The sequence below is a fragment of the Aphelocoma coerulescens genome, chromosome 4 (assembly GCF_041296385.1).
Source record: "Aphelocoma coerulescens isolate FSJ_1873_10779 chromosome 4, UR_Acoe_1.0, whole genome shotgun sequence".
Classification (NCBI taxonomy): Eukaryota; Metazoa; Chordata; class Aves; order Passeriformes; family Corvidae; genus Aphelocoma; species Aphelocoma coerulescens.
In genome coordinates this window covers 26,453,249-26,596,219 of record NC_091017.1, presented here as the reverse complement: position 1 = coordinate 26,596,219, position 142,971 = coordinate 26,453,249, and the positions used below count along the sequence as shown (strand labels likewise).

The following is a 142,971-nucleotide window of genomic DNA, read 5'->3' as shown; positions in this document are numbered from 1 at the left end:
CGGGGGAGCTGTTACACTCCATCCACAGGCGGTGCCAGAAGTTCAGGATGGTAGTGCTTTCCCAAAAGGGGAGATCCAAGCTTTCCCAGTGTATAAGGCTCTCCCAGATTCAGGAGAGCATGACAAGCATGAGGTAATTGCCTGGAAAGTTGCCCAGGACCTCCAGTCCAAGGTGGCACAATATGGGCTAGGTTCTGCTGAGGTTATGCAGATAATAAGGGTGATAAATACGGATTTGCTTTCTCCATTTGATATCAGACACTTAGGTCAAATTCTATTTCAACCTGTACAATTTACAGTTTTTGAGAAAACCTGGAGAAAGCTGGCCGGCAAGACTGCATTAGCAAATATGCAGCTCCCTGCTGCTGATCCTAGACAGACAGCAGGAGTGGATGCTTTGATGGGGACTGGTCCCTTCTCTGATCCCAGTCTACAGGGTAACTTGCCCTCTAGCATCCTGCAGCAAGCCCAACAGGTCGGCATGGCTGCCCTGTTGAAAACCATAGAGTTGTCTGCGCCCAGAAAGCGATATACTGAAATAGTTCAAGGCAAATCAGAGTCATTCCTCTCTTTTGTAGAGAAAGTCGCTGCTTCTCTTGAGAAGCAGGTTGAGGATGACGGGTTAAGACAGATGTTGTTAAGGCAGTTAGTGAGGGATAACGCAAACGAGGAGTGCAGAAAAATCATAGATGCCTTACCAGGGGACCCTGAGGTAACAGACATGGTCGAAGCCTGTGCTAAGGTGGGATCTGGGAACCAGAAAAGGTCTGCCTTGACTGCGTTCCTGCAGCCTGTTCACGCATCTTCTGGTCGTGAACCAAAGCCACCAAAACAGGTGAAGAAACGGAAGCGGCCTAAGCCGAGCCAAAAAGAGAACACACCGATCCCCCAGTGCAGGAGGTGTGGCAGGCCAGGCCATTGTACGGGCTACTGTAGATCCCGGACTCATGCCGATGGTCGGCCTTTGTCGGGAAACTTCCGCCGGGGTGCAAGGAGGGGGAATTGCTCTCCGATGCAGTCGCTCCCCCAGAGAGTGGCACAGGTACAGGCACAGGCCTACCCAGCCACCCTAGAGACAGCACCCAGGGATCAGACGGCACCCACGGATCAGACGGGTTTGACGTCCACACCGCAGCCACAGTCGTCTTAGACTCTAGCGGTATTTATAAGGTTCCCTTGGATGCATATGGACCCTTAGCCCAGGGATCCAGTGCGATGCTGGTGGGAAAACCTGATGTTGCCCATCAAGGAATCTTAGTGCACTCAGGAGTTATTGATGCTGACTTTAAAGGCCAGATTTGCGCTATGGTCTCCACGCAAAAACCCCCTGTAACTATTCCTGAGAAGACCTGCCTTGCTAAATTAGTGCCTTTTAAGTCTTGTGTCCCCAGGGTAGAACAAATTCAGGAAGATAACGGCAGTGGATCTACGGGACTTCCACAGGCCTTCTGGACTGCAGACATCTCTGACCAAAGGCCACAGATGACACGTACCCTGGTCCTGCCAAGCGCCCAACCACCCCGGATTCAGCTTCGAGGTTTGATTGATATGGGTGCTGATGTAACTATCATCTCCTTCTCTGCATGGCCTCCCTCATGGCCTTTAGCCCCAGTGGGATCGGCCATCGCAGGATTAGGAGGAACCACACAGAGCTATTTAAGTGAACGGCCTGTGGTGGTGAAGGATTCAGAGGGACACACAGCTACAATTAGGCCTTATGTTGCTACCACTTCCTGTAACCTTTGGGGACGGAATGTGTTGGCAGCTTGGGGCGTACGGATTGGGACAAATTTTAGCAGGGGTCACTGTGTGTAAGAGCGCACAGTATCCTACACTGCCTTTGAGGTGGTTCATTAACACACCAGTCCGAGTCAGACTCTGCTCAGTTAGTTGAACTAAGGGCTGTTACCATGGCTTTTCAGCGATTCTCACAGGAACCTTTGAATTTGGTTACTGACTCTGCTTATGTAGCAGATATCACCCAACGCTTAGATTGTTCCCTTCTGAAGGAGGTGAATAATGCGGCTCTGTTTTCGCTGTTGCAAACCTTGTGGTCTGCAATTCGGGCTCGAGTGCATCCGTATTACATTCTGCACATTCGAAGCCACACCAATTTACCAGGTTTTCTAACAGAAGGCAATGCCAGGGCTGACATGCTGGCAAACCCTGCATGGGTAGGGCCTCAGCCTGACAAAATTGCACAAGCCAAGGCATCGCAGGGTTTCTTCCATCAAAGTGCACATACCCTGCAGAAGTAGTTTCATTTCACGCCAACCGAGGCGCGCGACATTGTCAGCGCTTGTGCTGACTGTCACGGACTCGCTGCGCCTTTGCCAGCAGGGGTAAACCCCAGAGGGCTAAAAGCCTTGCAGATTTGGCAAACGGATGTAACTCACGTCCCAGAATTTGGTCGGCTGAAATATGTGCACGTGTCTATTGACACTTTCTCCTCAGCTATGTGGGCTACTGCTCACACTGGAGAGAAGGGCCGTGATGTCATTGCCCATTGGAAATTGGCTTTCTCAGTCCTGGGCGTGCCAGCTTCTGTGAAAACCGATAATGGTCCTGCCTACGCCTCGGAGAAGACACGGCAGTTTTTACACCTGTGGGGTGTAGACCATACCTTTGGTATCCCACATTCTCCTACTGGCCAAGCCATTGTTGAACGCACTCATGGTACCTTGAAGCGTGTTTTGGACAAACAGAAAAGGGGAATGCATGGAGAAACCCCACAGAGCCGACTAGCAAAAGCTTTGTATACAATTAATCACCTTACAGTACCACAAAATTCAAATAATCCTGTTATTCTGAATCATTTTTTCTCATTGCAGTCTGCAGGCGACAGACAACTGCCCCGGGCAAGAGTCTGGGTGCGGAATTTACTCACTAACCAGTGGGAAGGCCCACATGAGCTTATCGTTTGGGGTCGTGGGTATGCTTGCGTTTCCACAGATACTGGGATACAGTGGCTACCTTCAAAATGCACTCGCCCTGACCTACGGCATCAGAGGCAGAACAGGCAACCTCCAAATGATGACCAGAACGCCAATCATCCAAATGGCGACCAGAATGTAGATCATCAGCCTAATGACTCTTCTGATGATGACCAGGATGTCAACCATCAGGCAGATGGTCCTTCTACAAGCAAAGACTGGGATGGTCCTTCTACAAGCAGAGACTGAACTTTAAATTTCTTGTTATGGAGTCAGATAGTTAAAGCCTTAAGGACATATTTAGAATTAATAACTGATGTAGATTTCTATTTGGCATTAATAGTAGAGTTGTTATCTTATAGAACAAAAAGAGGGAATTGTAGTTACAAAAATGCTGCTAGCGAGGATTTTCTTGTTATTTTCTAAGTCCGTGAGAGACTTTTCTCTCTCACAGAAGAGGTAGCAGGGAATGTAAACAACCCAGACACCTGCAACCTTGAAAAGTCTTGTTTATGGTATAGTAGAAAAATATTTTGACAATGGATGTTTTAGGATTTTAGCCAATCACCCCCAAGGGGTGGCTGGCCCTTTGTCCAATTAGGCTATGAAGAAAAAAGTCTATAAAAGAGTTTGTAAAATAATTAAATAAATCAATCTTGCTGCACAACTCCTGCCTGCTGGATCTTCTCCTCCTCCTCCTCCCTATGGCTGCGGGACACGGTGCTATACCGTAGGAACCAGGCCTGCGGTAATACCTGTGTTCTGAGTAATTCATTGGATTCCTGTGGGTTATTGAATAACTCTGGAAGTTTAGAGAGTGTTTCAAGTGCTAATTACAGTAGCTCTTAAATTGTACAGAGCTGGCAGTTCCAAAATATCAAGTAGTGCTTCTATCTGCATGTACCCTACCTTTCTAGAACTATAAATGTTTGAAAGTTATATTACTGTGAGCATCTGCTCAGTCTCAATCCACTGACTGGTAGCATTCCAAGAATTACTTTTTTTAAAATTGAAAATTGAAAGAAGACAACTGTTGGTCTAAGTGTAGGACCACGATCCAGGATGATCATCTAAGTTTTGTTACCTATTGATGCAACACTTTTGAGGAACTTCTCTCTCCAATTTCCTTCTCTGAAATATTAAAACTTGCCCAGCATTATGGTAAGAGACTGAGCAGATTTATTAGTTCATGTCTATAGACAAATCTGAAAAGTGTTTTTTTCCCTGTGCTTGGCCATTGCTCTTACTTCCACTTTGTTGGATCTGACAATCTTCTGTCTTAGTGGCACCATGGAAGACTTTTGATGAAGCTTGATAAAAGATGGGGAACAAACAAGTGTCCATGCTTCAGCTGAACTTACGTGGTTCATTCAGGTATTCCTGGATCACTTGTGTTCTTCAGGAGCAGAGGAGTCTTGGATGCCTACTTTGGAAAGGTCAGGCCATCTGAAATATGCTAGTTGGCATCTACAACTATTCTGGTTCCTGATTGATGAAGTTTCCTTCAAAAAAAAAGCAGTCACTGTGGATTTTCATGTTGATTAAAAACCCAAGATATTTTGTGGTATGTTGTACAGTGAAAGGACAGTAGAAAAAAGCAGAGAAAGATTGTGAAATACCTGTTTGTGTTTTTGTGCAAAATACTTTCAGAAAATACCATGTTGTGTCAAGAAAAAAAAAAATGTACTGCCTATTAAAATGTATTATCTTTATTAAGTAGCTATCCTTTTCTGTTTGCAGAAATGTAATCCGTTACCCGTGTCTAGCACAACTATTGTCCATTACTCCACATTCCTGTATCACAGAATGAGCTGGACTCTTTCTGACAAGCCTGGAGAGCAGGCATTAGATATTCTGGGCATGGTGGTGGCAGGAGCACCATGAAACCTTGCAGAAGGCATGCTGGAGGTGGCAAGTGGAAACTCCTCCTCATTACAATCAGTGATGGGGAGAGAGCAGGCCTCTGCAAATCCTGATGCTGGAAAAGTGAAAAACACCAAAACAGGGAAGGTGTTTGGGCTCTTCATGATAAGGGGCACGGCAGACAACCAACTCATCAGAAGGCTGGGAAACATCTCTCAAAGGGACTGACTTGTGCTGAGTGTGTATCAAGTAAAAGAGGTGAGTTTAGTGGAGAGCGGAAATAAGAGCCTGAGATCCTCTTAACCCCTGAAATTACAAAACTTGTAGTAAAGGGAGACATATGAACTTCCATGCTTGTTAAAATCACAAGGGAATTAATGTTGGTATGAAGGAGAGAAGACAGATTTGCTTGAAGGATATCTGTAAAGCACAGAAAGGATTTGAAAGAATATTTGGGGCACTTCTGCAGGGCTGGAGGTGCTGGAATTGGCTTTAATGGGAAGTGATGAACTGTCTGCAGAGAGAGCTCAGTATTTAAAGAAGTTACATGCAATGGATCAGGTAGATGAAAAAGAAATGAAAAATCAATTCAGGTTGTCTGGCTCAACAGCTCCACTGTAATACATGTCTAAAAGAGCCACTACAGTTTTTCTAGCCACTAGTATGGCAAAAAAAGCCCCCAAAAGTTAAAGTTGGTCCTCCACTGTGAGTTTCGTCTGTATGAGAATACCAGGAAAATGGATCTATATTTGTAAAGTCTTTTCACTAAAGTTTGGTTAAATCCTGTGTGGACAGTCCTATTTAAATTTTGTGTTCTTCAGCTTCTGTGTCCTAATTTGCTAAAGCAGTAAATGACATCCACTTCACTGTGGAATGAACATGCCCACAGAAATGTAATTGAACTGGATCTGCTTACAAATTAGTTCAGCTCGTGAGTTACTTGTTGAACAAGTTTGTAGGTCGAGTATATAATTCTGATCTACATGTTACAATCCAAGACTAAAGAACATATTTGGGTGGCAAAGACTTTGGGGTATCATTAATCACTGCCAGCAAAGTGTGCAGGGCTCAGTTTTGCCAGGAGAAAGTGTTTTCAGCACTGCTTATCTCAGGCTCAACTTGGGAAAGCAAGTCACTGTTTTCAAGCACAGAAAAGTTTCCCTGAGCTCTTCCCAGAGTCTAACCCTGCTCAGTAAAAAGCTTTGCAATATTTTGGGAGTGACCAGTTGCAGCATGCTGGGATTTCGGACCCAGCTCTAAACAAGACAAGTGGGCACTGAAGGAAAAGAACCAACCAAACAAAAAACCCCATGTGGCACAGTCTATTGACTATTGGCTTTCTACCCTAAGATGCTGTATCAAGTAACTTATCTGACTCACAGACAGAAAAATGCTTTTGTCATTATTTACAGGGAAAAGGTCTAGAAATGAGAAAAACAACATAGAAAAGTTGAAAATAATTATTTCTAAAAGGTAAATGCTGAAGAGGTAGGCATGAAATGCTTTTCAAGCACAAGCAGCTTATTAGCCTTCTAAGTACTTACATTTTATTCTCACACGTTTGGCCGAGGGCCTCCTGTTGGCTGCTTGTGAATGGGCCAGCCTTCTGGGGTTTATTCTGCTTATTGGATCACAGGAATGATTCTGATCCTTGACACTCCATTGTTTGTGGACAGAATTATTTCACAGGCACTGCTCAGAAAGTTGTTTAAATGAAAAATATTCCTTGGCCTGTTCGTTGTGGGAAAGTTGTATGGCCTGCCAGCAAGGCTGTTGCAAGGGAAAGCAGTAGCCCTGTCAGGATACTTCACCTTCCATAAGCCCCAAAGGCACCTGTGGTTTTGGAATGACTCCACCCCACTGAAGAGGGGTGAACCATTTCACTGCATACCAGTGCACAGTAGACTTAGAGAAAGGCATAAAGCACATCAGTCTCACTGGCTCGGGACAGGGAGGCCATTGGCAGCATCTGTGACACTCCTTGGTTGTCAGCAGCCAGCAGATATGGCTTTTCTGCAGTGCCCTGTGGTGACAGCACTGCCTTCACAGCCGTCCCCTCAATTTCTGGGCAGAGTGCTGGCTATTGATTTGCTGTTGGATTTCTGCAGTGCTCCTGGGAGCTCACTCACCAGCGCTGAGTGAGCCTGGCCTCAATGCTGTGCCCCGGCATGCTGGGCATCTCCAGCACGCTGCCTGCAGCAAAGCACTCTCCTCAGGACGCTTTGAACATACATCTCAGGACCTCTCTGGCACCATTAATTACGGCCCTCAATTTTTTCCAATTAGAACCCTATATGTAATAAAATAAAAGAGCTTAAAGATTGCTCTATTGATTTCCAGTTGAGGCAGCTTTTCCGTTTATGGCCAAGGACAATCTATAAAACACAGACTTTAATTAACCCTGGTGAGTGCAGCTGACATGAAATGTCAAGACCCTCAAAATTTTCAGCATAGACAGCTGAAGGATCTTCTCAGCTCCCTCACATCCACTCTGCATGTTCCCTGGGTGGAGAGCCACAGTAGAGGCACTTCCCTATCAGGCTGCACTGGAACAAGGACAGAAACCTCTCTGCTACCACAAACATGTTTATTGCTGGCTGTGCTGGCCGTGCCTGTGGACGTGCCTCTGTCTTTGCTTCATCTTGAGGGCTGGACAAGACCTTAAAGGTCCCTTCCAACCCAAATCATTCTGTGATCTTCTCCCCCCATGGCTTTGCAGGTAGGCAAGACAAAGACCCACAAGTAGCCTGGTGGTGGCCTACAAGGGACACCCAGCAGGTCCTGCTGGGTCCTGGGGACCCTGTGCCATGGTGGGCAGCTCTGGGGCTGTTCTTCAGGCATCCACAGGTAACCCCTTCGTTCCGCGGCTGTCACATTGTGGCCGCTGTGCTGTGCTGGGCCTGTTCCCTGGAACAATGTCCTGTAATTTAAAGGTGTTAAGCTGCATAGAGCTTAGTCTGTTATTTGAGGTCAAAGCTACTGAGGTGCCTCAATAGGGTAGCCTCATCAAGAGTTCTGATGCACTTCAGGACCTGCGTGGGTGGCAAAATTCCAAAGAGAGGAGCAGCAATCAGGACCTCTGGCTGGTCAAGAGTGAAACACAAACCTGCCTGTGGGAAACTGCCTCACTGCCTTGCATGGAGGGGCTTCTGTAGCAGCAATGTCAGCTTTTGGGGCCACATCATGGCACTCAAAGGAGCAGCACTAAACAGTGCAGCTACAGAACTCAATACCACAAAAAACCACGCTAAATAAAACTGGGAAGAAAGGTAGTGCTATGTGGGCAAGGAGCATTTCATCGGTTTCCATCTCTGCTTTCCACAGAGCATTTATTTTCTCCAGATTTGGTGCTTTCTGATAGAAAAGCAACTGTGTTACTGTGTTCTTTATTATTATTAACAACTTTCACCTTTCTCATGTCATCAGTAGGACACTTCCCTGGTCAGGGCTGCTGTTTTTCTAATGAATGTGGCTCATTTGTCTGTTTCCCTCCCTCCCCGCTCTGCTTTTTGTCTGCTTGCTCTTTGGGTAGTAATTTGATGTATTGAGCTCTCACCACCTCCGCTGCCCCCGGGGCTGAAGTTCTGACAATGCTAAACAGTTAAAATGCAATGCAATTAGAGGCAGTACAGAACAGCAGAGAATAAGCCAGCAAAAATTCAGTCGTGCATAACGCTGTGGAGACTGTGTGGCTGTCAGTCTCCAACTCCAGGAGATAATTTGGGCTTTTTAAGAAGCAATAATTGAGCCTTTTGCATATGCTGCGGTTATGAACTAGTCAAAAGTCTGTTTGCTCTGCACCCTGGAGTACCAGATGGATTGGATTGTCCCTGCAGGTCTTCGGGGGCTGCCAGCTTCATACTTCAAGACTTTTCTAGCTCCTGTACTTGTAAGTTGTTCTTCTGACAACTCTTATGCATACAAGCACCTTGTCTGAATTTAGCTGGCAAAGTGAGGAAGGAAGGGTGAGGAAGAGCATACCAAACTAAATCCACATAGCTTGGGGAGTTCAGAGCCAGAGCTGAACTCTGCTGCCACATCATCCAAAGAAAAGCTGCATGTGAGAGAGAAAACCACCTCAGACCTTCAGCCCTCAGAGTATGGTAAGTGCTGTGTGCTGCAGGTCAGGCTGCAGCTGTCCCATGCCAGCCAAGCTGGTCACACTCGGAATCTTTCAGTCCTATTTTCACAAATCCCACGTGCGCATTTCCAAAGAAGACTCGGTACTAGGAAGCTCAACAAAGAGCTGCTACTAGAAAAAAAGTAATCGGAGGGAGACTTTTCCCTTGGGATTTAGCAGCTGACCTCAGTGGAGCACACACCTGATGGAAAGAGCAGAGAGCAGCAGCTGCTCTGCTGATGATCGGGGATGATTGGAGTTGCAGGTGAAATCCCGAAGGTGAGTTACAGAAATGTCTAAATGCCCCCCCCCCCCCCCCCTCAGTCAGAGCCCCTGCTTATGGAATGGGGAGCAGGAGGCAGGATGGGAGGAAAAGCACCTACTGGGTACAAACCCCTTATCAGCCCCAGGCTTGCTGGGCTTGCTTACCACACTCTCCCTAGGTCGCTTCCTCACATCCCCAAACCTGTGGGCATTCGTTGCAGAGAGGGATAGAAAAGACTTAATCCTACTGCACTATAGTTTTAGTTCTGCTCAGTGCTCGGCATGAAGGGCCTGGCCTAAACCTCTGGAAGATGGAGATCAAAGGGGCCAGGATATGAACCAGATTGCACTTTCATGCTGCTTAAGCCAGGTGCTTTTAGGAGCCATGGCAAGCTGTCACACACCTGTGCCAGACTGTGCATGGCCAAGGGGCTGGGAGAGACACCAGGGGCCCACTCCACAGGGAAGCTGGCCCTGAGGCACTTGTGTTCCCCATCACCCCAATAATTTCTTTCAGGTGCCACTACTGTGTATTAACTGGGAAGATTTTGCCTCCCATCTCACCCTCCCTCTCTCCCAGGTAGGTTTCTTATTGTTGGGTCTGCTTTGCACCCTCCTAAATGCTTCTCTTGGCAGAGGATGGAGGCTTTGGGGCATCTCCCATCCTCCAAAAACCTGGATATATTTGGGTCCCCTTCAGTTGCCCAAGCTTGGCTGCCAGCTTAGGAGCAGGAAGGCTGAGCAGTGGGAGGAGGGGTTTGCTGGGGGTCTGTGCAGTAGTTCAGTACATTTCAGTTCCTAGTGCTTGGCACGGGATGATGATGGGTCTCAGTGAGGGGGAAAATTGTTACTGTCCTGTTGCCGCGTTCCTTCCCTTTGGAGAGGTGCTGCTTTCATCTGCTCCCTCAGGCAGGCCTCTTCTAAAAAACCACAGTGTTACAAAGGACAAAACATCCACCCCTCTCCAGGCTGTGCCTGCTGCCCTCACACAGCCATGAAGGTGTCTGCACACTGAGAAGAGCCCCCTCCACACGGCCAGCATCAAGCTCTTTACCTAAAAACATACGGTTCAAAACTCCATTTTAAGATTGGTGTTCAAGGTGGGTACCCAACTCCCTGTTCCCAGTGCCCAGCTTCAAAACCTGTACATGATGCAATCCAGAGTGATGCTTGCCCCTTCAAACAGTTCCTCACAGCTCATAATTTTTAGACTTCTTTTAGACAGCATTTTAGCGGTTCTTTGAAACTTTGCTGGCCTGAAGCAGTAGCATGCACAGGACCGCAACACAGTGAAGGTGATGGAAGAACGTGGAATGAGAAGCATAAACAGGAGTTGGGCAGGTGGGGAGGGGCCAGCCTGCTGCTTCATGCAATGTCTTGAGAGCAAAGGTAAGGGGTGGCTTTTGATAAATGAAGAATGCCAATATGCTGCATCTCTGCTTTCTGGGCTTTCAAAGCTCCAAAAAAAACCAATTCTCCTGTGCCTACAGATCAATAATGGAATGAGCTGTTTGGGGATTGTCCCCTTGGTGAGGTGTGCCCCACATACTCCTTGGAGGAACTTCCACAGAAGTCATCCCTGTGCCATCTGTAGTCTGGAAAACACATCCCAGCCTTCCTCCACGTGGCTTTGTTAAATACTGCCCTCTTCAACACAGCAGGGCTGGGTCAGCTGTGATGGTGCTTTGTGCACACACTCAGTTTTCTACCTCCACACAGGTCATAAATTAAAATATAAGGAGGAGGAATCCTGACACTGAAAAAGTCAGTGGGGTCCTGAATCCCTGGGGCAAGCGGGTGTGAATTTATGTACCTGTGCATCGTCTTGGGGAATGAAATTAAAGTGTGTCGCCCTCTATTTTCCTGGAGTGCACCAGGTGATCTGATAAGATTGTAGCTGTCTCTGAGGGACTGCAAGGCAGATGCGTGGGTCTGATGGGGAGATAAAGAGCCTTGCTTTCTTGCACTTGGAAAAAACTTGTCTGAAAAAACTGCAGCTTTCTGAGCCTTGCCATTGATTGCAGAGTGGAGGTGACTTCTAGATCCAGAAATGCTTGGTTTAAAATATTCCAGACTTTTTTTATTTCCCTCCTCATTAAATGAGGACACCTAATGTGCTGGTTTACTGTACCAGTTTTAGGAACAGAATCATTAGGATTCAGCTGCAGCACAAAGACAATGCACTAACTTCAGCTGAGCCTCAGTCATTAGGTACATATGGTTTCTATTTTCCATAGCTGTGTCTGACATATTAAATTAGTTATTTTGCCCCTGTGTGTTGGAAGCAGCAGGAATTAGTGTAGAGTTTAAACAACATACCTGGTAGAGCGAAATAAGGAAAAGTTAATGACCACAAGTACTGAAGAATTTTAAGTATTCAAGGTTGTGTTCAGGGAAGAGGAAACCCTATTATGGATCAAATAATCTCATGGCTTTCAGAGAACTCTTTCCAATAGAGCACATGAGTACTTAGAGTCTGTGTTTTGTAAGAGAAAATGAGTGACCTTATTCTCACATTACCAAGGGAAAAAACAAGACTGAAAGTTCATCATGTTGCCAAGGCATGACAGGTGCCTGTGGTGGGGACAGGGACAGCTGCCATCCAAAGGTGACTCCTGTTTTGCTGTGCAGGTTTCATGTCCAGGGAAACACCTTTCAAGCCTGAAGTCCTGCAAGTGAAATAGAAACCAAGGGAAGCTGCAAGGGCCAGTCATCCAGGCTAATAGTGGGATAATGTTAACCCACCCTGTTTTATTTTTGTTTTTTTTTTAATTTAAATGTAATTTAACTTTTTAATTGTTCACCCCTCCATGTTTTTGTGGCTTACCTGAAGCTACATGACAGCAGGTGCCTTACCAGAAATATTTGGCAATCAAACTTGTTACATCAGCCCCCAAACTGCCTCTTGCCACCTCAGAGCATCAATGCCCCAACCACCACTCCCATGCCATTTGCTTTCATCTCCCACATTAATCAAAATTGGTTTTAGCTAAGCTGACTTGCAATCTCCAGCACACCATAGCAAATTGCTAGAGAAATACTGAAAACTTCTGGGGCAGGTGTAAAACAAGCAAACAAAATCAAAGCAGTGGTTTGGATCTGTTGGAAGAAGTAAATGCTCAGCTTCCCAAATACACAACCTATGAAATCTATAAACTTGCAATAGAGAACTAAAGAATTCTATCCTAAAAATACCTGTTAAAAAGTTCATTTACAAAAGGAAGCAGAGCTTTTTTGTATTGGACAACTTGCAGCACATGTCTCTCTTTTAATCCAGAGAGACTAGAAATGTCAGTGTAACAAAGTAACCATCTTTTTCTTTTCTTCCTCCTCAAGCAGCAAGAAATTTGGTGTTCTGATTGCAAATGCCCTTAGATGAACCCTGGGTGCCCCACTTGCAGTGGTGGTGGGTAGGTAGCAAAGCCTGTGGTGGTTTATTTTTCCTTGGGGTTTCCGTCCCCTGGAAGTGAAAAGTCTGCTTATAAACTGAAGAATTTTTCAAGGGGAAATGCAAGAGGAGCCCTTGTGCAGGGCTGCCATGCAGGGAAGGATATTGCAGCAGCAGCAGCAGCCCCTGAGCTGTGAAGTACCATGGCCAGCTGGCAGATGGAGATGTTCACCAGCCCTGAAACCAGAGCTTGGGAAGTGTAGGTCTCACTTAGCCCTGCAGATAGTTAAAGAGCTGTGCCTTCAGCATGATGCTTTCTCCCAAATATATGGACAGGTACATGCCATTGGCACTTGCTGGCCATGTCCCATGTAACTCCCTGTGATGAATGGGGCCACTTGCTGCCAGCCCACATCAGCACCCTGGGTCTAGGAGCTGCTACTGGCTCCTTGTCCCCCCTGGAGACAATTTGCTTTTGCAGTGGGAAAGGTAAATGGTAATGATGAAGATGATGATGATAGTGATGGTGACGCTGATGGTGGTTGCTTTATTTCTTTACCTCACTACTTACTTCTGTCTTCTGTTTTGCAGGCTAAGTGTGGAACACAGCAGTCTACACATCCATGTTCTTGTGATTGCCCTGAAGCTTACAGGCTTTTTAGAAGGGCAAAGAGCTTCAGAGAAGCTGGCAGTGCTCCTGTCATCAGCTGGCAGTTATCAATGGGATGCTAACCACAACATAATGGAGCAGCTTGGACCATAGAAAAGCTGTCTGGATACCTATTCTCAAAGAAAACTGTTTTCTTTGCATGCGTGCACAACCTGCTGTTCTTTCAATCTTCAGAACACCGAAATCATGACATTTTCACCAAAACATCCACCAGAGTCTGTCCTTAGAAATACAAGGCCTCACACCCCAGCAGGGCCTGTTTCTTTCTCCCCATACAACACACACTGGCCACAAGGACTACAAAGCTTATGTCTTTAGCACATTTCCCCCAAACCAATGACTACAGTGGGATGAAAAGAACGAGCTTCTGACTGCTCAAACCAAGAGCCTTATTTCCACCTGTTAAACAACATCTCTGTGTCAGCAGAGTCCAGCATAGAGGAGGAGACAGACTATATTTAAATCAATCATTTCTCATTGAATTAAATGAAACTATATACAGGAATAACTATATACATGAAGAAACAAGTCTCGACATCGCCTCTTCTCCAGGATCCATCTGAGTCTGTTCTGAGCAGCAGAAGTACTCATAGATAAATGGGATGATACAGTCCTGGACTGAGGTCCACCCTGCAGGTTGGGCACATGTCAGCATTCTCCAGGGCAATAGGGAGGCACCGACTACAGAAAACATGGCCACAAAGAGTTGACACAAGCTGTCGTTCACTTTGCACAATCTGGAAGAAAGAAAACCACAACATGTATTGGGAGGAAAGAATTTGAGTTTGCTGCTCCGTTGGCACCAGGCAAATGAGACTTTAGAGCACCTGCAGTCAGAATAACCAGGGACCCACAGATCTGCCAGTGCCATCTTGGCCAAGGCTTCTCCCTGTACGTTCACCACCAAGAAGGGACTTGTGGAGCTTCACAGCAAGGGCTCTGCTTCCAGCAGCTGCCCGCAGCATCCCACATCAGCCCACCGACTTGAGCAGCTCCCCTTCTGTCCCCTTCCCCCTCCCACAAAGCAGAAAAGATGACACTGTGTGGGTCCTCACCTCTGAGTAAGTATCCATGCAAATTGGACACCTTATAACAACTCCTCTCTGGGCACTAGAGGGAACAGAACGAGAAAGAACATGCAGCTGTTAATATCACCACACTGCAGTGCTTATTGAGACATAAAAGCTCACATAATCCTGCAACTGCACTGACCAGCCGTGACACATTTCCTCTGAAGAACCCTGCTGCCTTTAACTCTCTTTGCTGCACATGATGAGCAGTTAGGGTCTCCCTGCCCTGACAGAAAGAGTGTCCTGGTCTTTCACCAGGAGAAAGGTGCAGCCAGTCATTCTGCTCTGGGATTTGAAGTAACAGCAGTCTCTAGCAGTTTATGTATGGCAGCTTTGACTTCCACCAGGTCATCAATAACAGCTTTGGAACTACAGCATCCAGCTTTCTGCTGGGAACTATTCACCCCAGAATATTCATTCCAGGACCCAGGTCTAACACTACAGAGTAACACGGCTCTGGCCAGCTCCAGCCCCAGGAAGGAGCCCTTGGTCCATGTTAAATGCTGCAGCACTGAGCTCTTTCAGCCTTACCTAAACAGAGCAGGAAGGCTCATTCAGTAACAGAGAAGCTTGAGACTGAAGGAACAAAGTATTCCTTTTTTATATTAATCAAGTGGTGGGATTTGTTCACCAACAGACTAAACAACCAAAACTTAAACATCTACAAATTCAATAGCAAAATGCATTATGGTTTAGAATAGAAGAAGCCCTTTAGGTGGCATATTTAACACCTGACACCTAAGTTCCATACTCAAGTGCTCTCCTACGTTGCCTTGCCAAAAGGCTCAAAGCACACCAGCTTCGTTAAAACCTGTGTCTTTCCCCCCCACCCCAAAGAAACACTTCAGAAAACCTTATACCAGAGTTCTCATCTTCTTTGTCTCCCCTAGTGACATGGACACCTGATTTAATTTCACCAGTCTAATGCACTGCACCTTTCTTATCCTAATGGAGTGCTCCTACAGCAGGACTTTCCTGTTTCTCCCTGCAGAATGGGGCTTTTACTGTGCAGGCACCCAGCTTGGGCTGCAAGATCCCCATCACACATGCAAACAAATCAGGCCTTGTGACAGCCAGGACTGGCCATAAAAGCATGACCTCCACAACCGCCTGTGTGCAAGCCTGCCCTGGGAAGAAGGGCTCCAGCTCCAGGAGAGAGGCAGCCAGCTGATGCCACATGTGAAAAAGCAGGGAATTTCTGCTGGAATTTGCCCAGCTGCTGCCTGCCGGTCCCATGATGCCAAGCCTCATTGAAAACAATGGAATTATTTCCATATCTAACAGCGCTACTAGAGCTTGTCAGAAAAAGTAAATGCAATACATTATGAGCTGTGGCCAATCCCCCTTCCTTGCCATACCCCCGCACTCGTCTCTAAGGTTGTGTGCAAAGTTGTACATCTGCCTTGGGCTGCCCTTTTCTCCCAAAATGCAAAAGGTCTCATTTGCTCCTCATGCAACACGGGAGAAGGAGGGAAATAAGTAGAGTAAGGGAAGGCTTCCCAGATAAACCAGGCACAGCAGTATAACTCAGTCCTGTACAGAAAAGGAAAAAAGGCACAGAATTCCGTGTTTGGTAGGGCATGAGCCATACGTACTCTGAACTTGCAGTGGCCTCCTCCTCTGCTCCCTCTTCTGCAGGGGCTGCATCAGCCACAGGTGCATCATTAGCTCCTGTTCCATCACCAGGGCCATCCACCTGCCCGTGGCTGTTCAGTGCGACATTTACCCTTTGCTGTTCATGCCCTGTAATTTAATTTTCGGAAGTTATATGTCATGCAAAATGTAGAATATGTAAAAGATTTCTTAAGGAAGGATACTGTTTGTATAGATATATTGGATCTTTGTATACTTTCAAGCCAAATCAACTAGAAGGGAGATTTAATCCATGAAATAGACAGCAACTAAGAGGCAAGCTCTGAGTGATTCCATGGGTTGGAAAAACAAATTCCTTGTTGGTAGAGGTGCCTTGTAAAGGTTCAGGGCTTGTCATGCTTCAAGGAGCTCACACCTAGGGGAAGGTTAACAAAGCTTGCCAAGAAGGATGCCCACTGAGAGTGGACACAAAGAATGCAGAATTGCTGCGCCAAAAGGACACCTGGCACAGCTCCCGAGACAAGGGAGAAACTGAAGAAAGCAAAAATCCCAGCTGTCCTGCAATCAGCTCTGGCCGGGAAAACTCATTCCGGCAGGGGGAGATTGCGACCACCGACTCACGGAGCAGCAACTCAAGAAACTCCCCAGCCCAAAAGAAGAGAGAGACGGAGCATGAGGACTAATTACCAGGAGAAGTGAGACAATCATTAACCAGGAGAAGACAGAATACTAACTAATAAGATAACCATGTAACTTGTAACCAATAATACTCATTCCTTTGTTTGCTAAAATTTATAAATAATGAAAAGTTTTGATAGTGGGTGTGCCTGATTTGTGAAATACCACTGAGCACCCAGACTTGTGCAAGGCTGGAATAAACAATCACTGTCTGTCTCAAGTGTATAATTATTGACCTGTTGCACCCCAGTAACAAATTCAACTTTTGTGGACAACGTACTGACCAAGTTAAAGGGAGATCAATTTTTAATGGCCTGGTCAGATACACCCAAAGGGTCACAAAATGCTGTTTGCCTTTTACCCCTCAGAAACCACAGGCAGCAATGACCTCTGCAACTCCAGTGTCCGTGTAACACTCATCAATCACTAATCAATTAAAACTGCAGAAAGAGCCAGCAAATTAAAGTTCCTTCTGCATAAGTCTTCTGCTACAACTTTAACTGCAGGGATTTTCTGCCATGACTGATAGAGGCCATCACACACACATTGGATCCATTCTCTAAGACACTGGCCAGAGGCTTTAGCCCTGGCCGTTGCCGTTTGCTAAAAGTAGTTTCAATCCCTGCTGCTCGAGTTGCTTGGAAAAGAACAACAAAAATACCTATAACACTTTAGATAAAATCCATTTTCAACTGTAAAACTTCAACTCACCTTGAAGAAGCTTCCATCGATGCATAAGGGAAGGGAGAGAAAAGAAGATACAATTAGGCTTTGGTGCGCACCCCCGTGCTGCAGGCAAACCTCAGCTCAGCAAGCAGCTATAGCACAGGAGGTGAGGAAGGGTGGCGTATCGCCCTCTAACTTTGGTTAAGAACATTCAAAGCAGTAGCACAAAGAGCTGCTGCCCTGAGAACAAATAAGTGGGTGCCACTGATTCTGCTCTCGCTGCTGCAACGGGGTAGAAATGGAGGACCTTAGGAACCACCCTGAACACGGTACTCCCTGCTCCCCTGTTTCAGTCCCTACTTGGATTGGGGCTGGAGCTGTTCCCCTCCCTCTTTCTCCCCAAACTGGCTAATTCTGCTATGATAACCCTAAACACTTCATACTGGGTTATCAGCAGCTGAAGAATGGAAACCACAGAAGGGATTTGGGACTAAAGAATTCCATCAGTCAATGCTAGAACTACAAGGAACACACAGATCTGCCGGTGCCATCCTGACAAGGGCTTCTCCCTCTAGGGATACCACCAAGAAGGGACGTGGAGGGACGTGCAAGTTGGAGCTTCAGAGCAAGGGCTGTGCTTCCAGCCAGCTGCCCACAGCATCCCACCTATGACAACTGAGTTGTGCAGCTCCCCTTCTCTCCCCTCCCTTCCCACAAATCTGAAAAGACAACAACATGTGGATCCTCACCTCTGCGTTGTCATCCTCCCTAGTTGGAGTGCTAACAAGACCTCCTGGCGGTTCACTAGAGGGAGCAGAACCAGAAGAACATGCAGCCGTCAATTTCACAGTGCACAGAGGGTTACCAAGACATAAAATTGCAGAAATCAGAACATCCCCTTAGTCTCAGCAACATCCCAGCCCAGAAACACAGCCCGTGCAAGAGCTTTTATGTACTGCAAGCATTTCAGTCTGTCGCTATCCATAATGTAAGAAACATTCAAGAATGACTTCCTGAATGGAGAAGGAAGGTTTCTCCTGGATTTTGCTGGGTTTAGGGCTTTCTTTTCCATTACTTCTCTTCCAGACAGACCACTATGTTCAAGTCAGAATTCTTCAAGCAGAATCAAGCAAAACCCAAAAGATTGGCAAAATCCTGTGTCAACTGTATATCAGAAATTATGGATGCTGAGAAAGGCTAGCAGAGATATTTTTTGAGCTTTTTGCACCCTCTTGTGAAAGTCTCTGTTCTCACGCAAACTAGCTGAGAAACCGTTTGCTATTTTGTAAATTATTTTTGCAGGTGCAGGTTGTTGGGGAATACTGTGGATATTGTTATGGCTCATTGAGAATAGTATTTTGAGAATGGGTGTTGTAGCATTCAGCCAATCATTCTAGGAGGTGGATGGTCAAAGGACCAATGACCTCCAGCCACTCTTTTGGACCAAAGTATATGAGCTGGTCTGTAAACAAATAAAGGAAGCTATTCTTCCCTGGAATTATGTCGTGATTCTTGCCGCCGTCCCTGAGGACAACAGCGACAAGAAATTAGCCTTTGGAGAGACACTTTATCTGTCACTTACAATTCAATATCTCTTGGCTCCAGAAAAAGGAATCTTGGCAGAGGTTCGGATGAAGTATCTGATGAGATGGAGCCGAGCGAGTACTGCTGGCTCCGTTCCCAGTCCTGTAGTGGGGTGAAAATGGAGACAGATTAGGATCTGCTTGAAGCCACTCCGTCCTGCTTCCCTGTTTCAGATCCCTGACTGGATTTGGGCTAGAACCTTTTCTTTCCCTCGTTAGCCCCCAAAAAGGCAACTTCTGAAGTCATAGCCCTAAACACTTCATGTTAGATGAACAGTTCCTGAGGAACGCAAACCACAACTACAGGAATTTGGGGCAAAGAATTGCAGATAGCTGCTCTATTGGCACCAGGCAAACAGAACTTGGAATATGTGCAGTCTGTCAGTCAATGCTAGAACTACAAGGAACACACAGATCTGCCGGTGCCATCCTGACAAGGGCTTCTCCCTCTAGGGATACCACCAAGAAGGGACGTGGAGGGACGTGCAAGTTGGAGCTTCAGAGCAAGGGCTGTGCTTCCAGCCAGCTGCCCACAGCATCCCACCTATGACAACTGAGTTGTGCAGCTCCCCTTCTCTCCCCTCCCTTCCCACAAATCTGAAAAGACAACAACATGTGGATCCTCACCTCTGCGTTGTCATCCTCCCTAGTTGGAGTGCTAACAAGACCTCCTGGCGGTTCACTAGAGGGAGCAGAACCAGAAGAACATGCAGCCGTCAATTTCACAGTGCACAGAGGGTTACCAAGACATAAAATTGCAGAAATCAGAACATCCCCTTAGTCTCAGCTAGCAACATCCCAGCCCAGAAACACAGCCCGTGCAAGAGCTTTAATGTACTGCAAGCATTTCAGTCTGTCGCTATCCATAATGTAAGAAACATTCAAGAATGACTTCCTGAATGGAGAAGGAAGGTTTCTCCTGGATTTTGCTGGGTTTAGGGCTTTCTTTTCCATTACTTCTCTTCCAGACAGACCACTATGTTCAAGTCAGAATTCTTCAAGCAGAATCAAGCAAAACCCAAAAGATTGGCAAAATCCTGTGTCAACTGTATATCAGAAATTATGGATGCTGAGAAAGGCTAGCAGAGATATTTTTTGAGCTTTTTGCACCCTCTTGTGAAAGTCTCTGTTCTCACGCAAACTAGCTGAGAAACCGTTTGCTATTTTGTAAATTATTTTTGCAGGTGCAGGTTGTTGGGGAATACTGTGGATATTGTTATGGCTCATTGAGAATAGTATTTTGAGAATGGGTGTTGTAGCATTCAGCCAATCATTCTAGGAGGTGGATGGTCAAAGGACCAATGACCTCCAGCCACTCTTTTGGACCAAAGTATATGAGCTGGTCTGTAAACAAATAAAGGAAGCTATTCTTCCCTGGAATTATGTCGTGATTCTTGCCGCCGTCCCTGAGGACAACAGCGACAAGAAATTAGCCTTTGGAGAGACACTTTATCTGTCACTTACAATTCAGTATTTCTTGGCTCCAGGAAAAGGAATCTTGGCAGAGGTTCGGATGAAGTATCTGATGAGATGGAGCCGAGCGAGTACTGCTGGCTCCGTTCCCAGTCCTGTAGTGGGGTGAAAATGGAGACAGATTAGGATCTGCTTGAAGCCACTCCGTCCTGCTTCCCTGTTTCAGATCCCTGACTGGATTTGGGCTAGAACCTTTTCTTTCCCTCGTTAGCCCCCAAAAAGGCAACTTCTGAAGTCATAGCCCTAAACACTTCATGTTAGATGAACAGTTCCTGAGGAACGCAAACCACAACTACAGGAATTTGGGGCAAAGAATTGCAGATAGCTGCTCTATTGGCACCAGGCAAACAGAACTTGGAATATGTGCAGTCTGTCAGTCAATGCTAGAACTACAAGGAACACACAGATCTGCCGGTGCCATCCTGACAAGGGCTTCTCCCTCTAGGGATACCACCAAGAAGGGACGTGGAGGGACGTGCAAGTTGGAGCTTCAGAGCAAGGGCTGTGCTTCCAGCCAGCTGCCCACAGCATCCCACCTATGACAACTGAGTTGTGCAGCTCCCCTTCTCTCCCCTCCCTTCCCACAAATCTGAAAAGACAACAAAATGTGGATCCTCACCTCTGCGTTGTCATCCTCCCTAGTTGGAGTGCTAACAAGACCTCCTGGCGGTTCACTAGAGGGAGCAGAACCAGAAGAACATGCAGCCGTCAATTTCACAGTGCACAGAGGGTTACCAAGACATAAAATTGCAGAAATCAGAACATCCCCTTAGTCTCATTTAGCAACATCCCAGCCCAGAAACACAGCCCGTGCAAGAGCTTTAATGTACTGCAAGCATTTCAGTCTGTCGCTATCCATAATGTAAGAAACATTCAAGAATGACTTCCTGAATGGAGAAGGAAGGTTTCTCCTGGATTTTGCTGGGTTTAGGGCTTTCTTTTCCATTACTTCTCTTCCAGACAGACCACTATGTTCAAGTCAGAATTCTTCAAGCAGAATCAAGCAAAACCCAAAAGATTGGCAAAATCCTGTGTCAACTGTATATCAGAAATTATGGATGCTGAGAAAGGCTAGCAGAGATATTTTTTGAGCTTTTTGCACCCTCTTGTGAAAGTCTCTGTTCTCACGCAAACTAGCTGAGAAACCGTTTGCTATTTTGTAAATTATTTTTGCAGGTGCAGGTTGTTGGGGAATACTGTGGATATTGTTATGGCTCATTGAGAATAGTATTTTGAGAATGGGTGTTGTAGCATTCAGCCAATCATTCTAGGAGGTGGATGGTCAAAGGACCAATGACCTCCAGCCACTCTTTTGGACCAAAGTATATGAGCTGGTCTGTAAACAAATAAAGGAAGCTACTCTTCCCTGGAATTATGTCGTGATTCTTGCCGCCGTCCCTGAGGACAACAGCGACAAGAAATTAGCCTTTGGAGAGACACTTTATCTGTCACTTACAATTCAGTATTTCTTGGCTCCAGGAAAAGGAATCTTGGCAGAGGTTCGGATGAAGTATCTGATGAGATGGAGCCGAGCGAGTACTGCTGGCTCCGTTCCCAGTCCTGTAGTGGGGTGAAAATGGAGACAGATTAGGATCTGCTTGAAGCCACTCCGTCCTGCTTCCCTGTTTCAGATCCCTGACTGGATTTGGGCTAGAACCTTTTCTTTCCCTCGTTAGCCCCCAAAAAGACAACTTCTGCAGTCATAGCCCTAAACACTTCATGTTAGATGAACAGTTCCTGAGGAATGCAAACCACAACTACAGGAATTTGGGGCAAAGAATTGCAGATAGCTGCTCTATTGGCACCAGGCAAACAGAACTTGGAATATGTGCAGTCTGTCAGTCAATGCTAGAACTACAAGGAACACACAGATCTGCCGGTGCCATCCTGACAAGGGCTTCTCCCTCTAGGGATACCACCAAGAAGGGACGTGGAGGGACGTGCAAGTTGGAGCTTCAGAGCGAGGGCTGTGCTTCCAGCCAGCTGCCCACAGCATCCCACCTATGACAACTGAGTTGTGCAGCTCCTCTTCTCTCCCCTCCCTTCCCACAAATCTGAAAAGACAACAACATGTGGATCCTCACCTCTGCGTTGTCATCCTCCCTAGTTGGAGTGCTAACAAGACCTCCTGGCGGTTCACTAGAGGGAGCAGAACCAGAAGAACATGCAGCCGTCAATTTCACAGTGCACAGAGGGTTACCAAGACATAAAATTGCAGAAATCAGAACATCCCCTTAGTCTCAGTTAGCAACATCCCAGCCCAGAAACACAGCCCGTGCAAGAGCTTTAATGTACTGCAAGCATTTCAGTCTGTCGCTATCCATAATGTAAGAAACATTCAAGAATGACTTCCTGAATGGAGAAGGAAGGTTTCTCCTGGATTTTGCTGGGTTTAGGGCTTTCTTTTCCATTACTTCTCTTCCAGACAGACCACTATGTTCAAGTCAGAATTCTTCAAGCAGAATCAAGCAAAACCCAAAAGATTGGCAAAATCCTGTGTCAACTGTATATCAGAAATTATGGATGCTGAGAAAGGCTAGCAGAGATATTTTTTGAGCTTTTTGCACCCTCTTGTGAAAGTCTCTGTTCTCACGCAAACTAGCTGAGAAACCGTTTGCTATTTTGTAAATTATTTTTGCAGGTGCAGGTTGTTGGGGAATACTGTGGATATTGTTATGGCTCATTGAGAATAGTATTTTGACAATGGGTGTTGTAGCATTCAGCCAATCATTCTAGGAGGTGGATGGTCAAAGGACCAATGACCTCCAGCCACTCTTTTGGACCAAAGTATATGAGCTGGTCTGTAAACAAATAAAGGAAGCTATTCTTCCCTGGAATTATGTCGTGATTCTTGCCGCCGTCCCTGAGGACAACAGCGACAAGAAATTAGCCTTTGGAGAGACACTTTATCTGTCACTTACAATTCAGTATTTCTTGGCTCCAGGAAAAGGAATCTTGGCAGAGGTTCGGATGAAGTATCTGATGAGATGGAGCCGAGCGAGTACTGCTGGCTCCGTTCCCAGTCCTGTAGTGGGGTGAAAATGGAGACAGATTAGGATCTGCTTGAAGCCACTCCGTCCTGCTTCCCTGTTTCAGATCCCTGACTGGATTTGGGCTAGAACCTTTTCTTTCCCTCGTTAGCCCCCAAAAAGGCAACTTCTGAAGTCATAGCCCTAAACACTTCATGTTAGATGAACAGTTCCTGAGGAACGCAAACCACAACTACAGGAATTTGGGGCAAAGAATTGCAGATAGCTGCTCTATTGGCACCAGGCAAACAGAACTTGGAATATGTGCAGTCTGTCAGTCAATGCTAGAACTACAAGGAACACACAGATCTGCCGGTGCCATCCTGACAAGGGCTTCTCCCTCTAGGGATACCACCAAGAAGGGACGTGGAGGGACGTGCAAGTTGGAGCTTCAGAGCAAGGGCTGAGCTTCCAGCCAGCTGCCCACAGCATCCCACCTAAGACAACTGAGTTGTGCAGCTCCCCTTCTCTCCCCTCCCCTCCCATGAAGCAGAAATGATAAGAACATCTTATAAGAACATGATCCTCACATCCGTGATGTCATCCTGTGAATTCGGAGGACTCTCAAAACGGTCTGGCCATTCACTGGAGTTCAAAGAACTGAAAGAACATGCAGCCGTCAATTTCACAGTGCACAGAGGGTTACCAAGACATAAAATTGCAGAAATCAGAACATCCCCTTAGTCTCAGTTAGCAACATCCCAGCCCAGAAACACAGCCCGTGCAAGAGCTTTAATGTACTGCAAGCATTTCAGTCTGTCGCTATCCATAATGTAAGAAACATTCAAGAATGACTTCCTGAATGGAGAAGGAAGGTTTCTCCTGGATTTTGCTGGGTTTAGGGCTTTCTTTTCCATTACTTCTCTTCCAGACAGACCACTATGTTCCAAATCAGAATCCTTCACACAGAATCAAGCAGAATCCAACAGTTTGGCAAAATCCTGTGTCAACTGTATGTAAGAAATTACACTTTGGAGAGACACTTCATGTGTCACATACCCATCGTTGTCTCTTGGCTCCTCTTCATTGTAACCTGCCCACAGCTCAGCTGAATTCTCTGCCTCCCTGGAACCAAGTGGAGACTGCTGGCTCTGCTCCCTGTCCTGCACCTCTGAGTTGTTGTCCTTCCTCGTCACCGGAATAGCAGGACCTGCTGGCCATGCACTAGAGGGAACAGAACCAGAAAGAATGTGCAGCCATTTATTTCACTGGGCACCAAGGGTTACCAACAAAGAAAACGGTGGTACTTAAAACCTATTGCCCTATTCTGATTAAGCAACATCCCAGCCCAGAAACACAACCACTGCAACAATTTCTATGTACTGCCAGCATTTCAGCATGTCAAGCCTTTCTCTTCTATACAATTATGGCTTCACAAACAGAGAAGAAACGCTGCTGCTGGATTTTGCTGGGTTTATTTTAATTCTCTTCCAGGCAGGCCACTCTATTCCGGGTCTGAAGTATTTGCACAGAAGCCAAAAGCTTGGTAAAAACTTATTCCTACCACATATCTGAAGTTGGAGTTTAGATAGTAGATACTTTCTCTCTCACATACCCATCATTTTCTCTTGGTTCCTCTTCATCATCCCTTGCCAGGGCCTCGGCTGAATTCTCTGATGCTCTGGAAGGATGTGGCTGCTGCTGGCTCTGCTCCCTGTCCTGCAGGGCGATAGAAATGGAGGCACTTAGGAACCACCCTGAACACTGTACTCCCTGCTCCCCTGTTTCAGTCCCTACTAGGATTGGGGCTGGAGCTGTTTCTTTCCCTCGTTCTCCCCTAAACTGGCTAATTCACCTGAACACTGCTTAGTACATGAAGAGCTGCTGAAGACATAAAACCCCATACCCAAAGCTGCTCTTCAGGAGATAGCTCCCATGCTATGTTTGCTGCATGTTTCTGCTTTGCACAGCAGCAGCGGCACCCCAAATTTGAGCAGACACACTGCCCTGTGGGCTGGATCAAAAATATTCTGAAACATGGATTTTAAAAGAAACATTAAGATTTTAGTTAAGGGATAGCTTTGTTGAAATTAGTTAAAGTAGATGGCCCTGCTGGAATTGATAAAATGTTAATAAGTAGTTAAAGAGAGCCAGACCTGAAAGAAGTTTTTAGATGTAGGTAGCTAGTTGCCTGTCACTTTTCTATTTGTTTAGCTGTGCTTTTAACGAGAAACAGAAACCCTGATAAATAGATTCAAAGAAATGGAGAAAATTTCTAATTTCCACCTCTGAGAGCCTATTCAGAAGTCACAAAAGGAGGAACTGGAAGTCCCCTAAGAGTGATTTGTATTGTCAAAAATCAGAAAGGTAGAAAGGTCAAAGTGAGGGAGAGTAGCTTTACTTCATCTTTTAAGACCACTCCCCAAATAAAGAGACAACCAACGCAATTCAAAGAACAAACTACGCATGCTTCATGACTTTCAAACTAAATACCATACGAAGAGGAGAATGGAAGGTGTCAATGTTATAAATATGCATTTGTATTTTGAATATTCAAGACCTCTTTAATTAAACAGACTCTGTGTTTGGCTAGTAATTTTGCAGTGCACATCAGGGAGCTATCCTGCACAGCTGCCTGGCACTGGAATAAACATACACTTTCTGACTCTACTCTGTTAGAGAGTATATGTCCGTCTTAGTTGGGTGTCGATATTAGATCAATACCCATATTTTGGTAAATCAATTCCTTCCAAATAGAAGGGGAAAATTTAAAAAAGCAAACAAACGTGACTCTGTTAAAGGCTTCTTGGAATAAGGAACAGAACTAGTTTGCACCCCAGTAAGGTGCAGTTGTGTTTTACACCTCAGTGGGAGGGGTACCTTAAACTGATGTTGCAGCTAAAACACTTCTCATTTGAGAAGTCAAAGGCTTCCTGTGCTCTCCTTTAAATCACTGAAGCAACAACCTCTCTTAGGTTGTTCATCCCCTCTCTGCAAGCGATTCTCAGGGATGCTGATGTGTTCATGAGTGTGTTTGGGCTCGACTGGGAACTGTGTCTAATGTGGTAAATCAGAGCCATGTTCCAACCTTTGAGGCCAGGGTACTTAGTAAGATGCCAGAAGACAGGCAAGAAAACTAATTTGACTGCAAGATGCAGGGGAGTGTGCCATTCACTACTTACCACATCAGACTCATCGTCACTGATAACGATGACTTCAGGCTCAGAAGATTCGCCCGTGAGATCTATGACGACTTCTTCATCAGCTGAAAAACAGAACGTTAGAATCAAGATCAGAGATTGCAGAGGAATTAAAAGGGCTGCCAGTGCGGAGCAGGCTGAGGTTGGATTCACTGTGCCCTGGGTTTCTTTTTTTCAGGAGCACGTCCAACATTGCACTCAAGCTTTGCCCCAGCAGTCCACGGGGAACACTACCAGCCCTGTCCTCTGAAGGGGCAGTGCAAGAGGAAGAGCAGCTGAGCCCCTCCCAAGTTCTGTGGGATGTCAACAGCTATGGGAGCTTCACAGCAAGAAATGATTCATCTCACACAGGGGAATGTTTAGCACACAAAAGGAAAAAAGCAACCAACCAACACTAGAGGGGATCCTTTTTTTTTACAGTTTTACCATACTGTAGATTGTTCCCTTGAGGGATGGGGCACAGCTAAAGACAAACTTTTCCTTATCTTCATCCACTTTGGGAGATCCCAAACTCAGCTTGCCACCCTCCCCTGTGGCATCTATGGTGACCACCAGCTCATCAGAGCACACATTCAGGTGTTTGAGCAGCACTTGAGGACCTTTGCTGCAGAGCTCATCTCCCACGAGCAGCCAGTGTATTGAGCTCAGGAACAAACCAAAACAGTTGTCAGAAGGCTTGCTGTTAGGGATGCCATATCAGGTGCTTCCTAAACCCCAAGGTTTCCCTTCCTCCCCAGTAAAGGGCCTAGAAACTGGCAAAAGCACACATTCAAATGAACCCAAACTTTCCAGAAGCAACTGCTGTTCTTACCAGGCTCAAAAGCAAGTGTACCACTTCCTTCAAGGTCTACTATCTCTGCCTGCGACGTTCCACCTGCACTGGAGGGCAGCAGCCTGCTCCGTTTCCGAGCTTGAGTGGAATCAAGCGGTCCTCCAGGGCGCTTTCGCTGATGCTGAGAGAGAACACAGCCTTAGCATTTTCTGTGGTAGCAATATTAGCACGGCCCTCGGGTTCTGCAGCACCAATGACAGCACATGAGGATACCGAAAACATTCCCGCAAAGGCTGGAATATGCATCAAATGGTGCTATGGACCATTTTCACCTTAGCACATCGCATCAGGGAAAAGACATCGCCCCTCATCTCCTACATGTTGCCTCACCAACAAATAGCCTGTCCAATGGCTTGAAAATAAGGAGACCAGTTCCCAATTCCATCATGTTGTTACTCACACTGTAAGCATTTCTGAACTATTGCCAGCACCCACAGAGATTCAGAACCTTCAGTATCCAAAAGCGGGAACTCACAGGAAGTTTGGAAAGATTTCTGTTTCTGTGCATTTGCTCCAAACTCTTGAATTCTTTTCTAGAAGTCCCTTGCAAAATGTTTCAAGAATCAGATTTGCATTGAGTAGTAAAGTACTTACTGAGCTCATGGTGTTTTGTGATCTAAAAGCACCGGCAAAGCAAGTGGGACAAACACCAAAAAAGGAATGTCAGGGAAGAGATCCCTTATGTTCCTCCTGGTAGCCCACTGCAGATTTTTCACAGTTCCGGAAAACTGTTCTTCCAAACCTATCAGAAAAGAAGAGATCAACTATTTGGAATGCCTGTTCTCTTGAATACCCCCATGCCCCAAGACTCCCACTCTTGAGTCTCCAGTTTCTGTCCATAACTGGAGGGGAAGTCCGTGACCCCAGTACTTGAGCCCACCTGCAGCCCATCCTGCAGCCCAGACCAGCCCCTCAGCATCAGAAGCCTTTTCAAGAATTGTCTGCACTCACCTGTAAAGTCAGTCCAGATTTTGGCTCTCAAAAGTCAGCAAATCGTCTTTATTCCCACCTGGGATGGAGAAGACGGATGCTCCACGTCTGCTGCGCAGCAGAGAATCCGTCAACTGGCTCAGCAGACTCTGTGTCAACAGAAGCTTGGGAGCAGGAGTGCCCCTGGCAACCGGTGCCAACATTCCATGCCCCAGTAACGGGTCTCCGTTTCGCACACCCATGGAGCTCCAGAACGCCATGGAGGCACCTCAACGATCACCTGGTTCTGCTGCCACCCCCCCGATCAGGCTGCTCAGGGCCCTGTCCAGCCTGGCCTGGAACATTCCAGGGACAGGACATCCACAGCTTCTCTGGGCAGCCGGTTCCGATGTCTCAGCACCCTCACAGCTCTGCCAAACATCTGATCCCAATCTCCCCAATCTTCTAGTCTGAAACCCTTGCCCTTCTCCCATCGCTCTCTGCCCGCTTTAGGCACTGGGAGGCCGCAGTGAGGCCTCCCCGGACCCTGCTCCTCTCCAGGCTGGACAGCCCCGGCTCTCCCAGCCTGCCTGCAGAGGACAGGTGCTCCAGGCCTCCACACATCCCCACGGCCTCCTCCGGCCCTGCTCCACAGGCACATCCTGCTGCTGCTGGGCAGAGCTGGACACAGCTCTGCACGTGGGGCCTCACGGGGCCTCGTGGGGCAGACCTGCACCTCCCTCCGCCTTCAGCCTCAGGAACCTGAGGATCACTGGAGCCCTTGGAGGGCAAAAGAAACCCCACCAAACCACATCTGCCCAAAACAAAGAGAAATTTAAACGCTGCCTTAACCCTCCTCCTCCAGGTTTATTAGTCTGTTGCTGTTTTAACCCTTATGAGAGTGTTTTAACTTTAACCCAGGTAAACAGCAATTAAAATAAAATAAAGTTTGTGGGGTTTTTTCCAAACTGTTGGAAGTGTAACCATTCAGATTGTTATTTCAAGTCTCTGAAGTCTTGGTATTTTCAAATGTTCAACTATTCCTCTGCCAGAATTTTGTAATAGGGCTGAGGGGGTTTGCTCCCAGGGACCGACCTGCTCTGTCACGAAAGGTAAAACAGCAAAAAAACAGAATTAATATTCAGTTTTCTTCTTGCCATGCTGCTGCTGGACCTGTGTTCAGAGGGATGGGCTGGTGCTCCTGAGAGCAACAGGGAACCCATCTCAGGCCTGCCAGAGGCAGGGCTGCTCCTCAGCCATTGGTCCCATGGGCCCTCTCTGGTGTGGGAAGAGGGGTGGAAATGCATCCAGTGCTGAATAAGGATATTTTAAGCTCATGCTTTACATGAGGAAGATCATTTCTCACAAAAATGTTTCCATTATAACTGTTGGTTTTAGGTAATTGGCAACACATTGAGTGTTTAAGAATGGGTGGGGATGACTTCCCACTTTTCTGAGTCCAGTGTCTGGGACCTGAAGCACAGGCTTGTTCCGGTCATCATATTTGCATCCTTCATTTCTCATACTCAGTGCTTTGAGACCAGTAGGAGCTGCTTAATTATTTATGTATTAAATTCATATTTGGAATTGCTTTAGCATATTAGCATTTTCATGCAAAGTATTAAATCACCTTTAGGATTTTTCTTATCTAATCCTCTGCCCTTTGGACCCAACATTTTTGGAAAGCAAAAGTGTTTAAACAGCTGAGGTTGTCTGAGTGGACTCAGTACCATGTGCATTTTGGGACAGGACTGGATGGCTTTTAGAAGAAATGTGTCATCATGGGTAAGGGACAGGGGAGCACTGAGGAAGAGGGGCAGCTTTCAGTAAGTCAAACATTTGAAGGCTCTAGGGCTTGATCTCCCTCATCCCCACTGAACAATGGCAGCAGGGGCTGGGAGACCTTTACTGTCAAGCCCAACACTTTTTAATTAAAGATCCTATTGAAAATACTTATCGCTCAATGGTGAGAGGGAGAGAAATTTCCTGCCCCTTCACTGCACATCCCAGGGAAGCTGCAAAGGCCACATTCCTGTTTCATCTCCTCCCATGTGGGTCAGCTTTGAAGCAAGGTGTAAGACCTTTAAACACCCACTGCCTTTCCATTTCAGGAAGGAAGAAGTTTTCATCTATTACCTTCCAAAAATAAAAGATTATTTATAGCCAACAGCCTAAACTAAGCCCAAATTGAGCTGGCTTGGTATACTAATCACCTGGAGGTACAGCATCAGTGTTTTGCACATGATTAGCTACAGTTTGCCAGGAATTTTTGGCAGGAGAAGACACCTCAGGGAGTGAGAAACCCAGAGTTCACTGGACAGGGGTTGTCAGCTCGGTACTCTCCCAAATCAGGGCTATCCTGAGGATCAGAGCAAGGGCCATGAAGTAATTTAAGAAGGGTGAATGTAGTATAGGATATTGTATATCAAAGTAGTCCACTGCAGGGCAATCACTGATGACAAGAAAACCTACAATGGCATGAGAAAACCTACTTTGCACCCCAGCTGGATCAATGCTGCCTCTCTCTCTGACTCACTCTCTTTATTAACCAAAATTATTTTGATCTGAAGGTAGACAAATAACTGGATTCCACAAGGCAGCAGAGGTCCAGCGACGAGCCCAGTCCTTCAGTCCCATGACCATGGTTGTGGTTGCCCACAGGGGTCCTGCCCATGGGCAAGCAGGTTTCACTACCAGGCAACCCAAGTGAAAATGGGATGCATCACCCTCCCAGGCTGCCAGGGACATATGGTGGGTTATTAGTGGGAGGCAGCCAGACACCTGGCTTCCCACACAGGTTGGCACAGGAGCAGGTCTGCACTCTCTAGAGCAACCCTGCAGACCAGTCCCTCTAAATCCACCATAGGGATGCAGGGAAATAGCAAGGATTACCAAAAGAAGCCCCAAAAAGATTATATTCTTGAATAATGATAATTTTTACTAGTCTCACTGAGGATTGCATTTTACTTCACATGTCAAAATGTGCCTTTGCTTGACTCTAGCAATGGTTGTGACTTCAGGGTATGTTTCCTCAAAGTGCTGATGGATGGTCTATTAGAGAAATACATATTAAGACTGTTCAGAGTAAGTAAAAACATTTTTTACCCTCCCTGATGGTAGGCAGTAGGGGATGGCTTGTTCTGCAGAACAAATATGTCTCTGTCTCTGATTTCCTTTGCTCATTTTTTTCTAATACTCCTCAAAGGTTTGAAATTCTTCCACAGAGTCTACATGGTCTTGAAAGCTGAGCAAGATTTGTAGCTTGCTCTGAATCTGAGACAACATCTATGAGTGTGCTTGCAGGGAAATGGGCTTTTCAGGCAGTAACGAAATGGGGAATGTTTTTCCATATATAGCCTATGTTGCTTGTTCATACCCCAGGCCTAACACCAGGAAAACTCATTTTCGTAAATTGCTTTCTTGTGAAGGCAGGTATCATAAAGCGTTTTATACAGCGTTAGGCAAAAATCATCTTTAAGAATTGGGTCACTATGGTAACCACTTCTTATCTCAAAATCAAATAGCCGTTATGGCTGTAATTAAACAATATATGATTTCTACTAAGAATTATTCTGAATTATAATTCATTTTCTGTCACAAGCTGGAATTATTTTTATTGCCCCCAAGGGCATCAGCATTTGATCTAATTCAGCAGTGCAAAACTTCACAGAGAGAGACTATAACCTGCTTTGAATCTACTGTCAGAAATCATGGTCAATGCCTTCAATCTCTTAAATACTTCAACCAACTCCACAAAATATCAGTAATAATTTTTGAGGAAGGCAGAAAGTAAACAAGGTCTCCTGAATCTTGTGTTTCATTGCAGCTAGCCACATGTCCTGAGCCCAGTGGTGCACAAAGGGGCCAGGGCTGCTGCCGTACACAGGTGAGCGGACAGGCCACAAATTCAGATTTTCCCTTGGCTTAAGCAGAAACTTTATTTAAAAACAATAAAAAAATATTTTGAAAATAAGAAAACCTCTCCGTTTTTCTTCCTTGGGCATTTTTACCTGTCACTTCTGTTCTTGGGACCAAGGTCATGCACAGAAACCTTGGCAGACTACTGGGACACAGTAAACATCATTCACAGGTGAATCACTGTGACTGCCTTTAAAACCATAACATAAGTAACAGGAGCACGATGCTCCACGTGGAGCCCAATCAAGCTGTTTTTCAAATAAAGGGGAAAAACCCAGCCTTGTGATTAGGTGAGCTGCACCAGCTGGCTCTGATGGGAGTTGTCCACAGGTGGCTTCAGGGAGGAGCAAAGCCCCCACTGCTAATATGAACCATTTCCAAGGGAGTAGTGGTAGGGTGGTTCTGTTCTTTCCTTCTTGGTCTGGAGCTGTACCAGGTCAGGAGGCTTTTAGCAGGACTTTTTGGTACTCGCACCTGGGAGTCCTTTTTTTTTTTTTTAGGTGGAGGGCTGCAGATGGTTTGTTCTCTAGCTAACACATTATGGAGCAAATATATGCCTATGTTCTATGTAAATATTAATAGACTTGTTTGCCTGAATGTTTGGGTTTTTTTTTTTTTATCTCTCTCTCTCTCTCTTTCTTCAAGAGAGAGGCAAAACAAACATTTATTTTCCTAAAAACCTGTAAATTTTTGAGGCACTTGTTTCCCTATAATGCAGTTGTGAATCCCTGTGGGCTCCTGAGTGTTTTCTCCTGGAAGTGAATTTACTCCTTAGTGGCTGCAGTTATTCCAGAAAAAAACCATGGAAAGCCTTTTGGTGCTTAAAATGAGGATTTTTCTCTTCCTGGTCTGGAGGAGCAGTTTCCTGTGCTCCAGATGAGCAGCAATGTTAGTTTAATGAGCCATGGACTAGTATTTTTTATTCTTTTGGAGCTATTCTGGCCACCTATCTACCCCAATGGCTCTCAGTGGAAAAATATTTACAAATCATCAGGCTGCCTAAAGACTTTCAGGAAAGAACCCTGTAGAAAACCCCAGTCAACCAGAAGAACCCAAATATGTCTATGGGGCCTGAGCATTGCACCCAGGACAGTGGCAACCCTGCCTGCAGTGGCACAGCCACTGCTTGTGTTTTGGGTCTTGCACAGGGATGCTCTCAGCACTGACTACAGCCTCCCCACCACAAGGGTAACGCTGTGGGCTTTCCAGGTGAACCTTTTGAGTGGTGAATGGCTTCATTAAGCCTGGACTAATAAATAGTTTAATTTGCTGAAGCACAGCTCAACAAAGTGCAGTTCAAAGGCGAGTTAGCTCCAGCATGCTGTGCGGAGGGCAGTGGAGGACGCAGGCAGTGGGAGGGCTCTGCAGACTCCTGCTGTGGTGCTTCCGTAGGCATGGAGTGACACTGAATGGAGGGGCAGCATCAGAGGAATGCCCTTTGGGAGAGGGGCATTCCTGACCCTGCAGTTTTCCCTGTCACTGCTCAGGGACAGGACTAAGTGTAAGGCGGCTCCTGTGGCAGAGGGATTAAGCCTTCTGGCCTTGAGGCATGTCTGTGGCTTTGCCCTGGGCATCCATCCCTTAGCTCCACTGCAGAGCATCAGTATTTTGACCTTTCCTCTGTTGGCTTTTCCCAGAGCCTCCCTGTTGGTTTCTCTGTTCTTCTTTGACAGCTCAAGCTAATGGTTTTGTCCCCAAACCAGTGTCTGATTTTTTTTTGTCTTCTCTCTTCAATTTTTTTGAAATATCCAGCAATTCTCCTTTTTCTCCTGAGCTGCTGCAAAAGAGTCATAGCTGAGCTGTGGTTCAAGCTATGGGAAAATATCCTGTGCCCACTCCCCACCCCAGCCCCCAGTGCAAGTAGGTTTTAGTGTCAAGCAGTGTCTTCAAGTGGGATATCATTGGCAGGGGCTGGATCTTTGCACTGCCATGAATTGTTAGCCTCCTCTGCCACCCTCATTTCTATGCTTGCTGGCATAGCCCTACCCTTAGATTCAAGAAATGAACTTGTCTGTGTTGACACTCAAGACTACACTTTTAGTTTTCAACAGAGGGTGTCTGCAGTGTGAAATCCTGCTCACTACCAAGGACGTGCTTCATAGTCCCAGCCAGTGGGGACAACAACTCCTCCCTTGTCAAGCTGCTTCATGAACAGTGGAGTTGAGATGTGCTGCAAGCAACACGAAAAAATGGTGTGTTAGTGCTGCACCCTTGAAACTGAAGAAAGGCCTTCTTTCTTTATCCAGCCTTCTTATTTTGAGCTGATCTTCCCTTCCCAACTCTCCCAGCAGCACTTGGGGTCAGAAAGAGTTTTGAGGGAGGGGACTCCTCTGCAGCACTGCAATTTTGGCAGTCCTCGTGCTGAACTCTGAGGAGCCCTTGGCAATGATAATTACTCAAGATTGCAGAGGCTATGTAATCAGAGCCATGCGAAGCTTGGAGGAGCCTACTTCAGTTTGAAGTACATTAGCCTGCTCAGAACTGGAGAGCAGAAACCAGCATGAGGCACCCTCATGCCATGAAGTGAGAAACAAATCCTGTTGTTTGAGCTGGCTACCAGGATGAGGTGGCCCTTCAGCTACCTTCTCACACTGAATTCATTTCCTCATCCTCTGGAGAGGGCAGGACACGATGGCCCTTGCCCATCAGAAAGAAGGAAAGAAGAGAGATTTGCTCACAAGACAGAAACAATACATTGCCAAGGTAGGAACCACCCATCACCTCTCTTTTGGCAAACAGAACATCAAGCAGAGAAAAACTCTCCTGAAATTCCAACATTCACTGCACTCATCCCCTACTCATTGTCCTAAAGATGAGGTAATGTTCTTAAAGGGCTTCCCTGTGCAGGAGCATCTACCCTGCAACCTGCTGGTAGAGCAGTTCAAGAAACTGGGCCTTCACGCTGCTTTTTCTTCTCAAAATGACATCCTGCCATGCTATGGCTTTCGAGACTTCTCTTAGGTATGGCAGTGGGCTGGTTAATGGGATTGGAGGAGGAAAACCAGGCTGAAAGAGGTGACCAGGAGATCCAAGTAATGAAATGTGACATCAGCAGGGTCCCTGCCTCTCAGCAGAGGTCCTTCAGCCAGGTGTACCTGTGAGGGAGAAAGAACCTATGGATGTATCTGTTCCTGGTGCCTCTGATAGCTGTTGTGTGTGAACAGATTACTTGCACTGAAAGATGAGTACCTGAATGGTCAGAACAGCCTTTACAGTTCCCTGAGTTTCAGACTTCAGAGGGGACTTGTTGGGGTACCCTCTCCTGTGTCTCCTTTGTGCCCAAAGTCTGTTTGCAGTTTCAGCCACTGCTGTATCAGTTTTACAGACACATCCCAGATTTCTGGTACCAGAATGCCTGGGCCACAGGCAACCAGGTGCTCTCTCTATAGCTGTGGGCATTAAAGCACCTGTAACTTCCTTATCCATTTACAAAAGAAGAGTTTGCTCCAGGCATCCTGGGTGGATTACTGTTGGTCTCATGGCATTTCTTTAGTTAATAAAATGCCCTCATCTGGGAAAAGCCCATGCTCTGTGACCCTGCAATGTAAACTATACATTCAGGCTGGTTTATTTAGAGAGCAGACACAAGCACAGGCCTCCTCTTGCAGCACCTTTATTCAAAGGTAGATAGTCAAAAGACATTTGCCACTTGCCTTTACTGAGGGAAGAGTCATTGTAACCACATGATGCTTCTGCTGAGAAAATTTGTAGTCTCTTGCTGTCTTCCCCTCTGCCCAAATCTGGTTTTCCCTGCTCTCACCAACATAAGTACCCTGTGCCTCTATGCTGAACAAATGCAAGAGGAAAGGGAACTCTAAAGGGTTTCCTCAGGCCAGTGTTTTCCTGCATCAAGCAAAAAAAAACCCCAACCTGTTGTCTTTTGCCACAGGGATGCAAACGGTGGTCAGAGCAAACCGGAAAATTGGGTGTGTTACTTTTGCAAGGCCTGAGGCAGCCGTGGCTGGTGTCCACGGCTTCTGGAGCAGAGGAGTGTACGCAGCTGGGAATTAGGAAATACAATAATAGTTCCTGCACTATGATGTAGGGTGTGTATCTCATTCACAGGTGCTGCTGCCCCCCCCGCCCCCGATTCATGCTGTGCTTCTGCTACACTGAAAACTGCCCTTGCTGTTATGTAAGAGGTAACAGGATGCCAGTAGATGTATCAGTGAACTCTGAGGTTTATGTGACTGCTGGTTTTAAGATGCTTAAAGCCTATCAGGGCTGTGTTATTTTGTCTGGTTGAATCAGGGCAGTGCCTGAAGTCCCCAGGTTACTGCTCAGACCTGCTACCTGCCAGGACTGGCTCAGTTTAGTGTTGATGTTATGGAGATGGGAGTTGCCTTGGTTGTTTTGTCTCAGCAAGTTAGATCAAGAAAGCTTTAAGAGGAGTTTCCAGCAAGCTTTAGGACAAATGGACGATAGATTTAGCTCTGCTCATCTGCTGCAGTGTGGTCTTGCTATTTGGCCAAGACACCTGGGTGCTACAGCAGTGGTGGTGAGGCAGAGAGAGACATACACAAAATTCCCATCCTCAGGAGCCAAGGTGAATACAGAAGAAATATCTGAAAAGAAATTTTGCACTATCTGAGCTGCCCATTTATAAGGTAGTGATCAGCTGGGATTGCTGGGTAAATGAGTGCTTGCCAACTTCCAGGCAGGTAATTTCTATATGTGAATGAGGATGGCAAAGGCAGGTGCCATCGTTGTATACAGGCAAGAAACCAAGGGATCTTCAGGGTCTTTGAGTGGCAACTTGTCACCGCTCCAGCAAAGTTTGCATGGAAACACATCACAGTGGCTTCGTATTTACTTATCCAACAGGATTCTGGTTTTTGGTTTGAATTTTATTAGCTATTAAATGGGACTTATGGAGCACCAGACTGCATCCTTGACAGGTTGTGAACATGCGTTTTATTCACAAAACTCATTCCCCTCGTACAGCCAGGTGTAAAGGTGGTCAGGAAAGGACCAGCTGGGCTGGCAATGCTGTGCCAGTCCTCAGTGGCACTGGAACCTTTCTTCCATCTCTCTGCTGAGCACTCATCCTTTGGATGATGAGAATTCATTTTAGCCAGCTTTTTCTAAACATTGGAGCATCTACAAAAGGCTTCTCACGCTACAGTTTTTCATCCATTATATACATAGGGGGAAAATTATCCCAAATCTTATCTTTCAATGGGTACAGGAAACTACTTACTGGTCTGGTTCCCACCTCATATAAGAAGGAGGATGTGTGCAACTGGGTTTTCTCCTCATCACTGAAAAGGTGAGTTCTGTTACAGTTGTTACTGCTGTTTTGTCAGTAAGCTTTGGGCAAACAGCCTGGGAACTGCTGAACATGCCAGAGACTCAAGGCCCTGACTCATTTGTTCATCCCACTTTGCAAAATAATTTAATAGAAAATAATTTAAGTGTGGACTTAGCTGTGTTGCTGAATTGAGACTTTGGGGTAAAGTCCCTGCTGGATTCAGTTCATCTTAAGCAGATATTTATCAGAGCTTGGGCAAAGCCACTGACATTTTGCTAAAAGTGCTTCATAAAAATGCTGCTGCTGCTAACTTGGACACAATCACATAGGCATTTTGGGAAACAAATGAGTACCAATCAGTGTTGTGCTGGATGAGTCATATGGGAAAAGGGGAAAATTGGCTGATTTTGCTATTTTTAAGACAGTCAGCCATACTGATGTGAGTGGCAAATAGGAGAGCCAGGCAAAAGTCATCTATGATGGAGTCTATGATAGCCTGCTATTCATTTTGGAGGAAAACTGGCAGTAAAAAGGATCTGGTCATCAATGAGCTCCAGCAGAGTTTATTCTAATTTTGTCAAGCTGACTCCTTAATTAAATGGCTGTTTTATGGGGAACTGGAGAAGTATTGGATGTGTGGTAGCAACAGGTAGAGGCTGTCATCGCAATTCATCTATTTTTCCTGAACTCTGAGAAAACACTTTCCACCTCTGAGAGGCTCTTCTCCCAAAATCTACCAATCCTTCCCTGAGCAGACAAGATTAAAAGTGTGCATCTGGGGGTCCCCTTGTTTCTATCATAGCCACCTGCTGCTGTACCCCAGCTACAGAGGATAATTTTGCTTTTAGTTTCCAAACAGTGCCCAGACATTTTTCTTTTCCTAAGGGATAATTCAATTCCTTTTGTGAACTCATTTTGGGTCATACTGCGACTATACTTCAATCCTCTTATTAACCCCATATTGAAGGCAAGCATAGTACGATTGGAGAAAAAGAAGTACAGTTTGTTTATCTTTACTGAAGGTCTTGTTTCCTTCTCCCCATGCCCAGGGCTTTCTCTGGGTTTCAACTCAGCAGCCCCTCCATCTTAATGCTCTTCTAGAAGAGCCACAGGACATGCACCAGGGCACTTGGTGGAGCAGAGAAGAATGAACTGGGGGGTCCACAACTGCAGAGGTGCCACCTTCACAGTCGCAGCCAATTAGTATTAGTAACCTGTCACAGGTAGGTGTTTTCCAGACTCCTTGTGTGGCATGCAGTGGGTTTTTATCTGATCCCCCTGCCTAATCATGAGCAAACTGGAAAGCAGATGGCAATTATCCACAACACTAAGGGAGGCTTGGGGGGAAGGTGTTGTGCCTTTCCTTCCCGGTGCCTCAAGTGTGAAAGAAAGGTAGTGAGTCCTTGTTTACTGGGGTGAGGCAAAGCTCACAGCTAGCAGGGGTGCCCTGATCTCCAACTTGTGACTGAGAGAAAACAGCTGCTTGGAAATGGGTTTGAAAACATGGTGGTGCCTGGTTCAAAATGTCTAGCTTGATGACGTTGTGTTTTCAGGAAGTCCCAGTTAAGATGTATAACACTGGAAGATGCTTATTCTGCCTGCACTTAAGTCTTTCCCCAAACAGGTCTTGTTGATTGCTGAAGAGTATGTGTTGACATACCTGGTAGTGATAAATTTCACAGAGCTGGAGAATCACAGATGCTTTACTGCCTTTGGGAATACCCTAAGGATAATTGCATTTAGAGTTAGTATTCTTTATATATTTTACTGTCCAGTGAAAAACTCTGCTCCCTGAGGTGTGGATCCACACCTTTCTTCTGGTGAGGCAGAACTACAGTCTAATTCATTATAAAGATAATTTGGCAGCAGGAAACTCAGAGGCCCCTTGATAATATCAGGGAAACTGACACAACCTTAAAATATTTAGATTTTATTTTGTGATGGAGGCTTCCATGCAGCCTGGATTTTTACATTGCACTGCTTTTCCCCCCTGTACATCCAAGGCAGGGGATGAGGCCAGACACACCTTGGTGTTTGCTTGTAAGGCTGGGCTTGTGCTGTGGACTTGTGATGCAGAGCTGCACTGGGGCTGACAGTGCACTGCCAGCTCTTGAGAGCTGCAGCATCCCCTGAACCACTCAGCCTCGTGCCAAGATGTGTTCCCAGGGAGGCCTGAGGGCTCACACCCACCTTTAATTAACACTGCCCCATCCAGGCTTTGGATAACCTTGAGTAGTTTCAGGCCTTTGCAACTTTTACCATAAAAAAGAAAAAAAAAGGAATTTGCCAATGGAGAGGGGATGTTGCCAGGTGCTGTCCCAGCAGTACCCACTATGTGGCAGAGATGGTTTTACAAAAGGTCCTAAATCCTTCTGGGACCAGTTGCCAGGGAGCATCCCATGCAGAACATGAACCAAGTAAAAATGCAAAGCTCATCTTGCATCTGTCTTACCTTAAGAAATTCTTAGGGCACTAAGGACATAGTATTACAGTACTTGTACCTTTTTAATCCATAAGTGAAAGCGATGTGGGTTATCATATGTGGTAATGTTTGAGAGCTGAATGACAGAGCTGTCAGCTGTGGGACACTGAAATGACAGCCCTTTAAAGTGCTGTCAGGTCTTGTCAGACACTTTTACCATAACACTTATTTTAGCCTCTGGAAGACAAATCTATTGTGTCTTCCATTTCTGGGGGTCTCCTTAAAGCACTGCTATTCAGCAGTGGGATGTTTAACAAAATGGCTTTCTTGAAGCTGTCTGCACTGTAGGTAAGATCTCCTCCCTTACCAGATACAGGAACCCCACCAATGCCATAGTCAGGGGCTTTGAGCAGGGTTCCCAAGACACAGAGACATTTTCCAGGCCTTGTGGCTTCCACAAAATGCAGAGATCTGTGTGCGATGCTCTGTGATTGCCTGGTGTTTGCATGTGACCTGCTTGGGCCTGCATGGGATCCCCCTGTCTGGCAAAGCCCACCACTTCCCAGGCCCCGACCTCTCTGGTGCAGAACAGCTTCATACAGCAGTGAAATCTGCTGGGGCTTGGCAGTGTGTTGGCCTGTGCACTCATTGGAGTGATAAGGAAAGAGGGGACACTCTCCATAATACCACCAGTGCTAAGGTGGGCTGGGCAGAACCTCGCTGCTCCCATCCAAACACGAGTGCCAGTGTTTGGCCTCGCCTTCTGCCCTCCTGTGAAAAACGAGGTTCACACTCCTGTGAGAATTTAAAGGGTTTAATATAAAGGCAATAAGAGACACATAAAGTAAAGCAAAGGGGTAATGGCTGGGTGCCTTGGCGCTCTGCCAAGAGCACACCTGATGCTAGAGGTGAGTCCTTTTTATACCATTTTTACTGTCTGTTCTTCATTCATATTAAAACTTTTCCCGGAGTATTACCGCAGGCCTGGTTCCTACGGTATAGCACCGTGTCCCGCAGCCATAGGGAGGAGGAGGAGGAGAAGATCCAGCAGGCAGGAGTTGTGCAGCAAGATTGATTTATTTAATTATTTTACAAACTCTTTTATAGACTTTTTTCTTCATAGCCTAATTGGACAAAGGGCCAGCCACCCCTTGGGGGTGATTGGCTAAAATCCTAAAACATCCATTGTCAAAATATTTTTCTACTATACCATAAACAAGACTTTTCAAGGTTGCAGGTGTCTGGGTTGTTTACATTCCCTGCTACCTCTTCTGTGAGAGAGAAAAGTCTCTCACGGACTTAGAAAATAACAAGAAAATCCTCGCTAGCAGCATTTTTGTAACTACAATTCCCCCTTTTTGTTTTATAAGATAACAACTCTACTATTAATGCCAAATAGAAATCTACATCAGTTATTAATTCTAAATATGTCCTTAAGGCTTTAACTATCTGACTCCATAACAAGAAATTTAAAGTTCAGTCTCTGCTTGTGGAAGGACCATCTGCCTGATGGTTGACATCCTGGTCATCATCAGAAGAGTCATTAGGCTGATGCTCTACATTCTGGTCACCGTTTGGATGATTGGCGTTCTGGTCATCATTCAGAGGTTGCCTGTTCTGCCTCTGGTGCCGTAGGTCAGGGCGAACGCATTTTGCAGGTAGCCACCGTATCCCAGTATCTGTGGAAACGCAAGCATACCCACGACCCCAGACGATAAGCTCATGTGGGCCTTCCCACTGGTTAGTGAGTAAATTCCACACCCAGACTTTTGCCCGGGGCAGTTGTCTGTCACCTGCAGACTGCAATGAGAAAAAATGATTCAGAATAACAGGATTATTTGAATTTTGTGGTACTGTAAGGTGATTAATTGTATACAAAGCTTTTGCTAGTCGGCTCTGTGGGGTTTCTCCATGCATTCCCCTTTTCTGTTTGTCCAAAACACGCTTCAAGGTACCATGAGTGCGTTCAACAATGGCTTGGCCAGTAGGAGAATGTGGGATACCAAAGGTATGGTCTACACTCCATAGGTGTAAAAACTGCCGTGTCTTCTCCGAGGCGTAGGCAGGACCATTATCGGTTTTCACAGAAGCTGGCACGCCCAGGACTGAGAAAGCCAATTTCCAATGGGCAATGACATCACGGCCCTTCTCTCCAGTGTGAGCAGTAGCCCACATAGCCGAGGAGAAAGTGTCAATAGACACGTGCACATATTTCAGCCGACCAAATTCAGGGATGTGAGTTACATCCGTTTGCCAAATCTGCAAGGCTTTTAGCCCTCTGGGGTTTACTGCCAAATCTGCAAGGCTTTTAGCCCTCTGGGGTTTACCCCCGCTGGCAAAGGCGCAGCGAGTCCATGACAGTCAGCACAAGCGCTGACAATGTCGCGCGCCTCGGTTGGCGTTAAATGAAACTGCTTCTGCAGGGTATGTGCACTTTGATGGAAGAAACCGTGCGATGCCTTGGCCTGTGCAATTTTGTCAGGCTGAGGCCCTACCCATGCAGGGTTTGCCAGCATGTCAGCCCTGGCATTGCCTTCCGTTAGAAAACCTGGTAAATTGGTGTGGCTTCGAATGTGCAGAATGTAATACGGATGCACTCGAGCCTGAATTGCAGACCACAAGGTTTGCAACAGCGAAAACAGAGCCGCATTATTCACCTCCTTCAGAAGGGAACAATCTAAGCGTTGGGTGATATCTGCTACATAAGCAGAGTCAGTAACCAAATTCAAAGGTTCCTGTGAGAATCGCTGAAAAGCCATGGTAACAGCCCTTAATTCAACTAACTGAGCAGAGTCTGACTCGGATTGGTGTGTTAATGAACCACCACAAAGGCAGTGTAGGATACTGTGCGCCCTTACACACAGTGACCCCTGCTAAAATTTGTCCCAATCCGTACACCCCAAGCTGCCAACACATCCCGTCCCCAAAGGTTACAGGAAGTGGTAGCAACATAAGGCCTAATTGTAGCTGTGTGTCCCTCTGAATCCTTCACCACCACAGGCCGTTCACTTAAATAGCTCTGTGTGGTTCCTCCTAATCCTGCAATGGCCGATCCCACTGGGGCTAAAGGCCATGAGGGAGGCCACGCAGAGAAGGAGATGATAGTTACATCAGCACCCATATCAATCAAACCTCGAAGCTGAATCCGGGGTGCTTGGGCGCTTGGCAGGACCAGGGTACATGTCATCTGTGGCCTTTGGTCAGAGATGTCTGCAGTCCAGAGGGCCTGTGGAAGTCCCGTAGATCCACTGCCGTTATCTTCCTGAATTTGTTCTACCCTGGGGACACAAGACTTAAAAGGCACTAATTTAGCAAGGCAGGTCTTTTCAGGAATAGTTACAGGGGGGTTTTGCATGGAGACCATAGCGCAAATCTGGCCTTTAAAGTCAGAATCAATAACTCCTGAGTGCACTAAGATTCCTTGATGGGCAACATCAGATTTTCCCACCAGCATCGCACTGGATCCCTGGGCTAAGGGTCCATATGCATCCAAGGGAACCTTATAAATACCGCTAGAGTCTAAGACGACTGTGGCTGCGGTGTGGACGTCAAACCCGTCTGATCTGTGGGGACCGTCTGATCCCTGGGTGCTGTCTCTAGGGTGGCTGGGTAGGCCTGTGCCTGTACCTGTGCCACTCTCTGGGGGAGCGACTGCATCGGAGAGCAATTCCCCCTCCTTGCACCCCGGTGGAAGTTTCCCGACAAAGGCCGACCATCGGCATGAGTCCGGGATCTACAGTAGCCCGTACAATGGCCTGGCCTGCCACACCTCTTGCACTGGGGGATCGGTGTGTTCTCTTTTTGGCTCGGCTTAGGCCGCTTCCGTCTTTTCACCTGTTTTGGTGGCTTTGGTTCACGACCAGAAGATGTGTGAACAGGCTGCAGGAAAGCAGCCAAAGCAGACCTTTTCTGGTTCCCAGATCCCACCTTAGCACAGGCTTCGACCATGTCTGTTACCTCAGGGTCCCCTGGTAAGGCATCTATGATTTTTCTGCACTCCTCGTTTGCGTTATCCCTCACTAACTGCCTTAATAACATCTGTCTTAACCCGTCATCCTCAACCTGCTTCTCAAGAGAAGCAGAAACTTTCTCTACAAAAGAGAGGAATGACTCTGATTTGCCTTGAACTATTTCAGTATATCGCTTTCTGGGCGCAGACAACTCTATGGTTTTCAACAGGGCAGCCATGCCGACCTGTTGAGCTTGCTGCAGGATGCTAGAGGGCAAATTACCCTGTAGACTGGGATCAGAGAAGGGACCAGTCCCCATCAAAGCATCCACTCCTGCTGTCTGTCTAGGATCAGCAGCAGGGAGCTGCATATTTGCTAATGCAGTCTTGCCGGCCAGCTTTCTCCAGGTTTTCTCAAAAACTGTCAATTGTACAGGTTGAAATAGAATTTGACCTAAGTGTCTGATATCAAATGGAGAAAGCAAATCCGTATTTATCACCCTTATTATCTGCATAACCTCAGCAGAACCTAGTCCATATTGTGCCACCTTGGATTGGAGGTCCTGGGCAACTTTCCAGGCAATTACCTCATGCTTGTCATGCTCCCCTGAATCTGGGAGAGCCTTATACACTGGGAAAGCTTGGATCTCCCCTTGAGGGGAAGCACTACCATCCTGAACTTCTGGCACCGCCTGTGGATGGAGTGTAACAGCTCCCCGGTTACCCCCAGAATCCGCAGATCTATATGGCATTCCAAGGATTTTTAATGACCTCCAGTCACCCTCCTCCAATGCTCGCATCTTAAGGGACTCTAAGAAGCGATTGTAATGCGTCGGACGCACTGTTACTGTGCAGTCCTGAAAGGTCCAGGGGCGAGACCGGCGCAGCCTTTTTCTTCGCCGCGCGGCTACAGCCGCCTGACGACCTGGGGCCAGCACCTCATCTGCCTCACTGCCTGACGAGGAATCATCAGGCAAAGGCAACTTTGGGGTGCTGGGAGTGAACAGAAATTTACGTGGAGGGGCACTTTGGCTAAGTTCGCTAGAGGCACAACAGACAGGACAGACTGCAGCTGGCTGCGCGGCAGTTTTTGCACCAGTTTCTATACGGGAGGCCGTCTCGGCCAGCCCCGACCGAACTGGTACTGGAACCGCTGTCGCCGTCTCTGAGGCTACAGCCGCTCTCGGCGCCGCCGCCTCTGGCACAGCAGCTGCGTTCGGCGCGGTCGCCGCTGCCGCTGCCGTTTCGCGCTCCCCAGCCGCGCCCGGCGCTGCTGCCGCTGGCCCGCTCTCGGGGGTCGCTCTGGGTGCCGCTGCCCCTGCCCGCTGCTCCGCAGCCGCCGTCTCTGGCCGCGTCTCCGCAGCCGCTGCCGCTGCCGGGTTTTGCCGCGGCTGCGCCGCTGCCGGGTTCGCCGCCGGCCGCGCCGTTTCTCGGCTCGGAGCCGCGTCTCCCGCGGATGGCGGGGGGGGCGCGGGCGGCGCTGGTTCGGGCATTCGCCGCTCTAACAGGGTGAGGAGTTCCTCCATCCTTCGGGATAAATTTGGCAGCTCCATCAGCAAAGGCAAATGCTGCACTAAAAGGTCGATGGCTCGGTTCTGCGACTGCGCAGAACAGTCCAGCGCCAGGGAGGGCAGCGGACCACACCCAGGGAGTCCCGGGGCAGGCACGCCCGGCGCTACGCCGGCTAAGAAGTTAGATCCAGGTCCGTACGGAACCGAGCTAGGAGCGTCTCTGGGCATCCAAGTGGCTAAGCCGCTGATCTGAGGCACTGGATAAGCCGTGGCCGCTGCCCAGCCGACCGGAAAGGCAGGCTGTGCGCCCTCCCGCTGCTCTGACCCCCCCGCCTCTGGCGGCGCGGGGTTCCTGGGGGCTGCGGAGTCCTGCGATTGTGCAGGGTGAGCCGTCGCAGGCTCTGCCTGTGGAGCCGGGGGGGTTTTCCTGAATCCATTATCATTTTCCCTGGAAACCCAGTCAACGGGGCCCCCTTCGGACGTTCCTCCGTCACTCATCACCGAGATAGACGAGCCAGCCCTGCTATCACAGTCAAGGTCTATCAGCAGGATAAATAATGAACGCCAGGTTTTGTATCATTCTAACGCTGCTGAGTCCCCAGTCGGGAGCTCCTGTCGGACAGCGCATCCGAGTTCCTGCCATAAGGCAAAGTCCAGGGCAGTATCTCTGTCCATGGAAATCCCTTTTAAAGTAGCCCAGTCTAATAATTCCCGAACTGAGTTTTCAGGAATGGAGGTGCGCAATATGCTAAACACACCTTTCCAGACCAGCATCGCAGCTTCGGTTTGTGAGCCGCTGTTTGCCATTTCTCAGTTCTGTCGGACCTCCCGGTCCCGGGGGGCAAAGGGGAGCAGCGTACCTCTAGAGGGATTCGGCTTGGCTCGCAGCAGCAGGACACGTCAGAGAGTGCAGATCACGTCGGGCAGCACCAAATATTACCGCAGGCCTGGTTCCTACGGTATAGCACCGTGTCCCGCAGCCATAGGGAGGAGGAGGAGGAGAAGATCCAGCAGGCAGGAGTTGTGCAGCAAGATTGATTTATTTAATTATTTTACAAACTCTTTTATAGACTTTTTTCTTCATAGCCTAATTGGACAAAGGGCCAGCCACCCCTTGGGGGTGATTGGCTAAAATCCTAAAACATCCATTGTCAAAATATTTTTCTACTATACCATAAACAAGACTTTTCAAGGTTGCAGGTGTCTGGGTTGTTTACATTCCCTGCTACCTCTTCTGTGAGAGAGAAAAGTCTCTCACGGACTTAGAAAGTAACAAGAAAATCCTCGCTAGCAGCATTTTTGTATCTACACCGGAGCTGTTCTGCATGGCCACTCCTTGGTTCCGCCTTTTTAGAGCATGCGTAGTCTTCTGCCTTGTGGTTTTATTTCTCGTGATTCTTGGGGTTGGGCCCGCTAGGCAAGAGTCGATGGTAGGGTGGATCTCTTAATTCTCCAGACAGTCAGGGCTGATTGCAGCTTTGGGCCTCTTCGTCTCTCCGGGCAGAGCGGGGATAGCGGCTCTCGGACTCACCTGGCCGCCCGTTCTCCGGGCAGAGCAGCCTTTGGGCCCTTTTGCTCCCTGGACAAAGTGTTGATTAGCAGCTCCTTGGGCCTCATCCTCTGTTCGCTTGGAGGTTATCTTACTTGTTCACACTTGCTAACATTCTTGCTAAAAAGAGAGAAAACTACATCCACACAGCAAAAAGCATTTCTAACATTATATAATATCGACCTTTATACTTTGCGAGAAGCCAATATAATATATGTTTAGAACACTCCCTTCCTCCATGTGGAAGTTGAGCCGTGGTATTCATCTCAGTGCCAGTGAAGGGCCTGCTGTGTTTTGTATGGGGGGGCAGCTGGGGTGTCCCATGCCCTTTCAACATCTGATGGATGCAAAAAGTGCAAATGATCTGCCTAATCCCACTGCTGGCTCCTCTCCCACGGGAAGAGCCCGGCTCCTTGCCAGCTGGAGGAGGTTTGGTGCAGTGTGGCAGTGCCACAGCAGAGCTTCCCCTAAAGCTGCCCACGCCCATTAAGTCTCCATTACAGGACCCTGAATTCACTCTGCAAATGAAAGATAATGTCTCCTGAGGAAAATAAACTAAAAGCAGGGAAGGGGATTGACAAAACAAAAACAACTCTTCCTACTGCAGTAGCACTTGCAATTAAGAACAAAACGGAGCAGGAGGCTTTGAAGCTTGACTTTGGGCAGAAAGAAAAGGCCCTCTCCGAGAGCCCTGGGTTTCTGTAGGCACAGCACAGCGGCTGCTGTCTTCATTTTACGTCAGAGCGTTAATGCTGTTGTTTTGCCCCTGGTATCAACAGAGCTTGCCTGGTAGGTGGGTGGGGTATTGGGATTTATATTGTAGACAAATTCAGGAAAGCTTCAGCCCTTTTTTTCTTTTTTTTCCTTTTTTTTTTTTTTTTTTCCTAAGAAAGCTTTTGAAAGTCCACTGGGGACCCCTAATGTTCAGCTACTGCTGAAGCAAGCGCTTCAAAGCCAGAGCTGCACAGCTTTTTTAGCCATGTATGGGTTTGATCATTCTAGTGGGCTTTTATTAGAGGCAATAACACTCCCTTCCCTCTGCTAAAAGTCATTTTTCTGGGAAGCTCTGAGAGCTCCTCAAAATGTTTGGTAAAACAGTATTTCTATGGTCAGCAAACATGCCAGCCAAATCAAGCCAGGACAGCCCTGGAGATGCTTTGGGAGGCAGAAACCTCTTAGCCACCTGCATAGCAGGCAGGATCCCTCCCTGCCCTGAGCTGTGGCAGCAGACACACCTTACATGCCCAACAGAAAAGTCCACAGAAGAAAAGTGGATTGAAGAAATGGTTATTGTAAAAGGGGTTGGGAGGAGTAACCCTGTGGAGATTTTTAAGGATGTCAGTGACAGACTGTGTTAGCCCTCCATAAACTCCCATTGCCTAGTCCCTATTCCCACACATCTCCCCATGGCTGCCTCCTTTGCCCCCCAAAAAAATCTCCACTGACCACTTTCTAATGCCCGTAATGAGTTAGGCAGCCTCCACTGATGCCTTTAGTTTTAACTTTTATATTTTTCAAGTTCTGTGCTGCTTGGTGTGTGACTCTGAAGTTTCTTGTAGCCTGTTAATTTCTGCTCTCTCGTGCTAGGTAGACATAACAAAGCCTCTCCGGCCCTTCTTTCCAAGGACACCAAGCCTGTCCTAGGCCCAAAAGTATAAACCAAAGAGCCGCTAAGGGGGGGGCAAGCTGAGGGGAAAACTGAAGCTTTAATTGGAGAATTAACCCTGATATGCAAATGAACCAAACCTATAAAAGAGTGAAGAACTTGTGACCTGTTGTCCATCTTGAGAATAGCTTCAGGCTCCCCAGGGGGTACCTTCGAAGGCCTTTCAAATAAATACCTACTTTTATTCCCTTACTCCTGTCTAGTCTCTGTTTCTGGGAGGCCTCTTAAGGCATCACCATGACCAAAACCTACAGTCCTCCCATTGCCTTCAGCCAGGGCAGACGGGAATTGCTGTTACCACAGGGGTTTTTCTTGGTTTCCTAGTGCCTCCGCTGGTGGGACTAAATAGGACACACGGATACCTCCACAACAGCCTGGTTTAGAATTTTTTCTGCCAGATTCCTGGAGTCAGCTTTTGTCTCTCTTATGACAGGAATGTGTTGTCTTTCCTAGACCAGCATTAATGTAATTCTAATTTTGCCTCTCAGCCAAAGGCAACAGCATGGTCATTTACTGGGAGAGTCACACCAAATGCACTTGGAAGTCTGGGCAGAAAAGTGTTAGAAATGCAGCTGGAGTAAGTTACCTTCCTCTCTTTCATGTCTCCATCCCTGATTCCAAGTAAATCAGAAAAAATCGTGCCTTCTGTGAGGAATGAGACAACTCTTTGTAGAAATTAAAACAATTTATTAAAACAGAAAAATTGAAAAATTGCAAAAACTAACAAAATATAAAAATTTGGGATCCTAGTGGCTCAAGAGGTATGCCCCAGGAGCGCAGGGATTCAGGAACTTTAGGCTTAAGGCAGCTCTGAACCTCAGGTAGAGAAAAAAAACTTGCAGTGCTAGGCTGGTCAAAAAGAAATATATATATTTCTAAAGGCCCCTGAAAAGGAGTAGGTTTCTCCAGCACTGAACTTAGCAAGCTGGAGGGGAAGGGAAAGTGAGAGGGCGTGTCTTTCTTTTGCTCCCTTTTATAGCTTTTGCTCCGCCCACAGTCCGCCCACAGTCCGCCCCTTTGGTTTAAGGTGATTGATGTTTTCCCTTTGACAGATTATCTCTGACCACCAATGGCTCCTCCTTGTCAGAGGGGTGGTATTAGCTGAGATAAGAGTCATGGAGCTTACGGGGGTATGGCTATGGGGGCTGGGCTGTTTGTTGCAACTGGGGTTTTTAAAATCTGCCTTGAAACCAAGGTACAAGTAAAACATAAAAAAATACATCCAACACATCTTAAAACACTTGTAAAAGTATACAGTAAACACAGGAAGACCATAAAAACTTGATCTGTGTACCTGGGCTGATGGGTTAATTTTAACATTCAATTTAAAAATATTAAGCTCAAATTAATTAAAGCACTTAATATGCAAAGACCAAGCACAAATAGGGATTTCATGTATGACACCTTCTAAGTGGTTTCCAACATAATGAAAGTCAATTAGAGTGATGCAAAAGGAGCTGATAACTGCAGGTTTTCATCACTGACTCCGTGCTAAATATCTGCACTGTGGGGTTTGCAAGGAAGTAAGGGTGCATGGAGAGGAAAGGATGGGGTTTTTAAAAGCACTTAAATTACCTCTAATTAGCAACACAACTGTAGTCAAAACATAATGTGAGGATAATAAATTGATATTTGCATAATGGAAATACTACCAAACTGTACTTCAAATAAGATGAATTAGATTGTAATTAGAGCTGTGTTTTGGGAAAGAAAATCCTTCTAATTGCCTGAGTACAGGCAGTGCCAAGGAGGGGAGGGCTGGCAGCTGCCAGGGAGGTTCAGCCAGTGCTGTCTGGGACAAGTGCCCCACAACTGGGGGCCATTCCCTGAAGAGGGGACAGGGTGCCCACACCTACCAGGAGCCAGCACAGCCATGGCAAAGCAGGTCTGGGGAGAAAAAGGGAAAATGCAGGAGGAATGTGTATGTGTGCACTCTCAGTCATCAACTGCAAAACCATGAACTGAAAGAAAATCCAGGGTGAAATTGTATGGACAGCAATTAGGGTGGGAGGCACCTGTGTCTCAAGGGCAGGTGGTGCAAGGGTAAAAATGCAAGCCCTGATCCTGCAAATTGCAGGAAAACAGTGAACATCTTTTTCTGGTAAAATCTTATCTCCACATTGAGTTGCAATGGCTTCTTCCTGCTGCTGTTTTATAACTGACTTTATTAAAGTAAAAGTTGTTTTCTTTATGTTGAATCATATGCAAGGTTGCTTGTGATTTATTGTCCAGCTCTTACTGATCTTTATTACAAAAGAGGCCACCTGGAGAGCACTGGTCACTCTCCCATTGTACAAGACCATGTACACCAATAAGGAAATTACAGCTGATACTTTATATTCCAAAACAGCTTTTTTTTTTTTTGAGAAAGCAAACAAAAGAATTATACCTTGTCACTGAAGCGAAGGCACCTTGAGGCTGGATTGTTGCCTGCTAGCTGCAGAATCTTATGGTTGGTGCTAATGGCCATTTTGATGCTGGGCAATGACATTGTTCAGGTGGAAAAACTGATGAGCATACAAAAGCCTGCTGTCTCATTTCGGCTGGGGGACAGAAAAAGATGATTTCTTAAGTCCTGTGTGTACTGGGTTTGTGTGGCCATATTTTGATAGTGAGGGGGCTATGGGATGGCTTCTGTGAGAAGCTTCCAGAAGCTTCCCCCGTGTCTGACAGAGCCAATGCCATCTGGTTCCAAGACAAATGTGCCACTGCCTAAGGCTGGCCCACTCAGGAATGATAGTAATGCCTTTGTGATAACATATTTAAGAAGGGAAAAAAAAGTTATTGGACAGATGTAATTGTAGCCAGAGAAGGGAACTTTTCATGCACCCCATGAAAAGGGACCACACTGGAGCAGTTCATGGAGAACTGTCTCCTCTGAGAGGGATCCCACACTGGACCAGAAGGACTCCCCTCCCTGAGGTGGAAGCAGTGACAGAAACAGTTGGGCTGAACTGACCATAACCCCCATTCCCCATCGCTCTGCACCACTGGGAGAAGAGGAAGTAGAGCCACGGAAGGAGGGAGGGATGAGGAGGAAGCTGGTTTTAAATTTTACTTTTCATTATTCTGCTCTGATTTTTTTAGTAATAAATTTAATTAATATCCCCAAGTTCAGTCTGTTTTGGTGAGTGATGGCTCCCAGTCCTTATCTCAACTCATGACCCTTTTGTTATATTTTCTCTCCCCAGTCCAGTTGCAGAGGAGAGTGACAGAGTGGCTCTGATGGTGTCTAGCATCCAGCCAGGGGCAATCCAGCACACTGTGAAATGCAATGACCCTGCTCACCAGGCTCTCAGCATATTTGCTCCTCACATACTTAGGTTAGTACACCTTAGCTCACTGAGGTAGTGCCTTATGTCACATCTGGGCCACTAACAGCATCATCCTGGAGCCGGTGGCAACAGGAAAGGTGTGTGGATTTGGCCATTGCTGGTTGACAAAGTGTGCAACAGGATATGACTCTCTGCAACCACGCTTGGATGTCCCCCTGACATTGGCTGCTGTGGTTAGGGAGGATGGAGAAAACAAGGAGGATTATTTTGGGGGTAGAGGAGTGGCAGCACACACTGACTCTGGGTTTCAGTGGGGTTTTTGAGACAGCTCCTCATGTTACTCGCCGGGTGGGTGCTGTTTTGTGGAGACAAAGACAAGGTTTTCCTGCTCCCAGGCATGGAAAAGGATGCTTGATGCACTTAATTGGTGCATCTCTCTGCATATGAGACATAAAGCATAGGTCTAGTTTCCAAATCAGGAGCTACAGCTCATGCATGTTTACTATATGAGAAACAAAAGAGCAGGGTATGAGGCGTGATGCAGCACGAGCCTCACATCAAGGGAAATATTCCCCTGTCTTCAAAGGGTCCTGGCTCAGGGCACCAGTCCACAGCCACTGCAGAGGCCATGGAAATAAGCTCCTTTTTGAGCTGGCAAATGTTGTCTTGTTTTTCTACTTGAGGAGTAGAAAACAGAAACTCACCTAGAGCTCTGCTCTGCTGTGCAATTTGTGGTACCAGATTTAATAAAGGGCTGTGTGGGAAGGAGTGCAGAAGGGAAAGAGAAAGGAGATGAGTGGGGGGAGCAGGCAGCTGCACTGCACCAGAGAGCATTGGTCTGCAGCATGCTGCCAGGGACAAGTGAGAGAGGCAGGACAGCCAGGCCACAGGTCTCCTCTTTGGCTTCTACTGTTGGGAGCAAGATGCGGAGCTGGCCCTGAGGAGCCCAGCCTGGGGACAGCCAGGCAGAGAAGAGGCAAAGCCCGGCCATCCCTTAATGTGTGGCCACCACACAGCCTCCACCGGGCTCCACTGTGCAGGGTGCTGGCATGCTGTGCCTGTGGGATGCCCCTCAGTTGTTGCCAGGATCACCCTAGAAAGATACTGGGCCTGGCACCCAAGAGGGGACAGGAAAATGGGAGCATGGATAAAATCCTTCATCCCTTTGCCTACAAGTCATGGCACAGTAGCAATTCTCAGAAACTGAAGTCTGGACCCCACCCTGGGCTTGCTCAGTGGCAGCCCCTTGCTTTTGGGCTCACCAGTGTGGCCTCAGGCATCCAGGGGGAGTGCAGGACCTTGTATCATGCAACAAGTGAGCTGAATAATCATGGTAGGAAGAAGGGAAACATTGAACACCAACAAAAGCCCTGGGAAACTATTTTATTGCTAGCAAAACTCTGCCGGTCTTTGTTTTGTGAGTGCACTTCCCATGAAATGCAATTGCTCACTGTGGTTTTAAACTGAGACCACCCTGAAAAAGAAGGCAGCTTCCATTAAATTGAATCACTTTTCCCCAGAACTGGAATGACAGTGGTAATGTTGATAAGGAACAATAGCTGTTAAGTGAGAGCATCATTTATATTTCCTATTAAATCACTGTCATTTCCAGCACAAATGGATCACGCATGCATGTCATGCTGATTTACAGTGATAAAGCCTTAGTCGTGATCAGTTATTGTAGTGCCTAAGCAGAGCATGAAAGGTGGCACAAACATGCAACTACACTGCACCAGGCCCAGACCAATATTTGGATCTAACTTAGCATTAGCAGATGAGCTGGTGCAACAGTGATGGGAATTTTTTCAAAAATGTTCATATGCCCATCATCAGTGTAACCTTGAAGGCTATTGATCTTCTCCATCTCCCCTTTCCAGCGGTCTTCAGAAGTGGAAAGGCAGGAAGCAAACGGAGAAGGAGCAGCAGCACATGACTGCCATAGATCTGACCATGGAGAGGCAGCACAAAGCAAATGTAATGTCCAATGAATGATTCAACCTAAAGACTAGACATCAGCAAGGAGAAAGTGGGGTTGCTGAGTGCAGAAGAAGGCAAGGTTGGACGAGCATCGGTGTTGCAGCAGTCATTCAGGGAAGGTTTCTTCTCTTGAGGATGTTTTCCAAAAGTTGCTGAGCTTCTTGGAGCCCATGGGCTGCTGCCACACTGAGCAGTTTCTCCACTTTCCTGAAGGACATGAAACCTTCATCAAGAAAATCTAGGAGGAAGTCCTAAATTCAGTCCTAGCTAAATTTTAATTACCCTGGCTTTTTTAAGAGGAACAGAGCTACTCAATCTGAAAACATCTGTAAAGTTAACTTTCCCCTATTCAGAAAATGATCTGATTTTCCTTCTGCTTTTTCCTGTGGTCTGAGCTCGTATGTTCTAGGTTTGGTGATTTTCTCTTCTTAGTTGAAGGACAAATAGCTTTGGAGTTCTTGAAATACCACCAATATGTGACTCTGATCATGCAATATGCAGTGGAGACTGAAACAGAATTCACTGGCTTCAAATCACAAGGTTTACCCAAACAATGCTTTCTTAGCTTTGTTTAGCTTACAACTGCTCTTTTCAACCTCATTTTTAATTTTCAGTCTTGGAGCAAATGAAAAGACTCAAAATGAAACAATACACAAAATCACAAAAGGGCTGGGTTTCACTGTGATGGGATCAGTTGTTCCAGCTTCACTTAGCCCCAGAACAAGCCTCCACAGTGACTGTACAAAGCACAAGGCAAGTCTTCTTTGTCTGCAGGCCTTGCTGGGAGCACTGGTGTGTGGTGTGTGCACTTGCACATCATGGAGAGAAACTCATCCCAGGCAGTTTCAACCCACCCCCAGGCAGTCAGCAGGAAACCTCTCATTGACCCCACTGAATGGAAGGAGGGTGAAAAGGGAACTCCCTTAAAAGAGAAAGGCAGGTCTTTATAGCAGAAAATTCACATGTCACTTCAACAGCTCTTTCTACACCAGTACAGATCTTGTCCCTTGCCCTCACTGGGAAATCATCATGGAAAAACATGTGCAATCAGACCACAGGCATTTTAGGGACTGTGACACCTAATTTTAAAAATGTCTTTGGACTAACTGTGGTTTTCCATTTCCCTGCTGCAGGTAGGGCTGCATTACTGACAATACAAAAAGAGGGCATTAGAAATGCTGGAGTAGCTTCATGCATGGAGTACCTAGAGCACCAGGTTTCCCTCCCTCCCCAAGAGGAGCTGGGAATTGAGATGTAATAGGAAGGAAGACGATTATCTCAGGTTACCCTTCTTCAAGTGCCTTGGTCATGTTTCTGAGTGTCCCCACTGCCAGGTTGAAGGAGGAGTGGGGGTGGCCCTGCCCCGCAGCTTGCCTACAGCCAGGAAGAGACAAGCGCAGAAAATGGTAAGAGAAATACAGAAGAAAAAAACCTGAGTTTGAATGTTTTCAAGCAAGGTAGGAATTGGTTTTGGCTGAGAGAGTTACTTTTCTTCCTAGCAGCTGGTACAGTGCTGTGCTTTGGATTCAGTATGAGAATAATGTTGGTAACACACTGATACTTTGGTTGCTGCTGAGCAGTGCTTACCCTAAATCCAGGATTTTTCAGTTTCCCACGCTCTGGCAGCGAGCAGGTGCACAAGAAGCTGGGAGGGAGCACAGCCAGGACAGCAGACCCGAACTTGCCAAAGGGATATTCCATGCCACGGAGCATCATGGTCAGTGTATACACTGGGGAGGTTGGTCAGGAGCTGCTGACTGCTTGTCGGGGATGGGCTGGGCATTGGTCAGAGCATGATGAGCAATTGTACTGGGTATCACCTCTGTTTCTTGGAGTTTATTCCTCTCTTTTATTAGTATTGTTATTGTTAAATTTTACTTTATTTCAATTATCACACTGCTCTTATTTCAACCCATGGGTTTTACCTTATTCCAATTCTCCTCCCCATCCCACAGGACTGGGAGAGAAGGGGAGAAACCAGTGAGCAGCTGCATGGTACTTAGTTGCTAGTTGAAATTAAACCATGACAGAGCAAATAAGGAAAAAGTTATGTATCATTCACTTTTTGAAATATGACTCCTTTGAAATTTCAGGCCCTGATTTGGGAAACATCCTTATTCAGAAACGCATGAAGGCTTCAGCGTTTCTCTAGGTATGGATGTCTTTAATGATGCCTTCTTGATTTACACCTCCTGCTGCCACAGGCATAGTTATTTCCACCCTAAAAATCCTGCAGCTTGATGCTGTTCTCTGCCTTGAGCAGGCAGAGATAACATCCAGTGTGCCTACTTCTCTCCCCTTGCTTTTTGGGTAGCATAGTAAATCTCCCTCTCCTTAATCCTTCCCATTTCTCACCAAGAATGGGAATATTCTGGGAGATGCAGCCCAGGCTTCCACCGCGAGTGTAACTACTATGGGTACCACAGCAAATGCACACACAGGCATGGCTGCATCACTTACGTGGCAGAAGCCTCTTGGGAGGGTGTGCTGAGAGCAGGAAAATAATACACTGCTGTAACTTGATTTCCTGTTGCCTCAGCAGCTCCTGGCTCACTCCCATCCTGCACCTGTGCATTTTTTCTGCTGCCCACCTGCAGTGCAAACCTTCCCATAAAGCCACACAGCAGCACCAGGATCCCTCTGCACTCTCACAGCCAAGACACTTCCTTTTTGCCCACTGATTAAAAAAAATAATACTAGCAGGTGGGGAAAGTGGAGCAAAGTGTATAATACAACCCACAGTGAGAAGTCAGGAGCTCCTACTGTCCCTGCTGCCACCTGTGAGCCTCCTTCCCACCAGCACAGGACAGCTCAGTGCCGCTTTCCCCCCAAAACACTGCCAGCTTTTTCCTCCTCCCATACCACAGTAGCCTTCCCCCAGAAGAAGCCAATTTCCCATGGCAGGAATTTCTTGGGGGATTTTTGTGCCTCACCTGAACCAGTGCATGGCCATGTCCTCATTTTTTTCCACTCCAGCTCCTGGGTGTGAGACAAGGCAACAAAGTCACAGACAGGTTATAACATACAGTGTCCAAATCCAGCAGTGTGTTGGTACCACAAAGCCACATTTGTGGTTCTGGCTTATAAGCACTCACACTCTGGCAGCAAGTTAGCCGCGGGTTGGAGAAACATCACCTTGCAAATACCTCTGTCCCAGGATGTGCTGGGCATTGGGGTACCCCAGACGAGCATACACGTGAGCCACATGGAAATGGAAATCCTCATAGCACAACGGGATGTAGAGCAGGAGGAGGCCAGCAGTGATTACAGCTGCCAACTGTAAAAGAGAGGAACAGTCACAATGCAAGGAAGAAAATAAGCTGAGGGCTAGCTACAGCAAATACTTTATCTGAGTTCTGAAGCCTCCCAAAGCTATTCCCCACAGAGAAATGGGAGGAAAGGCCCACACAACCACAGAAAATCAAAGTCACCTTTGATAAAGAGCCGGTTCCAGAACTTCCACTGAAGCTGGCAGAGAAGGCTCTGCTGAATTCAGTGAGCAGTGTATGAACTCCCGAGTTAATTTCCCCTTTAAGCTCTGCTACAGCAAAGGAAACTACAATCATTTAATTTTCTAGTGGTCCTCTTGAAGAAAATGGGGAAAAAACCCCTAAGGTGCCACCAGGCTTTTAAAAACAATTCATCAAAGACACATACCAGAAGGAGCCTCATTCTCCAGGCACCTGGGGACTTGTGGCCCATCACTGCCCACATAATTGTCATTCAGATGTGAACATTCACAGAATCACAAAATGGGTCAGGCTGGAAGGGACAACAGGGTGTCATCTGGTCCAACCTCCCTGGTCAAGCAGGGTCATCCTAGAGCACATTGCACAGGATTGCATTCAGACAGTTCTTGGATATCTCCAGTGAGGGAGATTCCACAGCCTCTCTGGGCAACCTGTTCCAGTGCTCAGTCACCTGCACAGTAAAGTTCTTCCTCATGTTCAGGTGGAAGTCCCTGTGCATCAGTTTCTGCCCATTGCCCCTGGTCCTACTGCTTGGCACCACTGAGAAGAGCCTGGCTCCATCCTCTTGACATCCTTCCTTCAGATACTTATAAATGTTGATGACTTCCCCTCTCAGTTGTCTCTTCTTGAGGCTGAACAGGCCCAGCTTCCTCAGCCTGTCCTCATCCCTTAATCATCTTCATTGCCCTGTGCCAGACCTGCTCCAGGAGCTCCATGTCTCTCTCCCTTTGTGAACATCTGCAGCTCCTAAATCCTTTCATTCTGTGTTACAGTGAGGACATGCCTATACCTGACAGGAGAATAACCTTGAGTCTGAAACTCTTCTTGCATCCAAGGTATAAATCAGTGAAAAGTCTGATGAACTGCACCAGCAGGGAAAAAAATATGAGAGACCAGAATTAGACTGTTTGCTTTTTTTGGTGCCAAGTTGGATTTTCTTTGGTCAGTGAGCTAGCTATTAGATTCCAGTGAGAGGAGCTGGCAACTTATGCATCCGCATCTTGGCAGAGTCAGATATCCCTGGCTGGGGGAAGAAGAACATACTTAGGAAAAGGCTGTAGGAGACCCATGTGGAGCCTCCTGCCCGCAGAGGTTACCAGAAGCCCTTTGTCTCCCTGCAGGGGAATGCAGCGTGTCTTGCCAGTGGTTGCCAGCCCTGTAGAAGGTGAAACCCTTCCCTAGTACAGGGGAAAATGGAGACCAGGTACAGTCCCAAGTGGAAGACATGGTTCTTTGAAAACATCAAGGAGGCAAGTGCTGATTAGTCTCTCTCTGCGACTCTGTGCTGAAAGAAACCATGTCAGTGGTGTGGGATCTGGAGGAACCACTCATACCTCATCCTTCAGATCTGTAGCTTTGGTGAAATAGTGATGGACTCTTGGACCTGATGTTTATGGGGACATGCTGAAGTGCCTGCAGGTGCTCTGCATGCCACAGTCCCTCCCTTGTGCATGCAGAAGGAGAGCAGACACAAGTAGCCCTTTTCAACAGCCAAGTCAGAAGTAAGCTCCAGGGCCTGTCCAATTGACCACAGCTGTTGCAGAACAAGGTCACTTTTTCATCTGGGCATAATTTCTTGCTACAGCTACTTGTGCATGGTGGCTACAGCATGTGTGTGGGTTTGTCACCATGTCGTGTTCAGAATGAGCCAAGGGGACAAGAAGCAGCTGCAAAGGATGACGAGATATAAGAGCTTTAATAGTCAGGGGCTCTTCTGGCCACTATGGATGGTTTGATGCAACTGATACAGACAGGTGCAAAAACCAACTCCCCCTCACTTTTTTGGGGGTAGGGGCAGAGGGTATAGTGCTCGAGATATACACAGACCATTGCAAAGTAAATGACACATTTAGATCCTGATCTGCTGCTCAGTTGTCTATATAGCTTGAGCACAGAGGTGATGTGGGTTTACAATTCCTTGCTGTTTCATGGGGGCTCCTGCACTCCCACACACCACGATCAGCTACAGGGATTTCTGGAGGCAGCAGATTGCCAAGAGCTTGTTATCTCCTAATTGGGACCCAGGTCCTGGTTTGGGCCCATCCCTAATTGGGATTAGTGAATGCTGGGGATTAAATTAGCCTAGTTAGCTAATTAGGCTAAGGAGAAAAAATAGGTAAGCAATAATGACATACAAATGCTCCAACATTTGATTTTCTGACTGATAATCTTAGGGATGTAGGAAACTTGGACACACACACCCCCATTCAGCCTGTGTGGTGCTGTTCTGAAAGTGCTGATGGGAATGTAAATCCCTGTAAGCCAATAGCAAGTCCAAGAGGAAATGCAAGTCCTAGATCAAACTGGTTATTGCTGAATGCTTTTGATCATATTTAAAAGGAGGAAATTATACTCCTGGTAAGAAGTGCTTCTTGCTGGAAACATGGCTGATGTTAAAGGTCCAGCTCAGGCAAAGCTGAGTACAGACCTGTGGTGAAGGGTAGGACAGTGTTTCTGAAGCAGCGCAAAAGCTGATGAGTAAGGGTCTGGTTTCACACAGTGGCCGTGGGCTGTTACTGTGATATTTTGTCACTGTTGCAGTGGCTGGGGCTGGAACATGACAGGGAATGTTTCATGCAGCTGCAGGAAATAGGGTGCACCATATTGCAAGAGGCAGTGGCCATGCTTTTATAGGTGCAGATCTGTGACCTGCAAGATGCCCACAGCTGCGGTGTCTCCCTTGTGCTCCATGATAGGTTGTCTGAAGCCTCAGGAAAGGAGTAGGAAATGTGGCATTTTGGAGGAGCTGTTTCTATTGCAAGTCTGGTACAGCCAATACATGTAACAGCGAACAAATGACCAAGTCAGTGAAAGGGGAAAGGATATGGTGGGACAGGTGCTGCAGGTCACAGGGGAAACCTCTGTGACCATGCTCCACTGCCATGGGGGGACAGCCTGACATATATGCTCTCTGTGGGACACCACCTTTCCACAACGATGTCCATCATGATCAGCCATGCCCTGATGGCAGCCTCTACCCTCACTGCTGCAGAGATGCTGTGTCTGGCTCCTCTGAGGCAGGTGGCCCAGGAACCTCTGGATGTTCACTTTTTGTCCCAACAAAACGGAGCAGAGGGTAGGCTTTCAGCTTTTTGCAGTTGTGTAGGCACTGACATGTAGGGCAAGTTCACATTTTACAAGGGAGTTCCTTTAGAAATCCCCCACTGAGCATCCCTAATCTGATTTGCTTGTTTGTTTGTGTTTGGGGTTTTTTTTCTATTTTCTTTTCCTAAACAGCAAGAAAAACTGAGACCTATGCATGACAAAAGGCAGGTGCACAAAGTACTGGACTGCACTGATCCCAGCTCAGGAAGATGGTACCACAAACAGCTGTTGCTTGGCTGCCCACCAAATCTGAAAAGGCATCTGCAAGCACACAGCTAGTCCCACACAAGCAGAGACATTAGCAAAAATACTCCTTTGTCCTCCACTGTGGTTACATCTGAGTTCAGGTAAACGTTGTGCTATTTTAAGTGTCTCCAAGACCAAGAGAGGAAGGAAACACAGCTGCTGGTGGAGGGGGCACTTTGAAGTAAGGTCTCCCTGCAGAAGGGATGTAAGAAGGAGCTGCAAGTCCCCTGGGCTTCCTCCAGGTTGATTGTCTGCAGCACTTTGCCCTCACAGCCAGCACCAGGGACTAAAGGCACCAACAGTCCCTGATCCAAGAGTTCCTCAGGGACCCCAGCTGGGCAACAAGTATTACTCTACCTCAAATGCAGGAAGGAACATGGGCAACCTGTTGCATTGCCCAGTGCAGAGATGTGAAGCAGATCACTGCCCTGAAACAACCTTTGTAGTCTTGGGTGACAACTCTCAGTTGCTCATCAAACCCTTTTCTTCTGTGGTGACTCATCAGAGACTACTTTGCATGTTTGAACCCTGCATCCTTAGGGCTGCTCTAAAGCACAGGGAAGCCCAGTGGTATTGTTGGGGCTCTGCTGGGGAATCAGGCAGTGAGGGAGATAAATCAGGCCGTGCATGTGTATTTATGCAACCCGGTTCCTATGCAGCAGCTCCAGCACTTTGACTGTACCATCACCCACGTGCCAAAGCCAGGTGAACAGGATCAAAATTATGACCAAGAGGAATGCCTAAAAATCCCACCCATAATCACTGCCCTTGAAGATGCCATATTACTGTGTGCTAGCAAAAGCCTCTGCTCCTCAAACTGAGAAAGGCATCACCAGCCTTGCAATTCTGCGAGGCTGTGGTGCGCAAACAGCTCCTGTGGCTTTGACTCTGGCACCAGTGGCTTTCAGAGGCAGGGTGTGACATAACACCCACTGCCAGCACTCCCACCCTGAGCCCATCCCCACACTTACCTCCCAGCTGCTCCATGCCAAGCTCGGAGGGTGGGGGTTCCCACCCCCCAGAGAAGGATTTGCCCCACAGGTATCAGCTCTGCCCCTTCCCTGCTGTCGCCACCGCACTGCAGGCTTCGTATCCCCCATCTCTCCCTCCCACAGGAAGTCCGAGCACCTCGTTTTAAGCTGCTCTGCTCTCTCTCACCAGGCACCACCACCACCCTGCCGTAACTCTTACCCGTCACCATCCCTTGGTTTTGCTCCTGATTTACAGTAGCAGTAGCCCAGCTGCTTCACTAAGATAAGAGGGATTGGATACACATCCCCCTGAAGTCACAGAAAAGAAGATGCTCCTGACGAAAGCCTTTCAAACCACCGATGTTTAACTCTCCCCGTGCTGAATATTTCTCTTCTTTCAGACTGCTCCCAAGTGCTGCAAGGCCTCACCAGTAAATTGTTGTATTTGACAAACTTGTTTGCATTTTTTCTGCTTTTTACATGCACGGATTTGGGACAAATGCAGGACCATGCAGGCCCAGGCCCAGGTGAGAAAATTAGAAGAGATGCAATGATGTATAATCAGAAAGTTACCAGGACATACAAAATCCCCACAAAATTTGATGGGATGGGAGGGGTTTTTTAAGCCAGAAAAGAGCTTACTTGTTCAAGTCAGTCATTTTATAGCTGCATAATTATGCCCCTATTCATCTGCAGCAGCCTCACCTAGTGAATTTTACATGCTAGATTTTGTTTTGCTTTCACATCTAAGAAAAAAAATTCTTTTTACCACAAGATCCCTAATGCATGTTATCTTTCCTGCTCCAAAGTCCTAGCAGAGGATCTTAACCAGATGGCTGCCAGGTAAGGTCCATCTCGTGTGAAATGCTGACCTTGCCTGGTCTCCTGACTGCGAAAAACAAAATGTTTTTCTTTCCAAATTTGCAGCAATATGAGTGCTGTGCTTTGGTTTTAACGGCAATCCCACCCCCAGAGAACACTGATACCTCTTTGGTGATGATGACTCAGCCTAAAAAACCTTATGAAGAGGAAACCCTTCATATTTTCGTATTTTATTTCTTATGTTATGCTGCCACCATTGGGACAATTTCATCTGGTCAGTCAACAGCCCCATTACAGCTGAAGAGATTCATCTCTATAGCCCTGATCAAAGTGTGACTCGTTTTCACAGTATATCAAATTTAATTGAGCAGTAATAGTCATACTGCAAGATCAAACACTTCCAAGTGCAAACCTCTGCACTAAGGAAAGTTGCAAATGTCCAAAACAAGGCCCTTCACTGCAGCAAACAATAAAGAAGGGATGAAAGAAGGTGAGGAGTCTACTTACCTACTTACCCTTTTTTTTCTTTTTTAGGTACAATTATTAAAACTTAAATTTTAAAAAACAAAACCAACCTCTCTGGGAGTTACTCTTCTTGGGAATGAGATGCCCTTAGCTATAATCCCAAATTTTGGCAGAAGTGAACTCTGTTAATCTTATTGTTGTTTGTGAAGGTGCGTTGATAACAGTTATATTTGTACTGACACCTCAACTCGCTCTGAGAACTCGTGATTTCTCAGTATAAAACAGGCCCTGGGGCTTGCAGTTCTTTGTTGCAGATGACGAAAAATGAGAACATATTATTAATTATGTATAATTCAGTGAGGGCTAGGCTGTCTGTGTCACAAGCCAGGTGTGGTACAGGATCTCATTCCAGTTGTCTGTGTCACAAGCCAGGTGTGGTACAGGATCTCATTCCAGTTGTGAGCTTCAGTTACTTCTCTACAAAACCCAATTTACACCATGAGGAATAAATGATAGCTGTAGTAGCTGCCTCCTACCACCTAAGAATCCTTCTAAGATCCCTTCTACTTGCAATGACTTTGGCAAGGAAAGGGCAAGCCCCCCAGTGAATTTTCTCTCTGGACTTCCAAAGAGCAGATGGCATTTCTTTTTTCCTTTCATTTTTACAAAACAAGTTGTGTAGAGATTTTTCATTTTGTTTGAAAACCTGGAACAAGCCACCTTCAGGAAAATGCAATTTTCTTCCCATTTCTTTTTCACTTTTTCCAGGTTGCTTTCTTAGGAAAAGAAATTGGTGTAACAAATTTTCTACAGCCGGTAAAAGCCTATTTGATTACAATGTCCTCGGGACATAGGTATCACAAGGCAAATTAGATTCACCTGAGAGCTCCCCAACTTGAACATAATTGGAGTAGGCACTTGCAAATGACTTTGTAGCCAACACAAAATTCCATGTAAATATAACTTCAGTTACTATGTTGAACAGAGCTCAGATATGGGTAAGGGGGAGGACCAAAGCAAACAGCAACAAGAGAGTGTTGAGGGATAAGTTTTGGTGTAAGACAACGGGAAAGATGGGGTTAAGGAGTTCTGGCTGTCACCATCTCTGACAGACTTCACCTTGCCTAACTAGCTGTAGTTTCCTTTCAGAACTGGCTAAACAAGACCAAGATAAAAATCTATTCAGGCTAGTCATTTTGACACTATTAATAGCAAATACAAGGGTGTACCATGAAAAACAGTGTAGATGTAGGGGTAGTTCAAGTCTTTCTGAAATCAGTATGCAAGTGTTAACTGCAGAACTATTACAGAGATTTGTGTTGCGTTAAGAGTATAGACATTTATCAGAAAATAAACTTTCCTGCTTTCCAGCTAGTCCTTAGAGAGGCTGGGTGCAGCTAGGTTTAATTTTTTTATTATAACCAATTCAGCACTGTAAGTTAAGTTGCATTCATTAAGATCCCAGATGCACCAATAAAGTGGGTTACATCCTAAGTCCCATTCACAATCAGAGATTTACAAATAGTGAAGCTTCCCAATGAGACACTGTAAGTCTGGTTGGGTTCAGAAGAACTTGCATGAACACAGACTCACAAACAGGGCAGTTTATTGGAACAACAAGTTGTAGATACTTTTAGATTGGCAGTGATAGATTCACTAGACGTGCAAAATATAAATATATAGTACTATGTACAAGTGTTTCCAGGTATGTTCTAGAGGTGTAAATCTTACTAAAGAGGCATCCCGACTTTGGGGAAGGAGACAGGAGTAAGCCCTTTGACTTGTCTGCAAGGTGGTCGTATTCTCGTCCTCTGCCATGGAGTACATCAAATATGGAATTACATTTTTTTGTAGAAGTGGAGGTGAGAATGTAGTCAAATATTCTGTTAGCTGCTGTCACAAAGGGGAGGGGCAGACACTTTATACCTAAATGAGGAATACTGGGAGTTACAAAAAGAGAAATTACAAAGGCTGTGTGTCTTGGGCAAGGGCGGAACAGAACTGTGACACTTTAGTGTCACTCCTTCTTCCAGCTGGATTGCAGTGATGAGAATCACCTGCAACCTATAGATAAACTATCACCCCATCGGCAGGCCATCATGTCTATGGTAATCCCTTCAGCACATATCTCACACTCTATCTCATTCCTACAATGAGTGAAGCTGTTTAGAGATAACAAACAGATTAATAAATGTATCTGTTAAGCCGAGCAATTGAAGCCATTCATCACTACAAACAATACAACAGAGCAGCCAGAGAGGGTGGGATTTTCCTGAATCCAAATACAGCAGCCAGCAGAGAGACCCAGCTGAGCAGAACCCTGTTATTTGATAGAGATCCTGGAAAAAGGCAGAAGGGAAGCTCTCTGCAATGGGAAAAAACCCCGGGGGCAAATACAAGTCATACTGGAATTCATCTCACCACAAAACCTAGAGCCTAAATTCATTTAAGTGGTGACTAAAAAAAAACCTAACAAACTATATTACTCACCTAAGGGGAGTTAGTTCAAAGTTCGGCATACTAAAACCTCTGACTAAAAACTGTATACTAAAAACTAAACTGTGTAGCTGTCACCTAAAAAAAATAATTTCTCAAATACTTTCTGCTGCCTGGCTTTTGAAGTTCCACAGATGTCCTGTGAATACCATGGCAGAGCTGAGCACCTAGACATGTGTCTTCCACTTAAACTTGTGTGGGATCCAGAAATTGTATAGCTCTGAAGGGTGTGGTACAAAGAGATTTCCGGGAAAAGCTTCATCGGTCTACTAAAGATGATCTCCACGACTTCTGCAGAAACTCAGATCCTGAAAAAAATTAATTCAAGAAAGTCCAAATAACATCATGTTCATAGTGAGGGGTGAGAAGTAGTACTTGCTTTAGAAAATGTGTTTCTATTTTGGAGGCAATTGGGAATAAGTGCTTTTGTTACAAAAAGGATAGGATATTGGATTTTAGAAGTAGTAAGGCTAAGGCTCTGCTAGGCTGTAAGGCCTCAGGTGTAGAAATAGTTCTCTTGGGAAACAGGAATGGAATGTGCTGGGTGGGGAAGTTAGGAGTAGTGAATTAGCTGGGCATGGAGAACATGTCTAAAAGTAAATAGTTCTGGGTCGATATATGTTGCATGCAAGGGGGATTTCAGTGGTGGGAGTTCAATTGAGCATTATCTAAGACTAGACAACCATGAAGATATACGGCTTGAGGTATGATTATCAATTGTTAATGTTTTGTATGTGTGCCAATGTTTGAAACTGTATAAAGAGCTGAGTGAAACGATAGGTCTTTGGGAAGCCTGATTTGGGACACCAGTCCCCAGGTCCCCGGGCCCTGAATAAAGCACCGCATAAACTGACTCTCTGTTGGTTTGTGTTTGTGGTCGGTGGGCAACAGTTTTCTGGCGACCCAGGTGGGACTCCGGGGGTCGTAGGGGCGGTTCGCGGGGTGATCTGCTCCGTGCCGGCACCAGGTGATTTCTGGGGAGACATCAGCCCGTGCCCGACCCCGCGTCCGACGGACAACCATGAGGTAAGCCCACAAGGTGCTTTATTCCTTTTAAACCGGTGGTGGTAGCCTGCCCGGTAAGACGAGTCTCTACTCGCAGGGTTGGGGCATTGGTTTGGGATTATAAAGCCTAGGCGCTGGCCGTCAGACAGAGCGAAAGCTTTGCAGAGCCAGCCCTTGCTTCTCGCGGCGACGAGATAAGCAAGGAGGGAATTGGATATTGTGGTAATTGGTATTGGTATTCGTCTGTGTGTTATTAGTTGTGTGCGTTATTGTGTGGTTGCATACCTCTGGAATGATGCCGTTGCGGGTGTTTCGGGCTTTGTCAAGTTCAGATAAGGATATTCCGGAGGATTCTCCCCTCGGGTGTTTGCTAAGTCATTGGAAGGAGGGTAAATTGGGACGGGAACTGCAGAAAAGAGAATTGATTGATTATTGTAATAAGGTATGGCCTGAATATGAAACTGGGGGGATGCAGTGGCCGTGGAATGGCACTATTAATTCTGAAATTATAACCCCCATGATGCGGTATTTACGGGAAAATGAGAAGTGGGATGAGATACCCTATTTGGATTTGTTTTATCAGCTAATAGGAAAAAAGGACTGGCAGAGGAAATGTGGAATGATGGTGTTAGAAACGGAACCAGAGGAAACGGGGGCAGGGGAAGAAGTGGTTTCGGAGGTTTTGTGAATCAGAATGTAGGGAACCAGATGATGGGTAGGGGTAGAGGTAAATTGGGGCCCAATCAGTGCGCCCGATGCTTCGCCGAAGGTCATTAGAAGAATGAGTGCCCCCTCAATTTGGGGATGGGGACACCGATGAGTAACTTTCCAGGAGGGAATCCCATGAATCAGGGAATGAATGCGAATGATGGGTTAAACCCTTTCGCGCCAGGACCACAAGGTGTCGCTCAAGCCTTTATGATGGGGAGCTATCAAAATCAGAGCTGACTAGATAAAGATCTAAAAGTGGTCCTGGAAGTTGACGGGGGGCCCAGGGAATTTAGGGTAGATACAGGAGCCACTTTCTCTGCAATCAATGAACAAATAGGACCGTTAAGTGATTCAGTTGTGAAAGTAGTAGGGGTGTCGGGGGAGGTGGTGGAGAGGTCATTCTTGCGGCCACTGGAAATCAAATTTGGAAACAAAGAATTGGATCACCAGTTTTTATATATGCCAAGCAGCCCGGAATGCTTGTTGGGGCGAGATTTATTATCGGCACTGGATGCAAAAATCATATTTGAGAAAGGGCGTGCTAAACTAGAAATCCCGGAGGGAATCCGGCAAAACTTTTTGTGATTAAAGAGACAAAGACAGAGGAGATACCCCAGGAAATAGAGCAGGCAGTAGTCCCGTGGGTATGGGAAACAGGGACCCCGGGCAGATCCAGGGTAGCCGTTCCTGTGAAAATTGAATTAAAGGAAGGGGCACACCCGGTAAGAGTTCGACAGTATCCTATCAGTTTGGAAGCCAGGAAAGGAATTGCCCCAATGATCACGCAATTTATAGCATTAGGGATTTTACAAGAATGCGAATCGGAATTTAATACTCCAATCTTTCCGGTAAGGAAACCAAATGGGAAATACAGGTTGGTGCAGGACCTGAGAGCAGTAAATGCAATTGCCAAAGATATACACCCGGTGGTGGCCAATCCATATGCATTGTTAACATCGATTTCTGAGAATTTTCAGTGGTTCACAGTGATTGATCTAAAAGACGCCTTCTTCTGCATCCCACTGGCCCCCGAGAGTCGACACATTTTCGCCTTTGAATGGGAAAGCCCAGACACTCGCCGCAAGCGACAGTTAACATGGACCAGGTTGCCACAAGGATTTAAGTGTTCACCCACCATTTTTGGAAACCAGCTAGCAAAGGAGTTAGAGGAATGGAAAACTACCAAGGTAAAAGATTCTCCTTTTTCTTATGTTGTTTTACAATATGTGGATGACATACTCCTGGGAACAGAGGAGCGGGGACTGTGCTCAAAGTTAACAATTGAACTATTAAACATGTTGGGTCAGGCAGGATACCGAGTATCCAAGGAAAAAGCGCAGCTGGTGCAACAGAAGGTGATTTATCTGGGATGTGAAATATCACAAGGAGTCAGGAGAATAGGGGTGAACCGCATTCAAGCCATCTGTGCAATCCCTGTACCACGAAATAATCAGGAACTAAGATCTTTTCTAGGAATGGTCGGCTGGTGTCGCCTGTGGATTCCGAATTTCGGACTTATGGCCAAACCACTATATGAAACAATCAAGGAACCCGAATTCAAGTGGGGTAAGACACAGCACAAGGCCTTTCAGGAATTGAAGCAAGCACTCAAAGAGGCCCCCGCTCTGGGTCTGCCTGACCTGACAAAAGACTTTCAATTGTATGTGCATGAAAGGCAGAGATTAGCTTTAGGAGTACTCACACAGCGATTGGGGTCATGGAAGAGGCCCGTGGGGTACTTCTCGAAACAGCTGGACATGGTGAGCGGAGGGTGGCCAGGGTGTTTGCGAGCAGTGGCTGCTACGGTAATCCTAATTCAGGAGGCACGGAAGCTGACACTGGGAAAACACATCACGGTATATGTACCTCCCATATATGTACGTCTTGGAACAAAAAGGGGGGCATTGGCTCTCCTCCAGCAGAATGATGCAGTACCAGGCTCAGTTGCGGGAACAAGATGATGTTGAATTGAAAATAACCAACCATCTCAATCCAGCAGAATTCCTTAGGTCCACCCAAGAGGAAGGAGAACTGGAGCATGACTGCGTGGAGGTGATCGAACAAGTGTATGCCAGCCGTGAAGATCTGAAAGATGTCCCGATGGCAGATCCCGATGTGGAGCTGTTTACGGACGGATCCAGTTTTATGGAGCATGGAACCAGGTATGCAGGGTATGCTGTGGTGACACTCCAGGAAATAGTGGAAGCTAAAGCACTGCCTCCGGAAACTTCAGCGCAAAAAGCAGAAGTATGGGCGTTGGTAAGGGCATTGGTCCTTAGTAGAGACAGGAAAGTGAACATTTGGACTGATTCAAAGTATGCATTTGGTGTAGTTCACATCCATGGGGCTCTGTGGAAAGAAAGAGGACTTTTGACCTCTCAAGGCTCACAGATCAAACATAAGGAAGTAATAATTCAGTTGTTGGAAGCTGTACACTTACCTAAAGCAGTAGCGATCATGCATGTCCGAGGTCATCAAGCAGACTCCGGGAAGGAATTTCAGGGGAATCGGATGGCAGATGAAGCTGCGAAAAAGGCAGCCAGATTGGTCTGGACTCAAATGGCTCTGATACCGACAAGAGAAAATCCCGCTGCACCTTATTTGGAAGAGAAACCGTGCTACTCTCCGGAGGATGAACGGTTGGCACAATTCACTGGAGCAAGAAGGAATGTTGTAGGATGGTATGTAACACCGGTCGGACAAGTTATACTGCCAGTGGAATTAATGAAAGTAGTCATGAAAACTGAACATAACAAACTCCACTGTGGTGCAGAAGCATTGGTAGAACATCTAAAGAAAATAGTACTCTCTAATTCGATGATAACAATGGCCAAAAGAATAAATGCCACCTGCCCGATTTGCATTAAAAATAACCCGTTGGTTAGAAGACAGGTCCAAATGGGGAAAATACGTGTAGGGCCACAACCAGGGGATTACTGGCAAATAGATTTTTCCGAGTTACCAAAATCTCAGGCATACAAGTACTTACTAGTTTATGTGTGCACCTTTTCAGGATGGCCCGAAGCTTTCCCTTGCAGAACGAACCAGGCCAAGGAGGTAGTGAAAACCCTTCTCAAGGAAATTATTCCGAGGTTTGGGGTTCCTTTAGGAATATCATCAGATAGAGGACCACATTTTACTGCAGGAATCGTGCAGGAAGTTTCTACTATTCTGGGAATTCAGTGGCACTTACACACCCCCTGGAGACCTCAATCTAGTGGTCAGGTGGAACGAATGAATCAAACTCTGAAAAGTCAAATTAAAAAGATTTGTCAAGAAGCTAAAATACAGTGGCCCCAAGCATTGCCTCTAGCCCTTCTGAGGATTAGGATTAAACCACGAGAAAGGATAGGGGTAAGTCCGTATGAAATTTTGTACGGCAAACCATATCATGCTGTAACCTATCAAGGGGACCCACATGTAATTGGGGATCAGATGATTGTAAATTATGTTTTGTCTTTAAATAAGACCCTTGCAGCACTGAGATCCACGCTGGAGTGGAATTGACCGTTACCTCTGGACACTCCTGCTCACGATATTCACCCAGGAGACCAAGTTTATGTGAAGAACTGGTCGGTGGAGCCTCTGAAGGAAACATGGGACGGCCCCCATCAAGTGATAATGACAACTTACACCGCCGTCAAGGTCGACGGGATCAACAGCTGGATCCATTACACACGGGTCAAAAAGGTCCCCTCCCGATGGTCGGTGGAACCCCTATCTCCCACAAGAATGGTGTTCAAAGCCAAAAATTAATGCTGTTGTTGTTACTCTTGAGTAAAATAATAATTGTTGAAACCTTTGTTAAAATCACAATACCTGAATCAAGGGTGTGGGTACCGGAGAATTCAAATGTAAATCTCACATGTTTGTTTGTCGATGACCAGGGAGCTGGATGGGACAGAGTCGGGGCACGATGGAAATGGATCACCAAGGATCAAATTCAGGATAAAGGAGTAGAAACGGTCTGGGATGAGAAGCAGCAAAAAGGTAGGACTACCCTGCAGATATCCAATGTAACAAAGGCCAGAACAGGAAAATATGCTTGTATAGTTTGGATAAAAGGGAGTTATGATTATGGATTCGTAAATCTTGACATTTTAAATATCTCCCAAACAGAACCGGAAAATAAGGTCCAGGCGACTCTCCCAAATGGGAAAGTAGATATGTGGGACGGACCTCCTCTCAGAATAAAATGTACTCACAAAATTGAGACAGGGTGTCAGAAACAGATTGGAATGAAATGGTGGAAATGGAACACGACACAGGAAATGTGGAATCCACAGGTACAAGGGACAAGTTGGTGGACGCAGGGAAATGAAAGCAGAGGATGGTTGAATATAACGAACTCAGAGATTGGTAGATCGGAGGGTAAATACCTTTGTGTTCTCGTTTGTGGTAATAGGGGAGGTTATGGGGTCAGGAAGGTAGAAGTGGTATTACAACAGGATCGAGGAATCAAGCCTGAACAGGAAATATATAACGCAAAGGAAGGGCAGGATTTGGTTTTAAGATGTAGGATACCAACTGAAAGCTACACTGAGTATGAATGGTGGTTTGGAGGACAGAACTTGGTGGCTCAAGGGAAATATCAAATTAGAAGAAAACCCCAAGAAATAGTGTTAGTAATTAAAGAGGTCCTGGAACAGCAAGATAATGGACAATACTGGTGTTGGGTTGCTCGAGATGATTGGTGGGCAACCGGGATGATTAGTGTTTATGTTGAAAGAGCAAGGGTGACTCGGCAGGTACCAGAGGATGAAATCCGAACCAAACCAGAGAATCTGATTGTGGGTTTAATTAGGGATTTTGGGCAAACACAAAATGTATCAGCAATCACTGCATGTCTGCCTTTGCCCCATGCGGCAGGAGATCCTATACCATGGGGAATTATACCAGCTCCAGACATGCCTGCATCTAATCGAACAGTTACCTTAAGTTGTACCCAGGAGACTAGGATCCGAACTAAATTGGTTAATTGGACAAATGTGATAAGGAAACGCTGGAAAACCCCGGGGAACCGAGCAGATTGTTACAAGCTTCCGAATGCTGTATTTACCAAAATCGGAAGATTCCATGGAGTAGGATGGTGTGAATACGATGAGAGGCAAACGCTAGAAGTCCCGGCAACTGAACAATATTTTGAAATAATATGCCAGAATGTTACAAACACAACTACCATGGAGCAATGGCAGACAATCTGGGGACCTAGTTTGTTAGAAACCTATCGTTACATAGGAACAGTTCAATGGTGTATTTATTGGAAGGGACGGAAAAATCAAACTTACTCAAAGACCTATCAAGGACAGGGTAGTTGGAGAAAAGATGCACCTGGAATGACCGATTGGAATTGCACTAAGGTCTTCACTTGTGACAGCCCAAGTGAGTCTGTGAGTCTACTGCCTGTAAAGGTACTTTTGAGATTTGGCTGTGAATGTAGGGGATATAACCACACGATAAAAGACAAAAATACAGAAGGAGAGTTAAACTGTAAAACTACATCAATCCGAGCTCCAGGAAATTTAGTTTGGGTAATGGGTCACGGACACTGGACCACTCATATGCCGGTAGACGGTCCAACTACACAAATTACTTTAGGAGTTCCAACTCTTTGTCCTTTTTGGAAATCGACAAAATTGACGGCCTCAGAAATACAAATGAGACATAAGCGAGATATAAGTCAGGAAATTGGAGACATAGGGTTAGAAGAAGGGGAAGATTGGCATGGACCTTCTTCAGGAGTTAAATTTACCCACTCTTCAGGAGTGGGTATTAGAATCTCTCTTTGCACCAATATCATCATATCGAAACAGGGAAATGTTGTACAAATTGTTGGGGCAAACAGAAAGGTTGGCGGCTGTGACCAAGAAGGGATTCAAGGACTTAAATCTGCAGTTACAAGCTTCGTCTAGGATGACAATTCAAAATCGGATGGCTTTAGATATGATATTGTTGAAGGAGCATGGCATATGTGGATATCTGCATGGTAGAGATGATCATTGCTGCATTCACATCCCGAATGTTACACAGGAAGTAGAAAAGGATATAAGTCAATTAGAACAGATTGAAGGAAAGGTGAATAATATTCAGAAAGAGGCAGAACATAATTGGGTTGGAGAACTGTTCAGCTCCCTGGGAATTCGGATGTCCGGATGGATATCCTCAATTGTACAGTATGGAATCATGATTGTTATAATCATTTTAGTTGCCTTAATAGTATATAAGTGTCTTTTAGGAATGATTGTCAAGGAAGGTCAACACTCTCGGCGAATAATGAAGGCGATAATGCAAAGAGAAGTTCTGGCAGAACCAGCCACTCCACCTCCTGCTTATCGCGAAAAGGCAACATGAATTGTTGAGCATCCTTGCGAACCCAGAAGAAGCTCGAAGGATGCTCAAAAGGGGGGACTTGTTACAAAAAGGATAGGATATTGGATTTTAGAAGTAGTAAGGCTAAGGCTCTGCTAGGCTGTAAGGCCTCAGGTGTAGAAATAGTTCTCTTGGGAAACAGGAATGGAATGTGCTGGGTGGGGAAGTTAGGAGTAGTGAATTAGCTGGGCATGGAGAACATGTCTAAAAGTAAATAGTTCTGGGTCGATATATGTTGCATGCAAGGGGGATTTCAGTGGTGGGAGTTCAATTGAGCATTATCTAAGACTAGACAACCATGAAGATATACGGCTTGAGGTATGATTATCAATTGTTAATGTTTTGTATGTGTGCCAATGTTTGAAACTGTATAAAGAGCTGAGTGAAACGATAGGTCTTTGGGAAGCCTGATTTGGGACACCAGTCCCCAGGTCCCCGGGCCCTGAATAAAGCACCGCATAAACTGACTCTCTGTTGGTTTGTGTTTGTGGTCGGTGGGCAACACTTTTTTCCAAGGAAATATTACCAAGTAGTAGGCAGAGTAGAAAAGAAAGCAACACCACACCCCAGTTCTCCTGAGGTCTGAGAAGGTATCCAGGCGGTTGAAGGTCCTTCAGGTACAACTCTGTCTCCAAGGCAGAGGTAACCTTTACCCAGGAGCTCACAGTGCAAGGCTGGCGGCCTCTCAGCAAGGACCTGCCCCAAGCCGGCCCAGCAGGGCACCAGCAAAGCCACCCGGCTTCCCGGGGCAGGTGGGAAGTGCCGCGGTCCAGGACAACGCAGCAGCAGCCCGTCCGCTGGGCTGTGTGCGAGGGACTGCAGCAACAGCAGGTCAGGCACAGGCTACCCAACACAGGCAGCACTTCAGTGCCCACACAACATCTGTAGGAGAAGCACCAGAAAAACTTCGTAGTAATAAAGCAGGGGCACAAGGGCTGGGTAAATGATGCAAAGCCCTTCACCGCTGTGGCCTTCAAAGGAAACAAACAGTCGCTTGGGGATAGGCTTGAGGTACAAATACCATTAGGAAGATGGAGGTGGTTAAGTGCTCCCTTTGGCTCCTTTTGTGCATGTGGGATTGAGGTTGAGTTATTTGCGCTAACAGCTGGGTCTGAAGTTGCTTTGGGATTGTTCCTGTGTACCTAAGTTTGCTTCAATTTATCTCTTTGAACAACAGAGAGGGGAGTTCAGGTTGTGCTTGTGAGAGAGTCTTGTTAGCTGACATAGGGTGATCTGAGGCTAGTTTCATGTACTCTACCTGACATGTCCCTAACCTGATCTGTATGATAAATATACATCCTTGCTTTAGCTTAACCTTTGGTGTTAGGATGCCTTGCCTGGGTAATCCCGGCTGTAAGGAGCTCCGAGCAGCTGAAAGCGTGCAGCCAGAGGGAGCCGTCGGGAAAGCTCACGTGTGAACCAGGGAATGTCTGTGGCAGGGATTATCTCTATCTCATAGGAGGCCTTTTTGTTCCTCTTCCTAGCACTTCTGTGGACAGAAACCAAAGAGAAATTTTTTTTTTTTCTTCCTACATCTTGAATGGTGTTCCCACAGGGGTCTTATGGCCTGCAACTTGGCTCCCCTTTCCTGCAAGGTAAAGGGCAAATGGATTCTTGATTTTGAACAGAAATTGCTTTTAAACAGCATGTTGAATGAAATCTTAACTTCTGCAGGCTTTTGTAAAATGTTGAGGTTTGTTTTTAAACTTAAAAAAAAAAACCAAAATCCTTCAAACCCTCTTATCTTCTTTCTTGCTGAAGGAGAATAAAAACAACTGATGCTTCAAATAGACAGAAGCACCAGACAGTTACATAAAAACAAACTGCCAGATCCCTGCATGTAGGAGTGTCTGCTCTCAATTCAGTCCTGCCTCTCTGTGAATGTGCCTGGAAGTAGGTCTCCCCATCCTGAGGCGATAGCAGCTGGGACTACTAAATGCCCGAACTGAAACTGGGCGCTGAAGGCACTGATGATGTGGCCTTAGGCTGCATAGAGATTCAAGCAGAGTCCTTCGTAGCCAGGGGACCAAGTATTTGCAGTCAGACGTTGGAGAAGAGCCACAAAGTTTTAAATCTTTACTAGTTCTGTGAACAGCTCGAAAGACCTTTAAGCGAAGCTCTAGGGATCAGCACATATCCTCCTGTCTTAAAGCTTCTTAAAGTATTTCAATTGTTGTAGACCTGAAAAAACTGGAAAAGTTATGGCGAGGACAGAATCCTCATGAGAACTTTATGCCCTCAGCTCTACCTCCCTTTAAATGTCTGGTTGTAATTGTGCTCAGGAGCCTTCAATATCAAGGTAGAGGAAATACAAGCTACACCTACTAAAGTGGTGGGTTTGTGATCAGATTGTTAAAGTGCATGACAGATCCAGCTCATCTTCCCTCTGAAGAGCTATTCAGCCATCTAAGGGCCAGGGTTTCTCCCTGAGCTCATTGCATGCTCACAAATGGACAGCAAATCACTCAGATAACACAGGCTTACAGTGTTCTGGAAGAGCACAATGAATTGTTACTTTTTTGAAGCTGAAAGAATTGGATTAACCAAGAGCACCCTTGAGCTGAGCTCTGAGGTTAAATGATAATGTACTGAAAATGGCACCCCGAAAAACCAAGGAGGTTAAGGCTTCATTTTAGGGAAACACAGGCAGGGATTCCAAGTGCCCAAGATGAGGAAATTTGCACTGCATTGATTGTTACACTTGGAACAGAATTCATGATAAACTGCTTTTAACTGTAGTTTGTGAAATATCTGGCACCACAAAAGAGTCTGAGGCCCTAGGTATTGGTGCATCCCCTGCTTAAGATAGAGGTAAAAAGAAAAGTCAGCCCACGTGTGTAGAGTTGTTGGCACTTCCCCACCCCCGGAATCTTGAAGAGTTGATGGGAGCTTTATTCGACGCCCCTGGGCAGCCTCGTGTCCTCGGCAACGCAGTGCAAGAGCCCCTCATCCCAAACCCTGAAGGAAGATAATCTCCTTCAGGCTGCTCCTGGGGCGCTTAGCACACAAAAGCCAATTAACTCCATTGCGGAAAGAAGGCTTCGCCGGCAGTGCGGCGGCTCTGGTGCCATCTGAGCACACAGGCGAGGCTCGGAGCCGGTGCGGAACTTGGCGATAAAGAACCCCGGGGAAATGAGTGGAGTGACTCTTGGCAGGGCCTCTCCCGCCGGTGACCCCACGGAGCCCCATCCCCAGCGCAGGCCGGCGGCGCCTGTGAGGGGGCTGAAGCTGGAGAAGCCCCCACAGCGGGGGTGACAGGACCGAGACACCCCCTCAGCCCCGCTGTCTCTTTAAATGGGGGCGGGGCCTCTCCCGCTGCCCGCCTGGCGCGGCCGGCCCCGCCCCGCTTCGCCATTGGTTGTGCTGCAGTCTAGGCACACAGAAACAGCAGCATGCTAACAAAAAATATGTGTTGTGCCCCAAAAACTTGTGAAGTAGCTAGGGGAAGCTGACAGTAATGAGACAGTAAGCGTCGTGCCCAGTGCTCTGTAAGGTCAATTTCTTCCTCATTACCAGTGCCTCTTACTCCTGCTGCTGGGCAGTCTGCTAGCCAAAAACACCAAGGTAATAAACAAAGATTTATTTTTAAAGGCTTTTGTGACTCTTGAAGATATGTCTCAATTAATTTCTTTTATTAAAACAACTTACTTCTCAGTTAAAGGTCAGCTATTCATTCCCAGGCACTTAACTTGGTTTTGGAAGGAGGAGTTCTTTAAGAATGTATCAATTAATTCAGGATTTTCTTGAGCAGAATAACAACCTAGCATAGGCTGGGCTTCGGATTCTGCTCCCATGTATAAGGGATGTCACAGCTCAGAGTTTCTGGGCTTGGGAATGGTGTTGGCATGTTGCTAGAGCCTGCCAGTTTGCATGATGTGAAGACTCTGGACGTCTAAAACAAATACTAACAAAACTATTCCTTCTGTTTTATTGCAGGCCTTCCCGTGAGCTCTCCAACAAGTTTAACAAGTAAGAGCAATAGAGAGTTTGCTCTATGCACACCGATGGAAAAAGGCTGGTGTGGGTGGGAGAGGGGCAGTCTGAGGAAAGGAAATGTTCAGGGAGCAAGAAGGATCTAGGGGAATAATGAACCTGACACACAGTACAGAGAAGCAGAAAAATGATGTTCAGCTTGTAGCATTGAGTAACTTTGCTGTGATTTCAGCTGAGTACCATGTTGGACTAGCTGATACTGGAAAGAAAACATGGTGGGACCACAAAAAAAATCAGGCCTGGCATATTACGTGATGCCATGGGAAGCTCATATAAATAGTGTTTACCAAGGCACTTGTTCTTGCCAGGCTCTCATTCCTCACCCTGTAGTTAGAAGCAGCAAGTCCCAGAGTAAGGCAAGTTTCCTGTGCTAATGAACCTGTATTGTCCTATTTTCCTTTCTCTGGGCTTATCAGGAAACAGTCTCTTCTGTACTGGTCTCTGCAGTTCTTGCTGCTGCTGCCTGCAGAATCTTGGCCCTCCTGTTACCATGATGGATGTATTTCTCCAATTCATTTTTATTCTGATCCCAGATTATTCCATAACTGGAAAATACCTTTGAGATTCAGAGAAACTAGACAGGAGTGGCTGACTTGTGAGACACTTTAATGAAAGAAGTGGGGAAATGAGCTTAAGGTTTTAGTTCCTCACTCTGTTTTGTTCAGTAATGTTTCTTTTCAGCTGTCATGTTTCTTATTGATGGTCACAAGTAGTTAAAATGCTGACCTATGTTTTTTTCTTTCCTTCATTACTCACATCTTGGTCCATTAACACATAACCAGGAAAAAAAACCCAGTGGATTTCAGTCCTCAGTTTTTCTCCTGAGGAGAGGCACACATCTCCTGCACAAATGCAGGGATACGTATTCCTGTTTTTCAGTGCAGTTTGTTTCTGTTGGCATTTCCAGTCAGTATCCAGGGTAACTCATTGCTGTGATAATTGCCTGCTTGCCCTCTATATCATGTAGTATAATAGATAAGGTAAAAAAAAGGCAGTAGTATTTCCTTGGGAAATCTGAAGCAATCACATGGAATTAAGAATTCATAGGAATTATTTTAGTCACTTGATGATGGCTCAGTTTCCAACCTTACATTATCACCCCTCAGCAGACAGGCACCGAGGGAAAGAGAATTTCTGCTTTAAAGAAACAGTCATTTTTCAGAGATAAAGTCTTGGGCAATGATTGTTTCCTGCACTATAGCATCAGAATGTCTCAGTTATGACTGTATTTTTTAGGCACCACACAAGCACTTAGTAAGTGATAATTTTTCCCCAGGAGGTTTCTGACTGTGTCCAGACAAATAAGGGTAGAAGAGTGGGGAAGGGGGAAAGAAAACAACCACAAAACCATTTTTTAATAGTGGGCATGAGTTTAAAATCAGTTTTGCAAGGAAGGGGAATTCCTACACGGTTGGGAAAAACAAACCTTATTTGTTACTGTAACTCCATGGATTAGAGTTACATGTACTGCCTATACAAAAGTTTCTGTAAAAACAGGGACGTGTCTTTCAGAGACTTAGTAGAACAAAATTGTATTCTAGACCTCAAAACGGCCGTAAGAAATTGGTTTTAATGACTTAACTAATTTCATAGCTTCCACCCAACAATTTGAGCCCTCTTCTGTTCTTTGGAAGAGGAACCATGCAATCCTACAGGTGTGGGTTGTGAGTAGGTACCTGAGTAACAAAACCTCAGTGGCTGTTACCATGTCCTCACCACTTATATATGGAGCTATAACCTCTGCTAGGACCCCTTTTCAAGAGATCACCTTCCCCAGATGCCTTTGTTTGAGAGCCACTTCTGATATTTAGCCGGGCAATGGAAATGCTTGACCTTGCATCGCATCTGTCCAGCCAGTCAGCTCCTTCAGTGGCAGTGAGCACTTGTCTGCTCAAGCCTCCATCCAATATGGAATGCAATCCCATGTGTTATACATTACACCCAGGGAAACACCGATATATGCAGTTTCTGTTTTCTCTCTGGAAGTTTAGTCATTGTTTTTTCATAGGCTCTATGCAGACAGGTAATAAATATTTTGTGTTGTTGATACCTGACTCAAATTCACATTAGCACCTGAAGGTAGAAATGCATTCCTTTAAACCCAGCCCTCAAAAATGTCCCAGAGGCTCACAACAGTCATTGCTCTCTCCAAATGTGGCAGAGAGCAGACACATTCATCTATAACAGCACTCAAGAAACTTGCTATCTACAAATATTGCACCTCTTTGGAATTCTTCATCTACTATTAGCACTTTTTTTTTTTTTTTTTTTAATTAGCAGTGAATATTTTGGTCTTTCTTCTGTTGGAGACAGGTCTAATTTTCACTCTCTTTCATGTTTATTTACTTGTTAAAAGTTCTTTTCAATGTTGAACAGTACCATAACCTCCTCAAAGTGAAAAACTTTGTAGCTCACAACCTGTAAGTGGACAAGCAGATGATCCTAGGGAAATCTGCACCCATACAAAGTGTGTGTTTCTTCTAGGCCATGCTAGATAAACTTTACCACCCCTCTTGCCAAGTTTTCCAAGTATTATTGAGAAGAAATATAGATGTGAAGCACCAAGCTGAAGCTCCAGAACTGGGGACACAGAAGTTGTTTTGGGAGGGTGATTCTTTCAGAGGGAGTTGTTTGGGGAATTCTGGCAATACATGTTTACCTGAAAGGCAATATTTCTTTTGCATGTCTAGCTTCTGGAAATCCTAAAAGCAGTTCTGGAAACCAGACTCAGACAGGGAGTGATATCCGCTATTCTAGTGAGTATTCTTACTTAACTGTATGGCTTTTGAGTTTTAGCTGGTCAGTTTTGCTTTTGATGAGTGATTGGCACAGCAGACAAATTAAACTGGCATTTTTATTTGTAGCCTTACTGGACTTAAGCCCTATCACAAACCACTTAAATGCTGGTTACAAAACTCCTCTCAAAGAAAAACAGAGCTTGATAAGTTGATACCACTCTCACTGTAGAGCAGCACAGGACTGATTCAGAGTGGTAAAATTGAAAAAAAAAAAAAAGAAAAAAGAGAGAAGAAGAGTCATCCCCTGTGAGAGAAGACACAAGGGAACATACAAAAAAGTTGCTCATATACATGTTGTACATATTATATGAGCGTGTTGTTGTGAATGTACGATACGCATATACTATTCCTATCGTCATGGGAGGGAAGGTCCAGGAGGCAGTCTTCTGCAGACCCTTTAAGCACTTGATATTTGTGTGATGCATGCTACTTAATCTTTCATTTTAATATTATGCATCTCTGGGGCAAGAGTGTTGCTGCAGATTTGCTCTTTCCTACCCAGCATACTGACTAAGCAAAATATGTTTGATGTTTTCCCCCTGTAAACGGTCTCCCTCTAGTTCCATAGATGCACAGACACATCTATATGAATATTAAACATTAATTGCATTGAGAGCCATTGAATGCAGCCTCCCCCTGACACAGGGCTTAGGCCAGCAGGTGGAACAGTGCCTGATAAGTTTGAATGTGGCCGGTTGCTGCCAGAGAAAAGATAAAAAGGGAGAAGCTGGGTTTATATGTTTCCCTGGGAAAGCTCTTCTTCATTACATAATTCTTTCTTTTTTTTTTTTTTGCTTCTTGGCTGGGAAACACCTGTCAGGAAATGGCAGATGGTGGGAAATAATAAAAGGAAAGAAATGTCCTCATTTTAAAAGGAGATCTTGCATTTTCTATCCCAGGTTGTAAGTGCTGTGGGGAATGTTACTGAATTATGTAATTCCTTGGTGTCTTTCTGGGTGCACAATGCTAAAAGCAAAACAATCACTTCAGTTGCTGAATTTCAGACAGGTCTCTCTCTCTCTTTTTTTTTTTTTTTTTTTTTTTTTTTTTTTCCTTGAAAAAGAGGAAAAAATAAATTGCATGTTCAAAAAATTTGTTTCTGGAACACGACTTTCTCACAAAACCTTTGGAGGCCATCAGCATTGGGGTTGAATGACGAGTGTTTTCCTCAAAATTAGGATGGGCCCAGTGGAGCAGGTGCTGAAACTTTGTTCTTTTACTGAAAAATGGGTGAAAGCAGTTCCACAGGGCAGCATGAGTGTCAGGGAAGGGGTAAGGGTGGGAGAAGGAAGATGCTTCAGTCTTCCCTCCCCAGAGAGTCCAAGCCTGAGGCTCAGTGGTTGCAGGAAGAGTAACAGGAGCAGCAGGTTACCCTGCTCCAGAGAAATGGGTAATGTTTGGTGAAATGGAGCTGGAGGTGCCTCTCAGTGTGTGTAAGTGCCTATACACAGAGGCAGTGTAAGTCAGAGGCAGCAGCCAAAATTGTTCTCCCTCTTTTGCAGATGTTATCTTGCCAATTGTCATCACCCTGATAGTCATTACCCTCTCTGTCTTCTCACTGGTGGCTTTGTACAAGATGTGCCAGAAGAAAACTCCAGGTATTTGGTTTGCTTTCTCTGCAGGGGATGGGGGGGAAATCAATGTGCTTTTCATTATTAAAAGATCTCTTTTAGATTACCTTAACCATCACTGTTGTGGCAGTCTGGTGGGAAAGCCTTTTGTATTTTGAAGTGTTTTGCCTAATGTGGGAAACTAACACTTCATTTTCAAAATCAGTAGGAAGAGCAGAGTGAGCAAAAATGATTTTTGGAGAACATATAATGCTGTAAAGCCTTTTGTTCATGATTTTGCAGCTACAAAGAGCTAACAAACACCTGTGCTAACACAATCAATCAGATAGAAATAGACAGTGAAAACTAAATTTGAAGATGTTCAACAAAATCCCTTTATGTATTTTATCTTTCTTCTAGACACAGGCAAAGAAATATCAATGTTTTCTTTTGGGATATACCTGATACATACACACACACACACATGCACATGACACATGAGTAAAATTTTCCAGTTACAGTATAATGTGCAGGGAACAAAATCCCTGAGCAAACAGTATTTGCAGAAATAGTCATTTTGACAGAGCAGCTAAAGTCAGTATCTCTTTCTTTGTTGTCCATTAAATACTTAAAATAATGGGTTATAGTTCCATCAGAGTCCATTTGACGAATATTTCAGGGCTGCCCAGGCAGGCCACAGGTAAGTGTAAATCTCCATTAAGTGAAAACCCAGATCTGAATCCAGACTGTGGTTTTTCTGTCCCTGTGAGCTGGTGTGAGTTAGGAGACCTGTGCAGAGCTGTGAAATCACCCGGCCTTGGAAATACAAAATCACAACAGGGTATTGAAACTGTAAACCAAGACAAACAGTGTGTCACAACCAATTTAGCCAATGACATGGCAAAACAGACCCAGATAAACAGAGGAAGGTATGATCCTTACTTAGGAAATTACTGAATATTCAGAGTCGGGAGACAAAGATGTGAGATGGAGAACATTTCCTTACCAGCCTCCCCTCTGTGCAAATGTCATCAGGCACTGTATTAGCAAATTCATTTTGAAGATAGAGTAGATACCTGTGGTGCTTCCTGTAGGATTTGCCCAGACCCATCCAGTGCACTTCCCCTGCAGATGGAAAGCCCTGTACTTGGTGCCATGGAGTTGGTGCCGTGTCTCTGATGTAACCCCCGGCCCCTTGTATCTGCCCACACTTGCACGTAAGCATAAAATACATTCAGCATATGATTCATTTTGGAGACAAACCTGTTCCTCATCGATGGGGATGACAAACTCTGTTCTCGGATGTCGTGCCAGGTTGTACCCCACAGGGGGTACGGCCTCAGGAACACCCTTGTTCCCTCAGTCCCCTCACCCCGTATCTTTTAGCTCAGTTGTTGTGTACTCAAGAACCATCGCATGCTCATGTCCTCTGCGCCAGCTACCCAGGGATTTGGGAGCTGCAGGGAAAAAAACGTGCTTCTGTTGTGCTCTTGGGCAAGTCCTCTGTCATTCTCCCTGGTTTCCAGAAGCATCAGTAGGAGCAGCATCAGTTCACTTCCATAGATGACCAGAAAAATAACAATTACTATTCAAGCTGATTGATTGTGTGAATGAACTGAATCAGGGGGATGGGGAGCAAAAGAATTCGGTTGTTAGGAACAATGCATCTAGCTTGGTCAGCATACCAGAGCAGGAAGAAGAAGATAAGAGACTGCTGATAAAACCAGGGGGAGTCTCAGACAGGCATCCTGCTTCATCCCAAAACTAGCTCAAACCAGTCCCAAAGCTTAAACCCAGGCCAAAGGTATAAAAGAGCATGCGCAGGAGAGAAAGGTGAAAAGTTCAGACGAGGAAGACTCCCCTGACTTCGTCACAAGACCCCCGAGAGACCCCTACCACAACCACCAGACAACACTGCGCAAGCGCAATGCGGATGTAAATGACTTTTGAGTTCATTATAATACGAAGCGAGGCTGGGCGGGGCTAGGTGATGAATATGTATGAGTTTGTTAGGAAACTTAATGAATATGGAACTTGTAACCCGATAAATACCGAGCTGAAAACAGCTGTAGGCACGCATGATTTTGGAGGAGCGATCCCCCATGCGTCCCAGCGCTGGAATAAAACATACCTACTTTACTACTTTTTCTAGTAGTGGAGTCCTTTCCTGCCTTTCATTTGGCGAGCCAGGCAGGAGAGACTCTGCCCGGCTGCAGGATCGGCTGAGGAGCGGACATCCTATGCGCGCCCCAGGCCTTTCCTGGCGGATCTCCTCCCCTCAGCTCGCTCACTGCAGCGGACAGACAACGACCTGCTAAAGCTGCAGACAAACGGTATGTTTTGCATTTAAGGTGCCTGTAAGTCGTACGCGTGGCCAGGGCTGCTGGTAAGCCGTGAGGAGACGTCCCACGCGCAGCGTAGTCCCTGTGAGGGAAAAGGTGGGGCCGGCAAGGGGCAATCACCGACCAATAGAGCGGCCGCTAGCAATCCTGGGGGCGGATTGGGTGATTCCAAGGGGGGGTCCCGGTGGAACTTGTTACTGTGTTGGAAAAATACAAGCGGGATCCTGAAACTATTACAAGCGAGTGTCACGAACATTTTGCTACTAGTAGCTGGTTTGAATGTTGTTTATATGTTTGTGCAGACATTGGTTGTTGTGGGATTGCTTTTTATGGGTGTGGATGTGTATTCGGTCGTGCAGATGTGTATTCGGTCGTGCAGATGTGTATCAGGTCGCTTATTCGTTTGTAAAACAGGAAGCTTGCGTGCTGCCGTGTGATATTTGAGAGTGTGATATTGAGACATTTGTTTGGAAGAGTGCTTGTTCGTTGAATTTGGAATCTTGACTGGAAGAACCTCTGCAGGAATATTAGTGGCTTTTGATTGAGAACAACCAGCAGCAGAGAATTTAAAGTTTGAAAGAGTACAAGAAATAGCTTGCTCTTGTGGATGTATCAGAACCTTTTTCAACGGGAGGGCAGCAAGTTGCATGGATATTAATGCAGTGTAAAGTTTGTATTTTGAGCCTGAGATTTTAAAGATTGTGTGTGGGAAGTCGCATTTGGTGCCTGAGGTTTGGGAGGTTCGGGAAGAAAATTGGGAAAGAATTGTGAGAAAGTGTGAAGAAAGATTTGGGTGGAAACGAGATAATGCTAGGGGACAAAACTCTCTCCATTCATGTGTCCTATCTGCTCGAGTGATAGAGAGGACTCCCTGCTTGGTGTGTGGGTGTAAGTTCAGTGTAGATCTTGTGGAAGTCGGAGAAAGGAGAAAAAAAAAAAAAAAAAAAAAAAAAAAAAAAAAAAAAAAGGAAGATTTCAAGCAGCCTTGGCAAAAGGCATAGGATACAGGTGACCCGAAGGGGGTGGCACAGTATTTGAGTAAGCTCAAATAGGATGGGAACCAGACAAAGTAAGGAAATCCCCAGAGCAAGCCCGCTCGGCTGTATTCTAGCCCATTGGAAGGAGATAGTAGGAGCTGGAGGCACAGAAAATAAAAAAACCCTTATAAAATATTATACCCAGTGGTGGCCACTGTATAAATTAGAAAATAAAGCTAAATGGCCATCTAACGGAACTTTAGATTATAATACTTTGCTTCAGCTAGTGCTGTTTTTGAGGCGGGAAGGTAAATGGGAAGAAGTTTCCTACGCTGATGCATTTTTCTCTCTCCGAAAACACCCTGAATGGCAGAGACACTGTGGAATCAAACCCCCCAGTGATCCTATGGTGTTAGCTCTGGAAAAAGAAAATAAAAAGGGCCAAAGAAGAATTAAGCGCTGCTGCTCGTCGTGCAGCATAGGCCAGAGATGCACAAGGTCAGACAAAGTCTATCAAACAGCAGCTCAGGGACAAGATGATGATGAATTAACCGATTTGCTTAAGCCTCCCCTTAGGAGACAGGAAGAGGATGCGGACTCGGAAGGAACACCAGCGCCAACCCCCTCTCCCCCGGGCAGTCCTGTCTCGTCCCGAACCAGGAAACAGGTACTGATGGCACCCCTGAGAGAGGCGGTGGCACCTGATGGGGATACAATGTTGATTAGAGTACCTTTCTCTACTGCTGACCTAGATGCATGGTATAATATTGCCAAAAATTACCGAAATGATCCAGCAAGTACTGCTGAGCGCTTGCGACTTATAATTAAACAGCATAATCCAGATTGGGCTGATATACAATTATTATTGGGTGGACTAACAGAGACAGAAAGACAGTTAGTTTTGAAAACAGCTCGAGACTTGGCAGAGGACTATTACAAAACGCAACAATTAGATGTAAAAGATTACTTCCCACTCCAGGAACCACACTGGAATCCGAATAGAACAGCTGAATTAAAGAAATTAAAAAGTTATCAAGAATGGATAGCAAAAGGGGTGGAAAGGGCTATTCCCAAGACCCTAAACTGGTCAGCTTTGTACGCAATAAGACAGGGTCCTTCCGAGTCACCATCCGAATTCCTGGATCGTCTGAGGGATGCAATGCGCCGTAACACATCGCTGGATCCTGGGACCGAGGTAGGGGTACAACAGCTGGTATCTTTGTTTATAGGGCAATCCACAGGAGATATCAGACGTAAATTACAGAAACTTCAGGGGCCAGAAGGGAGGAATTTAGAAACTCTATTAGATGCAGCTTGGAGGGTATTCAGTAATCGAGAAGAAAGCTACAAGCAAGGGATGAGGAGATTAGTAGCAGTAGTAGAAGAAGGGAATAGAGGAAAACTTAGACAAGGACCCCCCAGACGAGGACCTCCCAGACAGGGCCCACCCCCGCTAGGTAGAGACCAATGCGCGATTTGTGGAAGGTCCGGCCATTGGAAAAATGAGTGCCCAGAAAGAAGACAAGAAGACTGCCAGAACAGAGGAAACCGAGGAAGGGGGAGGGTGGTTGCACATGTGAAAGAAGACTGAAGAGGACCGGGGGATTCCACCCTAGCGGATCCACTGGTTATAATGAAGCTAGGGGACAAGGAAAAAGAAATAGAATTTTTGGTGGATACGGGGGCAGCATATTCAGTTTTAAATAAAGCTTTGATGCCTGTGGAGGATGACTATATTGTGGTACACGGAGCAACTGGCCAATCTGAAAAAGCTTATTTTTGTAAGCCATTGAAATATAAAATTGGGAAACAATGGGGTATTCACAAGTTTCTATATTTACCCAATTCTCCAAAAGCACTCTTGGGAAGAGACTTATTAGAACAATTACAAGCAACCATTATTTTTAGGAATGGGGAAGTTATTCTGGAGGTAAATGACCAACAGTACATAGAGATACTGAGCCTAATATTAACAACCAAAGGCCCTGTGGAGGAAATCAGGGAAGAGATAATAAGCCAGGTGTTCCCAGGAGTCTGGGCCACAGATGTACCTGGGAGAGCCAAAAATGCAACCCCAATACAGATCAAACTCAAAGAAGGGAAACAACCAGTTAGAATTAAACAGTATCCCCTTAAAAGGGAAGACAGGGAAGGAATTGGCCCAATAATTGAAAAATTCTTACAGTTGGGATTGTTAAAAGAGTGCCAATCTGATTTTAATACTCCTATCCTGCCTGTCCGTAAACCCGATGGATCTTACCGGGTGGTCCAGGATTTACGGGCTGTTAATAAGATAACTGAGGATCTCTATCCTGTGGTGGCAAACCCTTACACTCTGTTAACATGCTTAACACCAGAACTAACCTGGTTTACTGTTTTAGATCTAAAGGATGCCTTCTTTTGCCTCCCTCTCCATGAAGCCAGCCAGAAAATTTTTGCATTCGAATGGGAAAGCCCTAAGAGTGGACGCAAAACCCAGCTCACATGGACGGTGTTGCCTCAGGGATTTAAGAACAGTCCCACCTTGTTTGGAGAACAGCTCACAAAAGACATAGAGTCCTGGGAAGCCCCACCAGGAGAAGGGAAGCTATTGCAGTACGTGGATGATCTCCTAATAGCTACCCGAACAGAGGAAGCTTGCACAGCCTGGACGGTAAGCCTCTTAAACTTCTTGGGACTCCAAGGGTACAGGGTATCCAAGAAAAAGGCTCAGGTGGTGAAACGGAAAGTGATCTATCTGGGCTATGAAGTCAGTGCTGGGCAACGAACTTTGGGGCAAGATCGCAAAGAAGCGATATGCCAAACCCCAAAGCCCCAGACAGCGAAAGAGTTACGGACTTTTCTGGGGATGACGGGGTGGTGCAGATTGTGGATTTACAATTACGGGCTGCTCGTGAAACCATTATATGAACTCATTACAAAGGAAAGCAGAGATCTCCAGTGGACAAAGGAGGCCACGCGGGCCTTCAGCCAGCTAAAGAATGCCCTCATGTCAGCTCCAGCTCTAGGACTCCCAGACGTGAGTAAGCCATTCTTTCTATTTTCCCATGAGAAGCAAGGGATCGCCCTGGGAATACTAGCACAGGACCTGGGCCCATACCGACGGGCAGTTGCTTATTTCTCTAAGCAGCTAGATGCAGCAGCCAAAGGATGGCCTGGGTGCCTCAGAGCTGTTGCAGCAGTCGTGCTAAACATCCAAGAAGCACGCAAGTTCACCTTGGGTCAGAGAATGACTGTACTGGTATCCCACACGGTGTCTGCGGTGCTGGAAGTGAAAGGTGGGCACTGGCTCTCCCCACAAAGGTTCCTGAAATATCAAGCCATCATGGTGGAACAAGATGATGTAGAAATAGTGGTAACTAACATTGTCAATCCAGCTTCCTTTCTCAGTGGAAATCAAGGAGAACCAGTACGCCATGATTGCCTGGAGACCATGGAAGCCACCTACTCCAGCCGCCCGGATCTGAAGGATACCCCTTTAGACAACGCAGAGACCTGGTTTACTGATGGGAGCAGCTACATCATCAGTGGAAAGCGACATGCTGGGCATGCAGTTACCACCTGCCAGGAGGTGATAGAATCCGGACCTCTGCCAACAAACACCTCTGCGCAGAAGGCTGAAATAATCGCCCTAACCCGTGCCTTAGAGATGGCAAAAGGAAAGAAAATAAACATCTATGCAGACTCAAGGTATGCGTTTGGAGTTGTACACGCACACGGGGCCATTTGGAAAGAAAGAGGACTGTTAAATTCGCATGGAAAGAACATCAAACATGCAGAAGAAATAATGCGGCTGTTGGAAGCAGTCCAGCTACCTGAGAAAGTAGCAATCATGCACATAAGGGCACATCAAAAGGTGAGCTCAGAATTGGAAGAAGGAAATGAACTGGCGGACAGAGAGGCAAAAGAAGCAGCAAAAGGTGAAGTAACAACAACTGGGGCCTTGATCCCAGATGGACAACTTTCCCTAGAGGGTAAGCCAACATATAATAAAAAAGACAAGAAATTGATTAAAGATGAAAAGGGAACATTTAATCAAGAGGGATGGGCTATCACTGCAGGGGAAAAAGTAGTTGTTCCCTCTCATTTGCTATGGGCCGTAGTTAGAGAGGAACACCAGAAAACACACTGGGGAACAAATGCCTTATATAATTACTTAATTGAGAAAATTATCGCCAGAAACTTATACGAAACTGTTATGCAAGTAACCCGACAGTGCAACCTTTGCCTCCAGACTAATCCCAAAAATACCCCTAAACCAAAATTAGGCCAAATTGGGAGAGGCCATGGGCCAGGACAGCAGTGGCAGATTGATTTCACAGAACTTCCAAGAAAAGGGGGGTATCGATATTTGTTAGTGCTAACAGATACTTTTTCAGGATGGCCAGAAGCTTTTCCTACTAGGACCGCTAAGGCTCGAGAAGTAACCAAGGTGTTACTACAAGAAATAATACCGCGCTTCGGAGTTCCAGCCACAATGTCCTCAGATAGGGGACCACATTTTATTTCAAGGGTGGTACAACAAACTAGCCGACATTTAGGCATAGATTGGGAACTCCACACTCCATACCATCCCCAGTCGAGTGGCCAAGTAGAGAAAATGAACCATATGATTAAGCAGCAAATTGTGAGATTAGGGCAAGAAGCTAACCTACCCTGGCCCCAATCTCTCCCACTTGCATTGTTACGAATTCGGACCAAGCCCAGGATTAAGGAGAAGCTAAGTCCCTTTGAAATACTTTATAGGAGACCATATGGGGTACAGAAAGGAATATCTACGCAAACAGAGGAAGAAACGCTAACCACCTACATGATTGCTTTAGATAAACAGCTTAGAGAAATTGGAAAACATGTGGCTGGAACTCGAAGTCGAGGCCTAGACGGTCCTGTACATGGCATTCAGCCTGGAGATTATGTATATGTTAAGTCTCTTACAGAAAAGACTCTGGAACCACAGTGGGAAGGACCATTCCAGGTGCTCCTCACCACTTACACCGTGATTAAGATCAGAGAACAGAGTGCCTGGATTCACCATACCCGAGTAAAGAAGGCTCCAGAGACCCCTTGGAAAGTGACCCCTGGGGATGAACTGAAATTGAAGTTTACTCGAACAAAATGAAAATGTTAGGGTGGCACGCAAGTATAACCCAGAAAATTGTTTTTCTCACAGTTATAATTGTAACCATCAGCCAGGAAATTATTCCTAGGGGAGAAGACATATGGTCTCAAGCCTTTATGCGGGTTACTGGACTCATGGGGAAATATTCTGATTTAAAAAATTTAAACCTGTTGACTGTAGTCATACACGGAAACCAAGTGTATACAAAGCAAGAGTGGGAAAAACAAAGAACTTGGCAGCTCCAGGGGACTGTAGGAGAAAAAATCAAGATTGGATGCCGAATGATTAACGGGACTACTCACAGAAAAGCAACCCAAATCAGTGTCTCAACTACTTCTACAGACAAACACCGTGAAATCTGTAGTTACGCAAGTGAAGCAGACTGTTGGTATAATTTTACATTAGTACAGACTGTTGAAGTGGTTTGTCTTTGGGGCCAAGGCAGTAATGGACTCTCATTCAAATTCCAGATAAATGCCATGGCTAGGCCCACTATGACCTACTCTGGCAATCAGATCCAAACCCAGGTCACACCACTTAAATCTGAGCCAAAGGTTTATGAGATTGGCCCTTATGTAGTAAGGAACACAGGCCAACAATTACTGCTGTTTAACCCAGAATGGTCTCTTAAGCGTGTAGAACTACTAATGCAAATTAACATTTCTGAAATCCAACCAGCCTGCTCCCCTTTAATTCAAACATCCCTTGAAGGGTGGACAGCCTGGCTGCAGAAGCAAACCCCCCTCAAGAGCAGAATGCGGAGAGACCTGAGTGGCATGCTAGGAACAGGGCTGGGAGTTATAAATGGAATTGATTCAGAGATACTGATGAATAAACTGGCCACGGCAACCAGTGACCTGACCAAATTAAAACAGCCCCTACAATCTTCCCTATTAGCATTAGGAAACAGCCAGTGGCAAGTCTCAAAAATACTCCCAGACCTTGCAAAAATCAGCAACCTGGATCACGAACTGATATTAAACACGCTTGGCACAGCTCAGGACAATGTCTCATTAGCCTTTAGCTGCATACAGGCTCAATTATGGATGCAGTCCACAGCTTCCTTAATCATAAGAGAGGGTAATGAAGGTGTATTTCCTATTGAGATCCGAGAGGCTGTTTGGAACAATGCTACTAAATTAGAAAGAAAACTCCAATCCTGGTGGACCTTGGTAAATTTCACCTATAGCCCAATGACTAACATAGCTACTGCCTTTGTGCTTACGATACGGAATGCCACAGTTTATGTAATTCATCCTATTGTCGCATTGGGATTAAACCATAAAGGGACAGTTTTCTACCCCTCTGAACATAGAGTATGGGCTCGGATGGTAAGAGAAAAATGGCAAACAGTGAATTTAGAATCTTGTATTACACGGGAACAACAAGGATTTATCTGTGAAAGTAATACACTTGATGCCAGAGACATATGTCTTGATACAGAACAAGGCATATGTCACTTTGAGATCCACCCAGACACTTCACCGAAAACTGTACTCGTATATGTTGGGCAAGGCTGTGTGTGCTTAAGAACTACCTGCACTTCAATGATGATAGATGACAATGTTATAAATGTAACTGCCAGGAATCACTCTAATTTTTGTATTTGTAATTTTGCCATGATTGTTGGGTGTGATTTTTTGTATTTAGCACCAGTCGTATCTCATCAATTAATAAGGTCTAACTATACCGTTTACCATAAATTGCTACCCACACCTATTGGGATGGACCTAACATTAGTAAAGCAATTAGTAAAACATCAGGACCTCATGGAGATTTTGAAAGAAATCCAAAGAAACGGGGAAAAGACCTTAGTCACTGTCCATTATGACACACAAGAAATCAGCAGAATTTTGCAAAGAGTGAGACAAGACGCAAGTCATAACTGGTGGGACTCACTTTTCGGGTGGTCACCTACCGCAACGGGTATCCTAAATACGTTATGTCACCCCATAATTGTCTTATTAACCTTGGTTAGCACCTGTCTCGCGCTGTCTATCGCGTTACTTATTTGGAACTATAGAGTACTAAAAAGACTATCAGTTCTAACTACTTTGTCAAACGCACACGGGAAAACATTAAGAGATGCCTACCAAAAAATTCATTAGAAAAAGAATTTAAGTATTAGTAAAAGAATTTACTAACTCTTTAGAAAAGGGGGGACTGAATCAGGGGGATGGGGAGCAAAAGAATTCGGTTGTTAGGAACAATGCATCTAGCTTGGTCAGCATACCAGAGCAGGAAGAAGAAGATAAGAGACTGCTGATAAAACCAGGGGGAGTCTCAGACAGGCATCCTGCTTCATCCCAAAACTAGCTCAAACCAGTCCCAAAGCTTAAACCCAGGCCAAAGGTATAAAAGAGCATGCGCAGGAGAGAAAGGTGAAAAGTTCAGACGAGGAAGACTCCCCTGACTTCGTCGCAAGACCCCCGAGAGACCCCTACCACAACCACCAGACAACACTGCGCAAGCGCAATGCGGATGTAAATGACTTTTGAGTTCATTATAATACGAAGCGAGGCTGGGCGGGGCTAGGTGATGAATATGTATGAGTTTGTTAGGAAACATAATGAATATGGAACTTGTAACCCAATAAATACCGAGCTGAAAACAGCTGTAGGCACGCATGATTTTGGAGGAGCGATCCCCCATGCGTCCCAGCGCTGGAATAAAACATACCTACTTTACTACTTTTTCTAGTAGTGGAGTCCTTTCCTGCCTTTCAGAACTTAATGCAATACTGCAAAATTAGAACTGAGCCTTGTGCCAGCAGCTGCAATAGTCATGTCTAAATGTCTGGGGTTTGAGTTCCAGCAGTCAAAATGGTATTAACTTTTTTTCTTCTTCCAGAGAGACAAGAGAACGGTGCTGAACAGTAAGTTGAATCCTTTTCATTGCTTTGAGATCTATCACAGGGCACTTGTAAATGTAGCAGATTTTGCATAGGATCTTCTTTCATCTTTCTCTGTTTAAACATAATAATCAGTTGCCAGCCCAAAGAGAAATATCCTGTTGAAAGTGCTGCACTTGCAGTTATTGTAGACCTGTATGCATGATAAGCAGCTGTTTCAGCATGGGTAGAAATGTGGTGACTCTCAACTGTTTTGCAAGTGGTCATTTTGAAATGGATAAACAGCTTATACTGTGCCACAGGACTCATTGGCCCAGTCTTTTTCTTTTTTTTTTCCACTTTTTGCCCCATTGATCCTTCCCCTCTCCCCCCACATCTTTTCCCACTCCCCTTCTTTTGTTCATGTTTTCTTTCTTTTTATTGTGTTTCCTTTTTATTGTGGGTTATTTTTATATTTACTTATTTATATTTATATTTCTTTTGGTCCCCATTATATCATGTTCCTCTGTCCCATCTTGTTTCCACTAGACCATTTGCGTAGGCTCAGTTGAAATAGTAGCGGCATAAGGAGTGTGAGGAGAGGGAAACTGAGAAAGATCCATTAGAAGATACGTGCTAAAGGCCATTGAGCTTGGCAGTGGCCACTTCTATGACCAAAAGCAACATTTGGGCTGCTGATTTACTTGGTAGCCTTGACTCCCTGGGCATCTGAAGTGGTCCTTCTTTGCAATTCAATATGTCTAAAGGGCTTGCATTGACAGAAAAAGTATGACTCCTTTTCCCCAGATGTATCTCCTCTGTGAAGTCCTAGATTAAGCCTGGAGTCATTAAACGTGATTTATTACATATTGTAAGAGAAAGGTATTTTCAGAGATACTGTTATATGGTGTTTTCCACCACCAAGATTTCCACTTCATGACCCCATGCAAAGCCTTTTTTAAGCCTGCCAGTGTAGACTGGAGTAGATGCTGCCTCCTTGGGACCATCATTTTAGAGTTTTGTTTGGCTGACCAACATGTGTGCTGACTGTCTGCTTAAATGTTTTCTGACTTCAACAGGGCCCAGTCAGACAAAGAAGGAGTCAAACTTCTTTCTGTGAAGACAACTTCTTCTGAGACTGGTGAGTGTTGCCTTTGTGTGTATGTCTGTTTCCCTGTCTGAGCTCAGAGAAGAGCAGTTTTTGGGATGTCATTTCTTATAGCAAGCCCATGTTCACTTCCTGTCAGGTCAAAGTCGCTGCAAACAATTCCTCTATAGTGCAAATGCCCAGACTGGGAGCCTGTAGAGCTGCAGTTCAGCTGTTCTGTGTGTGCTGTCAGTACTTGGGAATGAGAAGTAGGACTGGTTTAGGAAAATATTTTTTAAAATCATTGATGGTAAGCGATCTAGCGAGGCATGTTCAGGAGTAACAGTGATCACAGTATTTATCAGCTAGATCTGGCTGTAAAAGGAGGTTTGAGGACTGGTAATATCAAAATCACAGAATGTTCTGAGCTGGAAGGGACCCTCAGGTGAATTTAAGTGAATGGCCCACATGAAGATCAAACCCATAACCTTGATGTGGTTATTACCATGCTCCAACCAACTAAGCTAATATCCCAGGGATCAAAAGGTTTGGAGTCAGTGCTGTATGTAATCAGGGTTCTGTTGGAGTTGGTGTCAGTCAGTGTAGAGTGACTGAGCCCTGTACTCAGTCACCCCTTGCATTCAAAATCCTACTCTCATTGCAAATCCCTCTGTCCTGTGCTTCAGGTTCTTACAAAATAAGTGATATAAAGCCTAAAGGAGCAAAGGTTATTCATAACATGCACAAAAGAAAGCAAAGTCTCAAAGGAAAGAGATGGATGGAGTAATAAATTCTGCAAAAAAATGGAGTAGCACAAAATAAGACTGAGGCAGAACAAAATTCTGACTAATCAATCAAAATCCCTAAATCTCTCATGGTAGAGCTAGCCATGGTGATACTTCACACCTTCACCCAATGCTTTCTCAGTCATGTAGGTCCCCCCTCATCTGCAGAAGTCTTTCCATCGCTTACTTCCTACTTTTTAGGTATAAAGCTCTTTTTTTGTCTTTAAGCTTTTTGGCCATCTGTTTCTCCTACTGACATTTCTGAGGTTGACCAATCGCTGCTTTCTCCTTTTGTCCAAATCCTTGGGAAGTCCTCTGAAATACAGCACTTGATCTGAACTATCCTCTGCTTGCTGGAGAGGCACAATTTAGACTCTCCAGCCTTCTCTGCAACTCCCAGAACTTTTCATGCAGTCTAAAACACCTACAGGGCATCTCTGGCAGCCGTTGCAACAAATCAGAGTCGGGCAAGGTCCCTCCCCATGGCCTCATGACACAGAGCTAGGGGTAGAGTGGGACAGGAAGGGCCTGCTCCACCACAGGACACATAATTCTGCCCCACTGTTGGGTTTTTTTGTTTGTTTGCTTGTTTTTTAAACTGAATTAAGTTAGAAACTAATTAATGGACATTTTTTGATTGATTCTGCCCTCATGCCATTTCAGAAATAAAGTGACTTCATTGACAGTAGCAGAAATGTTTGTGGCTTACAGCAGGGTAAACGAGAAAAGACACAGGCTCACTTTTTTTTTCCCCAGATGAGCTCTGGTGCTTGTTAATCAGCTACTGGCTCACGGATTATCTGAGCATCTTCCATCCAGAGGATGCTTGATATTCCTTTATACTGAAGTATGATTTGTGCATGCTATAATTAGAAGGTTTGAGTCATAACCACTTAGAAGACAAGATTCTTGCCCTCTTCTCATTAATACAATTCATATTTAAACTAGCTGCCATTTTCTCTTGAATTCTTACATCATCATATGTTTCAAAATTAAACATGCTTTCACAGAAATTGAAGTCCTGCTTTGCCCAGGTTTTTAGACCCACTTACTTCTTAAATTAAAAGCACTCTGGCAGAGGGGTCTCTTTCTTCCAGAAATATCTGTCACTCATACAGGTATTTCAAATATGTTAGGATGCCTCCCCATTGGAATCAGATTTACTTGCTTCGTTAAAAGCTCAGGCATAAAGGCAAATATTTCTTATAGTACAGACACAAGAACTGTCTGACTCATGGGCCTTCTCACAGCTACTGACAACAATTGCCCTGCATAAAACTTCTTTGCCTGTGTTCTTTCCTTGGTCCAGCTGTTTAAAAAGTGTGTGTTGTGGCTGTCTCTGCACATACCAGCAAAACTACAAGGAGCTGTGAGTAGAAAGACCTAAAAAGCAGATCTAAAGAAAGATCTAAAGAGCAGCCTAAACTTTACAGGCAGGGCTACATCATCCTCTCACTATCAATAGGCAGCTCCTCCCTAAGGTCAAGCATATATACAGTGCAATTCTGCTTTGATATGTATTCAAATTAAGCTTTATTAGAAGTATACATTGGGGGTTTTTTTTCATTTTTGCTTTTTATTCCAAACAGAAGACTTTGAGATTATATAATTTTGTAAAATATATACAGGACAAATACGGACCTACAAACTGTTCAAGCTAGCAACTTAGAAGGACCCTGTGTCAGTGTTGTGCATAGATCTTGATCAAAGGTTATGGTGAGTTTAATCTTGCCTTATTTTATCTGTCTAAAAACTATGCCAGCTGCACATAGTTGAAAGAGATGTATGTGTCCAGAGGGCTGTTTATCCCATCTGCCTTGAGCTGGAACGGGCTGACCTGTGGCAGTCCATGGACTACTGAAGGATCCTATTTCAGGACTTCTAAAATTAGGTTCTGAATATGAAATGAAAGGAAAAGGAAAGACTCCATTTTCAGAGACACAGCTGAATTCAAGAGTATTATTTCAAATACCTACAATTAATGTGAAAAGAGTACAGGAAAAGAATGGTTTTCAATTAAGCCTGGACTTATGTAATGTTTTTAATGGTATTACACTAGGTAAAATGGAGCTTTAATATTCTCATTTTTTATAAGTCTTCTTAGAAAGATGGAATTGCTAATGGCTTTGAGCTCTAAGGCACAACTGGTGTAGAATTGATGTAAAGTAAAAAAACCTGAAAACTAAACTAGACTCAGTAAATTTTTCATGCATGTTTGTCAGTGAACTGCAACACCTGATGCAAGATAAGTGCCTCTTCTTGCATCTAACTTGAAAACTCGTCTTGGATAAAAATGCTCAGGATGCTGAATCGTCTCAGAAGTTTTACACTAAAGTACAAATGCAGGACTTATGGCAGCCATTTCATGTTGGCTGTACAGGCAAATTTAGGGTGACTCTCCCTAGGGAGAATAAATGGTCTTCTACAATACAGCATTCTAGAAAATCTACCTGCAAAAATATTTATTTGAGATTCAACATAGCCCACAGAACTGCACATTTTGCTTGTCAGTGACAGTTATATTTCCTGAGAATATAAGATGAAGGGTTTTAATTGATGACTAAGAGATCAATACCATCAGGCATGAGGTTAAAGTATTGCCTGTCTTGAAAACAGACCTAACTTTTTCTGTAAGGGTTCTTGTGTATTACACTGAGAAACAGCAAGGGTATTGATCACCTTTTTAGGACTGATGAAAAACATCAAGGAATGAAAATTGTTCAGTTACAGAAAGGATAGTAAATAGAAAATTGGGTAAGGCTACTCCATACAGGTGTATGATGCGTGATAGAAGTATTGATACCTGAGTAATGACTTGACAATTTTGTTTTATGGCCCTTGCCTGGAATAACTATTCTAGAGCAGGTAAAATGTATGAAAGGCCTTTTAATGGAAGCACACCAGTTCAATATTCAATGTAAAGTCTTGTAGGGATGTGCAGGTGACATAATATTTCCGGCATGGGTATAATCTTGGCACCTAAGCATAAGCTGATCCAATAAAGCGTGATTTATGACCAGACTGAGCTGTTTTGAGGTGAAAGGGTAGGATATGACTTACTTGGCTTGTAGGGGTATTGCCTGTTCTGCACTGAGTTTGCTGAAAGGCACCTGAGGCTGGAGAAGGGTCTGTGGTACTTGTCTGCATTAGGGCTTCCAAGGATACCCATTGTGGACAAAAATGAAAATTCAAGTGTTGCTACTAAACAGAGATGAGAAAATGTACCAGGCAAAGATGGATATTTGGGAGACACTTAACCTGGTCCATTTGAAACCCCTTTAACCTATTGCAATCATGCTGGGGAAAGAGACCGTTTAATACCTAGAGGTGCTCTGAGATGGCAGTGCAGTGCACGATAGCATGAACCGAGGAAGCAGAAAAACTTGCATTCTCCATACGCTCCACATCTCTTCCAAAAGCTGCTGCTGTTCAACAGGAATGATGGCCTTAGAGCTGTTATCTGCTGCTTCAACTGAATGTACCTCAAGAGAACCCACTGTGGTGCTAGGGCTTGGACATGGAAAATCCTGTGATGTTCTGAAACAATGTGGTGGGATGACATTGTCTTTGTCACTGCTTTCCACAACCCTCCAAATGCTGAGACTAATTGTTCTGCCCCACTCATCAAACCACAGATGTGGTTTTGGAACAATGGGACAAATCAGGAGCTGGTGCAGACCTTGTTTCCTGTTATGTTGAGTACATCTAAGCACAGACCGTGACATTTAAGAAGGTAAGAAATCTTTGGGGCTTACCTCATTATGGACCCAACCAAGGGAAATGTACCCCTGTGAGGGGGTATAGTTCCATAGTGGGCCATGAGGTTTCTCAACATGCATTGGGACTTTGACCTCTTTTTCTTTATATCTAGGATCCAGATGTCTTTAGGAGCAGAAGAATCTGACCCCCTAGATGAGACACTCTGTCAATGGAAATTCCCTTCCCTTATCCAATTACTTGCAAGATAAGCAGTGTAGGTCAGTGAAGAGCAGTCTGCTGGCATGCCGCATGCTTAGGAACAGTAAGAGTGGGTGTTCCTGCTAATGTAGGATATGATACTGATTTTTTCTGTTTCCTATTCTGAGATGTAGTTTCAGGGTCTTATGTTTTTCCCCCTGCAGGTAGAACACCTAGATGCCGCTTTGTAGGAAAGGTTCGCCTTGCAACAGAGAAAGATGTCAAGTACCTCCCTCCCTTTCCTTTTCTTTCTCACTTTCTGATACTCTATTTTTTTAACCTTGTATTGTATAATAGCCTGAAGTTGTGTTTCTTTCTTCACAGAAACTGTGGAATAAACTTTCTTAGCTCCTTACAGCTTGTGGTTGGACTCTGTTTGTGTTTACTCTCACCACCAAGTTCTGACTGCACACACTTCCAGCTGAAACTTTTGGACAAAACCATAGTCAAAAACATAGTCAAACTGTAGTCAAAACAGCATATGCTTCCTGCTGTATTTCTAATTTGACTTGTGAGCTGTGCATATTTTCAAGGGTTTTTAAAGCAGTCTTAGATTCAGACTGCTGAGGGTCAGGTGATGTTTTCCCCTGTGAAGCATTTGCTGACTTTACAGCCTGCAGTTTTCTGAGATGCTCCTCATGAGGGAGCCACCTCCCACTCTTTGCTGCCCATTCAGCAGCAATTGCCTTCCTGTCCTTCACCTGAACTTTTCCACACACCCTCTCTCTGCCATGGGGAATTTTTCAGATCCTTCTGTCGTGCTAGCCATAGCGAGGAGCAGTTTGCAGGGAAATGGTGAAGTGTGTGGCAGGGGAGCTGCAGTACATTGCAGGTGCTGGACCCACTGGCCCACATCAAACCTAGCTACTGGTTCCCAGTTAATGCTGTTCTCCAGCATCTGTAATACACCCCTCTTTCTTTTATTTCAGCATGGTAAAAACAGACATTTTTTTCCCCTGTGTCTGCAGAGGTAGTTTTATACTTTTATAAAAGATAGGCTTCTGCAATCAGATTTTATGGAAAGCTTGCTTTAATTCTTTGCTCCAAACCTGAGTGCCACTTACCAGCAATTTCTCAGCAGCAGATATTACAGTGAAATAACAGCACAATTAATTTCTTTCTTACAGACAATGTAATTTGAGATGCGGTACAACCTATTTTTTATGTGAAAGACTGTTTTTACATCCTTTTTCTTCCAGCTTTCCCAATAATGTCAGAGGGCTTTACCCAGGTCAAAGGCTTTCTGTACTCATAGTACTCAGTCTGTACTCTCTTTTATGTCATGATGTTCTGCAGTGTGTGTGTATTCTGAATACTATATTCAGATTCTGAATCAAATGTGGAGGGGCAGGGGAAGAGGGCCAGTTGTAGTGAGATTAATCCAATATCCTTCCACAATGGTGAGACAAAGAAATGTTTGTTTCAGAGCTTCAAAACTGACCTTATTGTAATCTGTAATTTCAGTTGATTGTACCCATTACTTATTCAGGTACATGGGCATCAGGATGCAACATTAATAGTTAGAAATGGATATATTTGTGAGGGAAAAATCAAAACAAATACTGCACAAGTGAAATTTTAATTAGGAATAAAACCCTGCATTTTCACTGCAGCACTATTTCTTTCCTGGCTATCTTTCAGCTTGGAACAGCCCTCAGTATCCATGTACTCAGTCTACCTTCCATGAACTCAAAACAAGTACGTTGAAGGATGAGGATTTATGAGTACAAAAGTTGTTTTTTTTTTCTTTTATGTCTTCCTTATCTTTATCCTTTTGAACCACGGCCTTGTTTTAGAGGAGAATGTGTGCAGGGTGTATCGGATCAGGCCCAGTGCTTACGCTGCCAATTTCTTTGGGTGGATCAGTGACCAAGGCTCTAGCAGAAGTGTTCAAAGGGTAGCCACATGGAGGCTGTGTGTATGAAAGACCTGTGCTGTATTGTAGTGGTTGCTGCAGCACTGACTCCTTTAGTACTGAGGCTAAGAAACCATCATCTGAGCCAGCTGTACCTGCTCGGACCTTGGATCTATGTAGCCTCAAATCCTGTCACTGAGGGTGGATCACATGAGGTGTGAAAGGAAGCGTGACAAACAGGAAAGGACTCCAATAGCCTGTCCTCCACCATAGTCTTTCAGCAGTCCGTGGCTTGGAGACATCCTGAATCAGACTTTGTATCCTTGGTGTTTCACAGATTTCAGTGGCTATTAATTCCACAAATTTGTCTGGTTTGCTGTGATATCTGCAGCCTCCTGCAGCAATGAACCTGATAGTTTGACTAGAGATCTGTCTGTTATATGACAGTAATAGTTAGAGACCTCATGATGCCTATGTCTTTGTTTTTGCAATCCAATTTCAGACAAAAATCAACAAACAGATGCAACACTGGAGTATGAGAGGGAGAATAAAAGGTGTAATGTGAGGCTTTGCATGTCAGCTAAAACTTCCACATCAGTATCTGACTTCATTTTCCAAATATTCTGCCTAAGGCCTCTTTCTCAAACTGTGCATCATTTCTTTCAGTTTTTGTAGAAGTGCGTGATATATGTGAGGTTGGCTTCTCACTGCCCTCTGCCAACCTATCTGAGCCCACAACTCCTCCTCCATCAGGAGAGGTGTCACAAGGCAGGACCACAGGTAAAGGGGGTCACGTAGCACTTGCAGCTGTGCAGTTGGTAGCACTTTAAATGCACCAAATACTTTCTTCCAGTTCCCTTCATCTCCCATTTTTCTGAGGCTGCACACTTACTTTTCAAGGTGGACAAATGTACAGTGAATTTTCAACCCATTATCAGAAAGTTATTGCCATACTATCCATCAAATTGGATCAGAATATCAGAACACCAACCAATACCTTTATTCAAGATGCTGAATACCTATATAGTGAGCAGCTGACAGTTCAGGTTTCTCCTGATACCTTCCATCTCCTGCTGCACAAAACTAGAGTTTGTGTATCATCTTTCTCTAAATGCATAATTCAGAATAAATAAAATCCCAGTTTTTCACTGACGATGTTGTGCAGCAATTTTGCTCTTGTTGGTATATTTTGTGGAACTGCACCCTTTCTCTTTCAATGATGGCCTCAAGTTACACCAAGGTAGTTTAGATTAGATATTAGGGAAAAATTCTTCACAAAAAGGGATGTTGTTGAAACAGGCTGTCTAGGGCAGTGACAGAGTCATCATTCCTGGAAGTGTTCAAAAATGTGTAGATGTGGCACTTGAGGACATGGTTTAGTGGTGAACATGGTGATGTTGCTGGGTTGATGGTTGGACTTGATCTTAAAGGTCTTTTCCAAACTTAACAATTCTATGATTCTGTGACAGCCTTCAAAGGATCCAGGTAATCTATCTGGACTGGTTGAGCACCTCCAGTGCACCCTCTATTTTCTCAGTCACCAAAAACTTCAGTATGAAATAATTTCTTCAATCTATTAAAATGCCATCTGTTCTAACAAGCTACTGAACACAAGTATTTAGTTTTCATTTCCTTTATGGGAAGCAAGGTTTAACCCATTTGTTTTGGTGGGTGATGGTTTGGGGGCAAGTTTGGGTTTTTTTCAGTCTTGGAACCTGTTTGTGTCAGTTAAGGCTGTTTTGAGATCAATATAAATGTCTTCTTACTTGCACCTAGTCTGAATGTTCTTCTTGGTTTGCTCTTTGAGTTGCATCTGGATATTTAGCAGAACATCAAACTGCTGAACCATTGAACTCCCAAACTGATCTGGACACGTCTCTGTGCAGTCTCCGAGCATACTGCAGCCCTGTATCTAAATCCATCCATTACCCTTTTATCTCTTGAACAGAGAGCATCTGTGACCACTTCTTCTCCAGTGTATAATCATTGTCTCATCGTCACTGAATTGTTGGCTGGCACTAATGATCACAGACCTTAGGACAAAAATATCTTCAGGCATATTTGCAACCATGGAGCAGCCATAACTTGGTTTCGTTTCACAAGTCTTGCAGGCTCCTGCCCTCTTGGAAGTGCAAAGCAACATAGAGCATCCCTGCCTGCATCCATTCCTCACCAGACATTGATATTATAGGGGACACTGTTCACTGTTCCAGGGATAAAGTGTGTAGCACCAGGAAATCTGGATAGGGCGTGAGTGTCTGTGTGCTGCAGTCTCAGGGTGTGCAGAAAGGCAGAGTCACCCTCCCTGGCCTGGCTACCGCTGTGGGCAGGTACCACTCAAACACTCTGCCTTCTGCAGCCAACGCTGCTTGCCCATTTCATACTCTGATCCAAGGTCTAGTGGCATAAATGGGATGTAATCAGGGAGCTACGTTGACTCTGGAGCCTGCCCTTAGACATGTTATTCTCCTGGGGTGCTTCCATGTGAATCTGTCTGCAGAAAAAACAGCTGAGAGTGGAATTGATAGAAAAGTACTGATATTTATTACCACTATTGAGTATCTTCTGCATGGTAATATATTTCACAATTAATTTCTCCATCGCCTTCTTTTTTAAATAGTTTTGCCAACTTCTCTCTTTCATTCTCTATTTAATCTTCTATTTCTATATATTAAGCAAGGAAAGTAGAGACATGCAGAAGGGGAAAAGAACTAAAAAAGAAATGAGCGTTCTTGAAAATATCATTCCTTTGTTAGTATAAAACTGTGCAATATTTGAACTGGTTCACTTTATTTTAGCTTTTCAAAACAAGATTTTTATCTAACAAAAAATATGCCTTGTTAAGATGTTTCAGTTTTTTCCTAGAAGAAACCTGTGATTCCCTTTTCTCTACCTGAAATGTGACATGATCAGAACTTCTGAAGCTCTATCTTAGCAACACTTCAAAATTACTTTAAAATATTTTTTTCCAAAATTGAACCCTTGGGAAGTGAACACAATTCCAGCACATTATTGTTGAACAGTTTTTAGCAGATACCAAGTCTTGTACTCATCTCCAAAAAGCTGGACTAAATTAAAGAGCCTTTTTTGCTGTGAAGAAAAGCTGTTGGAAAACTATTGATAAGTCTTTTCCATTCTCTTCAGGAGTGCAACTATTTAATTTGGCTGCTAATCATTTAAATGCCTAATCAGTGAATTTTTCTATAATCCTAACTTGTATTACAATTTGCAACCCCAGGCCCTTGATCATTTGTAGCTTTTTAACACATATTCACTTCTCCTGGAATGTAATACATCACTTCCTTGCCTCTCATGTGTGCATGAGGAATTAAATTGTCTCCTGCAGGTGAGCAGGGAGGCAGAAGGCAGTTTCCTGGAGGCATTTGGGTTTTCCCACCCTCATGCCTATCTCCATGTGGCTCTGGACAGTCTGTGAATGCCACTCCCTGTTCATCTCCATGTACAAATCTCTGACACAAAGTAATTCCACTGCCATTCCTGAGTCATGCCCTTGGAAACGGGACATCTGTAAACACGTCCTCATCTGGATTCTTATTTGCCTGCCTGTAACTGCTGGTAGTGCCTCTGCTTCTCCAGGGAAGGAGGATTGAGAACTGTGTGAAGTTCTTAAATATTCATCCTTCTGCTTTGGAGGAACTGAGCTGATGTCAGTGTTACTGGCAAAAATTAATTTTATAGTTCTATCTTCTTATTTTTATAGTTCAATGTTCTAATCATAGCTATAAATTAATTAAAGTCTTATTCCTCTTCAACCTTGGAAAATACATTGTGGTAGTAACCCACCATTTTTGAGCAAATCACAGGGGAGATAATCGATAAACTAGGAAGAGTACTAAAAATCTATCGTGTGAACAATTTTTGGCATTAAGTAAATCTGACAAGGAGACTGGCTGGTTTGTACAGTGGTCAGTGATGTGTTCCTGCTAGACTCATTGGTCCTTTTGTCTTTCCATGTTTATCTGATGCAAATATATTTTCTGTTTCTTAGGAGAGCACTCATCTCATGGGAAGAATAAAACTCGGCAACTCTTCACATCTCAGCAATAAATATGTAAGTTCATAGCCTTTGTTTTCCATCCCATAACATTAGTGATTGTCAGTCCCTTTAATACTTTTTAGTCTCAGTATTGTGCCACATAACTAAAAAAAAGGGTTAAAAATGCAAACCAAAAAGAGCAATGACTTAAGTTGGCAGCAGCCTCAAGGAAAAATGTCTTAAAGAAAGCTCAGCTTGAGCACACCATCGTGACCAGATTCACAGGCAAACTGAAGAAGCTGCCAGCTCCAGAGACAGACCTATATAGGCAAGAGCATGTGACTTTAACTGTTCAGCATTTCCTGGATGTAAATCCCTGAGTGAATTTTCTTTCTGTTTGTGTGAGAAAGAATAGATTTTTAAAGGCAGATACCTATTAAAAAAAAATATTTGGTACCCAGAAATTTTTTGCTCCTTTTTTTTCCCATGAAAAATCGGAATCTTTTTCACTTCATGAAAAAAGCCAGCACTTTGATTGAGGTAGTTTATTACCTCTTGAAATCCTTGGTGGTTAACATACACAGCAAGTGCTGGATGCTATTTTTATGTGTGAGAGGGCAGAGACCATCAGAGCACCTCTGAAACCCAGGTTTTGATGTGGGCACTGCATTGTCCTTCATGTATGAAGCTTTCTCAGGCACCACAATATCCACTTCCCATGGAGCTGCTTCTCTCGCTTGTGGAGAGCTGTGGTCCTTTGCTGAGGGAGAAGGAAGCAGCTGTGGGAAGGGTCCTATGTGACCAGGGTAGAGCAGGAGGTAGGGGAGAAGGATGCTCTGAGGAGCTGGGTGTCCCAGCATGTGTGGGATGGACCCAACAGAGGCTCTGGCAAAGCCCAGCCTCCCACCAGCACTGTAGGATGAAGCCCCTCTAGAATGGGTCCCATCACCCTCCACTGAGAAATACCTGGCTGACCAGAGATGTGAGGAACATCTTTGATGGTTTTGACCTATTCTCATTTCCTCTAGCATGCAGAGACCGAGCTTTCCTGATGCCAATAAAAAGGACAAAATTACCTCCTTTGTTCCTTGAATTAGAGCAGCAGAACGCAGTTTTGCCTACATTATTGAAAACCCAGAGGTGGTTCAGTATGTGTGGATGCAAGACAATGGCCTGGACAATGAATTTAATCCTTATTGTCTAACCCATATTGGATTTATTCTGTGTCTTCCATTTTAGCTTGCTCTTATGTTCCTGAACAACCTTACCTGGAATAATAATCCTGAGATACTCTTGTCATTTCAGATGTGAAGCAGCCTGTTTTATCACGATATCCAGGAACATCCCACCAAAGTTGCATTTCAATGGGAAATGTGGAGCAGCTGAAGCTTTTTACCATCAGGGCACTTGTGTTAATGACCAGGTTTTGACTTCTAAATCTCAAGCATCTCCTTTCCCTTCTGGAAAGACATGTAATTTTTTGATGGCTTAATTACTGGTATATCATATATATTTATTATTTTCACATATAGTAAAAGCAGGGAAACAGGTTGAAGAGAATGTAAAAAGAAGAAGCGTGAAGATAATGTAAAAATTAGGTGATGTTTGCATAGTAGCTACTAAAAATGTTTTCTGCACACAGAGGAAGGAATATGTCAGTATACTTTGTTGAACTTATGGTAGCTAGGGATCTTTTAATTGTATGTAGCAGAATACAAACAGGGCCTGACCCTTGAAACAGGACTGGGCAAACAGCCACTATGAAAATTAATTCAGTGTTTTCCATGAGACTCCTCACTGTAGCACATGCTTTGCTTGTCACAAATGTTTACAGGGTGGGATGCCCGGCTGAGATGCTGAAGTGTGTGCTTGTTTTCTGTGAAGGGAGGAATATACCTTGCACTGAGGCTCTTTTAAATTCTGTAAATTACTGAATATAATCCTTGTAATGTAGCAGGCAATAGTTGGTTTTCACCTGTTCCTTGGCTAATTGCATTATGTGTGCTACAAATATGACTCCCATATAGCCTGGGGCACACAGTGGGAATCAGCAAGGGAAGCAATTTCACAGATGAACCTTCGTCCCTGTGTTCTGAGTAATGCATTGGATTCCTGTGGGTTATTGAATAACTCTGGAAGTTTAGAGAGTGTTTCAAGTGCTAATTACAGTAGCTCTTAATTTGTACAGAGCTGGCAGTTCCAAAATATCAAGTAGTGCTTCTATCTGCATGTACCCTACCTTTCTAGAACTATAAATGTTTGAAAGTTATATTACTGTGAGCATCTGCTCAGTCTCAATCCACTGACTGGTAGCATTCCAAGAATTACTTTTTTTTAAATTGAAAATTGAAAGAAGACAACTGTTGGTCTAAGTGTAGGACCACGATCCAGGATGATCATCTAAGTTTTGTTACCTATTGATGCAACACTTTTGAGGAACTTCTCTCTCCAATTTCCTTCTCTGAAATATTAAAACTTGCCCAGCATTATGGTAAGAGACTGAGCAGATTTATTAGTTCATGTCTATAGACAAATCTGAAAAGTGTTTTTTTCCCTGTGCTTGGCCATTGCTCTTACTTCCACTTTGTTGGATCTGACAATCTTCTGTCTTAGTGGCACCATGGAAGACTTTTGATGAAGCTTGATCAAAGATGGGGAACAAACAAGTGTCCATGCTTCAGCTGAACTTACGTGGTTCATTCAGGTATTCCTGGATCACTTGTGTTCTTCAGGAGCAGAGGAGTCTTGGATGCCTACTTTGGAAAGGTCAGGCCATCTGAAATATGCTAGTTGGCATCTACAACTATTCTGGTTCCTGATTGATGAAGTTTCCTTCAAAAAAAAAGCAGTCACTGTGGATTTTCATGTTGATTAAAAACCCAAGATATTTTGTGGTATGTTGTACAGTGAAAGGACAGTAGAAAAAAGCAGAGAAAGATTGTGAAATACCTGTTTGTGTTTTTGTGCAAAATACTTTCAGAAAATACCATGTTGCGTCAAGAAAAAAAAAATGTACTGCCTATTAAAATGTATTATCTTTATTAAGTAGCTATCCTTTTCTGTTTGCAGAAATGTAATCCGTTACCCGTGTCTAGCACAACTATTGTCCATTACTCCACATTCCTGTATCACAGAATGAGCTGGACCCTTTCTGACAAGCCTGGAGAGCAGGCATTAGATATTCTGGGCATGGTGGTGGCAGGAGCGCCATGAAACCTTGCAGAAGGCATGCTGGAGGTGGCAAGTGGAAACTCCTCCTCATTACAATCAGTGATGGGGAGAGAGCAGGCCTCTGCAAATCCTGATGCTGGAAAAGTGAAAAACACCAAAACAGGGAAGGTGTTTGGGCCCTTCATGATAAGGGGCACGGCAGACAACCAACTCATCAGAAGGCTGGGAAACATCTCTCAAAGGGACTGACTTGTGCTGAGTGTGTATCAAGTAAAAGAGGTGAGTTTAGTGGAGAGCGGAAATAAGAGCCTGAGATCCTCTTAACCCCTGAAATTACAAAACTTGTAGTAAAGGGAGACATATGAACTTCCATGCTTGTTAAAAATCACAAGGGAATTAATGTTGGTATGAAGGAGAGAAGACAGATTTGCTTGAAGGATATCTGTAAAGCACAGAAAGGATTTGAAAGAATATTTGGGGCACTTCTGCAGGGCTGGAGGTGCTGGAATTGGCTTTAATGGGAAGTGATGAACTGTCTGCAGAGAGAGCTCAGTATTTAAAGAAGTTACATGCAATGGATCAGGTAGATGAAAAAGAAATGAAAAATCAATTCAGGTTGTCTGGCTCAACAGCTCCACTGTAATACATGTCTAAAAGAGCCACTACAGTTTTTCTAGCCACTAGTATGGCAAAAAAAGCCCCCAAAAGTTAAAGTTGGTCCTCCACTGTGAGTTTCGTCTGTATGAGAATACCAGGAAAATGGATCTATATTTGTAAAAGTCTTTTCACTAAAGTTTGGTTAAATCCTCTGTGGACAGTCCTATTTAAATTTTGTGTTCTTCAGCTTCTGTGTCCTAATTTGCTAAAGCAGTAAATGACATCCACTTCACTGTGGAATGAACATGCCCACAGAAATGTAATTGAACTGGATCTGCTTACAAATTAGTTCAGCTCGTGAGTTACTTGTTGAACAAGTTTGTAGGTCGAGTATATAATTCTGATCTACATGTTACAATCCAAGACTAAAGAACGTATTTGGGTGGCAAAGACTTTGGGGTATCATTAATCACTGCCAGCAAAGTGTGCAGGGCTCAGTTTTGCCAGGAGAAAGTGTTTTCAGCACTGCTTATCTCAGGCTCAACTTGGGAAAGCAAGTCACTGTTTTCAAGCACAGAAAAGTTTCCCTGGGCTCTTCCCAGAGTCTAACCCTGCTCAGTAAAAAGCTTTGCAATATTTTGGGAGTGACCAGTTGCAGCATGCTGGGATTTCGGACCCAGCTCTAAACAAGACAAGTGGGCACTGAAGGAAAAGAACCAACCAAACAAAAAACCCCATGTGGCACAGTCTATTGACTATTGGCTTTCTACCCTAAGATGCTGTATCAAGTAACTTATCTGACTCACAGACAGAAAAATGCTTTTGTCATTATTTACAGGGAAAAGGTCTAGAAATGAGAAAAACAACATAGAAAAGTTGAAAATAATTATTTCTAAAAGGTAAATGCTGAAGAGGTAGGCATGAAATGCTTTTCAAGCACAAGCAGCTTATTAGCCTTCTAAGTACTTACATTTTATTCTCACACGTTTGGCCGAGGGCCTCATGTTGGCTGCTTGTGAATGGGCCAGTCTTCTGGGGTTTATTCTGCTTATTGGATCACAGGAATGATTCTGATCCTTGACACTCCATTGTTTGTGGACAGAATTATTTCACAGGCACTGCTCAGAAAGTTGTTTAAATGAAAAATATTCCTTGGCCTGTTTGTTGTGGGAAAGTTGTATGGCCTGCCAGCAAGGCTGTTGCAAGGGAAAGCAGTAGCCCTGTCAGGATACTTCACCTTCCATAAGCCCCAAAGGCACCTGTGGTTTTGGAATGACTCCACCCCACTGAAGAGGGGTGAACCATTTCACTGCATACCAGTGCACAGTAGACTTAGAGAAAGGCATAAAGCACATCAGTCTCACTGGCTCGGGACAGGGAGGCCATTGGCAGCATCTGTGACACTCCTTGGTTGTCAGCAGCCAGCAGATATGGCTTTTCTGCAGTGCCCTGTGGTGACAGCACTGCCTTCACAGCCGTCCCCTCAATTTCTGGGCAGAGTGCTGGCTATTGATTTGCTGTTGGATTTCTGCAGTGCTCCTGGGAGCTCACTCACCAGCGCTGAGTGAGCCTGGCCTCAATGCTGTGCCCCGGCATGCTGGGCATCTCCAGCACGCTGCCTGCAGCAAAGCACTCTCCTCAGGACGCTTTGAACATACATCTCAGGACCTCTCTGGCACCATTAATTACGGCCCTCAATTTTTTCAAATTAGAACCCTATATGTAATAAAATAAAAGAGCTTAAAGATTGCTCTATTGATTTCCAGTTGAGGCAGCTTTCCGTTTATAGACAATCTATAAAACACAGACTTTAATTAACCCTGGTGAGTGCAGCTGACATGAAATGTCAATACCCTCAAAATTTTCAGCATAGACAGCTGAAGGATCTTCTCAGCTCCCTCACATCCACTCTGCATGTTCCCTGGGTGGAGAGCCACAGTAGAGGCACTTCCCTATCAGGCTGCACTGGAACAAGGACAGAAACCTCTCTGCTACCACAAACATGTTTATTGCTGGCTGTGCTGGCCGTGCCTGTGGATGTGCCTCTGTCTTTGCTTCATCTTGAGGGCTGGACAAGACCTTAAAGGTCCCTTCCAACCCAAATCATTCTGTGATCTTCTCCCCCCATGGCTTTGCAGGTAGGCAAGACAAAGACCCACAAGTAGCCTGGTGGTGGCCTACAAGGGACACCCAGCAGGTCCTGCTGGGTCCTGGGGACCCTGTGCCATGGTGGGCAGCTCTGGGGCTGTTCTTCAGGCATCCACAGGTAACCCCTTCGTTCCGCGGCTGTCACATTGTGGCCGCTGCGCTGTGCTGGGCCTGTTCCCTGGAACAATATCCTGTAATTTAAAGGTGTTAAGCTGCATAGAGCTTAGTCTGTTATTTGAGGTCAAAGCTACTGAGGTGCCTCAATAGGGTAGCCTCATCAAGAGTTCTGATGCACTTCAGGACCTGCGTGGGTGGCAAAATTCCAAAGAGAGGAGCAGCAATCAGGACCTCTGGCTGGTCAAGAGTGAAACACAAACCTGCCTGTGGGAAACTGCCTCACTGCCTTGCATGGAGGGGCTTCTGTAGCAGCAATGTCAGCTTTTGGGGCCACATCATGGCACTCAAAGGAGCAGCACTAAACAGTGCAGCTACAGAACTCAATACCACAAAAAACCACGCTAAATAAAACTGGGAAGAAAGGTAGTGCTATGTGGGCAAGGAGCATTTCATCGGTTTCCATCTCTGCTTTCCACAGAGCATTTATTTTCTCCAGATTTGGTGCTTTCTGATAGAAAAGCAACTGTGTTACTGTGTTCTTTATTATTATTAACAACTTTCACCTTTCTCATGTCATCAGTAGGACACTTCCTGGTCAGGGCTGCTGTTTTTCTAATGAATGTGGCTCATTTGTCTGTTTCCCTCCCTCCCCGCTCTGCTTTTTGTCTGCTTGCTCTTTGGGTAGTAATTTGATGTATTGAGCTCTCACCACCTCCGCTGCCCCCGGGGCTGAAGTTCTGACAATGCTAAACAGTTAAAATGCAATGCAATTAGAGGCAGTACAGAACAGCAGAGAATAAGCCAGCAAAAATTCAGTCGTGCATAACGCTGTGGAGACTGTGTGGCTGTCAGTCTCCAACTCCAGGAGATAATTTGGGCTTTTTAAGAAGCAATAATTGAGCCTTTTGCATATGCTGCGGTTATGAACTAGTCAAAAGTCTGTTTGCTCTGCACCCTGGAGTACCAGATGGATTGGATTGTCCCTGCAGGTCTTCGGGGGCTGCCAGCTTCATACTTCAAGACTTTTCTAGCTCCTGTACTTGTAAGTTGTTCTTCTGACAACTCTTATGCATACAAGCACCTTGTCTGAATTTAGCTGGCAAAGTGAGGAAGGAAGGGTGAGGAAGAGCATACCAAACTAAATCCACATAGCTTGGGGAGTTCAGAGCCAGAGCTGAACTCTGCTGCCACATCATCCAAAGAAAAGCTGCATGTGAGAGAGAAAACCACCTCAGACCTTCAGCCCTCAGAGTATGGTAAGTGCTGTGTGCTGCAGGTCAGGCTGCAGCTGTCCCATGCCAGCCAAGCTGGTCACACTCGGAATCTTTCAGTCCTATTTTCACAAATCCCACGTGCGCATTTCCAAAGAAGACTCGGTACTAGGAAGCTCAACAAAGAGCTGCTACTAGAAAAAAAGTAATCGGAGGGAGACTTTTCCCTTGGGATTTAGCAGCTGACCTCAGTGGAGCACGCACCTGATGGAAAGAGCAGAGAGCAGCAGCTGCTCTGCTGACAATCGGGGATGATTGGAGTTGCAGGTGAAATCCCGAAGGTGAGTTACAGAAATGTCTAAATGCCCCCCCCCCCCCCCCTCAGTCAGAGCTCCTGCTTATGGAATGGGGAGCAGGAGGCAGGATGGGAGGAAAAGCACCTACTGGGTACAAACCCCTTATCAGCCCCAGGCTTGCTGGGCTTGCTTACCACACTCTCCCTAGGTCGCTTCCTCACATCCCCAAACCTGTGGGCATTCGTTGCAGAGAGGGATAGAAAAGACTTAATCCTACTGCACTATAGTTTTAGTTCTGCTCAGTGCTCGGCATGAAGGGCCTGGCCTAAACCTCTGGAAGATGGAGATCAAAGGGGCCAGGATATGAACCAGATTGCACTTTCATGCTGCTTAAGCCAGGTGCTTTTAGGAGCCATGGCAAGCTGTCACACACCTGTGCCAGACTGTGCATGGCCAAGGGGCTGGGAGAGACACCAGGGGCCCACTCCACAGGGAAGCTGGCCCTGAGGCACTTGTGTTCCCCATCACCCCAATAATTTCTTTCAGGTGCCACTACTGTGTATTAACTGGGAAGATTTTGCCTCCCATCTCACCCTCCCTCTCTCCCAGGTAGGTTTCTTATTGTTGGGTCTGCTTTGCACCCTCCTAAATGCTTCTCTTGGCAGAGGATGGAGGCTTTGGGGCATCTTCCATCCTCCAAAAACCTGGACATATTTGGGTCCCCTTCAGTTGCCCAAGCTTGGCTGCCAGCTTAGGAGCAGGAAGGCTGAGCAGTGGGAGGAGGGGTTTGCTGGGGGTCTGTGCAGTAGTTCAGTACATTTCAGTTCCTAGTGCTTGGCACGGGATGATGATGGGTCTCAGTGAGGGGGAAAATTGTTACTGTCCTGTTGCCGCGTTCCTTCCCTTTGGAGAGGTGCTGCTTTCATCTGCTCCCTCAGGCAGGCCTCTTCTAAAAAACCACAGTGTTACAAAGGACAAAACATCCACCCCTCTCCAGGCTGTGCCTGCTGCCCTCACACAGCCATGAAGGTGTCTGCACACTGAGAAGAGCCCCCTCCACACGGCCAGCATCAAGCTCTTTACCTAAAAACATACGGTTCAAAACTCCATTTTAAGATTGGTGTTCAAGGTGGGTACCCAACTCCCTGTTCCCAGTGCCCAGCTTCAAAACCTGTACATGATGCAATCCAGAGTGATGCTTGCCCCTTCAAACAGTTCCTCACAGCTCATAATTTTTAGACTTCTTTTAGACAGCATTTTAGCGGTTCTTTGAAACTTTGCTGGCCTGAAGCAGTAGCATGCACAGGACCGCAACACAGTGAAGGTGATGGAAGAATGTGGAATGAGAAGCATAAACAGGAGTTGGGCAGGTGGGGAGGGGCCAGCCTGCTGCTTCATGCAATGTCTTGAGAGCAAAGGTAAGGGGTGGCTTTTGATAAATGAAGAATGCCAATATGCTGCATCTCTGCTTTCTGGGCTTTCAAAGCTCAAAAAAAACCAATTCTCCTGTGCCTACAGATCAATAATGGAATGAGCTGTTTGGGGATTGTCCCCTTGGTGAGGTGTGCCCCACATATTCCTTGGAGGAACTTCCACAGAAGTCATCCCTGTGCCATCTGTAGTCTGGAAAACACATCCCAGCCTTCCTCCACGTGGCTTTGTTAAATACTGCCCTCTTCAACACAGCAGGGCTGGGTCAGCTGTGATGGTGCTTTGTGCACACACTCAGTTTTCTACCTCCACACAGGTCATAAATTAAAGTATAAGGAGGAGGAATCCTGACACTGAAAAAGTCAGTGGGGTCCTGAATCCCTGGGGCAAGCGGGTGTGAATTTATGTACCTGTGCATCGTCTTGGGGAATGAAATTAAAGTGTGTCGCCCTCTATTTTCCTGGAGTGCACCAGGTGATCTGATAAGATTGTAGCTGTCTCTGAGGGACTGCAAGGCAGATGCGTGGGTCTGATGGGGAGATAAAGAGCCTTGCTTTCTTGCACTTGGAAAAAACTTGTCTGAAAAAACTGCAGCTTTCTGAGCCTTGCCATTGATTGCAGAGTGGAGGTGACTTCTAGATCCAGAAATGCTTGGTTTAAAATATTCCAGACTTTTTTTATTTCCCTCCTCATTAAATGAGGACACCTAATGTGCTGGTTTACTGTACCAGTTTTAGGAACAGAATCATTAGGATTCAGCTGCAGCACAAAGACAATGCACTAACTTCAGCTGAGCCTCAGTCATTAGGCACATATGGTTTCTATTTTCCATAGCTGTGTCTGACATATTAAATTAGTTATTTTGCCCCTGTGTGTTGGAAGCAGCAGGAATTAGTGTAGAGTTTAAACAACATACCTGGTAGAGCGAAATAAGGAAAAGTTAATGACCACAAGTACTGAAGAATTTTAAGTATTCAAGGTTGTGTTCAGGGAAGAAGAAACCCTATTATGGATCAAATAATCTCATGGCTTTCAGAGAACTCTTTCCAATAGAGCACATGAGTATTTAGAGTCTGTGTTTTGTAAGAGAAAATGAGTGACCTTATTCTCACGTTACCAAGGGAAAAAACAAGACTGAAAGTTCATCACGTTGCCAAGGCATGACAGGTGCCTGTGGTGGGGACAGGGACAGCTGCCATCCAAAGGTGACTCCTGTTTTGCTGTGCAGGTTTCATGTCCAGGGAAACACCTTTCAAGCCTGAAGTCCTGCAAGTGAAATAGAAACCAAGGGAAGCTGCAAGGGCCAGTCATCCAGGCTAATAGTGGGATAATGTTAACCCACCCTGTTTTATTTTTGTTTTTTTTAATTTAAATGTAATTTAACTTTTTAATTGTTCACCCCTCCATGTTTTTGTGGCTTACCTGAAGCTACATGACAGCAGGTGCCTTACCAGAAATATTTGGCAATCAAACTTGTTACATCAGCCCCCAAACTGCCTCTTGCCACCTCAGAGCATCAATGCCCCAACCACCACTCCCATGCCATTTGCTTTCATCTCCCACATTAATCAAAATTGTTTTTAGCTAAGCTGACTTGCAATCTCCAGCACACCATAGCAAATTGCTAGAGAAATACTGAAAACTTCTGGGGCAGGTGTAAAACAAGCAAACAAAATCAAAGCAGTGGTTTGGATCTGTTGGAAGAAGTAAATGCTCAGCACACAACCTATGAAATCTATAAACTTGCAATAGAGAACTAAAGAATTCTATCCTAAAAATACCTGTTAAAAAGTTCATTTACAAAAGGAAGCAGAGCTTTTTGTATTGGACAACTTGCAGCACATGTCTCTCTTTTAATCCAGAGAGACTAGAAATGTCAGTGTAACAAAGTAACCATCTTTTTCTTTTCTTCCTCCTCAAGCAGCAAGAAATTTGGTGTTCTGATTGCAAATGCCCTTAGATGAACCCTGGGTGCCCCACTTGCAGTGGTGGTGGGTAGGTAGCAAAGCCTGTGGTGGTTTATTTTTCCTTGGGGTTTCCGTCCCCTGGAAGTGAAAAGTCTGCTTATAAACTGAAGAATTTTTCAAGGGGAAATGCAAGAGGAGCCCTTGTGCAGGGCTGCCATGCAGGGAAGGATATTGCAGCAGCAGCAGCAGCCCCTGAGCTGTGAAGTACCATGGCCAGCTGGTAGATGGAGATGTTCACCAGCCCTGAAACCAGAGCTTGGGAAGTGTAGGTCTCACTTAGCCCTGCAGATAGTTAAAGAGCTGTGCCTTCAGCATGATGCTTTCTCCCAAATATATGGACAGGTACATGCCATTGGCACTTGCTGGCCATGTCCCATGTAACTCCCTGTGATGAATGGGGCCACTTGCTGCCAGCCCACATCAGCACCCTGGGTCTAGGAGCTGCTACTGGCTCCTTGTCCCCCCTGGAGACAATTTGCTTTTGCAGTGGGAAAGGTAAATGGTAATGATGAAGATGATGATGATAGTGATGGTGATGCTGATGGTGGTTGCTTTATTTCTTTACCTCACTACTTACTTCTGTCTTCTGTTTTGCAGGCTAAGTGTGGAACACAGCAGTCTACACATCCATGTTCTTGTGATTGCCCTGAAGCTTACAGGCTTTTTAGAAGGGCAAAGAGCTTCAGAGAAGCTGGCAGTGCTCCTGTCATCAGCTGGCAGTTATCAATGGGATGCTAACCACAACATAATGGAGCAGCTTGGACCATAGAAAAGCTGTCTGGATACCTATTCTCAAAGAAAACTGTTTTCTTTGCATGCGTGCACAACCTGCTGTTCTTTCAATCTTCAGAACACCGAAATCATGACATTTTCACCAAAACATCCACCAGAGTCTGTCCTTAGAAATACAAGGCCTCACACCCCAGCAGGGCCTGTTTCTTTCTCCCCATACAACACACACTGGCCACAAGGACTACAAAGCTTATGTCTTTAGCACATTTCCCCCAAACCAATGACTACAGTGGGATGAAAAGAACGAGCTTCTGACTGCTCAAACCAAGAGCCTTATTTCCACCTGTTAAACAACATCTCTGTGTCAGCAGAGTCCAGCATAGAGGAGGAGACAGACTATATTTAAATCAATCATTTCTCATTGAATTAAATGAAACTATATACAGGAATAACTATATACATGAAGAAACAAGTCTCGACATCGCCTCTTCTCCAGGATCCATCTGAGTCTGTTCTGAGCAGCAGAAGTACTCATAGATAAATGGGATGATACAGTCCTGGACTGAGGTCCACCCTGCAGGTTGGGCACATGTCAGCATTCTCCAGGGCAATAGGGAGGCACCGACTACAGAAAACATGGCCACAAAGAGTTGACACAAGCTGTCGTTCACTTTGCACAATCTGGAAGAAAGAAAACCACAGCATGTATTGGGAGGAAAGAATTTGAGTTTGCTGCTCCATTGGCACCAGGCAAATGAGACTTTAGAGCACCTGCAATCAGAATAATGAGGGACCCACAGATTGCCAGTGCCATCTTGGCCAAGGCTTCTCCCTGTACGTTCACCACCAAGAAGGGACTTGTGGAGCTTCACAGCAAGGGCTCTGCTTCCAGCAGCTGCCCGCAGCATCCCACATCAGCCCACCGACTTGAGCAGCTCCCCTTCTGTCCCCTTCCCCCTCCCACAAAGCAGAAAAGATGACACTGTGTGGATCCTCACCTCTGAGTAAGTATCCATGCAAATTGGACACCTTATAACAACTCCTCTCTGGGCACTAGAGGGAACAGAACGAGAAAGAACATGCAGCTGTTAATATCACCACACTGCAGTGCTTATTGAGACATAAAAGCTCACATAATCCTGCAACTGCACTGACCAGCCATGACACATTTCCTTTGAAAAACCCTGCTGCCTTTAACTCTCTTTGCTGCACATGATGAGCAGTTAGGGTCTCCCTGCCCTGACAGAAAGAGTGTCCTGGTCTTTCACCAGGAGAAAGGTGCAGCCAGTCATTCTGCTCTGGGATTTGAAGTAACAGCAGTCTCTAGCAGTTTATGTATGGCAGCTTTGACTTCCACCAGGTCATCAATAACAGCTTTGGAACTACAGCATCCAGCTTTCCGCTGGGAACTATTCACCCCAGAATATTCATTCCAGGACCCAGGTCTAACGCTACAGAGTAACACGGCTCTGGCCAGCTCCAGCCCCAGGAAGGAGCCCTTGGTCCATGTTAAATGCTGCAGCACTGAGCTCTTTCAGCCTTACCTAAACAGAGCAGGAAGGCTCATTCAGTAACAGAGAAGCTTGAGACTGAAGGAACAAAGTATTCCTTTTTTATATTAATCAAGTGGTGGGATTTGTTCACCGACAGACTAAACAACCAAAACTTAAACATCTACAAATTCAATAGCAAAATGCATTATGGTTTAGAATAGAAGAAGCCCTTGAGGTGGCATATTTAAGACCTGACACCTAAAAGTTCCATACTCAAGTGCTCTCCTACGTTGCCTTGCCAAAAGGCTCAAAGCACACCAGCTTCTATAAAACCTGTGTCTTTCCCCCCCACCCCAAAGAAACACTTCAGAAAACCTTATACCATCATTCTCATCTCCTTTGTCTCCCCTAGTGACATGGACACCTGATTTAATTTCACCAGTCTAATGCACTGCACCTTTCTTATCCTAATGGAGTTCTCCTACAGCAGGACTTTCCTGTTTCCCCCTGCAGAATGGGGCTTTTACTGTGCAGGCACCCAGCTTGGGCTGCAAGATCCCCATCACACATGCAAACAAATCAGGCCTTGTGACAGCCAGGACTGGCCATAAAAGCATGACCTCCACAACCGCCTGTGTGCAAGCCTGCCCTGGGAAGAAGGGCTCCAGCTCCAGGAGAGAGGCAGCCAGCTGATGCCACGTGTGAAAAAGCAGGGAATTTCTGCTGGAATTTGCCCAGCTGCTGCCTGCCGGTCCCATGATGCCAAGCCTCATCGATAACAATGGAATTATTTCCATATCTAACAGCGCTACTAGAGCTGGTCAGAAAAAGTAAATGCAATACATTATGAGCTGTGACCAATCCCCCTTCCTTGCCATACCCCCGCACTCGTCTCTAAGGTTGTGTGCAAAGTTGTACATCTGCCTTGGGCTGCCCTTTTCTCCCAAAATGCAAAAGGTCTCATTTACTCATCATGCAACACGGGAGAAGGAGGGAAATAACTAGAGTAAGGGAAGGCTTCGCAGATAAACCAGGCACAGCAGTATAACTCAGTCCTGTACAGAAAAGGAAAAAAGGCACAGAATTCCGTGTTTGGTAGGGCATGAGCCATACGTACTCTGAACTTGCAGTGGCCTCCTCCTCTGCTCCCTCTTCTTCAGGGGCTGCATCAGCCACAGGTGCATCATTAGCTCCTGTTCCATGACCTGAGCCATCCACCTGCCCGTGGCTGTTCAGTGCGACATTTACCCTTTGCTGTTCATGCCCTGTAATTTAATTTTCGGAAGTTATATGTCATGCAAAATGTAGAATATGTAAAAGATTTCTTAAGGAAGGATACTGTTTGTATAGATATATTGGATCTTTGTATACTTTCAAGCCAAATCAACTAGAAGGGAGATTTAATCCATGAAATAGACAGCAACTAAGAGGCAAGCTCTAAGTGATTCCATGGGTTGGAAAAACAAATTCCTTGTTGGTAGAGGTGCCTTGTAAAGGTTCAGGGCTTGTCATGCTTCAAGGAGCTCACACCTAGGGGAAGGTTAACAAAGCTTGCCGAAAAGGATGCCCACTGAGAGTGGACACAAAGAATGCAGAATTGCTGCGCCAAAAGGACACCTGGCACAGCTCCCGAGACAAGGGAGAAACTGAAGAAAGCAAAAATCCCAGCTGTCCTGCAATCAGCTCTGGCCGGGAAAACTAATTCCGGCAGGGGGAGATTGCGACCACCGACTCATGGAGCAGCAACTCAAGAAACTCCCCAGCCCAAAAGAAGAGAGAGACTGAGCATGCGGACTAATTACCAGGAGAAGTGAGACAATCATTAACCAGGAGAAGACAGAATACTAACTAATAAGATAACCATGTAACTTGTAACCAATAATACTCATTCCTTTGTTTGCTAAAATTTATAAATAATGAAAAGTTTTGATAGTGGGTGTGCCTGACTTCTGAAATACCACTGAGCACCCAGACTTGTGCAAGGCTGGAATAAAAAATCACTGTCTGTCTCAAGTGTATAATTATTGACCTGTTGCACCCCAGTAACAAATTCAACTTTTGTGGACAACGTACTGACCAAGTTAAAGGGAGATCAATTTTTAATGGCCTGGTCAGATACACCCAAAGGGTCACAAAATGCTGTTTGCCTTTTACCCCTCAGAAACCACAGGCAGCAATGACCTCTGCAACTCCAGTGTCCGTGTAACACTAATCAATCACTAATCAATTAAAACTGCAGAAAGAGCCAGCAAATTAAAGTTCCTTCTGCATAAGTCTTCCGCTACAACTTTTACTGCAGGGATTTTCTGCCATGACTGCTAGAGGCCATCACACACACATTGGATCCATTCTCTAAGACACTGGCCAGAGGCTTTAGCCCTGGCCGTTGCCGTTTGCTAAAAGTAGTTTCAATCCCTGCTGCTCGAGTTGCTTGGAAAAGAACAACAAAAATACCTATAACACTTTAGATAAAATCCATTTTCAACTGTAAAACTTCAACTCACCTTGAAGAAGCTTCCATCGATGCATAAGGGAAGGGAGAGAAAAGAAGATACAATTAGGCTTTGGTGCGCACCCCCGTGCTGCAGGCAAACCTCAGCTCAGCAAGCAGCTATAGCACAGGAAGTGAGGAAGGGTGGCGTATCGCCCTCTAACTTTGGTTAAGAACATTCAAAGCAGTAGCACAAAGAGCTGCTGCCCTGAGAACAAATAAGTGGGTGCCACTGATTCTGCTCTCGCTGCTGCAACGGGGTAGAAATGGAGGCACTTAGGAACTACCTGAACACAGTACTCCCTGCTCCCCTGTATCAGTCCCTACTTGGATTGGGGCTGGAGCTGTTCCCTTCCCTCTTTCTCCCCAAACTGGCTAATTCTGCTATGATAACCCTAAACACTTCATATTGGAATATCAGCAGCTGAAGAATGGAAACCACAGAAGGGATTTGGGACTAAAGAATTCCATCAGTCAATGCTAGAACTACAAGGAACACACAGATCTGCCGGTGCCATCCTGACAAGGGCTTCTCCCTCTAGGGATACCACCAAGAAGGGACGTGGAGGGACGTGCAAGTTGGAGCTTCAGAGCAAGGGCTGAGCTTCCAGCCAGCTGCCCACAGCATCCCACCTAAGACAACTGAGTTGTGCAGCTCCCCTTCTCTCCCCTCCCTTCCCACAAATCTGAAAAGACAACAACATGTGGATCCTCACCTCTGCGTTGTCATCCTCCCTAGTTGGAGTGCTAACAAGACCTCCTGGCGGTTCACTAGAGGGAGCAGAACCAGAAGAACATGCAGCCGTCAATTTCACAGTGCACAGAGGGTTACCAAGACATAAAATTGCAGAAATCAGAACATCCCCTTAGTCTCAGTTAGCAACATCCCAGCCCAGAAACACAGCCCGTGCAAGAGCTTTTATGTACTGCAAGCATTTCAGTCTGTCGCTATCCATAATGTAAGAAACATTCAAGAATGACTTCCTGAATGGAGAAGGAAGGTTTCTCCTGGATTTTGCTGGGTTTAGGGCTTTCTTTTCCATTACTTCTCTTCCAGACAGACCACTATGTTCAAGTCAGAATTCTTCAAGCAGAATCAAGCAAAACCCAAAAGATTGGCAAAATCCTGTGTCAACTGTATATCAGAAATTATGGATGCTGAGAAAGGCTAGCAGAGAAATTTTTCAAGCTTTTTACACCCTCTTGTGAAAGTCTCTGTTCTCACGCAAACTAGCTGAGAAACCGTTTGCTATTTTGTAAATTATTTTTGCAGGTGCAGGTTGTTGGGGAATACTGTGGATATTGTTATGGCTCATTGAGAATAGTATTTTGAGAATGGGTGTTGTAGCATTCAGCCAATCATTCTAGGAGGTGGATGGTCAAAGGACCAATGACCTCCAGCCACTCTTTTGGACCAAAGTGTATAAGCTGGTCTGTAAACGAATAAAGGAAGCTATTCTTCCCTGGAATTATGTCGTGATTCTTGCCGCCGTCCCTGAGGACAACAGCGACAAGAAATTAGCCTTTGGAGAGACACTTTATCTGTCACTTACAATTCAGTATTTCTTGGCTCCAGAAAAAGGAATCTTGGCAGAGGTTCGGATGAAGTATCTGATGAGATGGAGCCGAGCGAGTACTGCTGGCTCCGTTCCCAGTCCTGTAGTGGGGTGAAAATGGAGACAGATTAGGATCTGCTTGAAGCCACTCCGTCCTGCTTCCCTGTTTCAGATCCCTGACTGGATTTGGGCTAGAACCTTTTCTTTCCCTCGTTAGCCCCCAAAAAGGCAACTTCTGCAGTCATAGCCCTAAACACTTCATGTTAGATGAACAGTTCCTGAGGAACGCAAACCACAACTAAAGGAATTTGGGGCAAAGAATTGCAGATAGCTGCTCTATTGGCACCAGGCAAACAGAACTTGGAATATGTGCAGTCTGTCAGTCAATGCTAGAACTACAAGGAACACACAGATCTGCCGGTGCCATCCTGACAAGGGCTTCTCCCTCTAGGGATACCACCAAGAAGGGACGTGGAGGGACGTGCAAGTTGGAGCTTCAGAGCAAGGGCTGTGCTTCCAGCCAGCTGCCCACAGCATCCCACCTATGACAACTGAGTTGTGCAGCTCCCCTTCTCTCCCCTCCCTTCCCACAAATCTGAAAAGACAACAACATGTGGATCCTCACCTCTGCGTTGTCATCCTCCCTAGTTGGAGTGCTAACAAGACCTCCTGGCGGTTCACTAGAGGGAGCAGAACCAGAAGAACATGCAGCCGTCAATTTCACAGTGCACAGAGGGTTACCAAGACATAAAATTGCAGAAATCAGAACATCCCCTTAGTCTCAGTTAGCAACATCCCAGCCCAGAAACACAGCCCGTGCAAGAGCTTTAATGTACTGCAAGCATTTCAGTCTGTCGCTATCCATAATGTAAGAAACATTCAAGAATGACTTCCTGAATGGAGAAGGAAGGTTTCTCCTGGATTTTGCTGGGTTTAGGGCTTTCTTTTCCATTACTTCTCTTCCAGACAGACCACTATGTTCAAGTCAGAATTCTTCAAGCAGAATCAAGCAAAACCCAAAAGATTGGCAAAATCCTGTGTCAACTGTATATCAGAAATTATGGATGCTGAGAAAGGCTAGCAGAGATATTTTCTGAGCTTTTTGCACCCTCTTGTGAAAGTCTCTGTTCTCACGCAAACTAGCTGAGAAACCGTTTGCTATTTTGTAAATTATTTTTGCAGGTGCAGGTTGTTGGGGAATACTGTGGATATTGTTATGGCTCATTGAGAATAGTATTTTGAGAATGGGTGTTGTAGCATTCAGCCAATCATTCTAGGAGGTGGATGGTCAAAGGACCAATGACCTCCAGCCACTCTTTTGGACCAAAGTATATGAGCTGGTCTGTAAACAAATAAAGGAAGCTATTCTTCCCTGGAATTATGTCGTGATTCTTGCCGCCGTCCCTGAGGACAACAGCGACAAGAAATTAGCCTTTGGAGAGACACTTTATCTGTCACTTACAATTCAGTATTTCTTGGCTCCAGAAAAAGGAATCTTGGCAGAGGTTCAGACGAAGTATCTGATGAGATGGAGCCGAGCGAGTACTGCTGGCTCCGTTCCCAGTCCTGTAGTGGGGTGAAAATGGAGACAGATTAGGATCTGCTTGAAGCCACTCCGTCCTGCTTCCCTGTTTCAGATCCCTGACTGGATTTGGGCTAGAACCTTTTCTTTCCCTCGTTAGCCCCCAAAAAGGCAACTTCTGCAGTCATAGCCCTAAACACTTCATGTTAGATGAACAGTTCCTGAGGAACGCAAACCACAACTAAAGGAATTTGGGGCAAAGAATTGCAGATAGCTGCTCTATTGGCACCAGGCAAACAGAACTTGGAATATGTGCAGTCTGTCAGTCAATGCTAGAACTACAAGGAACACACAGATCTGCCGGTGCCATCCTGACAAGGGCTTCTCCCTCTAGGGATACCACCAAGAAGGGACGTGGAGGGACGTGCAAGTTGGAGCTTCAGAGCAAGGGCTGTGCTTCCAGCCAGCTGCCCACAGCATCCCACCTATGACAACTGAGTTGTGCAGCTCCCCTTCTCTCCCCTCCCTTCCCACAAATCTGAAAAGACAACAACATGTGGATCCTCACCTCTGCGTTGTCATCCTCCCTAGTTGGAGTGCTAACAAGACCTCCTGGCGGTTCACTAGAGGGAGCAGAACCAGAAGAACATGCAGCCGTCAATTTCACAGTGCACAGAGGGTTACCAAGACATAAAATTGCAGAAATCAGAACATCCCCTTAGTCTCAGTTAGCAACATCCCAGCCCAGAAACACAGCCCGTGCAAGAGCTTTAATGTACTGCAAGCATTTCAGTCTGTCACTATCCATAATGTAAGAAACATTCAAGAATGACTTCCTGAATGGAGAAGGAAGGTTTCTCCTGGATTTTGCTGGGTTTAGGGCTTTCTTTTCCATTACTTCTCTTCCAGACAGACCACTATGTTCAAGTCAGAATTCTTCAAGCAGAATCAAGCAAAACCCAAAAGATTGGCAAAATCCTGTGTCAACTGTATATCAGAAATTATGGATGCTGAGAAAGGCTAGCAGAGATATTTTCTGAGCTTTTTGCACCCTCTTGTGAAAGTCTCTGTTCTCACGCAAACTAGCTGAGAAACCGTTTGCTATTTTGTAAATTATTTTTGCAGGTGCAGGTTGTTGGGGAATACTGTGGATATTGTTATGGCTCATTGAGAATAGTATTTTGAGAATGGGTGTTGTAGCATTCAGCCAATCATTCTAGGAGGTGGATGGTCAAAGGACCAATGACCTCCAGCCACTCTTTTGGACCAAAGTATATGAGCTGGTCTGTAAACAAATAAAGGAAGCTATTCTTCCCTGGAATTATGTCGTGATTCTTGCCGCCGTCCCTGAGGACAACAGCGACAAGAAATTAGCCTTTGGAGAGACACTTTATCTGTCACTTACAATTCAGTATTTCTTGGCTCCAGAAAAAGGAATCTTGGCAGAGGTTCAGACGAAGTATCTGATGAGATGGAGCCGAGCGAGTACTGCTGGCTCCGTTCCCAGTCCTGTAGTGGGGTGAAAATGGAGACAGATTAGGATCTGCTTGAAGCCACTCCGTCCTGCTTCCCTGTTTCAGATCCCTGACTGGATTTGGGCTAGAACCTTTTCTTTCCCTCGTTAGCCCCCAAAAAGGCAACTTCTGCAGTCATAGCCCTAAACACTTCATGTTAGATGAACAGTTCCTGAGGAACGCAAACCACAACTAAAGGAATTTGGGGCAAAGAATTGCAGATAGCTGCTCTATTGGCACCAGGCAAACAGAACTTGGAATATGTGCAGTCTGTCAGTCAATGCTAGAACTACAAGGAACACACAGATCTGCCGGTGCCATCCTGACAAGGGCTTCTCCCTCTAGGGATACCACCAAGAAGGGACGTGGAGGGACGTGCAAGTTGGAGCTTCAGAGCAAGGGCTGTGCTTCCAGCCAGCTGCCCACAGCATCCCACCTATGACAACTGAGTTGTGCAGCTCCCCTTCTCTCCCCTCCCTTCCCACAAATCTGAAAAGACAACAACATGTGGATCCTCACCTCTGCGTTGTCATCCTCCCTAGTTGGAGTGCTAACAAGACCTCCTGGCGGTTCACTAGAGGGAGCAGAACCAGAAGAACATGCAGCCGTCAATTTCACAGTGCACAGAGGGTTACCAAGACATAAAATTGCAGAAATCAGAACATCCCCTTAGTCTCAGTTAGCAACATCCCAGCCCAGAAACACAGCCCGTGCAAGAGCTTTAATGTACTGCAAGCATTTCAGTCTGTCGCTATCCATAATGTAAGAAACATTCAAGAATGACTTCCTGAATGGAGAAGGAAGGTTTCTCCTGGATTTTGCTGGGTTTAGGGCTTTCTTTTCCATTACTTCTCTTCCAGACAGACCACTATGTTCAAGTCAGAATTCTTCAAGCAGAATCAAGCAAAACCCAAAAGATTGGCAAAATCCTGTGTCAACTGTATATCAGAAATTATGGATGCTGAGAAAGGCTAGCAGAGATATTTTCTGAGCTTTTTGCACCCTCTTGTGAAAGTCTCTGTTCTCACGCAAACTAGCTGAGAAACCGTTTGCTATTTTGTAAATTATTTTTGCAGGTGCAGGTTGTTGGGGAATACTGTGGATATTGTTATGGCTCATTGAGAATAGTATTTTGAGAATGGGTGTTGTAGCATTCAGCCAATCATTCTAGGAGGTGGATGGTCAAAGGACCAATGACCTCCAGCCACTCTTTTGGACCAAAGTATATGAGCTGGTCTGTAAACAAATAAAGGAAGCTATTCTTCCCTGGAATTATGTCGTGATTCTTGCCGCCGTCCCTGAGGACAACAGCGACAAGAAATTAGCCTTTGGAGAGACACTTTATCTGTCACTTACAATTCAGTATTTCTTGGCTCCAGAAAAAGGAATCTTGGCAGAGGTTCAGACGAAGTATCTGATGAGATGGAGCCGAGCGAGTACTGCTGGCTCCGTTCCCAGTCCTGTAGTGGGGTGAAAATGGAGACAGATTAGGATCTGCTTGAAGCCACTCCGTCCTGCTTCCCTGTTTCAGATCCCTGACTGGATTTGGGCTAGAACCTTTTCTTTCCCTCGTTAGCCCCCAAAAAGGCAACTTCTGCAGTCATAGCCCTAAACACTTCATGTTAGATGAACAGTTCCTGAGGAACGCAAACCACAACTAAAGGAATTTGGGGCAAAGAATTGCAGATAGCTGCTCTATTGGCACCAGGCAAACAGAACTTGGAATATGTGCAGTCTGTCAGTCAATGCTAGAACTACAAGGAACACACAGATCTGCCGGTGCCATCCTGACAAGGGCTTCTCCCTCTAGGGATACCACCAAGAAGGGACGTGGAGGGACGTGCAAGTTGGAGCTTCAGAGCAAGGGCTGTGCTTCCAGCCAGCTGCCCACAGCATCCCACCTATGACAACTGAGTTGTGCAGCTCCCCTTCTCTCCCCTCCCTTCCCACAAATCTGAAAAGACAACAACATGTGGATCCTCACCTCTGCGTTGTCATCCTCCCTAGTTGGAGTGCTAACAAGACCTCCTGGCGGTTCACTAGAGGGAGCAGAACCAGAACATGCAGCCGTCAATTTCACAGTGCACAGAGGGTTACCAAGACATAAAATTGCAGAAATCAGAACATCCCCTTAGTCTCAGTTAGCAACATCCCAGCCCAGAAACACAGCCCGTGCAAGAGCTTTAATGTACTGCAAGCATTTCAGTCTGTCGCTATCCATAATGTAAGAAACATTCAAGAATGACTTCCTGAATGGAGAAGGAAGGTTTCTCCTGGATTTTGCTGGGTTTAGGGCTTTCTTTTCCATTACTTCTCTTCCAGACAGACCACTATGTTCAAGTCAGAATTCTTCAAGCAGAATCAAGCAAAACCCAAAAGATTGGCAAAATCCTGTGTCAACTGTATATCAGAAATTATGGATGCTGAGAAAGGCTAGCAGAGAAATTTTTCAAGCTTTTTACACCCTCTTGTGAAAGTCTCTGTTCTCACGCAAACTAGCTGAGAAACCGTTTGCTATTTTGTAAATTATTTTTGCAGGTGCAGGTTGTTGGGGAATACTGTGGATATTGTTATGGCTCATTGAGAATAGTATTTTGAGAATGGGTGTTGTAGCATTCAGCCAATCATTCTAGGAGGTGGATGGTCAAAGGACCAATGACCTCCAGCCACTCTTTTGGACCAAAGTGTATAAGCTGGTCTGTAAACGAATAAAGGAAGCTATTCTTCCCTGGAATTATGTCGTGATTCTTGCCGCCGTCCCTGAGGACAACAGCGACAAGAAATTAGCCTTTGGAGAGACACTTTATCTGTCACTTACAATTCAGTATTTCTTGGCTCCAGAAAAAGGAATCTTGGCAGAGGTTCGGATGAAGTATCTGATGAGATGGAGCCGAGCGAGTACTGCTGGCTCCGTTCCCAGTCCTGTAGTGGGGTGAAAATGGAGACAGATTAGGATCTGCTTGAAGCCACTCCGTCCTGCTTCCCTGTTTCAGATCCCTGACTGGATTTGGGCTAGAACCTTTTCTTTCCCTCGTTAGCCCCCAAAAAGGCAACTTCTGCAGTCATAGCCCTAAACACTTCATGTTAGATGAACAGTTCCTGAGGAACGCAAACCACAACTAAAGGAATTTGGGGCAAAGAATTGCAGATAGCTGCTCTATTGGCACCAGGCAAACAGAACTTGGAATATGTGCAGTCTGTCAGTCAATGCTAGAACTACAAGGAACACACAGATCTGCCGGTGCCATCCTGACAAGGGCTTCTCCCTCTAGGGATACCACCAAGAAGGGACGTGGAGGGACGTGCAAGTTGGAGCTTCAGAGCAAGGGCTGTGCTTCCAGCCAGCTGCCCACAGCATCCCACCTATGACAACTGAGTTGTGCAGCTCCCCTTCTCTCCCCTCCCTTCCCACAAATCTGAAAAGACAACAACATGTGGATCCTCACCTCTGCGTTGTCATCCTCCCTAGTTGGAGTGCTAACAAGACCTCCTGGCGGTTCACTAGAGGGAGCAGAACCAGAAGAACATGCAGCCGTCAATTTCACAGTGCACAGAGGGTTACCAAGACATAAAATTGCAGAAATCAGAACATCCCCTTAGTCTCAGTTAGCAACATCCCAGCCCAGAAACACAGCCCGTGCAAGAGCTTTAATGTACTGCAAGCATTTCAGTCTGTCGCTATCCATAATGTAAGAAACATTCAAGAATGACTTCCTGAATGGAGAAGGAAGGTTTCTCCTGGATTTTGCTGGGTTTAGGGCTTTCTTTTCCATTACTTCTCTTCCAGACAGACCACTATGTTCAAGTCAGAATTCTTCAAGCAGAATCAAGCAAAACCCAAAAGATTGGCAAAATCCTGTGTCAACTGTATATCAGAAATTATGGATGCTGAGAAAGGCTAGCAGAGATATTTTCTGAGCTTTTTGCACCCTCTTGTGAAAGTCTCTGTTCTCACGCAAACTAGCTGAGAAACCGTTTGCTATTTTGTAAATTATTTTTGCAGGTGCAGGTTGTTGGGGAATACTGTGGATATTGTTATGGCTCATTGAGAATAGTATTTTGAGAATGGGTGTTGTAGCATTCAGCCAATCATTCTAGGAGGTGGATGGTCAAAGGACCAATGACCTCCAGCCACTCTTTTGGACCAAAGTATATGAGCTGGTCTGTAAACAAATAAAGGAAGCTATTCTTCCCTGGAATTATGTCGTGATTCTTGCCGCCGTCCCTGAGGACAACAGCGACAAGAAATTAGCCTTTGGAGAGACACTTTATCTGTCACTTACAATTCAGTATTTCTTGGCTCCAGAAAAAGGAATCTTGGCAGAGGTTCAGACGAAGTATCTGATGAGATGGAGCCGAGCGAGTACTGCTGGCTCCGTTCCCAGTCCTGTAGTGGGGTGAAAATGGAGACAGATTAGGATCTGCTTGAAGCCACTCCGTCCTGCTTCCCTGTTTCAGATCCCTGACTGGATTTGGGCTAGAACCTTTTCTTTCCCTCGTTAGCCCCCAAAAAGGCAACTTCTGCAGTCATAGCCCTAAACACTTCATGTTAGATGAACAGTTCCTGAGGAACGCAAACCACAACTAAAGGAATTTGGGGCAAAGAATTGCAGATAGCTGCTCTATTGGCACCAGGCAAACAGAACTTGGAATATGTGCAGTCTGTCAGTCAATGCTAGAACTACAAGGAACACACAGATCTGCCGGTGCCATCCTGACAAGGGCTTCTCCCTCTAGGGATACCACCAAGAAGGGACGTGGAGGGACGTGCAAGTTGGAGCTTCAGAGCAAGGGCTGTGCTTCCAGCCAGCTGCCCACAGCATCCCACCTATGACAACTGAGTTGTGCAGCTCCCCTTCTCTCCCCTCCCTTCCCACAAATCTGAAAAGACAACAACATGTGGATCCTCACCTCTGCGTTGTCATCCTCCCTAGTTGGAGTGCTAACAAGACCTCCTGGCGGTTCACTAGAGGGAGCAGAACCAGAAGAACATGCAGCCGTCAATTTCACAGTGCACAGAGGGTTACCAAGACATAAAATTGCAGAAATCAGAACATCCCCTTAGTCTCAGTTAGCAACATCCCAGCCCAGAAACACAGCCCGTGCAAGAGCTTTAATGTACTGCAAGCATTTCAGTCTGTCACTATCCATAATGTAAGAAACATTCAAGAATGACTTCCTGAATGGAGAAGGAAGGTTTCTCCTGGATTTTGCTGGGTTTAGGGCTTTCTTTTCCATTACTTCTCTTCCAGACAGACCACTATGTTCAAGTCAGAATTCTTCAAGCAGAATCAAGCAAAACCCAAAAGATTGGCAAAATCCTGTGTCAACTGTATATCAGAAATTATGGATGCTGAGAAAGGCTAGCAGAGATATTTTCTGAGCTTTTTGCACCCTCTTGTGAAAGTCTCTGTTCTCACGCAAACTAGCTGAGAAACCGTTTGCTATTTTGTAAATTATTTTTGCAGGTGCAGGTTGTTGGGGAATACTGTGGATATTGTTATGGCTCATTGAGAATAGTATTTTGAGAATGGGTGTTGTAGCATTCAGCCAATCATTCTAGGAGGTGGATGGTCAAAGGACCAATGACCTCCAGCCACTCTTTTGGACCAAAGTATATGAGCTGGTCTGTAAACAAATAAAGGAAGCTATTCTTCCCTGGAATTATGTCGTGATTCTTGCCGCCGTCCCTGAGGACAACAGCGACAAGAAATTAGCCTTTGGAGAGACACTTTATCTGTCACTTACAATTCAGTATTTCTTGGCTCCAGAAAAAGGAATCTTGGCAGAGGTTCAGACGAAGTATCTGATGAGATGGAGCCGAGCGAGTACTGCTGGCTCCGTTCCCAGTCCTGTAGTGGGGTGAAAATGGAGACAGATTAGGATCTGCTTGAAGCCACTCCGTCCTGCTTCCCTGTTTCAGATCCCTGACTGGATTTGGGCTAGAACCTTTTCTTTCCCTCGTTAGCCCCCAAAAAGGCAACTTCTGCAGTCATAGCCCTAAACACTTCATGTTAGATGAACAGTTCCTGAGGAACGCAAACCACAACTAAAGGAATTTGGGGCAAAGAATTGCAGATAGCTGCTCTATTGGCACCAGGCAAACAGAACTTGGAATATGTGCAGTCTGTCAGTCAATGCTAGAACTACAAGGAACACACAGATCTGCCGGTGCCATCCTGACAAGGGCTTCTCCCTCTAGGGATACCACCAAGAAGGGACGTGGAGGGACGTGCAAGTTGGAGCTTCAGAGCAAGGGCTGTGCTTCCAGCCAGCTGCCCACAGCATCCCACCTATGACAACTGAGTTGTGCAGCTCCCCTTCTCTCCCCTCCCTTCCCACAAATCTGAAAAGACAACAACATGTGGATCCTCACCTCTGCGTTGTCATCCTCCCTAGTTGGAGTGCTAACAAGACCTCCTGGCGGTTCACTAGAGGGAGCAGAACCAGAAGAACATGCAGCCGTCAATTTCACAGTGCACAGAGGGTTACCAAGACATAAAATTGCAGAAATCAGAACATCCCCTTAGTCTCAGTTAGCAACATCCCAGCCCAGAAACACAGCCCGTGCAAGAGCTTTAATGTACTGCAAGCATTTCAGTCTGTCGCTATCCATAATGTAAGAAACATTCAAGAATGACTTCCTGAATGGAGAAGGAAGGTTTCTCCTGGATTTTGCTGGGTTTAGGGCTTTCTTTTCCATTACTTCTCTTCCAGACAGACCACTATGTTCAAGTCAGAATTCTTCAAGCAGAATCAAGCAAAACCCAAAAGATTGGCAAAATCCTGTGTCAACTGTATATCAGAAATTATGGATGCTGAGAAAGGCTAGCAGAGATATTTTCTGAGCTTTTTGCACCCTCTTGTGAAAGTCTCTGTTCTCACGCAAACTAGCTGAGAAACCGTTTGCTATTTTGTAAATTATTTTTGCAGGTGCAGGTTGTTGGGGAATACTGTGGATATTGTTATGGCTCATTGAGAATAGTATTTTGAGAATGGGTGTTGTAGCATTCAGCCAATCATTCTAGGAGGTGGATGGTCAAAGGACCAATGACCTCCAGCCACTCTTTTGGACCAAAGTATATGAGCTGGTCTGTAAACAAATAAAGGAAGCTATTCTTCCCTGGAATTATGTCGTGATTCTTGCCGCCGTCCCTGAGGACAACAGCGACAAGAAATTAGCCTTTGGAGAGACACTTTATCTGTCACTTACAATTCAGTATTTCTTGGCTCCAGAAAAAGGAATCTTGGCAGAGGTTCAGACGAAGTATCTGATGAGATGGAGCCGAGCGAGTACTGCTGGCTCCGTTCCCAGTCCTGTAGTGGGGTGAAAATGGAGACAGATTAGGATCTGCTTGAAGCCACTCCGTCCTGCTTCCCTGTTTCAGATCCCTGACTGGATTTGGGCTAGAACCTTTTCTTTCCCTCGTTAGCCCCCAAAAAGGCAACTTCTGCAGTCATAGCCCTAAACACTTCATGTTAGATGAACAGTTCCTGAGGAACGCAAACCACAACTAAAGGAATTTGGGGCAAAGAATTGCAGATAGCTGCTCTATTGGCACCAGGCAAACAGAACTTGGAATATGTGCAGTCTGTCAGTCAATGCTAGAACTACAAGGAACACACAGATCTGCCGGTGCCATCCTGACAAGGGCTTCTCCCTCTAGGGATACCACCAAGAAGGGACGTGGAGGGACGTGCAAGTTGGAGCTTCAGAGCAAGGGCTGTGCTTCCAGCCAGCTGCCCACAGCATCCCACCTATGACAACTGAGTTGTGCAGCTCCCCTTCTCTCCCCTCCCTTCCCACAAATCTGAAAAGACAACAACATGTGGATCCTCACCTCTGCGTTGTCATCCTCCCTAGTTGGAGTGCTAACAAGACCTCCTGGCGGTTCACTAGAGGGAGCAGAACCAGAACATGCAGCCGTCAATTTCACAGTGCACAGAGGGTTACCAAGACATAAAATTGCAGAAATCAGAACATCCCCTTAGTCTCAGTTAGCAACATCCCAGCCCAGAAACACAGCCCGTGCAAGAGCTTTAATGTACTGCAAGCATTTCAGTCTGTCGCTATCCATAATGTAAGAAACATTCAAGAATGACTTCCTGAATGGAGAAGGAAGGTTTCTCCTGGATTTTGCTGGGTTTAGGGCTTTCTTTTCCATTACTTCTCTTCCAGACAGACCACTATGTTCAAGTCAGAATTCTTCAAGCAGAATCAAGCAAAACCCAAAAGATTGGCAAAATCCTGTGTCAACTGTATATCAGAAATTATGGATGCTGAGAAAGGCTAGCAGAGATATTTTCTGAGCTTTTTGCACCCTCTTGTGAAAGTCTCTGTTCTCACGCAAACTAGCTGAGAAACCGTTTGCTATTTTGTAAATTATTTTTGCAGGTGCAGGTTGTTGGGGAATACTGTGGATATTGTTATGGCTCATTGAGAATAGTATTTTGAGAATGGGTGTTGTAGCATTCAGCCAATCATTCTAGGAGGTGGATGGTCAAAGGACCAATGACCTCCAGCCACTCTTTTGGACCAAAGTATATGAGCTGGTCTGTAAACAAATAAAGGAAGCTATTCTTCCCTGGAATTATGTCGTGATTCTTGCCGCCGTCCCTGAGGACAACAGCGACAAGAAATTAGCCTTTGGAGAGACACTTTATCTGTCACTTACAATTCAGTATTTCTTGGCTCCAGAAAAAGGAATCTTGGCAGAGGTTCGGATGAAGTATCTGATGAGATGGAGCCGAGCGAGTACTGCTGGCTCCGTTCCCAGTCCTGTAGTGGGGTGAAAATGGAGACAGATTAGGATCTGCTTGAAGCCACTCCGTCCTGCTTCCCTGTTTCAGATCCCTGACTGGATTTGGGCTAGAACCTTTTCTTTCCCTCGTTAGCCCCCAAAAAGGCAACTTCTGCAGTCATAGCCCTAAACACTTCATGTTAGATGAACAGTTCCTGAGGAACGCAAACCACAACTAAAGGAATTTGGGGCAAAGAATTGCAGATAGCTGCTCTATTGGCACCAGGCAAACAGAACTTGGAATATGTGCAGTCTGTCAGTCAATGCTAGAACTACAAGGAACACACAGATCTGCCGGTGCCATCCTGACAAGGGCTTCTCCCTCTAGGGATACCACCAAGAAGGGACGTGGAGGGACGTGCAAGTTGGAGCTTCAGAGCAAGGGCTGTGCTTCCAGCCAGCTGCCCACAGCATCCCACCTATGACAACTGAGTTGTGCAGCTCCCCTTCTCTCCCCTCCCTTCCCACAAATCTGAAAAGACAACAACATGTGGATCCTCACCTCTGCGTTGTCATCCTCCCTAGTTGGAGTGCTAACAAGACCTCCTGGCGGTTCACTAGAGGGAGCAGAACCAGAAGAACATGCAGCCGTCAATTTCACAGTGCACAGAGGGTTACCAAGACATAAAATTGCAGAAATCAGAACATCCCCTTAGTCTCAGTTAGCAACATCCCAGCCCAGAAACACAGCCCGTGCAAGAGCTTTAATGTACTGCAAGCATTTCAGTCTGTCGCTATCCATAATGTAAGAAACATTCAAGAATGACTTCCTGAATGGAGAAGGAAGGTTTCTCCTGGATTTTGCTGGGTTTAGGGCTTTCTTTTCCATTACTTCTCTTCCAGACAGACCACTATGTTCAAGTCAGAATTCTTCAAGCAGAATCAAGCAAAACCCAAAAGATTGGCAAAATCCTGTGTCAACTGTATATCAGAAATTATGGATGCTGAGAAAGGCTAGCAGAGATATTTTCTGAGCTTTTTGCACCCTCTTGTGAAAGTCTCTGTTCTCACGCAAACTAGCTGAGAAACCGTTTGCTATTTTGTAAATTATTTTTGCAGGTGCAGGTTGTTGGGGAATACTGTGGATATTGTTATGGCTCATTGAGAATAGTATTTTGAGAATGGGTGTTGTAGCATTCAGCCAATCATTCTAGGAGGTGGATGGTCAAAGGACCAATGACCTCCAGCCACTCTTTTGGACCAAAGTATATGAGCTGGTCTGTAAACAAATAAAGGAAGCTATTCTTCCCTGGAATTATGTCGTGATTCTTGCCGCCGTCCCTGAGGACAACAGCGACAAGAAATTAGCCTTTGCAGAGACACTTTATCTGTCACTTACAATTCAGTATTTCTTGGCTCCAGAAAAAGGAATCTTGGCAGAGGTTCGGATGAAGTATCTGATGAGATGGAGCCGAGCGAGTACTGCTGGCTCCGTTCCCAGTCCTGTAGTGGGGTGAAAATGGAGACAGATTAGGATCTGCTTGAAGCCACTCCGTCCTGCTTCCCTGTTTCAGATCCCTGACTGGATTTGGGCTAGAACCTTTTCTTTCCCTCGTTAGCCCCCAAAAAGGCAACTTCTGCAGTCATAGCCCTAAACACTTCATGTTAGATGAACAGTTCCTGAGGAACGCAAACCACAACTAAAGGAATTTGGGGCAAAGAATTGCAGATAGCTGCTCTATTGGCACCAGGCAAACAGAACTTGGAATATGTGCAGTCTGTCAGTCAATGCTAGAACTACAAGGAACACACAGATCTGCCGGTGCCATCCTGACAAGGGCTTCTCCCTCTAGGGATACCACCAAGAAGGGACGTGGAGGGACGTGCAAGTTGGAGCTTCAGAGCAAGGGCTGTGCTTCCAGCCAGCTGCCCACAGCATCCCACCTATGACAACTGAGTTGTGCAGCTCCCCTTCTCTCCCCTCCCTTCCCACAAATCTGAAAAGACAACAACATGTGGATCCTCACCTCTGCGTTGTCATCCTCCCTAGTTGGAGTGCTAACAAGACCTCCTGGCGGTTCACTAGAGGGAGCAGAACCAGAAGAACATGCAGCCGTCAATTTCACAGTGCACAGAGGGTTACCAAGACATAAAATTGCAGAAATCAGAACATCCCCTTAGTCTCAGTTAGCAACATCCCAGCCCAGAAACACAGCCCGTGCAAGAGCTTTTATGTACTGCAAGCATTTCAGTCTGTCGCTATCCATAATGTAAGAAACATTCAAGAATGACTTCCTGAATGGAGAAGGAAGGTTTCTCCTGGATTTTGCTGGGTTTAGGGCTTTCTTTTCCATTAGTTCCCTTCCAGGCCACTATGTTCCAAATCAGAATCCTTCACACAGAATCAAGCAGAATCCAACAGTTTGGCAAAATCCTGTGTCAACTGTATGTAAGAAATTACACTTTGGAGAGACACTTCATGTGTCACATACCCATCGTTGTCTCTTGGCTCCTCTTCATTGTAACCTGCCCACAGCTCAGCTGAATTCTCTGCCTCCCTGGAACCAAGTGGAGACTGCTGGCTCTGCTCCCTGTCCTGCACCTCTGAGTTGTTGTCCTCCCTCGTCACAGGAATAGCAGGACCTGCTGGCCATGCACTAGAGGGAACAGAACCAGAAAGAACGTGCAGCCATTTATTTCACTGGGCACCAAGGGTTACCAACAAAGAAAACGGTGGTACTTAAAACCTATTGCCCTATTCTGATTAAGCAACATCCCAGCCCAGAAACACAACCACTGCAACAATTTCTATGTACTGCCAGCATTTCAGCATGTCGAGCCTTTCTCTTCTATACAATTATGGCTTCACAAACAGAGAAGAAACGCTTCTGCTGGATTTTGCTGGGTTTATTTTAATTCTCTTCCAGGCAGGCCACTCTATTCCGGGTCTGAAGTATTTGCACAGAAGCCAAAAGCTTGGTAAAAACTTATTCCTACCACATATCTGAAGTTGGAGTTTAGATAGTAGATACTTTCTCTCTCACATACCCATCATTTTCTCTTGGTTCCTCTTCATCATCCCTTGCCAGGGCCTTGGCTGAATTCTCTGATGCTCTGGAAGGATGTGGCTGCTGCTGGCTCTGCTCCCTGTCCTGCAGGGCGATAGAAATGGAGGCACTTAGGAACCACCCTGAACACTGTACTCCCTGCTCCCCTGTTTCAGTCCCTACTTGGACTGGGGCTGGAGCTGTTTCTTTCCCTCGTTCTCCCCCAAACTGGCTAATTCGCCTGAACACTGCTTAGTACATGAAGAGCTGCTGAAGACATAAAACCCCATACCCAAAGCTGCTCTTCAGGAGATAGCTCCCATGCTATGTTTGCTGCATGTTTCTGCTTTGCACAGCAGCAGCGGCACCCCAAATTTGAGCAGACACACTGCCCTGTGGGCTGGATCAAAAATATTCTGAAACATGGATTTTAAAAGAAACATTAAGATTTTAGTTAAGGGATAGCTTTGTTGAAATTAGTTAAAGTAGATGGCCCAGCTGGAATTGATAAAGTGTTAATAAGTAGTTAAAGAGAGCCAGACCTGAAAGAAGTTTTTAGATGTAGGTAGCTAGTTGCCTGTCACTTTTCTATCTGTTTAGCTGTGCTTTTAACGAGAAACAGAAACCCTGATAAATAGATTCAAAGAAATGGAGACAATTTCTAATTTCCACCTCTGAGAGCCTATTCAGAAGTCACAAAAGGAGGAACTGGAAGTCCCCTAAGAGTGATTTGTATTGTCAAAAATCAGAAAGGTAGAAAGGTCAAAGTGAGGGAGAGTAGCTTTACTTCATCTTTTAAGACCACTCCCCAAATAAAGAGACAACCAACGCAATTCAAAGAACAAACTACGCATGCTTCATGACTTTCAAACTAAATACCATACGAAGAGGAGAATGGAAGGTGTCAATGTTATAAATATGCATTTGTATTTTGAATATTCAAGACCTCTTTAATTAAACAGACTCTGTGTTTGGCTAGTAATTTTGCAGTGCACATCAGGGAGCTATCCTGCACAGCTGCCTGGCACTGGAATAAACATACACTTTCTGACTCTACTCTGTTAGAGAGTATATGTCCGTCTTAGTTGGGTGTCGATATTAGATCAATACCCATATTTTGGTAAATCAATTCCTTCCAAATAGAAGGGGAAAATTTAAAAAAGCAAACAAACGTGACTCTGTTAAAGGCTTCTTGGAATAAGGAACAGAACTAGTTTGCACCCCAGTAAGGTGCAGTTGCGTTTTACACCTCAGTGGGAGGGGTACCTTAAACTGATGTTGCAGCTAAAACACTTCTCATTTGAGAAGTCAAAGACTTCCTGTGGTCTCCTTTAAATCACTGAAGCAACAACCTCTCTTAGGTTGTTCATCCCCTCTCTGCAAGCGATTCTCAGGGATGCTGATGTGTTCATGAGTGTGTTTGGGCTCGACTGGGAACTGTGTCTAATGTGGTAAATCAGAGCCATGTTCCAACCTTTGAGGCCAGGGTACTTAGTAAGATGCCAGAAGACAGGCAAGAAAACTAATTTGACTGCAAGATGGAGGGGAGTGTGCCATTCACTACTTACCACATCAGACTCATCGTCACTGATAACGATGACTTCAGGCTCAGAAGATTCGCCCGTGAGATCTATGACGACTTCTTCATCAGCTGAAAAACAGAACGTTAGAATCAAGATCAGAGATTGCAGAGGAATTAAAAGGGCTGCCAGTGCGGAGCAGGCTGAGGTTGGATTCACTGTGCCCTGGGTTTCTTTTTTTCAGGAGCACGTCCAACATTGCACTCAAGCTTTGCCCCAGCAGTCCACAGGGAGCACTACCAGCCCTGTCCTCTGAAGGGGCAGTGCAAGAGGAAGAGCAGCTGAGCCCCTCACAAGTTCTGTGGGATGTCAACAGCTATGGGAGCTTCACAGCAAGAAATGATTCATCTCACACAGGGGAATGTTTAGCACACAAAAGGAAAAAAGCAACCAACCAACACTAGAGGGGATCCTTTTTTTTTACAGTTTTACCATACTGTAGATTGTTCCCTTGAGGGATGGGGCACAGCTAAAGACAAACTTTTCCTTATCTTCATCCACTTTGGGAGATCCCAAACTCAGCTTGCCACCCTCCCCTGTGGCATCTATGGTGACCACCAGCTCATCAGAGCACACATTCAGGTGTTTGAGCAGCACTGGAGGACCTTTGCTGCAGAGCTCATCTCCCACGAGCAGCCAGTGTATTGAGCTCAGGAACAAACCAAAACAGTTGTCAGAAGGCTTGCCGTTAGGGATGCCATATCAGGTGCTTCCTAAACCCCAAGGTTTCCCTTCCTCCCCAGTAAAGGGCCTAGAAACTGGCAAAAGCACACATTCAAATGAACCCAAACCTTCCAGAGGCAACTGCTGTTCTTACCAGGCTCAAAAGCAAGTGTACCACTTCCTTCAAGGTCTACTATCTCTGCCTGCGACGTTCCACCTGCACTGGAGGGCAGCAGCCTGCTCCGTTTCCGAGCTTGAGTGGAATCAAGCGGTCCTCCAGGGCGCTTTCGCTGATGCTGAGAGAGAACAAAGCCTTAGCATTTTCTGTGGCAGCAATATTAGCACGGCCCTCGGGTTCTGGAGCACCAATGACAGCACACGAGGATACCGAAAACACTCCCGCAAAGGCTGGAATATGCATCAAATGGTGCTATGGACCATTTTCACCTTAGCACATCGCATCAGGGAAAAGACATCGCCCCTCATCTCCTACATGTTGCCTCACCAACAAATAGCCTGTCCAATGGCTTGAAAATGAGGAGACCAGTTCCCAATTCCATCATGTTGTTACTCACACTGTAAGCATTTCTGAACTATTGCCAGCACCCACAGAGATTCAGAACCTTCAGTATCCAAAAGCGGGAACTCACAGGAAGTTTGGAAAGATTTCTGTTTCTGTGCATTTGCTCCAAACTCTTGAATTCTTTTCTAGAAGTCCCTTGCAAAATGTTTCAAGAATCAGATTTGCATTGAGTAGTAAAGTACTTACTGAGCTCATGGTGTTTTTTGATCTAAAACCACCAGCAAAGCAAGTGGGACTAACACCAAAAAAGGAATGTCAGGGAAGAGATCCCTTATGTTCCTCCTGGTAGCCCACTGCAGATTTTTCACAGTTCCGGAAAACTGTTCTTCCAAACCTATCAGAAAAGAAGAGATCAACTATTTGGAATGCCTGTTCTCTTGAATACCCCCATGCCCCAAGACTCCCACTCTTGAGTCTCCAGTTTCTGTCCATAACTGGAGGGGAAGTCCGTGACCCCAGTACTTGAGCCCACCTGCAGCCCATCCTGCAGCCCAGACCAGCCCCTCAGCATCAGAAGCCTTTTCAAGAATTGTCTGCACTCACCTGTATAGTCAGTCCAGATTTTGGCTCTCAAAAGTCAGCAAATTGTCTTTATTCCCACCTGGGATGGAGAAGACGGATGCTCCACGTCTGCTGCGCAGCAGAGAATCCGTCAACTGGCTCAGCAGACTCTGTGTCAACAGAAGCTTGGGAGCAGGAGTGCCCCTGGCAACCGGTGCCAACATTCCATGCCCCAGTAACGGGTCTCCGTTTCGCACACCCATGGAGCTCCAGAACGCCATGGAGGCACCTCAACGATCACCTGGTTCTGCTGCCACCCCCCCGATCAGGCTGCTCAGGGCCCTGTCCAGCCTGGCCTGGAACATTCCAGGGACAGGACATCCACAGCTTCTCTGGGCAGCCGGTTCCGATGTCTCAGCACCCTCACAGCTCTGCCAAACATCTGATCCCAATCTCCCCAATCTTCTAGTCTGAAACCCTTGCCCTTCTCCCATCGCTCTCTGCCCGCTTTAGGCACTGGGAGGCCGCAGTGAGGCCTCCCCGGACCCTGCTCCTCTCCAGGCTGGACAGCCCCGGCTCTCCCAGCCTGCCTGCAGAGGACAGGTGCTCCAGGCCTCCACACATCCCCACGGCCTCCTCCGGCCCTGCTCCACAGGCACATCCTGCTGCTGCTGGGCAGAGCTGGACACAGCTCTGCACGTGGGGCCTCACGGGGCCTCGTGGGGCAGACCTGCACCTCCCTCCGCCTTCAGCCTCAGGAACCTGAGGATCACTGCAGCCCTTGGGTGGCAAAAGAAAGCCCACCCAAACACACCTGCCCAAAACAAAGAGAAATTTAAACTCTGCCTTAACCCTCCTCCTCCAGGTTTATTAGTCTGTTGCTGTTTTAACCCTTATGAGAGTGTTTTAACTTTAACCCAGGTAAACAGCAATTAAAATAAAATAAAGTTTGTGGGGTTTCTTCCAAACTGTTGGAAGTGTAGCCATTCAGATTGTTATTTCAAGTCTCTGAAGTCTTGATATTTTCAAATGTTCAACTATTCCTCTGCCAGAATTTTGTAATAGGGCTGAGGGGGTTTGCTCTGCTCCCAGGGACCGACCTGCTCTGTCACGAAAGGTAAAACAGCAAAAAACCAGAATTAATATTCAGTTTTCTTCTTGCCATGCTGCTGCTGGACCTGTGTTCAGAGGGATGGGCTGGTGCTCCTGAGAGCAACAGGGAACCCATCTCAGGCCTGCCAGAGGCAGGGCTGCTCCTCAGCCATTGGTCCCATGGGCCCTCTCTGGTGTGGGAAGAGGGGTGGAAATGCATCCAGTGCTGAATAAGGATATTTTAAGCTCATGCTTTACATGAGGAAGATCATTTCTCACAAAAATGTTTCCATTATAACTGTTGGTTTTAGGTAATTGGCAACACATTGAGTGTTTAAGAATGGGTGGGGATGACTTCCCACTTTTCTGAGTCCAGTGTCTGGGACCTGAAGCACAGGCTTGTTCCGGTCATCATATTTGCATCCTTCATTTCTCATACTCAGTGCTTTGAGACCAGTAGGAGCTGCTTAATTATTTATGTATTAAATTCATATTTGGAATTGCTTTAGCATATTAGCATTTTCATGCAAAGTATTAAATCACCTTTAGGATTTTTCTTGTCTAATCCTCTGCCCTTTGGACCCAACATTTTTGGAAAGCAAAAGTGTTTAAACAGCTGAGGTTGTCTGAGTGGACTCAGTACCATGTGCATTTTGGGACAGGACTGGATGGCTTTTAGAAGAAATGTGTCATCATGGGTAAGGGACAGGGGAGCACTGAGGAAGAGGGGCAGCTTTCAGTAAGTCAAACATTTGAAGGCTCTAGGGCTTGATCTCCCTCATCCCCACTGAACAATGGCAGCAGGGGCTGGGAGACCTTTACTGTAAAGCCCAACACTTTTTAATTAAAGATCCTATTGAAAATACTTATCGCTCAATGGTGAGAGGGAGAGAAATTTCCTGCCCCTTCACTGCACATCCCAGGGAAGCTGCAAAGGCCACATTCCTGTTTCATCTCCTCCCATGTGGGTCAGCTTTGAAGCAAGGTGTAAGACCTTTAAACACCCACTGCCTTTCCATTTCAGGAAGGAAGAAGTTTTCATCTATTACCTTCCAAAAATAAAAGATTATTTATAGCCAACAGCCTAAACTAAGCCCAAATTGAGCTGGCTTGGTATACTAATCACCTGGAGGTACAGCATCAGTGTTTTGCACATGATTAGCTACAGTTTGCCAGGAATTTTTGGCAGGAGAAGACACCTCAGGGAGTGAGAAACCCAGAGTTCACTGGACAGGGGTTGTCAGCTCTGTACTCTCCCAAATCAGGGCTATCCTGAGGATCAGAGCAAGGGTCATGAAGTAATTTAAGAAGGGTGAATGTAGTATAGGATATTGTATATCAAAGTAGTCCACTGCAGGGCAATCACTGATGACAAGAAAACCTACAATGGCATGAGAAAACCTGCTTTCCACCCCAGCTGGATCAATGCTGCCTCTCTCTCTGACTCACTCTCTTTATTAACCAAAATTATTTTGATCTGAAGGTAGACAAATAACTGGATTCCACAAGGCAGCAGAGGTCCAGCGACGAGCCCAGTCCTTCAGTCCCATGACCATGGTTGTGGTTGCCCACAGGGGTCCTGCCCATGGGCAAGCAGGTTTCACTACCAGGCAACCCAAGTGAAAATGGGATGCATCACCCTCCCAGGCTGCCAGGGACATATGGTGGGTTATTAGTGGGAGGCAGCCAGACACCTGGCTTCCCACACAGGTTGGCACAGGAGCAGGTCTGCACTCTCTAGAGCAACCCTGCAGACCAGTCCCTCTAAATCCACCATAGGGATGCAGGGAAATAGCAAGGATTACCAAAAGAAGCCCCAAAAAGATTATATTCTTGAAT

At 45.5% G+C, this 142,971-nt stretch overlaps 3 protein-coding genes and 2 long non-coding RNA genes across 14 annotated transcripts; 3 read left to right on the top strand and 2 right to left on the bottom strand.

The window, feature by feature from the left end:
- The first annotated feature begins 32,436 nt into the window (after window positions 1-32,436).
- Window positions 32,437-38,602, top strand: LOC138109569 (uncharacterized). Of its 2 annotated transcripts, XR_011150597.1 has the most exons (3): window positions 32,437-32,565; window positions 37,318-37,398; window positions 38,430-38,602. It is a non-coding gene; the product is annotated as an uncharacterized lncRNA (long non-coding RNA). The 2 variants fall into 2 exon arrangements; XR_011150596.1 differs by lacking the exons at window positions 37,318-37,398; window positions 38,430-38,602 and adding an exon at window positions 33,882-34,982.
- A 15,237-nt stretch (window positions 38,603-53,839) lies between these two features.
- Window positions 53,840-61,718, bottom strand: LOC138109568 (sel1-repeat-containing protein YbeT-like). 5 transcript variants are annotated; one of them, XM_069013219.1, is made up of 5 exons: window positions 61,522-61,718; window positions 56,865-57,006; window positions 56,663-56,708; window positions 55,017-55,103; window positions 53,840-53,936 (listed from the first exon to the last, which is right to left on the bottom strand). In XM_069013219.1, exons 1-5 carry the CDS (start codon window positions 61,648-61,650, stop codon window positions 53,840-53,842), a joined length of 501 nt encoding a protein of 166 aa, XP_068869320.1. In that variant the 5' UTR covers window positions 61,651-61,718. The 5 variants fall into 5 exon arrangements, 3 of the variants coding, with proteins under 3 accessions (XP_068869320.1, XP_068869321.1, XP_068869322.1); XM_069013220.1 differs by lacking the exon at window positions 61,522-61,718 and adding an exon at window positions 57,387-57,669; XR_011150594.1 differs by lacking the exon at window positions 61,522-61,718 and adding an exon at window positions 58,534-59,212 and having other exon boundaries at window positions 53,848-53,936.
- A 3,811-nt stretch (window positions 61,719-65,529) lies between these two features.
- On the bottom strand, window positions 65,530-70,263 carry LOC138109567 (uncharacterized). Its single transcript, XR_011150593.1, has 4 exons — window positions 69,461-70,263; window positions 68,723-69,369; window positions 66,595-66,715; window positions 65,530-65,612 (listed from the first exon to the last, which is right to left on the bottom strand). It is a non-coding gene; the product is annotated as an uncharacterized lncRNA (long non-coding RNA).
- Window positions 70,264-70,373: 110 nt separating this feature from the next.
- LOC138109566 (endomucin-like) lies at window positions 70,374-107,724 on the top strand. Of its 5 annotated transcripts, none has more exons than XM_069013215.1 (8): window positions 70,375-71,010; window positions 77,326-77,358; window positions 80,073-80,138; window positions 81,683-81,778; window positions 93,019-93,043; window positions 94,078-94,139; window positions 98,506-98,603; window positions 98,742-98,815. In XM_069013215.1, exons 1-7 carry the CDS (start codon window positions 70,617-70,619, stop codon window positions 98,577-98,579), a joined length of 750 nt encoding a protein of 249 aa, XP_068869316.1. In that variant the 5' UTR covers window positions 70,375-70,616; the 3' UTR covers window positions 98,580-98,603; window positions 98,742-98,815. The 5 variants fall into 5 exon arrangements, 4 of the variants coding, with proteins under 4 accessions (XP_068869318.1, XP_068869316.1, XP_068869317.1 ...); XM_069013216.1 differs by lacking the exons at window positions 98,506-98,603; window positions 98,742-98,815 and adding exons at window positions 104,692-104,754; window positions 105,985-107,724 and having other exon boundaries at window positions 70,385-71,010; XR_011150592.1 differs by lacking the exons at window positions 70,375-71,010; window positions 98,506-98,603; window positions 98,742-98,815 and adding exons at window positions 76,888-76,953; window positions 104,692-104,754; window positions 105,985-107,724.
- Window positions 90,131-92,276, top strand: LOC138109221 (uncharacterized). The gene has a single exon (XM_069012298.1). It carries the CDS (start codon window positions 90,165-90,167, stop codon window positions 92,274-92,276), a length of 2,112 nt encoding a protein of 703 aa, XP_068868399.1. The 5' UTR covers window positions 90,131-90,164.
- Window positions 107,725-142,971: the final 35,247 nt, after the last annotated feature.

Bases quoted from the DNA above. Each gene is read 5' to 3' on its own strand.
- LOC138109568 (XM_069013219.1), bottom strand. From the start codon at position 61,650: ATGGGGGATACGAAGCCTGCAGTGCGGTGGCGACAGCAGGGAAGGGGC. The intron at 57,007-61,521 runs GTAAGTGTGGGG...TCTCTTTTACAG, and splicing joins TGGCATGGAGCAGCTGGGAG to TTGGCAGCTGTAATCACTGC. The intron at 53,937-55,016 runs GTAACCTGAGAT...CATGTCCTTCAG, and splicing joins ACCAAGGCACTTGAAGAAGG to GAAAGTGGAGAAACTGCTCA.
- LOC138109566 (XM_069013215.1), top strand. From the start codon at position 70,617: ATGGGACGGCCCCCATCAAGTGATAATGACAACTTACACCGCCGTCAA. The intron at 93,044-94,077 runs GTAAGTTGAATC...TGACTTCAACAG, and splicing joins CAAGAGAACGGTGCTGAACA to GGCCCAGTCAGACAAAGAAG. The intron at 94,140-98,505 runs GTGAGTGTTGCC...ATCAAACCACAG, and splicing joins GACAACTTCTTCTGAGACTG to ATGTGGTTTTGGAACAATGG.
- LOC138109221 (XM_069012298.1), top strand. From the start codon at position 90,165: ATGAAAATGTTAGGGTGGCACGCAAGTATAACCCAGAAAATTGTTTTT.